At 40.9% G+C, this 144,179-nt stretch overlaps 3 protein-coding genes and 4 long non-coding RNA genes across 10 annotated transcripts; 3 read left to right on the plus strand and 4 right to left on the minus strand.

The window, feature by feature from the left end:
- Positions 1–47,402: 47,402 nt before the first annotated feature.
- LOC118566426 lies at positions 47,403–91,421 on the minus strand. Of its 2 annotated transcripts, XR_004932999.1 has the most exons (5): positions 91,176–91,421; positions 87,673–87,837; positions 86,216–86,255; positions 48,864–49,018; positions 47,403–48,343 (listed from the first exon to the last, which is right to left on the minus strand). It is a non-coding gene; the product is annotated as an uncharacterized LOC118566426 (long non-coding RNA). The 2 variants fall into 2 exon arrangements; XR_004932998.1 differs by lacking the exon at positions 91,176–91,421 and having other exon boundaries at positions 87,673–88,006.
- On the plus strand, positions 83,961–104,232 carry col1a1a (collagen, type I, alpha 1a). Its single transcript, XM_012861162.3, has 49 exons — positions 83,961–84,228; positions 85,888–86,079; positions 86,417–86,439; positions 86,770–86,805; positions 88,013–88,105; positions 89,430–89,498; positions 89,589–89,633; positions 90,226–90,279; positions 90,357–90,410; positions 90,515–90,568; positions 90,675–90,728; positions 90,822–90,875; positions 92,968–93,012; positions 93,136–93,189; positions 93,279–93,323; positions 93,805–93,858; positions 94,010–94,108; positions 94,316–94,360; positions 94,549–94,647; positions 94,845–94,898; positions 94,990–95,097; positions 95,583–95,636; positions 95,748–95,846; positions 95,937–95,990; positions 96,082–96,180; positions 96,475–96,528; positions 96,632–96,685; positions 96,779–96,886; positions 96,965–97,009; positions 97,274–97,372; positions 97,470–97,577; positions 98,245–98,406; positions 98,491–98,544; positions 98,646–98,753; positions 98,841–98,894; positions 99,024–99,077; positions 99,178–99,339; positions 99,500–99,607; positions 99,885–99,992; positions 100,806–100,859; positions 101,287–101,394; positions 101,510–101,563; positions 101,646–101,753; positions 101,872–101,925; positions 102,032–102,139; positions 102,240–102,513; positions 102,662–102,852; positions 103,155–103,397; positions 103,510–104,232. The coding sequence occupies exons 1-49, from the start codon at positions 84,147–84,149 to the stop codon at positions 103,654–103,656; spliced, it is 4,338 nt and encodes a 1,445-aa protein (XP_012716616.2). The 5' UTR covers positions 83,961–84,146; the 3' UTR covers positions 103,657–104,232.
- Positions 84,281–85,944, minus strand: LOC118566429. Its single transcript, XR_004933002.1, has 2 exons — positions 85,855–85,944; positions 84,281–84,336 (listed from the first exon to the last, which is right to left on the minus strand). It is a non-coding gene; the product is annotated as an uncharacterized LOC118566429 (long non-coding RNA).
- On the minus strand, positions 103,951–110,291 carry LOC118566431. Its single transcript, XR_004933004.1, has 2 exons — positions 110,209–110,291; positions 103,951–106,713 (listed from the first exon to the last, which is right to left on the minus strand). It is a non-coding gene; the product is annotated as an uncharacterized LOC118566431 (long non-coding RNA).
- A 13,946-nt stretch (positions 110,292–124,237) lies between these two features.
- LOC118566433 lies at positions 124,238–125,391 on the plus strand. The gene is made up of 2 exons (XR_004933006.1): positions 124,238–124,380; positions 125,001–125,391. It is a non-coding gene; the product is annotated as an uncharacterized LOC118566433 (long non-coding RNA).
- An 819-nt stretch (positions 125,392–126,210) lies between these two features.
- Positions 126,211–131,790, plus strand: LOC105925355 (T cell receptor beta constant 2). Of its 2 annotated transcripts, XM_036148546.1 has the most exons (6): positions 126,211–126,420; positions 127,245–127,294; positions 128,772–129,110; positions 129,202–129,225; positions 129,312–129,418; positions 131,540–131,790. In XM_036148546.1, exons 1-6 carry the CDS (start codon positions 126,338–126,340, stop codon positions 131,564–131,566), a joined length of 630 nt encoding a protein of 209 aa, XP_036004439.1. In that variant the 5' UTR covers positions 126,211–126,337; the 3' UTR covers positions 131,567–131,790. The 2 variants fall into 2 exon arrangements, with proteins under 2 accessions (XP_036004439.1, XP_036004440.1); XM_036148547.1 differs by lacking the exon at positions 127,245–127,294 and having other exon boundaries at positions 126,214–126,713.
- A 4,172-nt stretch (positions 131,791–135,962) lies between these two features.
- Positions 135,963–142,054, minus strand: LOC105925181. Of its 2 annotated transcripts, none has more exons than XM_012860910.3 (5): positions 141,945–142,054; positions 141,793–141,864; positions 141,685–141,715; positions 139,531–139,775; positions 135,963–136,785 (listed from the first exon to the last, which is right to left on the minus strand). In XM_012860910.3, exons 1-5 carry the CDS (start codon positions 141,963–141,965, stop codon positions 136,477–136,479), a joined length of 678 nt encoding a protein of 225 aa, XP_012716364.2. In that variant the 5' UTR covers positions 141,966–142,054; the 3' UTR covers positions 135,963–136,476. The 2 variants fall into 2 exon arrangements, with proteins under 2 accessions (XP_012716364.2, XP_021171474.2); XM_021315799.2 differs by having other exon boundaries at positions 139,531–139,698; positions 141,674–141,715.
- Positions 142,055–144,179: the final 2,125 nt, after the last annotated feature.

A 144,179-nucleotide genomic window follows, 5' to 3' on the forward strand; every position in this document is an offset into this window, starting at 1 on the left:
AGCTGTTCTGGTTTCTCCATCAAGCCAGGCGCGGTTGTTTTGAGCTTAGCAGACAGGCGAACGCAACGAAAAGTGGAAAAAAACGGCAGTACAAACAATGACTAACACATTGAAGGTATGAACATCAAGCTTCCCGCAGCGCTATCTTGGCGAGGCGGCCGCGGTAGCGTCTCGCCAACATAAAAAAAAATAAATAAATAATAATAATAATAATAATAATAATAAAACTTGATATGCTTGCATGTTTATTTGAGGTTAACACGCGGTTCTTTGTTGTTGCTTTGGCGCATGCATATAGTGAATGGCAGGGCAAAAACACATGGAGTTCTTGCCGTAAAGCAAGACCGACTCTCGCGGTCTTGCACGAGACTTCTGAGCCTGTGTGTGCGGGCCGAGGGCTCCTGCAATTGCAAGTGCGGTATTTCCCCCACAGACCACCAGGGCCGAGAAAACGTTTGTTCGACCTGAAATGACTCATTTAATCATCCAAAACGGTATGGAACACATTAATTAACTGAAAAATGTTGCATAGTATGCCTTTAAAACAATAAAAGGCTTGCGATATTTCAGTTGATTTGTAATGAATCCAGAATGTATGACATTTCATGTTTTTTAATTGCATTACAGAAAATAAAGAACTTTATCACAATGTTCTAATTTTCTGAGACAGTCCTGTATATATATATATATATATATATATATATATATATATATATATATAGATAGATAGATAGATAGATAGATAGATAGATAGATAGATAGATAGATAGATAGATAGATAGATAGATAGATAGATGTATATATAAAAATGTGTCAGGATTTGGGTTTTGTTTTAGCTGTTTGTTAATTTTGATTTATTTGTTAACTCTCCGGTCTTTAAAATCAGTTTTGGTTTTGGGCTCTTTCTTGTTTGGTTTCTATTATAGCTTGTGTGTGTTGTGTTTAGTCTTAGGTTTAGGTTCTGTATTAGTTTGGGTTTATGGAATAGGTTAGATTTTATTGTAGTTTGATTTTATTTATGTTTCCAGTTCAGTTCTGTCTCTTCCCAGCAATCTGCCAGCTCACTCAATCTGTTTATCTGTCACTCCCTGAACACCAGTTGCCAGCCAATCAGATCTGCTCACCTGTCAACCTCCAGTCACTAGCCAATCAGTTCAGTTCAGTTCAGTTACCACCTTTCCTTTGATTATTTCCACCTGTCACTTGTAATTAGTCTTCACTCCCGTTGACCTGCTCACTCCCCTATATAGTCCTGCTACAAACATCTTCAAACTGCCAGATCATTAACAAGCCTTCGGTGAGTTTTGTCCAGCATTCTCTTTTTGACTGACCTGTAGATATTACCCTGATTGCCTTTTTGACTTCTGAGCCAGCCTGAACCCTGAACCTGTTTTTCCTGCCCTGTACGATTGCTTACCTGTTTCTCTGGCCTGGACCTGCCTTGGGATATTCTGAGTTTGCCTTATCCTTGTCTGTACTTCTGCCTATTTTGGACTGCCTTTTGTGTACCGGAGTTTAGACTGCCATTTTGACCATTGAGCCTGCTTTTTCCTGTCTTGCTTGTTTGAGAGCAATAAAACATCTGAACCCAAAATCTCTGCTTGTCTGGCTGAATACTGGGTCCCTCTGTCTCTGGTTCATGACAAAATGTATGTATATCTTGAGCATGTAACAAAAGTAATTTCCCTCTGGGATTATTAAAGTATGTCTGATTCTGGTTCTGAGAATGAGCACCCATGTGGACCTTTAGGATTTTTATCTGAATAACCCTGTTCTCTGAGCTAGGGTATATGAAAATTGATGAATAAATAGAAAGAAGTTATATAGCTGTCTGTTCAACTTTATTGCCATAATAATAGACCCATTATTATTATGAACTACCCAAAGGAGATTTCTGATTTGAAATTAAATGTAGATTTTCAGTTGAGCTATATGACAGTATGGCAAGGTATATTGAACCATATTGGTCATGGTATATTATTAGTGAAATGCTGCCTGAACAATTCTGCTGCCTTCACATCAGTAGAGGACCTTGCCTACCTTGTAAATAGATGTGTTTTACAAAGTATATTGGTTCCGATCTCCAGTGGTCACAGTTTAAAAGGTGAAACAGAGCAACTTAACTGCAAAATATTCAACCTCCCCATTGTTTTCTGGAGTCTCCCATTCTGTGTAAAAGCACCAGTCTGAAGGTAGTTGCCCCTTTTCCTTTCTTGAAACCTTTTACACCGTCTATATTCTTCCTCTAACTTAGTTATTAAATCTCCCATTGACCCTTGAAAAAAGACAATTTTGAGTTTCTTTTTTTAATTATCAATTTCACCACTGAAGAGTTTTGAAATCAGCCCTTAAAGTTTAGTTGGGGAATGTTCACTGATTGAGAAAAGACATCTTATTTCTAATTTCCAAATGGCTGATCACTGGTCAAGAAGGCAAGATTATCTAATGGACGTCTTGTGTAGAAATCTTTTTTTAAGTTTAAGTTTTAGATATGGCTGGGATAACCAGTAGGAACTATATTAGTAGGAGTTTCTTTACCACAGCGGATTTTCATAATTGTGCCTGTCCCTAACCTACCTTCTTTAAATGAACCAGTTTTTAACTTTTTGATTTATGGTAGAATCTTGTAAATGTGCATTGATGGAGATGAGGTGAAGCAGCATGTGCAGCATTTATGTAAACCACTAAGTCATACCACAATGTCTGATATGTTAATATTGTTTCCATGTTGCTGGGAAATTTAGTTTTATAATAATGGTGAGTAAATCTAGTATCATAGATAATATTTCCATGATTCCCATTGTATCCTTCCCTAGTTAAGTGTAAAATCCGCTGATTAGATAGACAGCAGCCAAACTGATTGCAATATGGATTTTTAGATGCACGGACGTCAACTTATAATTACCTTTACCTTTGTGTTTTGTAAAGCAGAATGTTATTTCCTGGGTTGCTTTTGTTCAGTTCATAACTGTCTTGCAAGACTTTATCACTAGATGGCATCAGACACCTTGAAGACAACTACAACATGTATTAAGCATGAGCAAACACCAATGGCACTGCAAAGGTCTCTTGGGGCCCCAAGCAAAAGAATTGTGGCCTCAGAACACGTTTCATCACATAAGTTGAATCCAACCCTGATAAAAAGTATAAAATGTTAACTTTTTTTGTCTTCCTGTTAATTTGTCATTATTCACAGGAAGTTGGCTCCCTGGTTTAATCCAAATGACCATTCACACCAAGCCTGGTTGTGCTGAAGGTGTCACACTTCAGGCACGGATGGACGCAGACTGAGCAGTCAATAGAACCGTCATAAGGTCTATGTGGAGGTAGCGAGAGAGCTTGGGTCTTACTAAACATATCAGCAAGGTTGTGGTATTCTTGGGGAACTAGTGACAAATTTAGAGGTTTTGTACTTTTTTCATTTGTATTAAACCTAGGCAAGGCAGAACGAAGACAGTTGCTTGAACAAGAAAGACTCCAACTGATTATCCTCCCCGTGGACCAATCAATATGGGGGTTATGAAGTCTCAAACAGGGATGTCCTAACACGATACTGAAACTGGAGTCTGAAATAATCTTAAATTGGATTAACTCCCTGTGGTTACCCGATGTGACGGTCATAATAGGGGTTGTTTGGTGGGTGACATGGAACAGCAGTTCCATAGAACAACCACTCGACTCGGGGAGTGGTTCAAAAGGAATGTTCAACTGTTTTGTCAATGCTTCATAAATAAAATTGTGTTCGGCTCTAGAGTCAATCAAGGCAGTTAAGGAATGGGAATCAGACTCGTGACACAGATTAACATTTACCTGAAGACGACTGGAGAGTTGGTTAATGTCACCTTTACTCATTAGTCTCCCCACTTCTAACAAGCTCTGTCTTTTTGTCCGCACTGGACAGCTGGATATTCTGTGACCGGACTTGCCACAATAAAAACAATCAACGAAGTGGAGACATCTTAGCTTTTCAGTGGCTGATAGGCGTGTGTTTCCTATCTGCATAGGTTCTCCACCAGGGGGCTCTGGGGTCAGCAACTGTTCAGCGGGAGAGACAGGGGAGGTGCTGGGGGTTCAACAACAGTTAGGAATGACAGAGAAGAAGTTAGAAGCTTGTGAAAGGATATCCAAAGTTATCATAGTGTTCAAATTGTTAGCTTCATCTCTGACGGAGAGTTTATCATTTAAAGCCATTGCAATACACTCCTTTGAGAGACTCGTCATTCCATCCGGATTCGGCGGCCAAGGTGTCAAACTCCACTAAAAAGTATACAGCACTACGCAAGCCTTGGTGAAGTTGTAGCAAACGTATGGAAGCGCCTCAAGCATGGCCTGGATGATCAAACACTTGTTTATTTCAGAGGAGAACTGCGTAAAGTGGAGGAAGGCCAGAGGGTTGGCAGAGTTGAATGCTTGCACCCATACTAGAGCCTGGTCCTGCAGCAAACCCATGACATAATATATTCTTGATACGTCTGAAGCAAACAGACGTACACAGCTGCTAAACACCATCTGACATTGTAACAGGAAGCCTTGGCTTCAGATTAGATTAGATAAGATTAAATTAGATTCAACTTTATTGTCATTACACAGGTACAGGTACAAGGCAACAAAATGCAGTTTAGGTCTAACCAGAAGTGCAATAGCAGGTGGATATCACTGTGAATAGAGTTTTACAGATATGTACAATAGCATAATATAAAGATGATTATTATAACAGAGTTTACATGTACTATGAATATATGTACAGGTGGTACTATAGGCAGAATTGTGAGCATAATATACAGGTAGCTATTACTATAAAATGAATTAGAGTTTGGACAGCAGCTATTTAAATTAAAGTGCAGTGGAATGTACCGTATTTTCCGGACTATAAGTCGCTCAGGAGTACAAGTCGCATCCAGCCACAAAATGCATAATAAAGAAGGAAAAAACATATATAAGTCGCACTGGAGTATAAGTCACATTTTTGGGGAAATTTATTTGATAATATCCAACATCAAGAACAGACATGTCATCTTGAAAGGCAATTTTAAATAAAAATAGAACGGAGGCAACAACAGGCTGAATAATTGTACGGTTAGCTTAAGCTACATGACACAACTGAGAACGTGCCTAGTATGTTAACATAACATATTAAGAGCTATTCAGATAACTATAGCATAAATAACATGCGAAGAAGTTAACTAAAGCGTCTGTGTCACTCCAAATAACTAAAATCCAGTGAAATCTCCATCCTCGTGTCACTTTCAAACAACTCTGTTTACTCCGGATGTAGAAGATGCAGCACTTCCGCTTCTATGTCGCTTACGTCTGATTCATCGCCAGTCGCAGTTCCAATTATTCCAGCCTTTCTGAATCCAGACAGAATGATTTCTGTTGTCACCGAAGCCCATGCTTTGTCGATCCATTCAATGACTTCCAGGAAAGTTGCACAGCGCATTCTCCCGGTTGCCATGAAGCTGTGCTGTCCATCCATCATCCACTGCTCCCACAGGTTACGCAAGACTGCTTTAAAGCTCCTATTCACGGAAATATCAAGTGGCTGGAGTATTTTTACAGGTGTAATGATATACCGGTAATAAATAATTTCACACAAAAGTTGCTCCAGAGTATAAGTCGCACCCCCGGCAAAACTATGAAAAAAAACTGCGACTTACAGTCCGGAAAATACGGTAATTGCATATTACAGTTAAAGTACGGTATTGCAAATGTATGTAAACAATTGTGAATAAACAGTCAGCAGTGCAAATCAATATTCAGTCAAGGTGGGGAGTGCAAGATGCATGTAAACAGTTGTTACAATAGTAACAGACAGGAGTGCAGGTGAACATTACAGTCTTGTAAATAACAGAATAACAAAATGGAGGTAGGTGTGAGGAGGGAGAGGAGAGTCTATCAGTGAGGGTTAGAGTTCAATAAAGAGACAGCTCTGGGGAAAAAGCTGTTCTTTAGTCTGCTGGTTCTGGTCCGGAGGCACCTGAAACGCCTGCCTGAGGGCAGGAGAGAAAACAGTCTGTGGGCTGGGTGAGAAGAGTCCTTAAGGATGCTGCGAGCTCGATGTAAGCAGCATTTCTTCTGGATGTGCTCAATGGTGGGTAGTGAAGTCCCAGTGATGTACTGGCCGGCTTTCACCACCCGCTGCAGTGCCTTGCGCTCTGCAACAGTACAGCTCCCATACCACACTGTTGCACAGTTGGTCAGGATGCTTTCTATTGTACAGCGATAGAAGTTCACCAGGATAGTCGAGGATAGCAGATTTCTCCTCAGTGTCCTCAGTAAGAAGAGGGGCTGGTGAGCCTTCTTGACCAGGCAGGAGGTGTTGGTTGACCAGGACATGTCCGCTGAGATGTGGGTCCCCAGAAACTTGAAACTGGAGACACACTCAACAGTCATTCCATTGATGTGGATGGTATTGTGCGTGCCTCTTGAATCTTTTTTGAAGTCCATGATGAGCTCCTTCGTTTTGGTGGTGTTGAGGAGCTGGTTATTTTAAGTGCACCATGTGGCCAGGTGCTTGATCTCCTCACTGTAGGCTATCTCATCGTTGTTGCTGATGAGGCAAATCACTGTGGTGACCTCACCAGAGAATTGGGGTGGATCCGGAACATATGCCCCACAGGGAACCACCGGTGGAGCTGCGGCTTGAGGGGGAGCAGAAGACAGAGCCAGCTGCAGGAGTTGGACTTTAGAAGCTTGAGCCTGGGGAACTTGAGCCGATTGTGACACTGCAACCGAGATCAGCTAAGGTCTGATGTTTGCAAACTGTGCCGTCAGCTATGCAAGTTCAATGTGAATGGTCTGGCTGGCTGTCTCTAGTCCAGTCAGCCTATGTTCACTTTGCCCCAATGCTGATCCCTGATATGCTATGAGGTCCCTAAGGGATTGGACATCTAAGGTGGGAGCAGGCCCCTGCTCAGCTAGGTCCATATTGTTTTGGTCAGATTGTCCTGTCATACTTCAGGTATGGATGGACGCAGAGACTGAGCAGTTGGCAAGGTTGGGTGGAGTTTATTTAGTTCTCTTGGTCAGCCAGGCAGTGGTCAGATCTGTGAGGTCAGTCAGAGGTGAGGGCAATCCTTGTAATCAGATGTCAGGAAGCCGGGGAATCCAAGGTGGGAGGTGAAGAAACAGGTTCAGGTAGGCAGACGAACTGGACAAGGGAGAAAACAGGCAGGTTGGAAATATGTCAAACTTGGCTCAAACAGACAAATAGCCTGAAAGTGTTACCACTGGGATTAGACAACAATCTGACCTTGTGCGGGTGCAGGATCCACCCTTATATAGCAGCAGCTGCTGATCATGGTGATGATGTGCAGGTGGGAAGGTCACAGCAGCTGGTGTGATAGGAGGTTTTCCTCCCTGTAAAAGGGGCATTTTCCCCTCCATTGTCGCTTCATATATATTCAGTATGAGGGATTGCTGCAAAGCCATCGACAATGCAGGCGGCCTTCCAGCGTGTTTCTACACTCTTTTATGAGGAGTGTGTGAAGGTTTTACATAGACCAGCCAAAGAGACGTTGAAGAAATTTCAAAAATATATTCTTAATTTATTACAAAAATACAAAAATTATTCAAAAATGATAAATTGGGGCCCAAAAACTGAGGTCAACATAACAATCTACAACTCAGGTAGTAACACAAAGAACTCAAGCACAAAACTGACCTAACAAACGAGACATGAGGGGGAACTTAAATAGTGGCTGATCAGACCACTGCTAATTCACACACAGGGGTAATTAAACACACAAGAACTTAAACAAATACTGGTCAGCACATTACTAAATCTTTAAATTGAAAAAATCTCACTATTGAACTAAGTTACAAAATTAAGAAACATTAAAGAAATGGTAAAATTAAATAAACTAAAGGCCAAATTTCCCCTTCCAAACAAATGGAACGAGCCGCTGAGGAAGCTTGACAGCCATATAAGGACATTAGCTGGAGCTCATCTGTATGATTTCAGCAGCAGGTCCAGAGAAAACTGGTAACTCAAAAGAAGAAATTAATTTGTTGCACTTAACAAAAAATACAAGAGAACTGACAAACAAAAGTTAACTAAATGTGTGCACTGCAAATAGTTAACTAAAGAGTCAGACTAATGAAAACAATTTTAAAGATAAGAATCTAAATTACTCAAATCAATATGTAAAGTAATATTAAGGGAGAACAGAAACCCATTACCCTTCCTGTCCCTGTGTGACAGTTGGGACAGCTGTCACAGAGTGAATGCTGCTTGTCAAGACTTGATGCAATCTACTGTGTTTCCTTAGATAGGAAACGTTTTGACCAATCTGTATGATTTGACTGAATTTGACTTTGTAAAGTGCCTTGAGATGACATAAAATTAAATAGAATTCAATTGAACACCTCCCACCTAGTGAAGAAGGCCCAACAACAGCTCTTCTTTCTCAGAAAACCGAAACAAATTGGACTTTCCTCTAAATTTAAAAAAAAAAAACTTTTACAGAGCTGAAATTGAAAGTATTTTGTGTCCCAGCGTAACAGTGTGCTCCTAGAACTGCACAGTGCAGGAGACGAAGGAGTTACCACAGCTGGTGAGGACAGTGTAAGGATTGGCATCTACATGATCCAAACAGTTTATGCTTCCCTAGTCCAGAAAAGGGCCAGATGCATTGCCCTAGATCCCCCCTCCCTGGGAATCTAGGGCAGAGTTAGAGCAGCATATTTTTCATCATTAATTGAGGAGAACAAAAATAATCCTAGATTTCTCTTCAGTACAGTTGCCAAACTTACACAGAGTCATAGCTCCGTTGATCCATCCATTCCCTTAGCAGTAATGATTTTATGGAATTCTTCATAAATAAAATTGATTCCTTAAAAATAAAATAATTGGCATCCTCCCAAACATGATTACCTCGTCCTCAGTAAGTGAGGCAGCGTTGGAGGAATCTTTAGAACCTGCGCGGTGCCTGAACTGTTTAGAAGCAGTAGAGCTTTCTGAGTTATCTAAAATATTAGCTTCATCTAAACCTTCTACCTGTATGTTAAACCCAATCCCAACCAAGTTGTTTAAGGAGGTATTCCCTGTGATCAGTGGTCCTATTTTAGACATGATTAATCTATCCTTAGTAAATAGATATGTACCACAGGTTTTTAAAGTAGCTGTTATTAAACCTTTACTTAAGAAACCTTCTCTTGATCAAGATGAGTTAGTAAACTATAGACCTATATCTAATCTTCTTTTCTTATCTAAAATTCTTGAGAAAGTAGTTGCTAATCAACTCTGACAACATTTACAAAGTAATGACCTACTTGAGGAGTTTCAGTTAGGCTTCAGAGCTCATCATAGCACTGAAACAGCTCTGGTGAAGGTCACCAATGATATTCTCATGGCCTCAGAAAATGGACTTGTGTCCATGATACTTGACATGACTATTGTGACATGGTATTACCTTGTGTGGAATGTTGTAAATAAATATATATGACATAACATATATGTATATATATATATATATATATATATATATATATATATATATATATATATATATATATATATATATTCTGGAGCATGTAACAAAAAATTACTTCCCCCTTGGGATCATTAAAGTAAGTCTGATTCTGATCTGATTCTGATACTTGTTCTGCTAGATCTCAGTGCTGCATTTGACACAGTTGATCACAATATTCTCCTACAAAGACTTGAGCATACTGTAAGGATTAAGGGGAAAGCATTAGGCTGGTTTAAATCTTATCTGTCGGACAGATTCCAGTTTGTTGATGTTAATAATAAATCTTCTTCAAACTCTAGGGTCACTTGTGGAGTACCACAGGGTTCAGTCCTTGGACCAATTCTCTTTACCATATATATGCTTCCGATTGGCAAAATTTTCAGACAGTATGAGATTAATTTCCACTGTTATGCTGATGACACTCAGCTATATTTATCCATAAATCCTGATGAATCCAGTCAATTACTTCGACTGCAGTCATGTCTTGATGACATCAAAAGCTGGATGACTTTAAATTTCCTACACTTAAATTCTGACAAGACAGAAGTTAGAATCTTTGGACCAGAGTCCTCAAAAAATAAAGTTCTTAATCAATCACTTAATCTGGATGGCGTTAACTTGGCCTCTGGTAATAAAGTAAACAATCTTAAATTCCATATTAAACAGGTTTTCAGAGTTTCTGTCAGGATTTGGGTTTTGTTTCAGCTGTTTGTTTATTTTGGTGTATTTATTAGTTAACTCTCCGGTCTTTAAAATCAGTTTTGGTTCTGGGCTCTTTCTTGTTTGGTTTCTATTATAGCCTGTGTGTGTTGTGTTTAGTCTTAGGTTTAGGTTCTGGATTAGTTTTAGTTTATGGAATAGGTTAGTTTTTATTGTAGTTTGATTTTACTTATGTTTCCAGTTCAGTTCTGTCTCTTCCCAGCAATCTGCCAGCTCACTCAATCTGTTTATCTGTCACTCCCCAAACACCAGTTACCAGCCAATCAGTTCTGCTCACCTGTCAACCTCCAGTCACTAGCCAATCAGTTCAGTTTCCACCTGTCACTTGTAATTAGTCTTCACTCCCGTTCACCTGTGTACTCCACTATATAGTTCTGCCTCGGTCTTCAGTTCTCTGCCAGATCATTAACGAGCCACGATGAGTTTAGTTCCAGCATTCTTTATTCTGATTGACCTGTTGATGATAACCCGAGAGCCTTTTTTGATTCTGAGCCAGCCTGTTCCCTGATCTGTTTTTCCTGCCCTGTCTGACTGATTTACCGGTTTACCGACTAGTTTCTGTCCCATGGTTATCCGAGCTTGCTTTGCCCTGTCTGTACCTCTGCCTATTTTGGACTGCTTTTTGTGTACCGGATTTTGGACTGCCCTTTTGACTATTGAGCCCGCCTGTCCCTGTTTTCATTATTAAAATCCTGTTTTTTGCCTTAACCTCACTTGTTTGGCTTGAATACTGGGTTTGCCTGATTCACGATCATAACAGAATGATCTGGCCAAACTAAAACCTATCGCCCAACAAGTTTTTAGAGGTTTTTTTTTTCCCCTCCACACGCTATGGCTTGGGAGGGTTCCAGATTGGCGTTCTGTCCCCCTGGTATCGGTCCCAGACGCCATCTCTCCAGCAGCCGCAGCAGCAGTAACTCGCTGCCTGCTCCGAGCTTACGATTGGGAGGGCTTTTTGTCACTAATTCAGGTTCTGCTCAGAATAGAGGGGATCACTCACCCAGCGACACCGCTGTCGGCTCTGCCCATGGGTTTTATCCAGACCCAACTTTGTTTATGGAGGTCGAAGCGGAGGTGGTGCGGGATCTTCGCCCGGATCTTTTTCTCTCTCTCCCTCCAGAGGAGGAGATGCAGGGAACGCTGTGGGCTCCGCCGATCCCGGCTCTACCGACAGGATCAAACCTCCAGCAAGTCCTGCCGTCCCGCCGTCGGAGGAGGGGACGGAAACCTGTGGGTCGCTCCTTCACCCGTTCTGTTCGGCCGACAGGCGAGTCAGTACCGCGCCCGTCCGTTGCCACTTCCTGCCCAGTGGATCGGAGTCCGGTGCTCCCCAGAGCTGAGCAGCCCACAGCGCCTCCTGGTGGCGCCCGTGATGCTGAGGATCTGGCTCTGGAGGACCAGTTAAGAGCTTTTGCCCCTATTATTAAAGACCTTAGGGAGGCTCTTTTCTGCCAGTATTCAGAGGAGCTGGAGGCAAAATTAAAGGAGGTCGAGGGGCACTATAGAGCGGCTCTCCAGGGTTTCTATAGTGGACTCAATCCTGTCCCCAAGGGTCCAGCCGACGCCCCGGCACCTGCACCTGTCCCAGAGGACCCGCCTCCTACCTCAGCTCCAGTGCCGGCCTCTGGCAGCTATAAGGCAGCACTGTCTGCGCAGCCGGCCCAAGACGCTGCAACCCCGGAGGGTCCGCAGCCGGCCAAAGACGCTGCAACCCCGGAGGCTCCGCAGCCGGTCCAAGACGTTGCAACCCCGGAGGCTCCGCAGCCGGCCCAAGACGCTGCAACCCCGGAGGCTCCGCAGCCGGCCCGAGACGCTGCAACCCCGGAGTCTCCGCAGCCGGCCCGAGACGCTGCAACCCCGGAGGGTCCGCAGCCGGCCCGAGACGCTGCAACCCCGGAGGGTCCGCAGCCGGCCCGAGACGCTGCAACCCAGGAGGGTCCGCAGCCGGCCCGAGACGCTGCAACCCAGGAGGGTCCGCAGCCGGCCCGAGACGCTGCAACCCAGGAGGGTCCGCAGCCGGCCCGAGACGCTGCAACCCAGGAGGGTCCGCAGCCGGCCCGAGACGCTGCAACCCAGGAGGGTCCGCAGCCGGCCCGAGACGCTGCAACCCAGGAGGGTCCGCAGTCGGCCCGAGACGCTGCAACCCAGGAGGGTCCGCCGCCGGCCCGCGACGTGGGAACCCAGGAGGGTCCGCCGCCAGTCTGCGACGTGGGAACCCAGGAGGGTCCGCCGCCAGTCTGCGACGTGGGAACCCAGGAGGGTCCGCCGCCAGTCTGCGACGTGGGAACCCAGGAGGGTCCGCCGCCAGTCTGCGACGTGGGAACCCAGGAGGGTCCGCCGCCAGTCTGCGACGTGGGAACCCAGGAGGGTCTACCACTGGCCCACGATGAGGGGGTTCAGACGAGCCCTCTTTCAGGCCGCAACTCGGGGGCTCATCGGGACACTGGGCGCCGTGGCCCTCGCCCAGACGACAAGCGGCGCCGTGGCCCTCGCCCAGACGACAAGCGGCGCCGTGGCCCTCGCCCAGACGACAAGCGGCGCCGTGGCCCTCGCCCAGACGACAAGCGGCGTCGTGGCCCTCGCCCGAACGACAAGCTCCGTCGGGGGCCTCGCCGAGAAGACAAGCACCCAGAGCCCCATGGAGACTTAGAGGCCCCTGGACCTTTTCTGAAGCTCTTACCCCCTCATCTTTGGCTTGACAGCCAATTTCCCAAGTGGCTGACCAAACTGTCTTTGTCGGAGGTTCTGGAAGGGTTATTGATGAGGTTCTGGGTGTTAAAGGGTCTGGGAGCGTCTGAACCTGTAGCCTGTAGCCAGGTCCCGTCTGAACCTGTAGCCTGTAGCCAGGCCCCGTCTGAACCTGTAGCCTGTAGCCAGGCCCCGTCTGAACCTGTAGCCTGTAGCCAGGTCCCGTCTGAACCTGTAGCCTGTAGCCAGGTCCCGTCTGAACCTGTAGCCTATAGCCAGGTCCCGTCTGAACCTGTAGCCTGTAGCCAGGTCCCGTCTGAACCTGTAGCCTGTAGCCAGGGGCCGTCTGAACCTGTAGCCTGTAGCCAGGGGCCGTCTGAACCTGTAGCCTGTAGCCAGGGGCCGTCTGAACCTGAAGCCAGTAGCCAGGGGCCGACTGAACCTGAAGCCAGTAGCCAGGGGCCGACTGAACCTGAAGCCAGTAGCCAGGGGCCGACTGAACCTGAAGCCAGTAGCCAGGGGCCGACTGAACCTGAAGCCTGTAGCCAGACTCCTCCTGAACTCTGTAGCCAGGCTCTTCCTGAACTCTGTAGCCAGGCGCCTCCTGAACTCTGTAGCCAGGCGCCTCCGGAACTCTGTAGCCAGGCGCCTCCTGAACTCTGTAGCCAGGCGCCTCCTGAACTCTGTAGCCAGGCGCCTCCTGAACTCTTGAGCCAGGTGCCTCCTGAACTCTTTAGCCAGGCGTCTCTTCTAGCTCTTAGTCCGGCGCCAGGTTCTGTTCTCTCTCTCTCCAGGCGTCGGTTCCTGAGGGTCCTGTTCTGCCGCCGGCCTCAGAGGTTGCTGCTCCGCCGCCGGTCTCCGAGAGACATGCTCCGCCGCCGGTCTATGAGAGACCTGTTCCGCCACCGGCCGCCGGACATCTTTGCTAACCGGGGCCGTCCTACAGGACACCCGCCGGATTACCTGTCTCACAGGGGTCGTCCGCCGGGACGTCCGCCGGAGAACCTGACACGCCTAGGACGTCCGCCGGAGAGCCTGACACGCCTAGGACGTCCGCCGGAGAGCCTGACACGCCGAGGACGTCCGCCGGAGAGCCTGACACGCCGAGGACGTCCACCGGAGAGCCTGACACGCCGAGGACGTCCGCCGGACAACCTGACACGCCGAGGCCGTCCTTCGGGACGTCCGCCGGACAACCTGACACGCCGAGGCCGTCCTTCGGGACGTCCGCCGAACAACCTGACACACCGAGGCCGTCCTTCGGGACGTCCGCCGGACAACCTGACACGCCGAGGCCGTCCTCCTCGACGCCCGCCTGAGAACCTGACTCGTCGGGGCCGTCCTGCTGGACGCCCGCCTGAAAACCTGACTCGTCGGGGCCGTCCTGCTGGACGCCCGCCTGAGAACCTGACTCGTCGGGGCCGTCCTCCTGGAAGACCGCCTGAAAACCTGACTCGTCGGGGCCGTCCTCCTGGACGCCCGCCTGAGAACTTGACTCGTCTTGTTTTGTTTGAGTTTATATTTGGACATTTATTTGATTCTAGCCCTCCGTCCTGCACCTCCCTCCACCCGCCCGGTCTAGTCCGTTTTTGTTTATCATTTGTCTTGTTTAAGGACGTCTGGTATCCGTCCTTAAGGGAGGGGCTCTGTCAGGATTTGGGTTTTGTTTCAGCTGTTTGTTTATTTTGGTGTATTTATTAGTTAACTCTCCGGTCTTTAAAATCAGTTTTGGTTCTGGGCTCTTTCTTGTTTGGTTTCTATTATAGCCTGTGTGTGTTGTGTTTAGTCTTAGGTTTAGGTTCTGGATTAGTTTTAGTTTATGGAATAGGTTAGTTTTTATTGTAGTTTGATTTTACTTATGTTTCCAGTTCAGTTCTGTCTCTTCCCAGCAATCTGCCAGCTCACTCAATCTGTTTATCTGTCACTCCCCAAACACCAGTTACCAGCCAATCAGTTCTGCTCACCTGTCAACCTCCAGTCACTAGCCAATCAGTTCAGTTTCCACCTGTCACTTGTAATTAGTCTTCACTCCCGTTCACCTGTGTACTCCACTATATAGTTCTGCCTCGGTCTTCAGTTCTCTGCCAGATCATTAACGAGCCACGGTGAGTTTAGTTCCAGCATTCTTTATTCTGATTGACCTGTTGATGATAACCCGAGAGCCTTTTTTGATTCTGAGCCAGCCTGTTCCCTGATCTGTTTTTCCTGCCCTGTCTGACTGATTTACCGGTTTACCGACTAGTTTCTGTCCCATGGTTATCCGAGCTTGCTTTGCCCTGTCTGTACCTCTGCCTATTTTGGACTGCTTTTTGTGTACCGGATTTTGGACTGCCCTTTTGACTATTGAGCCCGCCTGTCCCTGTTTTCATTATTAAAATCCTGTTTTTTGCCTTAACCTCACTTGTTTGGCTTGAATACTGGGTTTGCCTGATTCACGATCATAACAGTTTCCTTTTTTCCCCTCAGGAATATCGCCAAAATTAGAAACATTCTGTCCAGGAGTGACGCTGAAAAACTAGTCCATGCATTTGTTACTTAAAGGCTGGACTATTGTAATTCTTTACTATCAGGAAGTCCACAAAATGCAGTTCAAATTATTCAGCTGATCCAAAATGCTACAGCAAGAGATCTGATGAAAATCAACAAGAGGGATCATATTTCTCCAATTTTAGCTTCCCTTCACTGGCTTCCTGTTAAATCAAGAATACAATTTAAAATTCTTCTTCTAACATATTAAGCCCTTAATAATCAAGCTCCATCATATATCAGAGCTCTGATTACCCATATATTACATATATATAACAGAGCACTTCGCTCTCAGACTGCAGGTCTGCTGGTGGTTCCTAGAGTCTCTAAAAGTAGAATGGGAGGCAGATCCTTTAGCTATCAGGCTCCTCTCCTGTGGAACCAACTCCCAGGTTTGGTCCGTGAGGCAGACACCCTGTCTACTTTTAAGACTAGTTTTAAAACTTTCCTTTTTGACAAAGCTTATAGTTAGAGTGGCTCATGTTACCCTGAGCTACCTCTATAGTTATGCTGCTATAGGCTTAGGCTACTGGAGGACATCAGGGCCTATTTTTCTCACTTTACTGATTTCTACTGTTCTCCAGGCTACTGTTCTCCAGATTTACATTGCATTAGATTGAAATGACTGTTTTTGCAGTCATGCTTTTAACTTTTTGTTCTCTCTCTTTTTTCTTTATAGTAGGTACACCTGGTCTGACGTTCTGTTAACTGTGACATCATCCAGAGAAGACAGATCACCCGCTGTAGAACAGATTACTGGATCAATGTGTGCTTCTGTGCTTTTTTGTTTCTCTTGTTGTGTCTCTGCTCTGTCTTCTGTAACCCCAGTCGGTCGAAGGCAGATGACTGTTCATACTGAGCCCGGTTCTGCTGGAGGTTTTTCCTTCCCGCTAATGGGTGGTTTTTCTTTCCACTGTCACTTCATGCTTGCTCAGTAAAAGGGATTGCTGCAAAGCCATGGACAATGCAGACGACTCTCCCTGTGGCTCTACGCTTCTCCAGGAGTGAATGCTGCTTGTCGGGACTTTGATGCAATCAACTGGTTCCATTATATAGGAAATTTTTGACCAATCTGTATAATGATTGATTTGACTTTGTAAAGTGCCTCGAGATGACATGTTTCATCAGTTGGTGCAATATAAATAAAATTGAATTTAATTGAATGCATTTTTTAACCTACTTCTATCAGGCAAATGCTCCAGAAACATTAAATGAAAAACTAATAGACTCAAAAACAGCTTCTTTCCAAAAAGAAGAGCTATCGCTCCCTGCTGAGAAGTTATAGTCTCTTACATGTTACAAACACACTACTTGTAATACATATTTGCACACTCTAATTTCTCAGGGATTGTATGGCTGGATATCCATCCATGCAGTCTGTTAATGAAGCCTTAAACGTACTGGACAGTACTACGGGCATGAGTGCATCATCGAGGAAGCGTTGAGTGATTAATTCATGCAACAACACAATTATTCATGCCTTTCTCAAAGGGACTACTACCAGACTTGTTGGACTCGGATACAAGTCTTTTCTGACCCTAAAGACTATTTGCTATGCTTTAAGCTTCTCTTGGTCAGTACAATGAACTGATTTCATAAAAATAAAAAATAAAACTGTATGGAAAAATTATGTCTTGTTGTGTCTACAAGCTACACGTAATATGTGCGCATAGTAATGTGTTACCATGGTGAATAAAGATTCTGGATCTTAATCTTGAACTACAAATAACTCATCTGACTACCTTCCTAAGCAGTCCTGCATTCTACCAAGTTATCTGTAGTCACTTGAAAAACATTTTGCATAAAATTTATTTAAATCTTGCTGCAAGAACTTGATCAGACTTAGCAGTTAAACAACAATGTGTGTATATTGTCAGTGCCAGTCATGGAATCGACTCCTCACCAGGAGTGTTATGAGAATACTGTATGTTAACACTGCAATCTCCTGTTATAACACATGAGGGCAACAGACGGATTTTCTTGTTCCTTCCAGAAACAGGATAGCCTCTCCCTTTCTATAACCCAGCCTTCCTTATTTTGAGCCACACCCTCTGTTGGCTTCTTATTTTTACCATCAGTCATCCTTCCAGCTGCCTGCTGCACCCCAAACTACAGCGTGTTCTCACTTCTAGTAAATGCTTTTAACTATGAAAATCTGTGTCAGAATGCTATTGTTTCTGCAGTCGTTACATTATTCCCTTAGTTAGACAGGTAATATTACATGTAAAGCATCAGGTTGGAGGACTTGTCAGTTTTCAGGGTCTGCGTGTGTGAACGGGAGTTCTGGTTGGGAAAATGCAGTTGTTTATTGCAACCACCAGGTGACACTGAACCAGATCTGTCTAATGGAAGCTGCAAAGATTCTCTCTATTGGTAAAACTCTTCATCAGAAAGCAGAGGACTCTAATTCTACATCAAGAAAAAAACATACAAAAAAGCTTCGAGCCAGAAGGAATGCTGGGGTCAGTTTTGAGGAAGCTGAGTAGCACTTTAGACATCATCTGGTGTACACTGAGTTACTGTGATACTAAGTTTTTTGTTTTGTTTTGTTTTTTCATAATCATGCAACCAAAGGAGGAGATCCAACAAGTTTCAATGAAAATAATTCCATAAACTTCAAAGAGCTTGACTGGTTTTAGGCCTTCTTGAGGAACCTACAGTTGAAGAGCCGAAGAGCAAGTTTGTGGGAGTGACTTAGAATGGGTACGTCATTTTCCCATGCCAGGAAAACCATGATAAACCAAAGAGACTCGCGGGATAGAGTAGGCTGGTTATGCACAAATATTGAACCATTTTTGTTTACCATAACTTTATATAGGTAAGATATTACCTTTCAGACAGTGGAAAAATACCAATTTTTATGACTAGTTAATGCTGGTTTGTCTTTGTCTTTATTCAGTGCAGAAAAATTGTTTAATATCAGCAGTGTAGCCCATATGTCTGATGGTCTTGGAGCTGGAATCCGTGTTCTTTTAAGAAAGAATTAGTCTTTGACATTCAACCTCTGTAGAACAGCACTTTTCTTAAAACAAAGACCAAAATCTAGCAAAAACACAAAAAAGGCAGAGAGAACCAGCTGCCTTGGCTATATCCAGTAACACGTATCACATTGACTGTGTGTGATGGCTTTCTGTCGATACAACCAGCCAAGTCAGGATCAAGCAGCTCTGATGTGCCTTCGCCGCAGCAGCCTGTACATACGTAATGATGGTGCAAAATAAACAACACCACTAAGTTTAGAGAATGACACCTACACCTCTTATTGCTCCACCCTCTGTGGCGTTTCTCTGAGTAAAAATCTTCCTGTTGATTTTAATGCAATTCTAACCTACATTCTAACTGAGTGAGAATGTAGGTCAGTTGTTTATGTTCACTAGAGTCAGTATTATTTTCACAATGATGCACCAAAGTGAGGAAGATTCAAGCACAGCGGTGAAAAAGGACTGTTATTTTTAGAACCAGTGACACTGCCACACATGCACATAGCAGGTCACAGTGTCAGAATTGGGAAGTTGGTCAGAATTGACAGAAATATGGTTGGAGATAAATACAAGAAGATCCTGGAAAAAAAAGTTGTTAGAGATGGCAAAAGAATTGAAACTGGGAGTCTCACCTTCCAGCAGGACAATAATCCTGAACATTCCTGAACATACAGCCAGAGCTACGGTTTCAATCAAAGCATATCCAAACTGGTAGCTCAAACATTTTCACCTAAGAGAAAAGTTCAGTCAAAGTCCAGACCTAAATCCAAACGTGTAGCAGGACTTGAAAGTTGCTGTTTACAGACACTGAGTTTATGGTAATTTACAAAGACAAATGGGAAAATAAATAAATAATGTAAATATTTGCAGATGCAATTTCAGAAAAAGTTAATTCTGCAAAGTATTGTCCCTGAGTATAAATGTATGCACAATTTTGAGATTTTTATTTGCAAGAACAACCATGTATCACAATTTTCCTTCACAATTATATGCTAATTTATGTTGGTTTATCATATTAAATATCAGAAAAAAACATTTACATTTCTCTCTGTGATGTGACAAAGTGCATCACCGGAATGCATAGTTTTGTAAAACCCTGTATCTTAGATAACTTAAATAAAAATGTTCCTATTTTTAGAGTTTTATACAAGCTGCCTTCCGAAAGTGTCTGCTGGGTCTATGTGGCCGGAATGTTCTTCTGTCATGGTTTTTAGGTGTTTGGCCCAGATGCAGAACACAGTCGGGAGACAACAAGCAGTTAAGATGTTTATTTAGGCTGATAAACACGAATAAATGCTCACAGAGTGAGCCGCAGACAATGATCGGGACGTCGGGATCAAAAGCACTGCGGGAGACAAAGGGACAGATTTTTTGAGAGCAAGTGCAGCAATCTACGCTGCGTGAAGCTCTGCTTACTGCCAGGTATGGAGAACCTGTCCGGAGGAGGTGGAGTGGAAGAACGGACTCGGCAGTTCTCTTACTCTTGGTGGAACTAGGTGACTGAGCGACAGGTGAGCTGGCAGGTGGAACAAAGGCGGGGAGCCCGAGCAGCACCACAGCAGAGAGCGGGAATGGAAATCAGCTGAAGGAACCGGGGTGAATCCAGGGACGGGAACTCTTGTCCGGCTTGGTAACACCAAGATGGCTCAAGGGGAATGCCAGAGCAGGATCTGAGCGGCGTGAATTCAGGAGCCAGTCTTCAGCACTAGGAGAAGCGACCGGTGAGTAATCCAAAGCACAAAACAAACTTTGAGGAAACAGGAGATAAAGGTTAGCACAGGGAATCTGGAATATCTGAGACACAGGAACAAGGAGCTGTCGAAGGACAGTGGCCACTAAGCGCCACCACTATTGAGCCTAAGTGGTTGTGAAGAGTCAAAGGCCTGCCTCCCCCGAGCACCGAGACCCATAACCCCAGACCCCCAAAGGGGCCTCCAAAGCAGGGTGCCCAAGAGGGGCCAATACAGGAAATCTGCCCCCCCCCCCCCACCAAGGTATGAGGAAAGACGACCCGAGGATATCCCCCAGCCACCGCAATGCCGAAGCGGGGCGAGCCCGTGGGCTCCGCCAGCAGCCAGCTACGCTGAATTGGCACCGGCCATGGGCCCCAAGGCACCAGGGGCACCCCACCCCCCGGTGGGACCCCCGACCAAGCTCCTGGGGGCCAGGCCCCACGAAGCAGCCACCAAGAATGAGCCAGCACCCACCCAGGAATGGACCTGGCAAAAAAAAATCTCATTCACATTCACACCCTGATCCTCCTTTTGCCTGCTTAGATGTTGTGCTTTTGTATTTTGTTCTCAAGTGTGTTTAAAACAGGGACCAGCCCGGCACAGTCCAACCCCCTCTGGAACCAAGCAACTGCCCAGAACCCTCAATGTCTAAATGCGAGAGGGGGTGGAGGGAGCCATACGAGGCGAGGCTCACACAACATAAGTCCCCCCCCGATGTCTTCAACCCATACAATAGCCTACATGTATGTGCGTTGTAAAAATGTTTTGAGTGAAAGTGTCTAAAATGCATAATAAAATTGGGGTGAAAGACATCATCAGAAAGTGGCAACCTCCAACAACGCCCCCCTCCCCAAAGTCCTACATGTGTGGCAGCGTGATGGTGCAAGCAGAGGGAGGAGTCCGGGGATGGGGAGAAAAGGACTGGGGAGCCTACTGCAGTCCCAGGGAGCCAGCTCCCCTACTGACTCCAATAGGCACCCCCGCTCCCCGAAAGCCCACCCAGAGAAGGGGGCCCCGCCAGCAACACCACCACAGCCCGGGGGCCAGGGATAGGCGTTAGGGCCAGTGAGCTAACCACCCACCAGGACCAACACCTAATGCCCCCCAGGCGAAACCCGCACCGGGAGACGGCATGGACCAGGACTGAGACAGGGGGCCGGACACGGAGCGCCAAAACGTCCACATCCACATCCACCCCCCCACCCGTAGATGTAATCCCTTCCCAACACTAGCATTCAAACAACTCACTATACATACAACAATAGACATCCAGGCTGTCTTAGTCCCCACTCCCCCTCCCTCCCCTCCCTCCACCAGCAGAGTGCAAACCCAAAAAAAGAAGAGAGCATCTGCCATGAGATGTTAATGTCCATGTCCCCCTTCCAGCTCAACAGGCCCTGAGGCCCCCCAGCACACCAGAGGCCCCATGCAGGGGCAGACACTCGGGCGCGCGCCAGCCCACATCCCAAGCGGCATACCCCACAGAACCCGAACCCCGAGGCCCCGCTGGGGTCCCTGACCGAGGGGAGCATACCCCACGGACCCCCGACCCCACCCAGCGGCAGCACAGCTACCAGGTTAGTAACCCACGTCCGTAACCACTCAGTTTTAAGGTAATAACTTGTTGTTTTGTTGTAGCTATTTGCTAAATGCTAACTGAAGTCTTTGTGTGGTATTCTAAATGTACATTTAATTTTTGTCATAAGTGCCATGTTTTTTGCATGACAAAAGTAATTCAAAGTACTTTAAAAAAAATTTTTACAACATACTGAAACACTATCAAATGTTTGCACTGTTTGCTTTGTCTTGCATTTCTGAGGTCTTTCTTTTTCTTCTGTGTCTTGTTTGATGTCACAAATTGTATGAGAACATGGAAATTCATTGTGTCAGATAATGGAGTGTACCCTTGCACATTCACGTTTACACATTTACAACTATGGTCAGCTTTTATCTCCTTTAGTTTTTTTCTGTCTACACTGTTCATGCTGGCCAACAATGCTCATGAACCTGGTTTTTAAAAAGAGGTAAAAAGAGGTTCTACTAAGGTTAACAGCAGTTAGCCAACACTGCCTGCAGCAGATAATGCTCATGGTATGTTTATTTAGTACAAATCCCGATAAATTGGTCTATAACCAATTACAAGTCCAAAAGGGGCTAACACCAAAACAAAGTTCTAATGTCTGAACACCATTCCAATCTGAAAACGTCCCGGTGGGTTATACTAATACCATTTTGGAAGTTTTAAGCCAGTGTTATGTACAAATAGGGTGGTTACTTGCTCAGAATCCATTGATTATTCATCTATCCATCCATCCTTACACGGTTGCAGGTATAGCTGGTGTTCAAGTCCATTGGTCATAAGGCATGAAACAGTGTACACCCTAGACACATTGACAGTCCAGCAAAGGGCAAACCAGTGATGATTCAGATTTGGATGGTCACAATGCCCTTCTGGTGTGAAACATGCTGAGAACACGTCTAGCATTTCTGGTCAAAGAAATTGGCATAAGTGTAAAGCAGTGTGTGACGCAAAACTGTTGTGGCAGTTGAAGTGAATGCTACATCATGTGCACTGTTTTAGTTCTCTATTGGGTAATTATTCTGAATGAACACTCTTTATATATATTTCGATCTCAGTATGGGCTTCAGACAGCAACACCTTTGGTGGTGCTCCACCTCCAGCCTCCATTTCAGCCAGAGCAAAGCTGGTGAAGAAATACACCAAAAGACTTGAGCATTTACATCTTCAAACCTTTTTTAAGTTTGAATAAAACAAGATCATAGTGCATATAAATGTCTAAAGATTAAACTAATTCATTAGTAACAGGTTTGGGTCTTGAGCTGGAGTCACTGGGTTTAATAGGGAATAAAGGAAACATCTTGACAGGAAACAACGAAACAAAGTGGCCCACTTTAAGCAGGGTAACCATAAACTACTGATTTTGTAACCTAAAGCCCCAGAAATCCCATTTAAACGCTACCATAAAACTTCAAAAACGTGCAGGTACATAGTAAGCATTTCCTCCTTACAGCCTGTAGATAAAGCCTCTTTATTCACATCCCCCCTGCTAACGTGGCTAAGTGCTAACAGAAACCAGCCTTGGGTTTAGAGGTGTGCAGTAGTTGGGGGGTTCAGCTAATTGGCTTTCATGGCTGCTAATATGGAAAGAAGCAACTGTTTAAAAATTGCTGAAAGGAAAAGAGGGACATGAAACAACAGGAGAAAAAAGGGAAAGAGGTGACCTATGGCCCCCTGATGTAATGCTGGAAACCCCCAGAGGGGGGCCATTTTAAAATCTCTCCATAAAAACAATTAAGGTTTTGCAAGGAGCCAACGTGGCAAACAAGTAGCAACTAACATTTAAGCTGAATGTGTATTTTTGTTAGACTTGCTACCACACAGTACTATTATTTAGTTTGTTACAGGCTTTGTAGTGAGAAAATTATCATTTTCCTTAAAAAACGTTTCTTCAAGAAGTGGATGGCCACTTCTGTCAGATCTGTCAGATTTCTGAAAACAGTTGTAGCACTTCATCAGCTGAGATTTTAGGCAAGCTGAGTTAAAACCAAATAGTAACACCAAAAGCCAGCAAACTAATACTTTGTTGGACACAATCTTTCTCTGTAAGTCTGGGTTACAAATGGTATCTGGAACATGACATGACATGATACATTATCTTAAATCCATGAGCACGAGACAAAATGTTACTATTTTGATCAAACTAATAATCCTCATTTCTTGTGCTCATAAACAGAGAAAATGTTAAGAACTTGTATTAAATAAAGAATATCCTGTTTAAATTTGACATGTATTAGTATTTTAGATTTTGCTGATTAAAAGCAATCCAACCACAATGAAAACGTTACTATCGTTTGCGGCTCTCGTTTAGCCACGCTTGGTATTGTTTCAGTATTTACAAACCGTTTGTATTTTGTTGGTCAGTTCTTTTTTGTACTAAATACCCAAAATGCAGCCACACAAATTATTTAAAAGTGGTCAAGATTGCATCAGTAGTTCTTGTAACCAAAGTGCTTATTAGTCAACTGTCAACATAATAAGGCCACAATTCAAGAACTGCTTCCTTAAAGAGCGTATCTTCATAGCAAGTTCCCATAATTTATTTCACCAGCGATATCACTCGATATTAATCATCAAAGTTTCTTGCAGCAACTTTGATGATTATTATTGAGGCATATTAATACTGCAAGATCTTGTGTAAAAGGATCCCTTTACCACAACCTGAGGGTATCCCTTTTGTGGTATTGAAGTTCAAGGTATACAATGCTTTCTAGTTCCAAGCACATTTATGCCAATAACTGCAAATTATGAGAAATACAATGCAGAAACAAATAACACTGATAAAGACATTAAAAATATTGCATGTAGGTGGTAGGTACCCTGAAAGATAGAATATTCAAGCAATTGAAATTAAAGTCATTGTGTCTTTAGAAGAGTTAGATTTTTAAGTTGAGTACTGCTAAAAACTGATGAGTCCATATTTGACCTAATATGCTTCCTTTTAAATATTTAGGATAGAACTATGGGCTACACAAAATATGTTTGTTATATTTTTTTGCACATCCTCGGATAATGATTTCATTTCCCGAGTTTTGAGCGCCTTTCAGAATGTGCTGTTTTTTTAGGGCTCTGTCACTTTTATGCATAGATATGTGAAATCTCTTTCTATTCGAATTGGTAGAGCTGATTTAAATTTGTTTCCTCACACGTACCTGGGTTTTAAATGGATAGTTACAAATTTTTGGGGAGTTTCTGTTACATTTTTAATCACTTACCTGCAGTAGACAACTTTCTTGGCATTTTTATTTAATAAGAATCCAGGTTAGCTGGACCTGGAAGCTTAAGCTAATAGCCAGTCCAAAAAGGGCCAACCGAGGAGTTTTACTGTCCTAACACAATTTCAATCTCAAACTATTATCCAAACATTATTCTATGAAGCCTCAAACTGTTGTGACATTTGTATTGGACAGATTTTAACAAAGAAGCTGATGATTATTTCTAGAAGAAATTCACCTGATGAGGAATGATATTCCTGTGTGAAACAAGTACTGACAATGGAACATCCATCCATCCATCCATCCATCCATCCATCCATCCATTGTCTTCCGCTTATCTGTGGCCAGGTCGCGTGGGTAGCAGCTTCAGTAGGGAGGCCCAGACATCCCTCTCCCCAGCCACTTGGGCCAGCTCCTCCGGGAGAATCCCAAGGCGTTCCCAGGCCAGCCGGGAGATAAGATAAGAGATAAGATAGGCTTTATTGATCTCACATTGGAGAAATTCACATGTCACATCGGCTCAGTAATCAGTAATCAGAAGAAGGTGCCAAAAATAGGACAAGGTGTATCAGGTATATACAGCATGTCCTCGTTTATACAGTGGATCAAAAAGAAGTAGATAATAAAATAAGAATGAAAACACAAAACAGAAATAAGGCAGAGGATGTCTTATGTACATTCACGGTGACTTATATACTGTACATGTGTATTGACATACAGTGGGTACGGAAAGTATTTAGACCCCTTTAATTTTTCACTCTTTGTGTCATCGCAGCCATTTTCCAAAGATCTAAAAAGTTCATTTATTTCTCAGTAATGTACACTCAGCACCCCATCTTGACTGGAAAAAAAAAGAAATGTAGAAACTTTTGCAAATTTATTAAAAAAGAAAAACTGAAATATCACATGGTTATAAGTATGCAGACCCTTTGCTCAGTGTTTAGTAGATGCACCCTTTTTATGTAATACAGCCATGAGTCGTTTTGGGAAAGATGCAACAAGTTTTTCACAGCTGGATTTGGGTATCCTCTGCCATTCCTTCTTGCAGATCCTCTTCAGTTCTGTCAGGTTGGATGGTAACGTTGGTAAACAGCCATTTTCAGGTCTCTCCAGAGATGCTCAATTGGGTTTGAGCATCTCTGGCTGGGCCATTCAAGAAAAGCCACGGAGTTGTTGTGAAGCCACTCCTTATCTTAGCAGTGTGCTTAGGGTCATTGTCTTGTTGGAAGGTAAACCTTCGGCCCTGTCTGAGGTCCAGAGCACTCTGGAAAAGGTTTTCGTCCAGGATATCCCTGTACTTGGCCGCATTCATCTTTCCCTCGATTGCAACCAATTGTCCTGTCCCTGCAGCTGAAAAACACCCCCACAGCATGATGCTGCCACCACCATGCTTCACTGTTCAGACTGTATTGGACAGGTGATGAGCAGTGCCTGGTTTTCTCCACACATACCACTTAGAATTAAGGCCAAAAAGTTCTTTCTTGGTCTCATCAGACCAAGGATCTTATTTATCACCATCTTGGAGTCCTTCAGGTGTTTTTTTAGCAAACTCTATGCGGGCTTTCATGTGTCTTACACTGAGGAGAGGCTTCCGTCGGGCCATTCTGCCATAAAGCCCCGACTGGTGGATTGCTGCAGTGATGGTTGACTTACTACAACTTTCTCCCATCTCCAGACTGCATCTCTGGAGCTCAGCCACAGTGATCTTTGGGTTCTTCTTTACCTCTCTCACCAAGGCTCTTCTCCCCCGATAGCTCAGTTTGGCCGGTCGGCCAGCTCTAGGAAGGGTTCTGGTCGTCCCAAACATCTTCCACTTAAGGATTATGGAGGCCACTGTGCTCTTAGGAACCTTAAGTGCAGCAGAAGTTTTTTTTTTTGTAACCTTGGCCAGATCTGTGCCTTGCCACGATTCTGTCATGCACTGTGAGCTGTAAGGTCTTATATAGACAGGTGTGTGGCTCTCCTAATCAAGTCCAATCAATATAATCAAACACAGCTGGACTCAAATGAAGGTGTAGAACCATCTCAAGGATGATCAGAAGAAATAGACAGCACCTGAGTTAAATATGACTGTCACAGCAAAGGGTCTGCATACTTATGACCATGTAATATTTCAGTTTTTCTTTTTTAATAAATTTGCAAAAATTTCTACATTTCTGTTTTTTTCTGTCAAGATGGGGTGCTGAGTGTGCATTACTGAGAAATAAAATGAACTTTTTAGATGTTTGGAAAATGGCTGCAATGACACAAAGAGTGAAAAATGTTAAGGGGTCTGAATACTTTCCGTATCCACTGTATATTGACATAGTCCCTCCAGCGTGTCCTGGGTCTTCCCCTGGGCCTCCTCCCGGTGGGACGTGCCCAGAACACCTCACCAGGGAGGCGTCCAGAAAGCATCCTGACCAGATGCCCGAGCCACTTCAACTGGCTCCTCTCAACATGGAGGAGCAGTGGCTCTACTCTGAGTCCTCCCCGGATGACTGAGCTCCTCATCCTATCTCTAAGGGAGAGCCCAGACACACTACGGAGAAACCTCATTTCGGCCGCTTGTATCTGGGATCTCGTTCTATCGGTCACGACCCAAAGCTCGTGACCATAGATGAGGGTAGGAATGTAGATCGACCGGTAAATCGATAGCTTCGCCTTTTGGCTCAGCTCTCTCTTCACCACAACGGACCGGTACAGCGCCCGCTTCACAGCAGACGCCGCACCAATCCACCTGTCGATCTCCCACTCCATCTTCCCCTCATTCAGGAACAAGACCCCAAGATTGTGAAGTGCTTATGATTCTACCTGCTACGTGAACAAAAGGTAAGTCAGTAAAAATAGAAAAAGTCAATAAAAATATTATTCAATTAAACATATTTTTACAACTCCTTTACTTTTACACTTACATCAACAGTTTAGAACAGAGCCTCATTTCAAAATGTTGAACTTTCACATTAAGAATGGTTGAGGGTTATTATAGAGTTATGGCTGGCTTCTTTCCAGAAGCTTAATTTTAGACTGCTTTGTCTGTTCTAAAAGTGGCTTTGAGGTGTGTTTGAGATTATTGTCCCATTGCAACATCAAACTGTGCCCGAGTATTTCGTTTCTGAACAAAACTGTCAACTCCAGAAGAGAGAAAATTTATTAAAACACACTGGAGCAAAATGGAAAAGTAAGGCATGTGAAACTTTAATAAATAAAGATTTATTTTAAGAACTTTAAAACTTCTTTACATTGCATTGCTATTTTAACAGTTGGCTACTCTTCCAGAATAGCTAATTATTTTACAATATGAATTTTGGGATGTTCATTGTTAAAGTCCATCACTCTAATACAAATTGTGGAACCCTTAAAAGTTTGAATCTGTGACATTGGTATGAACCGAAATTATAATGTTAGGACATGATATGTTAATCCCTTTTCTTCTTCCATTGAACAAATAAACATTTATCAAACTTTGTTTACCCAATTGAGCCTGCAAACAGAGTTATCTACTGCAGGTAGGACATTTTTTTATATCATAACCACTTCAAATAACCACAGTTCAAAACTCTGAGATGTCCCGTATAGGGAGAAAACTAAAGACTTTCAGTGAAACTGAATCCTGCATAAAGGTTGACTTACAACCAGATGTAAGTTGTCCCAATGGAGTTGTTTCCTTATCCACAATTATTTCAATATCACAACATAGCTTCAAGCTAAACTAAGCCAATGAATTTGGAAAAACAAAAAAAGTGAAAATGATCTGAACCATAAGAAATGTACTTTTCAAATCCTGTCTATATTACTGGAAATAAATACACCAGGAACATTCATTGTATGTTTTGATGTAGGTGACCAAGGCTTTAAATGGCTGATTAAATATATTGTACTCCTTATATGAAAAGGTTCCAATATTGAATATAAATAAAATTGTGTATATATATATATATATATATATATATATATATATATATATATATATATATATATATATATATATATATATATATATACATTGTTATTGGTCTAAAGCAGAAGTTTACTAAGATTCAGTTCACAAAATGGAATAAAAACACACAAGTAATAGTGAAGTTGTTTGAAATAAATAAGCATAATTAGATACAATAGAAATTAATTACAGGTAGTTTATTTACAATCTAGAGCTATTAACAATTAGTGTGATCATAGATTTGTGTTTCATGCTGCCTTTACTCAAACACACAGCAAACCCTAAGTCAGAACCCTTGGTTTTAAGCACACAATAAACTCACCAGGTATCACACCATGGTCTCCTTGATCTTTGTGCTGAAATCTGCTGAAATCTGTAGCCTCAAGTAAAATCAGGCACAATGAGTCTGCACATGATTAGGTAAGTATTGGCCATTAAAGCAGTGTTAGTGTGTTTTAATGGCAAGTTACTGTGTTGCTTACATTTTTAACACAAACACACACACACACACACATATATATATATGAAAAAAAACTGCTCTCTCTCACCCACCCCTCATACTTCTGAGCAGGTGGGTGGTTCTCCATTTCCCAAGCTCGGGTTCTCCACCATAGGCCTGGGAGCTTGAGGGTTCTTTTTAGGATCTTAGCTGTTCCTAAGATTACGGTCTTCTGGAATGAGATGTATGGGGTAAAAGCGGTTCCATAATAAACTTGTACATAAAAGGATAGTTGTGTCCATATTAGTCAGAAGTTGTGCATAAAAAACATTTGTAAACTCATAATAATTTAAATCGCATTCAAAAGATACAACATACAGTTTAAATGGTTACAACTTCAATAACTAATAAATACAAATTTCAAGTTTAAATTTGTGCTTTACTCTTTATGAACACAAACAGTAGCGGCTGCTTGAGAATACGGATTTTTTCTTTGAGAATACGAATTCACAACAGTGGTCTGACGTCACGGTTTCCAAGGCTGGTTAATGGAGCACAGAGTGCGAATATAGGAGCTGCGCATGCGCTCTTCAGACTGACCGTCTCTGAATGCAACGCGGCTGCAGCTTCATTCCAGACAGCGCAGAGCTCACAGTGGTAAGTTAAACACTCCCTTTTCTGCTGCTGTTGTTCAAAAGTACGTTTTCAGATCGTTTGAGGCGAGAACATTATACTTTTAAGCTTCCCTACGTGGCCTGTTTACAGAGTTAGTGCATCATTTTAATAAAAAGTCCGACGTTAAGCATCTGTGCCAACTGGTAGGTTTTTTAAGATTGACAGCCTATTTCCTACTTTTATCTTTAAAAAACAACAACATTGAGGATGGTATTAAACATGTGATCACGTTGAAATTGTGACTATTTATCTGTAAAGAATTAAAATGAAAACATAATTTTTATAACAGTAAAGGGAGTAGGGTTAAGCTACTTTGTTGCACCTACTAACCTTCACAGCATTGCTCATTAAGGAAAAGTTATTTCTGTCTGCACCTTTACAATGATTAATCTATAAATTGTGTGCAGTTAGTTCAGTTAATTCTTTCAGTGAAATGGTAGAAATACCAGAGAAGGGAAGCCATTTGTTACATTTACTACTATACATATATTAATCTGCATGTTAACCACATATAGTTTTATGGTGTAAAAAGGTGAGAATTGAAAAAAACAATTATGGTAACATTTGGCATTTTTTTTATTTACAGTAAGAAACAGAAACAAAAAATGCGAGGATAAACACTTCTCTGCTGATCCTCCAAATATTTTATAATGAAGGGGACCTGAAACCAGCCTTCAGGCTAAGAAGGGCCACCATCGTCCTCCTCCTTCAGCTGCTGCCCATCAGAAGGTCCATGGATGGCCACAGGAGATAGAGCTGCTGGTGACCCTCTACTGGCCGGCCTGCTGTGCATCCTATAGGGAAACAGCTTGTCCGGAAAGATCTCTTACCTTCTTGTCCTTAAATAGAGCCAACAATGACACACAATTGATACATACATTATATTAATTGGATAGAAGATTAAGACAGATCAGCATATTACCTAAATTACAAGTTAATTTTATATTTGGTACAGGTCTAGTGGAGGCACGCTACAACAGGCACCACGCCAAGGCGAGAAACATCATTGAGCGTGTCTTTGGTGGTCTGAAAACACGGTGGCGTTTCATCTTCTTAAGGGGGCTGGAGGTCCGCCCGACGTTTGCCCCAAAAGTAATCGCCGCCTGCTGCATCCTCCACAGTATTAGTATAGAGGCAGGTGACCAGCTGGACGTGGAGGATGAGGAGGTTGATCCAGAGGAGGACGAGGAGGTTGATCCAGAGGAGGATGACCATCCCGCGGCTGAAGACAGGAAGCTGCTCCAGCTGGCTGCATGCGTGAACATGACTACACCTGACCTAATGTAGATCAGTTCTAGTCATGTACACGTGCTGCTTCATTTCATTTTTTCACTACCTGTAAAAATACATAAAATAATCAGTAAATTAATTTCCATTCCAACTATTTTTAATTGTATGTTTGTAGGTGTTGTCTATTTGTATAAGATGTTAATAGAAGTTATTTCTTTGTTTTAAACCACGTTAGTAACTGTTAATTTGTTGAATATGTTACACCTTCATTCTGTTCCAAAGTTAAAACATTTGTCTAAAATAAATATCTGTATTTTTTCATATATTGTTACTATTGTTTTCTTTCCCTCTTTCTTCTCTCGATTCTTTGTGTCCTCACTCAGAGGAAACTCACTTAGATAGGAAAAACATTTATAGAATTTATTTATAGATTTATTTATAGATTTTATATTAGGGCTGGACGATATACAAAAAAGCATATTGATAAAAAAAATGCATATTGATCGATAGATAATTATCAAAAAGATTTAAAACCTGGCTCTTATAATATTGCTAAATGACTTACTTTTAATATATCACACACAAACACTCAATCCCAATTTAATTCTTATTTAACCAACATTTTTAATTACAACTGATTTTTTTTTTTTTTTATGAAAAATGACTTAACTTAAGAGACCTGGGTGATGTTATTAAATACTGACAAAGAATAAACTAAAGTGACCGGCGCTGTTAGAGAAAAACTTGCAGCCCGGAACTTTATATCCCGGATCATGAGTGGCGACTAATTGTCTGAAGCCAGGTTTTTCAGCTGCAGAAAACAGCAGCAGCATGTCCATCACTATGAAGCACGTTACTGCATGCGTGATGTCCTTACGCCGCCAAGACGCTTTGTCATTTTATCACAAAGAACGGAGCCCAGTTTAGCTGCTATACCTGCTTTGTTTTGGAAGAACTTCCATAAAATTCCTAAGAAGATGACGCGCAGCAGCGCGGGGCTGACACAGCTCGCGCTGCTGCGGTAGTGAGCGCTTACGTGATGAAACAAGTTGGTTGCGTTACCAGACTTTGTTTTTACCGGTTCCTTGTAAATGTTACAGTTCACTGTGGTTTATTTCAGTCAGGCTGGCGAACAAGTAAAACCCCGTTTTGGGACCGTTTCCCCTGCTGCTCCTTGCTGCGACATATTCCCGTGCTCTGTGTTGTGGTTTGAGAGGGCGGCGCTTTGGGACGGCGTGCCTGGGTCCGCGATTACGATTGGTCAAGAGGAAGCAGTGACTGCGGCATCAACTAATATAGGCTAAGAGGAAGGAAGGAAAACTGTCTCTATAACCAACTTTTATCTACCCTTTTTTCCCCTTATTGTGCCACATGTCTTTCGATTGATATATATTGTTATTAAATTATGGTCCAGCTCCATTTTATATGCTGCTGTCATTCTTTGGAGACATTTACAATTTATTCCAGCAATTATTGAGTTAATAAAGCAACACGCGTCAGCCTGATAAACACAAAACAAATAAATCACTCTTTTTTTTTAAATTACGCACTAACTCTGTAAACAGGCCACGTAGGGAAGCTTAAAAGTATAATGTTCTCGCCTCAAACGATCTGAAAACGTACTTTTGAACAACAGCAGCAGAAAAGGGAGTGTTTAACTTACCACTGTGAGCTCCGCGCTGTCTGGAATGAAGCTGCAGCCGCGGTGCATTCAGAGACGGTCAGTCTGAAGAGCGCATGCGCGGCTCCTATCTTCACACTCTGTGCTCCATTAACCAGCCTTGGAAACCGTGACGTCAGACCACTGTTGTGAATTCGTATTCTCAAAGAAAAAATCCGTATTCTCAAGCAGCCGCTACTGTTTGTGTTCATAAAGAGTAAAGCAATTCAATTCAATTCAATTTTATTTATATAGCGCCAAATCATGAAACATGTCATCTCAAGGCACTTTACAAAGTCAAGTTCAATCATATTATACAGATTGGGTCAGATTATACAGATTGGTCAAAAATGTCCTATATAAGGAAACCAGTTGATTGCATCAAAGTCCCGACAAGCAGCATTCACTCCTGGGGAACCGTAGAGCCACAGGAAGAGTCATCTGCATTGTACATGGCTTTGCTGCAATCCCTCATACTGAGCAAGCATGAAGCGACAGTGGGAAGAAAAACCACCCATTAACGGGAAGGAAAAACCTCCGGCAGAACCGGGCTCAGTATGAACGGTCATCTGCCTCGACCGACTGGGGTTACAGAAGACAGAACAGAGACACAACAAGAGAAACAAAAAAGCACAGAAGCACACATTGATCTAGTAATCTGTTCTACATTAGATGGTAGTAGCGGGTGAGCCGTCTTCTCTGGATGATGTCACAGTTAACAGAACGCCAGACCAGGTGTACCTACTATGAAGAGAAAAGAGAGAGAACAGAAAGTTAAAGCAGAAATGACAACACATAATGCATAATTGAAGAACAGTAGAACTCAATATAGTGAGAAAATTAGATCCTGATATACTCCAGTAACCTAAGCCTATAGCAGTAAAACTATAAAGGTAGCTGAGAGTAACATGAGTCACTAGTTATAATTTTTGTCAAAAAGAAAAGTTTTAAGCCTAGTCTTAAAAGTAGACAGGGTGTCTGCCTCACGGACCAAAACTGGGAGTTGGTTCCACAGAAGAGGAGCCTGATAGCTAAAGGATCTGCCTCCCATTCTACTTTTAGAGACTCTAGGAACCACCAGCAGACCTGCGGTCTGAGAGCGAAGTGCTCTGTTAGGAACATACGGGGTAATCAGAGCTCTGATATATGATGGAGCTTGATTATTAAGGGCTTTATACGTTAGAAGAAGAATTTTAAATTCTATTCTTGATTTAACAGGAAGCCAATGAAGGGAAGCTAAAATTGGAGAAATATGATCCCTCTTGTTGATTTTCATCAGAACTCTTGCTGCAGCATTTTGGATCAGCTGAAGGCTTTGAACTGCATTTTGTGGACTTCCTGATAGTAAAGAATTACAATAGTCCAGCCTTGAAGTAACAAATGCATGGACCAGTTTTTCAGCATCACTCCTGGACAGAATGTTTCTAATTTTGGCGATATTCCGGAGGTGAAAAAAGGAAACTCTGGAAACCTGTTTAATATGGGATTTAAATGACATGTCTTGGTCAAAAATAACACCAAGATTTTTTACTTTATTACCAGAGGCCAGATTAATGCCACCCAGATTAAGTGATTGGTTAAGAAGTTTATTTTTTGAGGACTCTGGCCCAAAGATTAAAACTTCGGTCTTGTCAGAATTTAGATGCAGGAAATTTAAAGTCATCCAGCTTTTGATGTCATCAAGACATGACTGCAGTCGAAGTAATTGATTGGATTCATCAGGATTTATGGATAAATATAGCTGAGTATCATCAGCATAACAGTGGAAATTAATCCCATGCTGTCTGATAATTTTGCCTATCGGAAGCATATATATAGTAAAGAGAATTGGTCCAAGGACTGAACCCTGTGGTACTCCACAAATTTAAATTTGTGAGTTTAAAGCACAAATTTAAACTTGAAATTTGTATTTATTAGTTATTGAAGTTGTAACCATTTAAACTGTATGTTGTATCTTTTGAATGCGATTTAAATTATTATGAGTTTACAAATGTTTTTTATGCACAACTTCTGACTAATATGGACACAACTATCCTTTTATGTACAAGTTTATTATGGAACAGCTTTTACCCCATAGAGATGCCTGATGTTTCCCCAAGTATTTGCTGGAGCCACTTCTCCAGAGTGGGGGTTACTGCTCCGAGTGCTCCAATGACCACAGGCACCACTGTTGTCTTCACCTTCCAGGCTCTTGCTAGTTCTTCCCTGAGCCCTTCTCCAGTTTCTCGTGTTCTGTTTTTCCTGATGTTTCCATCACTCGGGATGGTGACATCAATCACAACGGCTGTCTTCTGCAGCTTATCAATGATCACAATGTCTGGTTGGTTGTCCATCACCATTTTGTCTGTTTGTATCTGGAAGTCCCACAGGATCTTAGCTCTGTCGTTCTCCACCACCTTGAGAGGTGTACTCCCAGTTTGTAGTTTCAAATCCGACCCTGGGTCTTTCTGCATGGAGTGTGCATGTTCTCCCTGTGCATGCATGGGTTCCCTCCGGGTACTCCAGCTTCCTCCCACAGTCCAAAAGCATGACTGTTAGGTTAATTGGTCTCTCTAAAATTCTCCTTAGGTGTGAGTGTGTGCCTGAATGGTTGTTTAAAAAAAAAATGTCCTGTTTGTCTCTGTCCAGGGTGTTCCCCGCCTCTCGCCCACTGAACGCTGGAGATGGGCACCAGCAACCCTCGTGACCCCATGAGGGATTAAGCGGGTCAGAAAATGGATGAATATAGACTTAGACAACTTTATTTCGTTTGCATACAGCTTGAAAAATCACAGTGAGTTGCAGTAAATTACAGTAAATTATAGGAAAAGGGGCAGTGGTGATTTATTTAAACAATTGAAATGTAAACAATGTAAACAATTCAGGGGAAATAGACAGTGTGCAATTTCACAGTGTACAGGTGAGTAATATTAAAAACTGTGTAGTCTATGAATGTGGTACAGAGTCCATTTGTGGCTTCAGCAGTTCAGAGTCTATTTTGTTGTAACGTTTCTGGCACTGGAGCTGCTAATTGCAATCAACGCACCTGCGCTGCCTCCACCTCTACCGGCTTATAAGCCCTGCGCCTCGCAGCCTCCAGTGCCAGAACGTCTCGAGCCAACCGGTGAGAACTTCCAGCAATTATTATCAAACTGCCTGCCTGCCTGTCTGTTGCCCGACCTGTCTTTGCCTTCATTTCTGAGCCAGCCTAGCCCTCTCCTGGATTCTGTCTGCCCGCCTGAGCCCTGCTGTGTCAGCCTCTGGACCCCGGATTGCCCTCCTGTGTTTTTGACCCCGCTACCCCGTGAGTACTGGAACCTGCCTGTCCCTTAATCAATCTGTGCTCTCTGGAAACTGGATCTTGGAACTGGACCCGGACCCTTCTTTGGATTTCCCCTTGGATTTGTCGCCTGGACGTATTGGCCTTCCCCGTGACCGAACTCAGACTGCCCCTGGACGACGCCCCCCGGATTTCCCTGTCGCTCGGCTTCCGACACGCTTTGGAGCAAGGACTCCTAAAGAAGTCATCTCCCCATCAGGAGTCGTCGGCCCGTAAGCACGAGCAGCACGTCCCGAAAGCCTCCGCTTCCCTGTTTTTTCAATAAAATCGGCTCAAGAGCCACTGACCTGTCTCGGGTTGTCTTTGGGTCCGCCCTTATTCGTCACATTTGTGGCCTTCAGCAGTTCAAAAGTCTGAAGGCATATGTGCAAATGTGCAATATGCGAATGTGGTACAGAGTCCATTTTGCGGCTTCAGCAGTTCAAAGTCCCTTTTGTGGCTTCAGCAGTTACAGAGTCCATTTTGCGGCTTCAGCAGTTCAAAGTCCCTTTTTTGGCTTCAGCAGTTACAGAGTCCATTTTGTGGCTTCAGCAGTTTCGGCAGTTCAACAGTCTGATCGCAACAGGAAAAAAAGCTTTTGCAGAACCTGGTGGACCTGCAGCGGAAGCTGCGGAACCTCTTCCCAGAAGGCAGCAGGGAGAACAGTCCATGGTGGGGGTGTGAGGGATCCCCGATGATGTTACGGGCTCGGGATACACAGCGCTGTGATGAGATGTCCTTGATGGAGGGAAGAGGAGCCCCGTTAATCCATTCTGCTGTCCTCACCACTCTTATCACGTTCTTCCAGTCGGAGGCACTGCAGCCTCCACACCACACAGAGAGAAAGCTGGACAGAATGCTCTCTATGGTGCTTCTGTAGAAGGTCTTGAGGATGGGCGGGGGCAGGTGGGCTGTCGTTATCCTCCGCAGGAAGTACAGTCATTTCTGTGCCAGCATCCGTGCGTGTTCTTCTCCTCCAGGTGTGCCAGGCTCAGGTGAAGAGCAGAGGAGATGGCGTCCTCCGTGGAGCAGTTCCGCCGGTAGGCCAACTGGAACGGGTCGAATGTTGGGGGGAGACTGGAGACGATGTGCTTTTTCACCAGCCTTTCAAAGCACTTCATCATGATAGGAGTCAGTGCAACAGGCCGGTAGTCGTTGAAATAGGTGACTTGAGGTTTCTTTGGCACCAGAATGATGGAGGCAGACTTAAAGCATGCTGGCACTGTGGCTTGGTCCAGCGAGGTGTTAAAAATGTCTGACAACAGTCAGCTGACTTGCATACTCCTTGAGCACCCGCCCAGGTATGTTGTCGGGACATGGGGCCTTCCGCGGGAAGGACAAGACACAAGGTATAATTTGATTGGTCTAATGCATTGTTTGTTGTTATTTCAACTTTTAACTTCTTGTTCTCTCTTGCCATAGGTTCTATTCCTAACGGCAGGTTGAGATGACTGGCTTTTTGTTTCAATTAAAAAGAAAGAAGAAAGATAAAAAACAAAGAAACAAGGACCAGTGATATTGGGATGCAGAGTCATAACCTCTTAGCCCAAAATACATTAAATTCCCTATATGTGCATATAACAATACACATGCACGCAAGAAGACTCTAATTTTATGTGTATTTTAAAGTGGTTTGACTCATCTGAATGCTATGGTGGATTTAGGGAAATGTGGAGGCGTGATTACACACCACAGTTCTTATCCCTCCTTTTCCCTTCCTATAAGAAACACTTCAAAACAGGTTATAAATTTTGAATACTACAGTACTTGTGATGATGAACTTTATGAATAACTCTGCCATTGTATTTAAAGGTCTAAGTACCTTAACCTGGTACAGTCACTGTTTTTACCAACTAAATATGCTGTAGTTTTATTAAAGGTGGCATTTCTTAACACAAACCTTTCTGGTATGGATTGCATTTAGTTATTTGACCTTTTCTTATTTGATTACAAATAAATAAAATGCTAGTTTATTTTTTGTTCCAGTAATTTTCAGAGACTTCTTGGATGAATTCAGAAGCAACTATAAAGGTTTGATCTTAGGAGTGAAACTGTGTGTATTGGACAAAATCCTCAATAAATCTAAAGTTGAGCACCCGATTCTTGCTTTAAAAATATCAACAAATGTAAGCTTTGTCATTATTTTACCCTTGATAAAAAGGATTTAAATGCACTAGAAATATCTAGGCCAACAAACAAACAACTTTTCAGCTAAAAGATTATTATAGGCCTCCCTCTCTCCCACTGTTTTCTGTCTTTTTTTCTTTCTCAGTCTGACTACGCCGCCCTTTAATTGCCAAAACCTGACAGCACATGATCACAGGGCTGGACCTGCAGTTTGTATTGGAGTTAACCTTGTGCCCCCTTCACATAATGTGTAGGTTGTTCTCACAGAAAAAGCCCTCTACTGAGACGTGTGTGTCGGTACAAACTGTTTTATGCTGTTTTATTCTAGGGACAAAACTATTCTACTCAGTTGTTATAATCTCATTTATATCATTGACTGGCTAAGCAGCCAGTTTATCATGTTTTCCTTTTTCAAATTTCCAAAAGTCTCCGCAGTTCAAGGGATGGAGGATAATGCAAAGGACAGCGTCTGTTTTCAGCCCAGCTTAATTTCCATTTGCTTAACCTCTAATCATAAGAAAATAACAGGATGTCAGAAAGTTCATAAAACCACACATGCCTCTCTCTTCTGCCTCCTTAATGTCACACATTACAGACCAAATGGCATCATGTGAAACACCTGCTTCAGAGCACACAGGTGGTTCCATGAGTGAGTAAAAATGGGGAGTTTGGTCAGAGAAGGGTGTCTTTAGATGGATGTGAAAAAACATGTAATTTGAAGTGTCTTCACAGGATAGTTCAGGTCTGAGTGCAATTATTTTTCATTGTAGAAATACATTATTCAAAAGTATTTTATGAGAGATTTGTGTGCTGTTGCCTCTGGAATAATGCTGTGTTGTGCAAACATTGATTCCCGATGAACGATGACATGAGTAGATTGTGTTGAACTGAACAGCCCTACTTCCCCATATCTGGAAAAATAATCTAACACTAGCAAATAGGTACTATCTCTCAAAGTGAATAAATCAGCACCCAATTTTTGCTATGGTCTGTCAGGGAATTTGGTTGCAGGAAGAGATTATTTGAGTTTGTTCTTTCTTTGATGCATTCTCTGCATTTTAAGACTGGCTCACTTATCTGACTGCTTAGTTCAAGCCACCACACTCTCTGATTGTCATGTTCTCGACATTTTACCACCCCACAGTAACCTTCTTGTATTTTCTCCAGCACATATTTTCTCCAGTTAGCAGGTATAACTAACCTTGTGCCATGGAGACAAAGTTTGTTGTGCATGCTCAGGACTCCTCTCACATGCCAGTAGTGTTTAACCAGGTCTTGTAGGTGGGTCTGGTCTGGCCATCCTTCCACACAAGTTTTCATGATTTGTGAACAAATGCTGTCATCGCACAGCTGTTTTCAAAGCTCAGCCCAATATCGCTTACTTTTTGGAAGGTTTTTGAGCACAGAGTCTACGTAGATGTTTGCTTCCTCCATCAGGTCACTGTCCACTTGTGTAGAACTCCATTTTACTGTCAAGTGTGAGAGTGTGTCTGCTGTTGTGAGGTTTTCTCCCAGTGTATATTATTGTGTAGGAGTACCTCATCAGCTGCATCCTGAATCATTGGGTGCCCAGAGCTTGCCCACCCAGTAGACTCATAAAAGGCTAATGGTCAGTGTCAAGCTCAAAATATAGTCAGAGCATGACTGTGCGGGGCCACTGTGGCTTGTTGGGGCGACTGTGGCTTGATGGGTTAAGTAGTTGTCTGGCAATCAGAAGGTTGTGGGTTTGATTCCAGCTTCCCCTTGCCACATGTTGATGTGTCCCCTGGGCAAGGCACTTAACCCAAGCTGCGTCTCGGTGTATAGGGAGTGTTGGCCTAGTTGTTAGAGCAGTGCGCTTGCACTCAGAGAAGGATGCAAGTACCCGGTTTGATCCCCAGCGCCTGCACTCTGGGTCCCTGAGCAAGACCCTTAACCCCAAATTGCTCCCTGGGTGCCGCACATGGTGGGCACTGCTCCCCAAGGTTGACGGGCTAAAAGCAGAGAACAAATTTTGTTGTAATGTATGTTTCAATGACAATAAAGATGATATTACTAGAAATTACTGAAGCTCTCATAGGTCCAAGTTAGCGCAAGCACCTGACTTGGACCTGCATCTTTTTCCAGTTGTGCAATTTTGAATGTTTTTAAGTTATTTAATGTTTATCAAATAACTCGGTCTGTTAGGTATTGTGAATATCTGCTCAAGCATATATTCACTCTGTACACATATATGTGTGCAAACATTTCAAATTAGAGACAACTTCTCTTCAAGGATAAGCAGAAATACATTTCATTCAACAACTCATCTCTACTAGGCTAATGAAACTTAACTAAAGCTACTAAGCAAATGCTGTACCAATGCTCGTACCAAAATGGGCCAACTGTCTGCCACTGACAACAGCCTACGCTGTTTCCTCAGCGGTCCGTTGCTGCTTTGAAATGTGGAAAAATACACTTCCCACAGACCCCACTGAAGTTTCACTTATACAGGATAGGTATTGGCCGAATAATATAAACCTGCCGCTAGAGTGAATTGTTTGTTCAGAAAAAAAAAAAAAAACTGGTGCTTGCTTATCTGTTGAGAAGAAACTTTGCAAACCCTGCATTCGTTTTGAAATTAATTAAATCTCTCAGACTTTTTACAGCAAATTTCTTACTTATTCCACCTTTAGAGACACAAATGGTTTTACACTGATTTTACAGTGCCTTGCAAAACTAACTTAAAATTATACCCTTTGAGGTTTTGCACATTTTGTCACATTAATATCACATACATCAAGGTATTCTGTTGGATTCACAAGTTATAGACCGATATAAAGCGGCATTAGTAAAGTGGGAGGAAACCATTGGACTGTAAAAGCACATCTGAATAGTTAAGATTAGGGGGTGTAGAGCAGAGACAGAACAAGAGGGGTCATTCAAAGTGAACACACAGACTGTGGGGGTGTGACTGAAACAGGAAAAGAACAGATAAAATACAGCTTAAAACAAAAGTATTTGTGATGTAATGGGACTAATGATAAAGATTGTGAGTGGTGAAAGACTAATACCTCTTCTTTAGTTTATTTATGAAAATCAAATTGAACATCAAATGTCAGCTTAGTCCTTTAGAGTTTCACTTTTTTCCAGCTTGTAAGATAAAACAACCACAGCTGATTCCAGCAAAGTCCCGAAATCCAGCTGGGAAGAAGCTTTGGAGTCACACACACACACACACACACACACACACACACACACACACACACACACACACACACACACACACGCATGCGCATTTGCGTTGGACTGTAACTCATGTTGGGGAGTGGTAAGAGTGTGAAGGAAACCAGAGCGGAGAGGAGTCTCTGACTGGAAGTTTAACTGTTTATACCCCAGCTGTACTACAATAGCCACATGTGACTGGAGCTGGTGTTAAAAATAGTGTGTGTGGACGCAAAAGAAGTCAAACGATCTCAAATACCTCCAATTTCTTTATAAAATTCAAATATTCTGATGTTTTACTCAGCATACGGAGAAGCAGCATTTAGTTCCTATGCTCCACTTATCTGGAACAAACTTCCAGAAAACTGTCAAAGTGCGGAAAGCCTGAGTTCTTTTAAATCAAGATTAAAAACACATTTGTTTAGGATTGCCTTTGACTGTTCTAGTGAAACTGTATTACTGTTTTTATTGTTGTTTTTTGTTTCTACATTCTATCCCTACTTGCTTTTATTCTGTTTTATTTTCCTATATTTTAATCATGTAAAGCACGTTGCATTGTCTCTGTGCTAAATTGTGCTATATAAATAAATTTGTCTTGCCCGTCTTGCCAAAATTTGCCTTGCCATTTGTTTGTGTATCTAACAATCACAGGTTTCAGCTGTCTATAACTGTTTGTTTTGTTCTTATTTGATGTTTTACTGTATGTACTGTAGTTCCTAGTTGTTTTTTTGTGTTTCAAAATATTTCCTTTCAATTACACACATCCTGCTTATTGCAAGGAACATATTTTACCTTGGAATTTAATTTTCAGCTTAAATTGTCCAGCTTAAACTTACATACTTCAGAGTTTCGCACTCTGCATTCCACAAAATAAGAAAAAGACTATATTAAGATAATCTAATGTTGGCATTTTTTAATTGAATCATAATCTTTTATGTCTATATCTCAATGTGTTGAAAAAGAGAGCTTTTTTACACACCTAACAGCAACATTTGACCACAATTTTGTTACATTTCTACAAAATGTTATTCTTAACAGAAATCAGTAATGTTCAGGGGGAAAAAAACTTTAGGTTTGCTATCTTAAATTCTTATAGAAAAAAATTATCCCCAAAGCAGAGTCTGATCTGGTCTAGTGAACCCAATGCCCTGAATGTCTTTGTCTCATCAGGTGAATGTGTCATTACACCCTAGGTGAACATAATTTGAAGTTTTACCTTTTACTTTGTCATTTTATTCTTATCACTTTGAAATAAAGGCAGAAAGATAAATAGAAAATGAAACTTGAGAAAGAAAGAACTGAACCTGAGCAGAACACAAAAATAAAAAGAAGCATAGGGGTTTACTGCTGAGATATGATGGAAAGAATAAGGTCGTGTACAAAAGGTAATTCACAAAATAAAGGAGTTAAAACTTAATGGTATGTAGCTATGTTAAATGCTTAAAAAAAGACCAAACATTGTTTGATAGTCATAAAATATAGTTACTTACACCAAGCCTCCACCCTGATTATGTTTTGATGGTCTTTTTTGTGGATTAAAAATAGCCCCAGCATCAGGCGTGATTAGCAGATATAAACAGAAGTGGCGCCATCTAGAGATAGTATTGCAGAACTATCATAATGCCGGTTTGTCTAATTAAGAAATCCAAATTAATTAATGCTGGACCGAGTCTGACCCTCTGAAATGCATTGCAGTAAAACGGCAGCTCGCCATGATCAAAGACCAACCGTTAATATTTCAATAAAACAATCCAACAGCAAAGTTAAGAGCCTCATATCAGAACATTTACTCACGTCAATCATCTCTGCGGTCACATCTGAGTAATCGGCAGGTTTAGTGTCCGCTTCAGTTAAGTCAACATTCCCAGCGACATTATAGTCTTATCCCTCTTGGAATCATATTTTGTTGTGCTTTTACAGAAGATTCTTCATTGTTTCGCATGGAGATGCTAATAGCCATCAGCCGCTTCCTTGTTTTATCCTCTGCTGTGCATGCTCAGTAGCTTACTTCCTCTGTTATTACAAATAAACATGAAATCCTTTATTTACTAACAAATTTAGCAAAAACAAAGCATCAAACACCAAAATAACAATAATACAGCAGCAGGATGTGATGATCTTTCATAAAACTTTGTATGCAACCAGAGTGAGCTACTGACCTATACATTTAAAAAGAAGTCAAATAAAGTGGCAATGCCCCTTTAATGTAAATGCAATAAGTTGGTGAAAGAGAGTGTATTAAAAAACCTACAGTGTAGAGTAGATAGGACATTTGATGAGGGAAAAGACAAACAAGGAGCCGATGGAGGAACTGATAGTCAACGGATGATTATAAGAATCGCAGAACAGAATTCAACTGCATTTAAAATATTACAATTTCTAATGAGAAGCAGGTTTTATTGTTCTTAAACAGAAGTAATATTTTAAGTTAGATAATGTTCCCAAAACTTAAGTTTGAATTTAATCTTCCCTCCAGTGTGATGTCATTATCATCACACAATGCTGACACGTCGTCAGGAGAATGAAACAGAAATAGCTCCAACTCTTTAAACGAACGAAGAAAGTGGAAGAAAAAAAAGCTTGATCCGACCATTGCGATCACAGACATAACCAAATTCACAACTGATCAAATGAACGATCGGTGTACTTAAAAATGTGAACAAATTCATTCGGTGATCAAGTCTCTCTCACACACACACACACACACACACCCACACACAGATGCACTCTCACAGACTCTGCATGCAGTGGTCAATAACTCCATGAAGCCTTGACCTACGTAAATGGAAAAGAATGCAAACCCTCTCTGCCTCTCTCTCTTGCTCGCTCGCTCGCTCGCTCACTCTCTCTCTCTCTCTCTCCCTCTTTCTGAGCTTTCTCCTCCCCCTCATGTGTCAAACACACACTGGATAGATTAAGTGGCCATCAAGAGAAACTGAGAGAAAGAGAGAAAATATTACCCAGTTTTTCCCACATTGGAGCAAGGCTTTCTTTCTCTTTTTCTGTCTGGTTTTCTGTCTTTCGTAGGCTTTCTGAAAGAAGTTTAACTCTCCCTGTTACACATTCTTTATGTTGAGACATTTTATCTACAGTTCCCCCAATAAGAAATGGCTATAAACCCTAGAATCATACAAAATCAGAAATACATCCAAACTATATTAAAAAAATATGCCTGTGCAAATTCCCGGTTATCCAGGTCATCGCAATAGCAAAGAAGTAAACGAAAGTCCCGTTGTTTCCAATTTAAGCCTGTTTGCTATATAAAAGTAGGTTTTCATTTTTGATTATATTACCTACAATACATTTGGAAATTATTCAGAGCACCAGAATACAAATGACAAGGTAAAAACAGTTTGCTTAAAATATCATAAATGTTCAAAAGAATCTCTCAATTAGAAAACCAATCCCATGCATATCATTATGCCATTCTTCCACTGCCATTTGTAGCACCATGTCTCCACTTGCCCCGCCCCAGTTCTACTTTCCTCCTGTTGGTTTTCTACAGACCCAGAAGGTGGCGAACACCTGCCAGTATGGTGCACTCTGCCACTATTATACATTACTGTATGACATTGACACATTAAAGAAATATGGGAGAAATGGTAAAGAATAGAAAATAAATATTTGTGAATAAAAACATAAATTAAAAAAAGACAAAGAATGTATTTTTAAGTATAAATATCTGGGTCACAGATCAGCCTGAACTAATAAATGAGGCACAGCTTCTCTATCCCTGCTCAGGTATGAGGATGTAAAAGAAGTGGAGAGGAGAGACCATAGTGTCTCATCTGCTCCAAAGTTTGCTTCAAAATGTAGGGCTTTGTGAGGAAGTTTTTACATCAGCCATGGTGAGAGTGATGACGGTAAGGACTTTAAAGTGCAAAACTGTGGACTTTTGAAACAGCGAAATTATTTTTATAGCCCCCCTTTCAGCGGTGACAGCTCCTCTCTGCCTTCTCCCTGAGCCCCTCTTCCCGCACACGGTGGCTTGATCAGGGACAATTAACTGTGAACAACTTTTTGAACCAAACATTCTTTAGCGAGAAAACTTGATAGCTTTCCGTGTAAAATGAAAGAAAGCTTCACAGAACCGCAGATCTGCTTTAGACTATTAAACACAACGTGTCCGTCTGTGCATAGAAAGCTGAAGTGTCCTTTTTCTTTTCTTTAGTTTCCTTCAGGCGTGAGTGTAGGCTTGTAAACAGTAAAATGATTTTTCAGTTATACCCACACTGTGCATGGTGGTGCTTAAAATTATTGTTAAAATTAATGTTGTTCTTCAGTTTAACATTTCAGCCTCAGCGAAAACCTTCTTGTTTCTCCTCACCCTTGGCCAATCAGTGACCATGAGTCTGTTCACATCACATTTCAGCTCTACTCAGCTCTGGTTGTATTACTGTACTACTGCTGCACTAATTACAGTCAACTCTGCTCGCCTGTTCACGTGCCTACTTATACCTGCCTCGGTCATCCACTCTCTGCCAGAACATCTCATCTTCCATCATGTGCCCTACCTCTACCACTTTCTGTGTGCTCAGCCAGCTGGACTTTTCTTTGCCGTTCCTGTTTCATCCCTCACTGATGAAAGCTGCCAGTGTCTGCATGCTGCACAAGTCCGCCTGTTTCCTAGTGAGTTCCAGCTGCTTGCTCTGCCTATATTGTTGGTTCCTCAGTCCACATCTGTTCTGGTCAGCCCCTTCCTGCTTCTCTGGTTTGTACTGTCACTGCCTTCAACCCCTGGTCAGTCTGGTTCTGGTCGCCTGCCTCACCGGCCAGTAACTCATCTTTTTCAATAAAGTTTTTATAACGTTAACTCTGTGTCTGGCTAATTTCGGGTTCCCAAAACCAGCTGTGTGGAACCAGCTGGACCTTCTTTGATCTGGTTGCCTCACCAAGCTGGGTAATTGGGGAAGAAAGGCCAAAGTAAGGGAGGCAGCCAAGAACCTGATGGTTGTTAAGTGAAGAGGTAAAAGAATAATCAAGATGCTCATCCATTAGTAGTAAACCCCAGTAATCCAGGCATTCTGGATGGACAGGGCAGCTCTTAAATTTTGTAGAGGCACCTTAGACATTGTTTGAATAAAAAGAAAAAAACAAAGGTTCTCATCTAACGAAAACAAAATAGAATGTTTTGGCATGTCAGGCATTTCTGATCACCTGCTTAACACCATCATTGAATGAAGTGAAGCATGTTTTTTTTATTGCTATGCATACATATACCCTGTGAACTTCCATTTTGTTTGAATTATTATCTTCCTTTTAACTCTAGTAAATATCTTGATGTGCTGTGCACTTCAGGGATTGATACTTTAAAGTTAGGATACTATCTGTCTTTGTCTGTTCTGCCTTGGCACTTTACCTCTTCACTGTGGGATGGTAAGAAACGTCCTGATGCATCTCAATAATCCAGAAAGAAAAAGCACAAAGTTAAGTATGTCCTCTAGATGGAATGTTCTTAGTTGACAGGTTCTGTCTCTTCTCCAAGAGACTTTTTTAGTCTTGGGAGTTTCAGGTAAACTCAGTGTTACAAGCAGTACCCTTGAATAGTGGCTTAACAAGTTAAACGTGACTATCAAAACTGGTTGATCACATGCAAAAGAGGACCATCAGCCTACCAATTGATTGTCAGTGCTCTGATGGCCACTTAATGTTCCCAGAGGGCTGAGTCATACTTGCACCATTGTAAGAGGGGGACAAATGGACCTGGAGGCCTACACCCTGTTTAAAGATGGCTCAGATAAAAATAATTTCTCCCTTTACTGCTTTCTCAAACCAGCGTTCTTCCCTATCCAGGATGAGAACATCTTCATACTTAAAAGAGTGACTGTTGGCCTGCAGAGGAGTGTAAACTGCAGAATCTTATCCTGATGATGCTCTTCTGTCTTGGGCCATCATTTTGGCCAGTGGCTGCTTTGTTTCCCTAATGTATAAATGGTCACAGTCCTCCAGGCAACTACACAGCATTATTCTGATTGTGCTGTAGGACCAGATCTTTGGAATGAACCAATTTGCCTGTCAGATCTTGTTTTTCCATGTTGACCCTGAAAGCAACAAACACAGAGGCAGGCAATCAGTTTAAGAGTTTTATTGAGTCGTGTGAGTTATGGTAACGGGGGGAAACTGGGAACAGATAGCACGGCGACTGGGAAGGCTCTGGTTATTTACTGTGGAGAGAAAGGAGACCAGACTGAGCACCGACAACAAGCAGGAGAGTGTGATAGTGCTAGCAGAGTCTGACTTTCAGAGAATGTAGATATTGGGAAAGGTACAGAAAGTGGTAGAGTATGTTGGAGGGTGAATAGGCAGGTGGAGGTCGGCGAGGACGCCAAGTGGTGATGGAGGAGTGATGGACAGGAGTGCCGGAAGGCTCTTGGGATTCAGAACTGAAACTGACACCATGGATCATCAGAGGAGGACAATGAGAGCGGTCCAGGTCAGGTTCCCTACAGGAGAGTATCTTGGGGGAATAAGGAAACTGACGTTAGTCAGAGGACAAGAGCTTCAAGGAATTGCAAGGAGCTTAGAGTTTGGTCAGGTACCGCTAAGGAGAATTAATGCGCTGACGCTCCTTTTAATGCAGCTGATAAATGTGCCTTTTTTTCCCCTGATTTGAGGGATGGGTCCGGTGGCCCACCCTGTCCCATGATTCCTTGTGGATTAAAGAAAATGGAAACCGCAATGGTGGAGAGTAGTGAAAAGCTGGATATGATACACTTCTCTGTGACATAAAAGTAACTATGAAAAGGTCTCTAGGCCAGAAGTTAGCTATGTAAACTCAAAATATTTGTTTGGTGTCTGTACATATCACCTAATTTTAAAAATGCGTGGACGTGCATGGACATGTCCGCTGCTGCTGCATCACAGATGGCTCGCCTCGCCAGCTTTCAGCTGACCGCCCTATGAAAAAACAAATTAGACCATGAATTAAACATTTAAAGATGCTCAACAGTTAGTTGCTTTATCAATATTATAAACACTGCTCCCTCCCCTCAGCCAGCGTTCAATGGCCGAGGGGCAGGGCACACCCTGGACAGGCTGTCAGTCCTATAATGTACAGACCAATTATGTAATGTTATTAAGTCCAGTTCTTTTAGGTTTTCAAAGGAATGAATAACAATAACTGAGACTGTAGGTTCACTTTTATTCAGTAGATGGAAATTGGTTGTGGCTCAGACGTCAACAGTCAGTCCTCTAAATACCAGATTTAAAGAGATACAAGCATTCATAATGCTGAATGATAGTATTTATTTTTTATCTTGTTCCAGGTTTGCTGGTAAAAAGATAATTCAATGTTATGAGCTGATAAAAAAAAATTCAAGTACTTCTTTTTATCTTAATGCATTGTGCTGAGTTATTTTAAAAGTCTATGTAGGGCAGCACTTCAAAAAAAGATAAAGTTCCAGATAGTTCAAATAACCTGAACAAAAGTGGAGTCCATCTTCCGTGCTCTTCCCCTCCCATTCTTTGTCTCTCTGTACTTGCTTCCCAGCCAGTCTCTGGGGTTTGTCTGCTGCAGGTTTTGCAACGTCACCCTGCCACGTCGAAGCTGGGCAGTCTGCCTCTTTCTCTCTGCTTCTTACAGACACACACACACACACACACACACACACACACACACACACACACAAAGAGAGAGCGAGAAATTTTAGAGGTCACAGGAGGTAATGGTACAAAATATGGTGAGTTGATATTTTGTGAGAATGTATGCAAATGAAAAAAGAGAAAACAATCAAATCCATAAAACATTTCTGTTTAAATCCATTAAAAAAACCTGAATATATTTAAAGTATCTCACATAACCTGGGGCGTCAAAAAAGTGAAAGGAAAAAGCAAAGTTAAAGACAGGGATGGAGAAAAGAATCAGTGGAAATCAGCCTTAAATCATGCTGTGGGAGAGGAGTTTATTTTGAGAGCTGTAAATGCTGGGTAATCCTCATAAAGTCTATAAGCTTCAGCGGATTTGTTGAGTGTTGATCCACATTTACATTTCTACAGAGTTTCTTTCATCACATACTGTATATTAAATTTATACTAGAGGTACAGTACCACAGGACAGGAACGATAATCTTTGACAGGACAACTATTAGTTGTGCACTCTGCAAATCTTTTTTGGAGTAGCAAGAAGAAAGACTTGGTTCAAAGTAAACCAAAAGAAATCCTAGCTGCAGTTTGCCACAAGCCATGTAGGGGGCACAGTAGACGTGGAAGAAAGTACTCTGCTCATATAAGACCACAGCTTTTTTGGCTAGAATATGTCACAAAGCTGATAGGGTTACCATAATTTGATTAGCAAAAAAGAAGACACTTGACCTTGATGTGAAACACATTAATGATACTCTGATTACTTAAAGAAGACTTATAACTTTAACATATTCAAAGAGGTGTAGTCACATATTTTGACCATAAAAAGAAAACACAAAAAGCATATATTCATCTTCAAATAAAACAATATATAGTATGCCAAGCAGTTGTCCTGACTGTCTTTACTTAGTCCTTTTTGAGCCTGAAAGGAATTTTGTACCCGCTGCGATCAGCAGACATAAAGCTTGTTGTGCCACTTGCCTGCAGTACCGTGGAACTATCAGAAAGCAAGATGGTGACAACTGATGTAGCTGCTGTAAGAGCCAGTAGACCGTCCTCCAATGCCTTGCAGTAAAGTGACAACTCAGCATGGTTGAAAACCAACCTGATCTACAGGGTTATGGTTACTTACTCTTTCTATTTGCACCTCCGGTGGACCTTCCTGACTAACTCAGCTCCATCACAGACATATACATAAACACCTTGTTTAGCGCTGAATCACACGTTGACGTCTCCGCCATATTGGAGGTGGCATAGAGGGGTGATTTGAAGAAGACGCCTCATTATGTGTTGCGTGGATTTGTACCAACCAATTCACAGTACAAACCAGATCTACTGGCATTATCTTTCATAGGTAAATTGGTAAAAGGCCTGCACTATGAACGCACTTCATCAAGTCCTGAAGACCCCAACACATTTAACTCTACATTCAGTCATTCACTCACACATTCACACGCTGATGGTGTGAGCTATTGTAGACACAGCTGCCCTGGGGCAAACTGACAGAAGTGGGGCCGCAATACTATTGGTGCCACCTCTGACCACTGACAGCAGGCAAAGTGGGTGAAGTGTCTTACCCAAAGACACAATGACTGAGAGTCAAAGCAGGGTTTGAACTGGCAACCCACCGGTTACAGGATGAACTCCTAGCTCCTGCACCACTGTAGCCCTGAAGGTAAGAATAAACATACTATGTATACATTATAATATTGTATATATGGCTTTAGGCTCCATTGCATCTCTTTGTTTACTCATTGCGTGCCTGTGCAATATCATATTTCTGGTTACATGGTCTTGTTAATGTAAATATACACAAAAGCCCTTTGTTTACTAACAAATAGAGCAAAAACAAAGTGTAAAACACAGAAATAAAAAAATACAAAAATCCTACAGGCCGCGAAAGTCGGAAACCCTTTGTATGCAATCAGAGAGAGCTAGTGGCCTAGAAATTCATAAAGTCATAGTACATGACTAGGCCCTTTTAAAGTGTGCCTTCTCTGTGTGGTTAGAAAACAATTGTTAGATAGCAAATTTCTGATAGGCTTTCATAAATGACAAGGAAAACAAAGATTTTAAAATCTCTAGAATTTAATAGTGATAAAGACAAATACTCTTCGGATTAAAACGTTAACCAGTAAGAATATTTGCTCACTTTTCAAGTCATATTGGACTAATGAATAAACAAAATCATCAAATAATCTCTTGAGAAATACAAGTATTCTATTCTTTTGTTTTCAATGCAATAAAAAAGCAATGGTCTCACAAAGATACTTATCAAATTAAAAAAATGTATACTCCATTTACACATCAGTTTTTAAGACTAAAGTCTTAGTGAGAAGTGTCTTTGAAATTATATCACTGCGGCAAAGTGAGTGAAAACTCCATTTGCACCAGAGAGTTGAGTCTATTTTCAGTTAACATTCTTGTTTGCTTGATTTAGCCTTACCTCATCTTTACTCTGCAGTCTGCAAACATTTAATATCCCAGGTTTGTTTATGTGTTGCGTTTTTAAAGATTATTTACTATAACATCTTGGTTTAAATCAACCCTGACAAGTTTTGATAAGTTTACATTTTGATTTGTGTTTACACTCCTTGTGTTCTATTTGTATTTCCTTACCTGTGTTCTAACTGGTGAATGTGCTTTGATCTAAATCATCCAATCGTAGCTCTGGCTGTAAGTTTTGGGCTGTTGTCTTGTTTAAAGGTAATTGTCCACCTCAGTCTCAAATGTTTTCCAGCTTCTAACAGTTTTTCTTTGACCATAGCCCATATTTTAAGCTGTATCTATCTTTCTATTAAATCTGAAAGGCTTCACTGTCCCTTCTGAAGAAGTATTCCCACAGCATGATACTACCACCACCATGTTTCATGGCTGGGATGGTATGTAATAGAGAATATGTGATGTTAGGTTTACTCCACACAGCATTTTGCAATTGGCAAAAGTTCCTGTATCTGTTTCATCTGACCAGATGAGACCGATACGGGATATCTATTGTGTACATGCTCACATAACTTGGGGAACTTGCGTGCAGATATTAATATCTTCAGATTTAAGACACAGCTCTTTCGCATCAGACATTTCTTATCCTGAGAACTGAACCATAACGTGTTGATCATCTGACATTTATTGTCCCATCTCCCTAGAGAATTGGTCTACTAAAACTTTGCAGGATTACTTTGTTGTCGCTGTTTGCTTGAGGATCTCTGAAGTACTCTTGTTTTTGTTTGGGACACAGCACAGAAGGTGTGTAATCGCAAATGTAACAGTTGCTCTGTCTTTTTTTCTTCCAGAGGTCTGGCTTTCGCTAACTGGTAGGGGAAAAAAACTGCAGTGAATGGAGCTGCAGGGTGCTACATGGTTTTGCAGGCCAGCCTCTGACTGAGGAGGAGTTTCTAGGCTGAATGTGGGGAGTAAGGAAGCACCACCCACTCCCCTTAACTATTGTAAGGCACAGGAGCTGTTTGAGCTGGCCTGTATTGTTTTACATCCATTCATCTCCTTTGAACTTATTCACATCATGTTTCATTGTAATTCTATGTAAAGGAGCACATCAATGTAAAACATTTTTTTAATAAAACACCTTACGTGTATGTATGTTTGTATTCAGCTTCAACTGTATAGGACAATATTTTGCAGAAATTGCAGTTGAAAGTCTGTAAAAAAAAAAAAAAAGTTAGCAAATCTAGCAAATTAAACTTTGGCCCATTCTTTTTGCAAAATAGCTCAAACTCTTATGCTGTGAGTGAAACCAGAGTTTTATTTGCTAAATGTTATTAGAAAAAAAAAATGTAAAAGGGATCACTTCTCTTCCACTTTGCCGTTGTGTACTACTTTGTGTTGGTCCATGACAAAAAATCCTCATAAAATGACTTAATGCTTGTTGTTATTATGTAAGAGAATGTGAAAAAGTTCAATGGTTATGAATACTTTTGTAAGTAAGTGTAAGCCTATAAATTCACAGTACATCTCTAATTGGATGCATGGATTCATGATTTAGACTCATCAAACACAAATAGTGTCCTGGAAGCCAGACCGGTACAGCATTCGAGCATCGTCCTTGGTAGAGTTTATGAATGATGGTGGAATTTAAAGATTTGTATAAACCACATAAAAGTGCCTGTGGGCAGTGTGATTGTTACGTTGTTTGCAGAAGCAAGAGACTTTTACCTCCATTAAACAGGATGATGTTGTGACTGTATGCTATTATTTCATACCAGTTAAGCCCACCTGATCATTATCATCATAACAGATGATAGATGAGAGTCTGGCCAAAGGTGTAGTGTGTAGTTTGTCTGGGCATGAGTATGTTTATGCCTATATGCTACACAAGCTTGAGCCATAAAGATAATAAATGTAAACTTGGTAAAGACCTGTTGTTTAGCTAGTAGGTGGACTATAGAAGAAGCTGATTCTATTTTATTTAGAGCAGAAAATAGCTAGGTAAAGAACATTGTCATTTTCGTTGGTATTCCACATCTGTTATTTCCAACTCGCTAATAACTTCCTGTTATGAAATCCTAAGTTTACCATTATCTGAGAAACAGAAGGAAAAACGCAGATGGCAGCATCATACCATGGGATTACTGTTCTACGGCAGTCAAGGTGACAGGGAGGAGACCAGAGATGTGTACAGTAGGGAGCAGAAAAAAAAGAAGACAGACAACCAACTCCCAGTAGCCATATTCATATATTAACCAGCCATGTATATGTACCAAGTAATAAACAACATACCAATGTTTTTTTTCCTCATCTGCTCTAACAACACAGTGTTCAAATTTTAGTTTGTATTACAGGACGTTAGAGCTATTGCCACACCTTTTCACTGATCTCATAACACAGCTGAGCAATTGGCTCTTCTCCCCCTTTTCCTGATAGCTTCCCTCTTAGCTTCATGAGCTTTGCAGATAACAGCGTTAAGTCCAACCATGTCCAAAGGTAACATACAAAGTTAACATTCACTATCTGGCATTAACTATTTGCCATGTGTATTTCTACATCCCCACTTTACATTTTGGTTTTGTTCAAATTAAATGTTTTTTTTTTTTTACTGAAAATATTAAGCAGCTAAAGAATGGAATGGAGAAGCTTGAGTCACAGCATTGCTGGATAGTTTCCTCCTGCTGATCATTTCTCCTAGTGCTGTCTGGCAGAGACACGGTGCTCATACTTTCCATCCCCAGCCTGTCTGGGCTGTGTCCATGTGTGTATGTGTCAGCAGAAGGGGGAAGGGCTTGATATTTCATTGCATGCAGGGAAGCAGAGAAAAAGCTTGACATAGGGAATAATGTGTCTTGAAGAATCCTCTCCCTCTCCTTGGCTTCTTTTTTCTTTTCCATTTGTTCGCATTAGGCTCTGTGTTCCCTTTTTTTCACACTTTATTTGATTCCTGTGCTTCCTCTACATCTTCTCTGTCTCCCAGTTCAACACAGAAAACTACAGCCTTGTAACTGTCAGACCTTTCGAGTCAGACATTATGATCCAGGAACGTCTAAACACTTTAACCATTTACTGCGAGGGGGTGGTTGGCTGCTGGTTGATGATGTCACTGTTGACCAGGGGTCTCCTTCTCCTGATGTTGAGCTTTTTAAAAAGCTTGTTCCTCATCTCTCAGTCTGTCTTTATGTGGGCGACTGTTTGAGTAGAACCATCTTTTCCCCAAAGACTGACCATTTTGTGTGGCATCCTGATACATCTCAAAAAAACAGAAGTTAAGTAGGTCCTCTGGATGGGTTATTTTTTGTTGAAACGTTTTGCCTCTTCTCCAAGGGACTTCTTCAGTCTTACATTTAACCTTGTCGTGCAAATGAAGAAATCTACTGGAGAAGCGACGAAACATTTTAACAAAGAAGAACCCGTCCAGAGGACCCAATCAACTTTCCTTTTGTGTGCCATTTCTCACATGTGGAAACAAGAATTTTCAAGTCTTCTGTTTTTGTTTTTTGTTTCTTTCTTTGTTACTGTTGTTGTTTTGTTTTCTATTATTTTGTTTGTTTGTTTTGCTTTGTCTTTTTTATATAAAGATGTCAATTAGTTGAATGAAAGCCATCAATTCCCTTAGGTAATAGATTGTTTAGTCATTTGCAAAAATATTGATGCCCCTTGAACTTTTCACACTTTTGCACGTTACAGCCACAGACCTCAATGTGAAGTATTGCGACATAAAATACAATAAGCCTAAGTAGGCAATAGTTGTGAAATGGAAGCAAATTGATGCATTTTTCTTAGAAATAAAAATCTAAAAAAGTGGGACTTACCTTTGTGTTCAGCCCCTCTGAAGTTGTAATGTGTAGAACCACCTTTTGCTGCAGTTACAGCTACAAATCTGTTGGCGTTATGTCTTAACACTATAACAATTATATAACTTATAGATCCGTGTATGTCTTAATGAAATAACAATTAACATTTTTGCCAATATGCCCTGTATGCTCGATCCCTCTTCCTATTACCCCCACTAGCTTCTCTGTCTCTGCGAAAGAAAGCATCTCCACAGCATTATGCTGCCACCACCATGTTTCACTGCGGAGATCATTTGTTTTAGGGTGATGTGTTGTAGTAATTTTCTGTCACAGAAGGTGTTTTGCATGTTGCCCAAAAAGTTACATTGTATACACCTGAAGACCATTCACACATGAACTGAAATTATACAGTATTTCATACCTGAGCACTTGCAGAATGTTTATGTGCAGAACTTTGTGCGCAATGCAGTGTTCTGCTGTACAACTTTTAAATGTGACAGCAGGACAGATGGCAAAAGAGAGAACTCCCAGTTGTCACTAAACTCTGCTATCAAGGAGTATTAAGGTTTTTCCTGCAGCTACAGCAAAGATATAAAAAAGTTGGATTGAAGCAAAAACTTTGTGTCTCTGTAAGCATTTTTCAACAGTGTTAAGGTACGTAGCCCATCTTCACTTAACTGAATTACTCACTTGAAACTTTGTCAAGCTGAGTATAAATATATAGCTGGTTGGTGGTCAACATTATAAGAACTCCCGAGTGATTTAAATGTGCTTTATTCTCAAATATGGTCAGTCTTATTTAAAAATGTCTAAACATTGACTGACTGTCAAAATTGTTTTATTGTTGTATAGTCGTATGTATCCAAACATTGGCTATGCCTGAATCATAGGAAAAAAATACAATCAAACCTCCATTAATTTTACACTGTGCAGGGTGGTGGTTGGGGGGTGGGGAGGGCAGGTGCTTATCCCCAGCAGTCATTGGTGAGAGGTGGAGTACACCCTGGGCAGGTCGCCAGTTGATCACAGGCCTAATTAATTTCAGATAACGAAAAAGATATCTTGTGAAATGCTGTCAGGAATTAAAAAAAATATTTATTTTAATTAATTTTTCTAGATTTATTAGAACCAAAATAATACCAATCAGTGACTTTAAGACTGTATTTTTATAGACCACAATAATTGAAAACCATGCATAGATATTGTATTCAATCTTTGTCTTACCATGGGTTTGCTTCACTTTATGCTGTACACGTTTTAAGTGTCAGTTAATTCAGCATATGGGATCAAGTCAGTTTTTTTCTTGACATTTAATCTTGACTTACTTCACAGTTACTTCTCGTGGTTGAAATTGTCGCAGCACATGTATTTAAATGCCAGACTTGCTCCTCAGCTCTGTCTGAGTTTACTTTGGCAAGGACTTCAAAAGTGTTTGTGTATCTATGCATATGTGTGCTGCTGCCTTCACAGTGGGAGTGCCATGATTTTAGCATTCAATGAGGATCAAGTCTTACTGCTATTAACATGTACAATAGCCTTTTTAATAGAATACTGACTTTGGTTCAGTTTGACCTCAATGACAAAGAGAGAGAGAGAAATGGACTTGGAGAAATAGGAAGAGCACCACAAGGAGAGGGAGGAGGAAGGAAGGGTGAGTCATACTTGTGGACGTGGCTTCCCTCTCCTTTCTTTGCCCTCAGTCACAGAGTTTCATCTTTTCTCGTCCCTCCTTTTGCTTCCCAAACCGGAGCGAAGCCTTCAATTATCTGCTTTTGGAAAATAAAGACAGAGTTCTGCATATCCACACAGCCTCTCTCCCATGCTCCTTCACTTTGGTAATTCTTTCAGTCTCACTCAACCTAGGGAATGATTTTATTCTATTTATTGTATTCTTGGAAATTTAATGATAACACACCAGTATTCCACGTCACTGGATCTAAAACACTAAAATTTAAAAAGCCTCATTATATAGAGCTTTCATGCAACTTAAGGGTGTTCCCGTTATGTCATATTACAACCAAGAACTTCAATGTATTCTTTTTTATGTGATAAACAAACACTAAATAAAAAAAACATACTGTTGTGAAGTGGAAGGTAAAGGTTGTATAACTTTCAAAACTAAAAAAATCAAAACTACAAGTCTTTAGAGGTATGTCTCTATCAGCTTTGCACATTCTTCTCTATATGTTTGTTAGATGGTATGAAAAGTGTCGACAAATAAAAAATTCCATGTGTGGATGAAGATTCTCAACTGTATAGGTCTGATATAGGTATTTGCTTTGATCTAAACAATCTTTCTAACTGCAGCACTAGCTGTATAGTTGGCCTCATCTTCCCTGTTAAAGATGAACCTCTTCCCCAGCCTCAAGTCTTTCGTAGCCTCCAACAGCTTTTCTTGCAGGATTGTCCTGTATTTCGCTCCAGTTATTCACCAGTCAACTCTGAGCTTGCTGGAAAAAAAGCATTCCCACAGCAAAAGGGCTCCCACCACATGCTACAACAGTGAGGATCAGTATGTTCCGGGTAATGTGCAGCAATAATTTTCATTGCCAAACATTCTGATTTTCATGTAGGCTGTGCCCATGCATGGCTTGTAGCAAACACTAAAAAGGGCATCGGATGATGGCTTTCTTTTAACAATGACTTTCTTCTTGCCTCTCTTTCATAAAGGCTCATTTGTGGGATCTGCCACTAAAAGTTGCCTCGTCATTTGATTCTGACTTGTGAAGAAAATCAGTTGCATTGAATTTTTTTCCAAAGTATGAGATTAAAGGGGGTAAAAAATACACTCTACTCTTTTCAGATTGTTTAAAATAAATAAAATCATGTATCCTTTCCCCTTCCACTTTACATTTAGGGGCTGAAGTTTGGTCTATTACACAAGTTGCATTAAAGTTTGTGTTTTAATTTTGGACTGGTTAGTTTCCCGATAGTCTTCAGCTGATCCAAAATGCTGCAGAGTTCTGATGAAAATCAACAAGAGGGATCATATTTCTCCAATGTTAAATTCCATTTACTGGCTTCCTGTTAAATCAAGAATAGGATTTAAAATTCTTGTTCCAACGTATAAAGCCCTTAATAATTAGGCTCCATCATATATCAGAGCTCTGATTACCCCGCATGTTCCTAACAGAGCTCTTCACTCTCAGACTGCAGGTCTGCTGGTGGTTCCTAGAGTCTCTAAAAGTAGAATGGGAGGCAGATCCTTTAGCTATCAGGCTCCTCTCCTGTGGAACCAACTCCCAGTTTTTGGTCCGTGAGGCAGACACCCTGTCTACTTTTAAGACTAATCTTAAAACTTTCCTTTTTGACAAAGCTTATAGTTAGAGTGGCTCATGTTACCCTGAGCTACCTCTATAGTTATGCTGCTATAGGCTTAGGCTACTGGAGGACATCAGGGCCTATTTTTCTCACTCTGCTGAGTTCTACTGTTCTCCAGTTTTGCATGACTGTTGTCATTTCAGCTTTTAACTTTTTGTTCTATCTGTTTTTTTTCTTCATAGTAGGTACACCTGGTCTGGCATTCTGTTAGCTGTGACATCATCCAGGGAAGACAGATCACCTGCTATTACCATATAACATAGAACAGATTACTGGATTAATGTGTGCTTCTGTGCATGTTTGTCTCTCTTGTGTCTCTGCTCTGTCTTCTCTAACCCCCAGTCGGTCGAGGCAGATGACCGTTCATACTGAGCCCGGTTCTGCTGGAGGTTTTCCCTCTGTTAATGGGGAGTTTTTCTTTCCGCTATCACTTCATGCTTGCTCATTATGAGGGATTGCTGCAAAGCCATGTATAATGCAGACGACTCTCCCTGTGGCTCTGCACTTCTCCAGGAGTGAATGCTGTTTGTTGGGACTTTGATGCAATCAACTGGGTTCTCTTATAAAATTGAATTGAATTGAATTAATTTCTTTAGTTTATCATCCTTGAGAGTTCAATTCAATTCAATTGTATTTATATAGCACCAATTCATGAAACATGTCATCTCAAGGCACTTTACAAAGTCAAATTCAATCAGAATTTCAGCCGCTTGTATCCACGTCATACTCCTGGAGTACCCCCCACAGGACCTCCCGAGGGACATGGTCGAATGCTACAACATGGATCTGGAGGGACACGGTCCCTACAGTACACCTGGTCTAGACATGTAAACTGGTTGGGCAAACTCCCATGCACCCTCCAGGATCCTGCCGAGGGTGTAGAGCTGATCCAGTGTTCCACAGCCAGGACGAAAACCACAGTGCTCTTCCTGAATCCGAGATTCCACTATCCGACGGACCCTCCTTTCCAGAACCCTGAAATAAACCTTACCACGGAGGATTAAGAGTGTGATTCCTCTATAGTTGGAACACACCCTCCGGTCCCCCTCTTTAAATAGGGGGACCACCACCCCAGTCTGCCAATCCAGGGGAACTGCCCCCAATGTCTACGCAATGTTGCAGAGTCACGTTAACCAACACTACCCCAGAACATCCAGAGCCTGAAGGTACTCAGGGCGAATCTCATCCACCCCCGAGGCATTGCCACCGAGGAGCTTTTTAATAACCTTGGCAACCTCAGCACCAGAGATGGGAGAACCCGACCCGGAGTCCCCAGGCTCTGCTTTCTCAATGGAAGACGTGTTGGTGGGATTAAGGAGGTCTTCGAAGTATTCTGCCCATCGACACACGACGTCCTGAGTCGAGGTCAGCAGCACACCACCCCCACTATAAACAGTGTTGGTACTGCACTGCTTCCCCCTCCTGAGACGCCGGTTAGAGGGCCAGAATTGCCTCAAAGCTGTACGGATGATCAGGTGGGCCATTCCTCCAAACCACGCCCCTCCAGGTCTCACTGTCATTGCCCACATGAGCGTTGAAGTCCCCCAGCAGAACAAAGGAGTCCTCAGGAGAGGCACCCTCCGGTACCTCTTCTAAGAACTCGAAAAAGGGTGGGTAATCTGAACTGCAGTTTGGCGCATAAGCACAAACAACAGTAAGAACCTGTCCCCCCACACGTATGCGAAGGGAGGCCACCCTCTTGTTCACCGGGGTAAACCCCAACGTGCAGGCACCAAGATGAGGGGCAACTAGTATGCCCACTCCTGCTCGGCGCCTCTCACCAGGGGCAACACCAGAGTGGAAGAATGTCCAGCCCCTCTCAAGGAGACTGGTTCCAGAACCAGAGCCATGCGTCAAGGTAAGTCCGACTATCTCTAGCCGGAACCTCTCAACCTCGCCCACTAACTCAGGCTCCTTCCCCACCAGAGACATTCTCTCACCGGTGACATTCCACGTCCCAAGAGCCAGCTTCTGCGGCCGAGGATTGGAACGGCAAGGTCCCCGCCCTCTACTGCTACCCATTACACGACTCAAATGTTGTAACAGTTAATCTCACACTACACAATATAAAGCTTCACTCATCATTGAAACTAAAAGTAAAACTAAACATCACATGCTGTTTAATTAACTGGCCCTTGATTTTCGGACTACTTAGGGGCACTAAAAGGGTATGTCTCATACTTTCATAATAAATAAATAAAGTGAGATGGTGATGTCAAAATTTCCACACAAATGGTCATGACACAGCAGAATCCTGTGAATTCCACTGCATTGATTTATCCACCAAATTTATCCACCCATCCATTGTCTTCCACTTATCCGAGATCAGGACGCAGGAGCACAAGGTCCATGAGAGAAATCCAGACCTCCATCTCCCCAGCTACATCCTCCAGCTCATTCTAGGACATCCCAAGGCGTTCCAAGGCCAGGTGGGACATATAGGCCCTCCAATGAGTTCTGGGTCTCCATCCAGTGGGACGTGCTCAGAAAGCCCCAAAAGGGAGGCACCCAGGGGGCATCCTGATCAAAGCCCAAACCACCCTCAACTAGCTCTTTTTGATGCGGCTCTACTTTGAGCTCCATCTGGATAAAAGAGTTCCTCACCCTGTCTCTAAGGCTGAGCCCAGCAAACAGAGTAAAACGCTTGTCATGCTCTGGACAACGAAGACTCAAAGTTAGCTACTTTCAGAATCAGTGAGGTGTTTTAAAATGAAGTCAAAAGAAGCACAGCGATGTAAGAAGCTATATAACATTAATTGAATTTCTACATGTAAAGACATATCAGTGATTAATTGATGATGCAGTCAAGTGAGAAGGAGAGTGAGACATTCAGCAGATAACAGGAGGGCTGAATGTAATACAACAATGTAACATCCTTTTCAGTTTTCAACCTCTGCCTTTCGTGGAACATGTTGGATTTAGATTAGCTGACAAATTTTAGGAAATATAAGAGTTAAGATTCTATAGGAAGCACAGAGATTATATGATCACACAAATTGGTACTACAAGGTACTAAACCCTATTATTATTTTTTAGGTTTAAAATAATAGTAAAAAACCAGTCTTAAAATGCTATTTTTTAATCTCAAAGAGAATTTGGCAGGAGCTGCTTGCTACTTGATGATCAGATCAGAATCAGGCCACAAATCTTTGTGTATTTTTATACACACTACGTTTTTATTTTAATAAATACATTTTTTCCTGCTTTTCATGGTAGAACTAAAGGACATTTTTTAAACATCTGCCAGCCTGAAGGCCTCCAGTTGAAACATACGATAATTAGGTGTAAACTTCCTGTCTTTACCAAACACACACTGAATGATAATTCATGGAGGACCCCCTCTCTCACATACAGACAGCACCCCCGCCTGCGCTGCCCACGTAAAAACCCAAACTCCCTCTGCTCTCTCGTCACTGCCAGTGGTGTAAACTTCAAACAGTCATTAGCTTCCGTTCATAAAGAGCTCATTAAACACACAACAAGCGTGCACACTGAGCCGTAAGCAAGTTTAACTATTATTAAAAGACCTGAAGGCAGTAATGAGAAAGCAGCAGGTAGGCTTTTCATCGTCTTACCTCGCTCTCTTACACACAAACACACACGCAGCACACGCACACACATGCTGCCTTGCTGTGTGTGATGACATACAGCTGTGTGTTCAGGTTTTACAGGCAGAAAGGAAGTGCAAGATCGGCAACAGAGCAACATCAAAGCTGCTGCTACTGTACACCTAGGCACAATTTAATGCAATGCTCTTATTCTTGGTTTATTTCTCAAGTTAAGTCTCCCTCATTGTCTTAATGTGAAATACAAGCATGCCATTTATCTTTGTATTTATTCACCCTGATATAAAAGGTTTTCTTCCTCTATGCATTGCTGTGAGCATCACTTTAACTGAGTACCAGCAGCAAACAAAAGTTTGGAGAATAAAAGACATTACATTCAACTCAAAAATTTTATTTTTATCTGAATAGTACTGTGCGGATAGATGATAGGGCATCTATCATCTATCTGCACAGTATTCCCTCTTGCGATAAGTTTGTTAGTGCTGTACAGCTTAACTTTAAATTTTATACATTTTCGTATTGTGCTTTAGCATTTTTGAGGGTCTTCTGTATGAATGCTTATTCGTCTTCCGTTTTCCATTCGTGTCTTTGATTTGTGTCTGTATGTGAAATGGGCATTTTGAGTTGGTGTCTTACCAGAATGTCATTATGGTTACATAATGACAATAAAGACTCTTGATTCTTGAAGAGACACATTTGTTCAACAGGCAACTGCAGCCAATTCTTTTATATTTTTGCTTTAGTCCAATATAACAAACTGTATAAGTAACTATGCTATAATTGTTATATTCAATATTTTATTGTACCATCAGCATTAATAATTGTTGCATTTCTATTTTGACTAGACGCAATTAGATCATGCTATGCATATTAATTCTAAATGCATTTTACACTCTAAGAATCACCTATTGGCCATGCAGACTTGAAACCTTATTTCCAGATCCAGGTTCTGGTAATGGCTGGCGAAGCTCTTACTGGAACCTGATCCATTTCTTATTTACAATAAATAAAGAAGAAATGGATGTAAATGAAGAGTTACTATGTTGGCCTGCAGCAGTAGAGATTTGTGAGTGGAAGTCAAGACAAACTTTAATCTCCATTCCCATACCAATGGAAATTCAGCAACAGTATAGCTGTCGCAAAGTGAAAAGTAAACCGTGTACAGCCAGTTATGTTGAGCTACCGAAAATTGGTGGGTGAAATGATTGTTATTTTTACTGTACTGCCATGCAGAACGAAGGTCCTGGGAGTGAAGCATAGCTTGGAACCTTTCTGCCTTGAGTTTGTACATGCTTCCCGTGCATACACTGCTTTCTGGGTACCCCAACTTCTTTCCAGTGGTCTAAAACATGACCGTAAAAGTAATTGGTTTACCTAATTAGGTCTCATGCATGTTTTAGGGTTTGTCCTGTGTGCCTGTGTGTTGCCTAGGGATGGACTGGTACACTGTCCAGGGTGGACCCCTAAATATTATCCAATTATTGGTCAGAGATAGGTTGAGCCCCTCAGCCCCTGCAAAGATAGGCCGGTATAGACTATAGATTGATGGATGCTGGGATGGATGGATGCCAGGTCATGTGTTGTGTTATGGTCCTTCCACTCAAGACATTAGAGTGTGATCATTATTCCTCCCACTTTATACCATATGCTTTATATGTGTGTGTTTGTGTGTGTGTCTTATGGTCTTATTGTCAAATTATGCCTTAGCTGTGACTACAGCTGCTGGTTGTTCAAATCAAGACTCACAACTCTCTCTCTCGCCCTCTGTGCATGTGTGTGTGTGTGTGTGTGTGTGTGTGTGTGTGTGTGTGTGTGTGTGTGGTTACAGTGAAGGCAGCTCCACCCTGCAGTCTGTCTCACTGCTTACTGACCACAGTAAGGGAGCTCAGACAGGGAGAAGGAGATGGACGGATAGAAAGTCGTTCAGTCACAGAATTACAGGGAGTAATAACTGCTTCTATTTCAGTCTGTTTGGAGAGTTCACTACATTTCAGCCAAGGACTCACACACACACACACGTAGACAAATGTTTTTTTAACATGACTTTAGAAAAGTATAGCTATTTTCCGAGTCTGTCTTTTGTTTCTTCGTTCCTGTTGAGGCTCATCTTGTTTTCTGAAAATATAATCTTCCTTTTAAAAGGTTTTTGCTAATTAATAACACTGCTTATCTACATAGTTTTCTGCCTTTTTCACTCTTATCCTGGATTTGATTTGAATCAGTCTTTTCTCCTGTTATGTACCTTTTTTTGTTTTTACTGACCATTGTTTTCTACTGAAATTAAGTTAACTGGACCAACAAAACTACATTTTGCCAAGTGTGCTGCCCTATGAGTTTCCTCCTGGGTTAAGAAATTTAAAAACTTTTTCTACTTATAATGTTACATTAGTCCTCAAAATTCTAGTTAAAATCAGGCATATTAGTTTAAAGAAAACTATTAAAAAGTAGTCCTACTATGTTTTGTAATATAAGTCTGCACAACCTTAAACTAGCTGAATGAACTTATGTTATATCAGTTTCTAAAATTAGTGACAAAAATATTGAACTGCTATTCAAATTTCTGAGACGCACTGTACTTCTTAGTAGTAGATGGGCAGAATACAGGAGATTCTTGTCACATGTAGAACACAACCAGTACTTGTTGGAAACTCCTACAGCTCATTCAGTGTTGCTGTCAACCTCTTGCCAGATGCCCTGATAAGTTTTTCTACTTTTTATTTTGATACATTTTGGAGAACATTAGTTTATATCTTCTGACAGTGTCATGATTTAGGGTTTTGTTTGCTTTGCTTTGGACCTTTCCTGGACTTTTCCTATCAGCCTGTCACTTCTCAGCCACCAGTCATCATCCAATCAGATCAGTCACCCACCAGCCATCACTCTACTCTAGATCATCTCCACCTGTTGCCACTAATTAGTCAACACGGCTCACCAGTGTACCTGTCTACATATACCTGCATCCCCCAACTCATCCTTGCCAGAACGTCTCTTCTTGTCCCGTCTGATCTAATCTCATCTAGTGTGATGTGCTTTGACTCTATCAGTTCTCCTGTTCGCTTCACTGAAAAAAATGTCTGCAAGCTGCAGTTCTGCGTTTCCCCTTGAGTCCAAATTACTTGCTCTGCCCGTTGTGGTGGTTCCACAGTTCACATCACCTGTTCTATTATGCCACTACCGGCATTCTCTGGTCTCCTGCTCATCCCTGCCGGCACCATCTGCCAAGTCCAGTAGGCAGATGGTCCTCACAATAAACCTTTTAAAATCATAACTCTGTGTCATTTCCTGAACCCAATAATGGGTTCCTGTCTGTAATGTATGACAGGTAAAGTTTTCCCCATTTATTGATGATGCAACCCCACGAGATGGATGGATTTATCATCCTCTTTATCATATATAATACAGAGGGTGATCAATCCATCCATCCATTGATGGATTGCTGGTGCCTATTTCCAGCATTCATTGGGCAAGATGAAGGGTACACTCTGGTACTCTGTCACAGGGCAACACTGAGACAAACCATTCACGAAGCCACACACTCACACCACAATTTAGAGAAGCCAATTAACCTAATAGTCATGTTTTTGGACTGTGGGAAGAAGCTGGAGTACCCGGATAGAACCCACAGGGGATGCACAGGGAGAACATGCAAAGCTCCATGCAGAAAGCACATATATATATATATATATATATATATATATATATATATATATATATACAAATGTCGATATCAGTGTACAATAACAACATCTTCAGTTAAAGGATGCAAGAGAAAATTGGCAATAGGACAGCCAAACATTTTATCAGGTTAATCAGAGTTTTTCATTCTCAAGACAACTGAGTGCTGAAACTGCTGAAACTGGATCAATAGGTGCTTAAACACAGAGTGAAGTATTTCAAGCCTATATTACTTGTAATTTTGAAGAATTTAGCTTACAGATGATGAAATCCCAAAATTCTATGTCTCAAATATAGTTTTAAGAAGAAATGTCAAAATTCTGAAAAGTATGTTTATTTCTATGCACAGAATACTTTGTCTGGGCTCCTTTTGCATGAGTTACTTTATCAATGCAGCATGGGCATGGATGTGATCAGTCTTTTGTTCTGTTGAGTGTATAAGAAGCCCAGGTTGCTTTGATAGCAGCCTTCAGAACATCTACATATTTGGATCTGGTGTCTTTTATGTGTCTTTTATCTTCCTCTCGACATTTCTCCATAGATTCACTATTGGGGTTATGGTAAGGCCAATTTGCGAGCCACGCAAGCGCCAAGGTCATTGAACCGACTTTTGACACCTTTGGCAGAGTGGTCCGGTACTGGGTCCTGATGGGAAATTTAATCAGCAAAGGGTATTCCAAAAAGCTTCTCAGTAAAAGTACATTTCCTGGTAGATGGCTGCATTGACTGTGGGCTTCACAAAACACAGTGGACCAACACCATCAGATGACATGACACCTCAAACTATCATTGCCTGTGGAAATTTCACTCTGAACTTCAAGCCACATGGATTCTGTGCCTCTCCTCTCTTCCACTGGAATCTGTGAACTTGATTTCCAAAGTAAATGTAAACTTTACTTTCATTTGAAAAGAGGACTGTACATCCATGAACAACAGTGCATTCTCCTTTACCCAGGTAAGATACTTCTGATGTTTTCACTGATAAAAGGATGTGGCTATTGATGCACTGATTCCAGCCTCATTCCACTCTTTGTTAAAGGTTTCAGGTTCCGGGGGGATCATCTTATCTATTGGTTGTCCACATGCCAATCATTGTGATGCGCTCGCATAACACCAGTGTGCCTGCTCATTCCTTACTACTTTCCTCTTACTGCACATGCACACTTCTAGTGTTTATGTATCCAGTGAGCTTCAGTTTCAGTTGTTCATTGTAGCTTCGCTGCTCTCACTGTATACTTTAAAATTGGCTGAGAGTCACAAGAATAACATTTTTAGAACTATAAGGCTCACGTAAAATCCTTGCATTTTCTCAAAAATGTGTGCTGTGCCTTATAATCTGGTGAGCCTTATATATGATTAAAGTTGTGCTTATGTTATAGGAATCTTATCCTACAGTCACTGTGACCGGCCTCCTCTTGGACATAGGGGCCTGGGGATGCAATGGCTTTGTATGAGATCCACTGTTTGCTGATTGCAAGGTCAATGCTTGTGTGTTACTAAGCAGAATACTGATTGTCTAGGATAGACTGGCTCTGTTTTGTCTTACTGCAAGGCTGCTTTTGGGTATTAGAAGGTACACTCAGGCCAGCTGACAGCTTTGCTAGGGCTCGGGACAGCGCAGTCTTTTTGGGCCCCCCCTCTACACCTGCCGCCACCACACACACATGCACAGACACACACATGCGCGCACACATGCACAAACACACACACTATAATTGTATTATTACAATTAAATAATAATAATAATGTTATGTTCATAGTGTTTTTTTCCTAATCCACCTCTTATATCTTTCAATCCTTATGTAATTTTCTCTTTATTGTGTGTACCTGCCTGTTGCTTTAATCCTAGAATTTTCCCCGTCGTGGGATAAATAAAGGATTAGCTAATGTTATCTTATCTTAAATAACACTTTTTAATATCATATATGTACTGGGTTCTTTCAAAGTCTTAATTACATTTTCTGTGTGGGCTCAAGTAACATATGATAGATAATATCTACTTTGAAAGTTAACATGAACTGCTGCTGAAGATGACCACTCTTATCTACCTGGATGTTCTCTGGAGGACTGAAACGCCTCAGTCAGTGACGTCAGTCTGTGGGTATGGGTCTGTAGGGTAAATGAGAGAAGTTTTGTCTCCTCTCTCCGTTTCTGTCCCTCAACGTTTTCTTGCTCATGGTTTTTAGACTTAGACAACTTTATTTGTCATTTGGTATGCACAAAGTGTGTACAGAATGAAATTTCGTTTGCATACAGCTTGAAAAATCACAGTAAATTGCAGTAAATTTCAGGATAAGGTGCAGCAGTGATTTATGTAAACAATTGAAATGTAAACAATGTAAACAATACAGGGGAAATAGACAGTGTGCAATTCATGGTGTCCAGGTGAGTATTATTAAAACCGTGCAATGTACAAATGTGGTACAGAGTCCATTTGTGGCTTCAGCAGCTCAGTAGTCTGAAGCATATGTGCAAATGTGTAAATGTGCATTTATACAAATGTGGTACAGAGTCCATTTGTGGCTTCAGCAGTTCAGTAGTCTGAAGCATATGTGCAAATGTGTAAATGTGCAGATATACGAATGTGGTACAGTGTCCATTTTGGGCTTCAGCAGTTCAACAGTCTGATGGCATATGTGTAAATGTGCAATATACGAATGTGATACAGTGTCCATTTTGCGGCTTCAGCAGTTCAACAGTCTGATGGCAACAGGGAAAAAAATGTGCTTAGACAAATTTGTTGTGTTTCCACTGAATTTACCTTGCTTTTTACAAAACATACAGCTTAATTTTATTTACAGTAATAAAATATAGCCAAACGGCGCTTCTTTCCCTCTTCATGTTTTTTTGCTGCTGCGGTCTCTCTCTCTTCGAGTCTGAGCAGCAGCAGGCGGTTGTTTGTGTGTTGAGTGTAGCGACAGCTGATTGGCTGGTGCCGCTGAGTCTGCATGCTGATTTGCTGGCGCCGCTGAGCCATGTACAAGAGGGGAGGAGGGGCAGCAAAGTGCCATGACACAGAATGTCAGTCAGTGCGCGCTGACTGACATTCTGACCATTTTAATGGTCAGTCAGAGTGTCAGTTTTGCCCCTCCCCCCTTCCTGGGCCCGGGACAACTGACCCGTTTCATTTTAATCAGTCAATAAATGTACACCAGAAGCATAACACTATGTGACGGCTAAATTAGATTGAAGTTCTAATTTCAGACGCATATACGCTCCTGTTTGGCAGGGTAAACATCCTGTTCACTTCCTCAAGTATCCCAAAATAAGAGTTGTCGAAAATAAAGAGCAGAATCTCTGCCTGAGGGTTGGTTTGTTTTTTTCTGAACTGCAACGCCAACGGAACGGGTAAGTTGCATTCAGCAAAGCTCTACTATGTCAGGACAGCGGCAAGACTGCTCTCTTGTTGCGCAAAGTTTTTTTACTCCCTCATGATACACTGAAATCGGGGACATTTCCGGGGACAGCTTTTGCTGGGGACAAATCATCCAAAACGGGGTCTGTCCCTGGAAATCAGGGGCATGTGATATGACACACTTGAAAAGTATATGTAATGTGCCTTATAATCCGGTGCCTCTTATATATGGACAAAGATACACATAAACATGTAAATTCATGGTGCACATCATAATCTGCACATTGTAGTCCGAAAAATACAATAGCTGATTAGTATGTGACACCATGTGTATTGTTCCTCTAGACTCTGTATTCAAGGACACAATGATCAGAATGCTACAAGAAAACTTTTATTCTTCTTATGTCCTCTTTACAGGTTATGAACTCCTATGTCGTGCGCCACAACTAGCTTTAACCCACCATTACACCATGAGGTTTTCCAAAATTTTTATTTTGTCACAACATTTTAATTTTCTTAGACACTGAATTTTGAGTTTTCATTAGCTGTAAATAATCAATGAAATTACAAGAAAAAAGCTTGAAATATTTCATTCTATGTGTATTGGATCAATGAAATGTATTTAATTCAATTCAACTTTATTTATATAGCTCCAATTCATGATACATGTTATCTCAAAGCACTTTACAAAGTCAAATTAATTCAAATTAAACAGATTGGTCAAAAAATTTCCTATCTAATTAAACCAAGTAGATTGCATCAAGTCCTGACAAGTAGCATGTACTCCTCATGGAAGAGCGTAGAGCCACAGGGACAGTTGTCTGCTTTGTCAATAGTTTTGCAGCAATCCCTCATCCTGAGCAAGCATGAAGCGACAGTGGAGAGGAAAACTCCCCTTTAAGGGGAAGTAAAACTCTATACTACAACCAAGCTCAGTGTGAACGGTCATCTGCCTCGACCGACTGGGGGTTAGAGAAGACAGAGCAGAGACACAAAAAAGAGACAAAAAAGCACAGAAGCACACATTATACCATCTACGTTATATGGTAATAGGGGATGATATGTCTTCCCTGGATGATGTCACAGGTAAAAAAAAAAAAAGGTAAAAGATGAAATAACAACAAGCAATGCAAATTGGAGAACAGTAGCAGAACTCAGCAGAGTGAGAAAAATAGACCCTGTTGTCCTCTAGCAGCCAAAGTCTATATCAGCATAAATACAGAGATAGCGCAGGATAAGCTAAATCACTCTAACTATAAGCTTTCTCAAAAAGGAAAGTTTTACGCCTAATCTGGGAGTTGGTTCCACAGAAGAGGAGCCTGATCCTGAATGGGAGGATCTGCCTCCCATTCTACTTTTAAAGACTCTAGAAACCACCAGCAGACCTGCAGTCTGAGAGTGAAGTGCTCTGTTAGGAACATGCGGGGTAATCAGAGCTCTGATATATGATGGAGCTTGATTATTAAGAGCTTTATACGTTAGAAGAAGAATTTTAAATATATGAGTTTCACTTCCTGAAATGAGTGACCAAAGATATTTAACTTTTTCACAATATACAATATCCAAGACCTGTAAATGACTTTGGCTCAGTGGGTAGAGAGTTGTCTTACAATTGGAAGGTTGTGAGTTTGATTGAAGCTTTATTTCTTACTCTTGACACCTCTTAATACCACATGCAAGGGAGACACTTAACCCCAGGTTATTGTTGTATCAGTGTATGGGATTGAGTGAATGTAGCTATACTGTAAACTGCTTTGAGTGGTCAGCATGACTAGCAAACTAATTCATTTACAAGAGACATATCTCTAATTGTATTGATTTGCAGAACTTTTACAAGGATCAACAGGAAAATATTGCCAAGTCTAGAAATTGGATATATACTCACTAAAGACGACTGATTTCAGAAAGGGATTCAAAAGTTACTTCAATTACATCTTAAATTGAGTGTCTGCACATCAATGAAACTAGGAGATTACAGCTTTTCTATTTTAACTATACAACTTCTAACATATGTGTTCTTATATAGGATAAATATCACTTTAATTGGGGGAAAAGTCTTAAAATGATTTATTATTGCTCATTTCTTTATTTCACAAAAACCTGGAATATTAACAATGGTGTGCTGTTAGGAACCTGGACAGACAGGGAACACAAAATTCAAGCCAGACATAATGTTGCATTCATAAAGGTTTATTAATGAAAACCTAGATTCAGAACTCCTGGGGCAAAAAAGAAACCTCGGCAAAAGCAAGCAGGAATCTGACAATTCTAAAGGTAAGCTGCTCACAGTAGAGGTAACAGGCTGGATGACTGATAATAGATCAAAGTCTGGGAACCAGCTTGGGTCATGCGTGGGAAGTCTGGACAGTGAAAGACAGACAGGTCCAAGGGGTAAGGCAAGGCTCATACTCCTCATAAAGAATCTGGGTTGAAGTCCAGAAAACAAAAGCTTTAATAGAAGTCTGACAATGGCAAGGCAAGGCAGGGTATTCCAAGAAACTCCCAAAAAGCTTTCAATAATCTGACATGGTCTGAGTGTCTGCAGTGGACACAGGAAACAGGTGTTTAGGATGAGCTTGATTGCAGCAAGCACACAGGTGTGGTGGAATGCAGGCAGCTGGCAGGCCAGAATCCTAACATGTGCAGTCTATACATCCAATGAATTTGAGAAACAAACACCAATCAGATTAAATTTGATTCACTACTAAACACCATTCAGTCCAAATGAATGTTTGATTCAACACACATAATTCAGTTTGACAGAAAATGATACGGTATGGTACAGTATGTTATGGTATGGTGCAGTGTGGTGTGGTGTGGTATGCAATGGTGTTGTTGTATAATATGGTATGGTGCTGTCCTATGTTGTGCAGTGAGATACAATATGATATGATGCTAAATAATTTAATGCATTAAGATTAAGCAAGAAAATGAGCTGTATCACAATTTGTTTACACTTGCAAAAAAACTGCACCTCAAATAATGCGCCTCACTGCACTTCAAAGAGCAGTCTTTATAACTAGATAAATGGAGAAAGGTAATTGAGTATTCAGAAAAAGGAGTTTAAAAAAATCAATCTCTTTGGGAGCTGCATGCCTGTAAAAACTAGTGTTGCACCAATACCGATACGAGTATCGGACAGGGCCCTGATCCAGCACTAAAATGGTGGTATCGGTATTGGCGAGTACCAACAAATGAGGTACCGATACCATTTTGATGTTTGTATGTCACTTGAACGCAGCCTTCTCTCTCCTGACTAGTATTATACATGTTATATAAGTTCATGAAAGTTGCACTATTTTGGCATTTGAGAGCCAAAACTTAGGGTTTAAAAGAGATTATTCAATTATTAATGTAATTTTACTGTCTTACTGTTGCACTACTATTACACATGTTATAATTTCACAAATGTTGCACTATTTTGGCCTTTGAGAGCCAAAAGTTTATTCAACTATTGTCACCCATTCCAGGTAGGCAATAAAAGGTTCTACTACCCTCAGTAGTATGCAGTTCTTCATATATACACACACACATCAATTTCAAACAGATGGTATCGGTATCAGCCAATACTGCACAGCCAGGTATCGAGTATCGGTATCAGGGCCAAAAAATGGCATCGGCGCAACACTAGTAAAAACTAATCAATCACTGCTCTTTTCACCGAAGGCCAGGAATTTGTCTGAGTTTTTTTTTCCCCAGTACTCACCCCCCTCTGTCCCGCAAGTTCCATGGGTATCACTTTACGTATTTGTTGTCTCACACGCTAATCATTCTGACATTGTCACATATCGGCAATGTGTGTCCATGTTCCTTGTTATTTCCTGCTTGCTGGCTGCGCATGCGCACTTTTAGTGCCGATATATCTGGTTAGCGTAGCGGTTAGCTTTGGTGTTAGACGTTTATTGTAACTCTGCTGCTTTCACCATATACTTTGAACATGGCTGAGAGTTGCAAAAAGCAAACTGTGTTCATGTTTATGAGAAGAAGAAAAAAGGCCTAAGTAGAACGGAATAAGACCAGAGTGGATTTGGGAGATTTATTTCCCGCGATCCCCCTGAAGAGCAGAAGATCAACGTAAGACAGTCTTGCACATGCACAGTTATTCAAAAAGGGACTTGGGGAAAGTCCCTTTTCACTTTAACCATTGGTTTTCCATACATTTTTAAGGTTTAGTATTATGAAGATAAGTAATTAAAACATGCTCATGTCCTTTTAGCATCCCAGTTTGAGATATTTAAGACCCTCAATAAAACCAAAACATAATATAGTCCTGGTGATAAATGCTATTTTGGGGCTGTCTACCCCCATTTCTTTACAGTAAACAATGAAAAGACTTTATTTTACTTAATTTGTTGTCAATATGGGTGTAAAATTTTCTGTAGTAGAAGATTATATTATACAAAACAATATCTCCAGCTTTGAACATGTCATGAAGCACCTTTCAATGCATAATACTAGAACAATATAGCATAAATGCCAGCCCACAAGACATTGATATCCACCTAAACAGACAGAATGGTCAATGACAGCATTAGGCAAAGACACAGCCAAGAGGGTCATAGTAACACTGCAGGAGCTGCAGAGATGAACAGGTCAGATGGGTGAGTCTCCCAATATAAATTCCACAGCAAAAATATATAAGATGTTCATGGCAGTAATGTAAAAACATGTAAAACAGAGTTCAAGGCATTGTATGTGCTCCATTTCCACATCCTAAACCTTTAATTGTCCACTACACAAGAAAACCCACACACATTCCAGAATGCAGTGTACTGAATTTCTTTCAAAGTGTTGGATCTAGACTTGATGGTTAAAAATATATTTATGAAGGGTCTTAAACGGTCACAGTCAAGACTTGGCAATTCACCCTTTCAATGCCTCGAAGCCAAACGGCAACTAATTTAAGAGTGTTAACTGTGTTGTTTTAGTGAATTACAGGCATTTTGAGGAATTAGGTTCTTCAGTAATGCTATACCAGAACGGTTGGATTCTAAATCTACCATCCAGCTTTTCTCAAGACTTTAACATTGATTTAAAATTCTATTTTTTTTAAAAGAAATTTCACTTTTTAGGAAAATGTTCCACCAAAAAGTGCAAATTAAACATTTTAATCCAACCGGTTAGACTTGTGGAAAAGGGTATTTTGGGTTCTGATATTGTCACTGCCCTACATGGGACACGGCCCTCTTGTTTGTCATCTCCTTCGATAAAATTGATTTATGTCTGACCTGCTCTAATCACTCAACTGAACATTTTTCTGACAGCCTTCTTCCCCTTACATTATCTGGCTTTTGACAACACAGATGATACATTAAGAAGGCAATGCATGCTTCCTAAAGGGCAAACAGCTGCAAGTAACAGAAAATGATGGTTTTAGTACCCAACAACCACTCTTTGCCTCTTCCCTTAAAAATATCTGCAGAAAGATGAGCGGCAGAGAGCAAACAGTGCAAACACCTGGAACTGACATCTGGCTATCATTTAATTGTGTGTGTTCTGTTTCAGTGGCACAGTAATGATTAGAAACACTGATTCCTCAAAGAGTTATGCCATCTACCAGTACCAGCATGAATATGGTCAAAGAAAACTTTTACCAAGCACATTAATAGCACATGAGAATGGACTGTACATATTTCTCAACCCTTAATGCCTTACAGAGCAATAGTTTTCTTATCAAAATCTATATATAAGCAAAAAATTTCCCTTATTCAATAAATACATGTAGCTAGCTCAAACGAGCTACAACATGCAAGTCTTATGTTTTGTTGACTTGGCCATTAACAGTAGTCTTAATTTGTTATATTAATGTCATACCGTGACTGGAAAGTTGATTGTGTGTTTTGTCACTCACTGTCAGGTAATAGCCTTCTTATCTCTGAATAAGAAGCCAAGTGTGTGACCTCACATAAGCCCATTTAATGCACAGGAACTATCTAGAATTTGGACCAAGCTAAACTGCAATCTTGGCATCCAAGTAACGTGTTGTCACTCAAATTACGTAATTGTGACATACCAACTACACTACGTCCTGGACTATGATATACTACTTATATACTTAATACTTATATTTTATAATACACACAGTGAACAGATCAATCCTAAATTTCGCTTCAACAGACATGTTATGGTAACAACAAAAACACCACTGTGTTGGTATCTGCCAGAGTCACTTATGATATGGTGATCATGACCATATAAACAGAGTTTTTTTTTTCCATTAATTTTCCTAAACCATGAAGGAAAGACACCTATGTGTGCTCTCTACATTTTATCGGTGGTAAGGAGCCAACGATCAATTTCCATTGATTGCAACATCTCTGCAGGTACCTTTACTTGTCTTTTTCTCAGTGGACTGAAAACATCAACATACAATCCGTGGCATCCCTAATCATTGTAATCGTAAACACGCCACACACTGCACACTTGAACTGAAACTGTCCAAGAAATGGGCTGATGGTCTATTAGATTGTCAGCAGGGCTGATTATGTGAGCTTCAGTGTTGCCTTGTCTGCTTATAATAGGCAACTTTGGGCTTGTATTCCCTTGTAAATTGCCTGAGTTGCTGGTTGTGGACCAAAACTGGGAGTTGGTTCCACAGGAGAGGATGCTCTCTCCAGTGTAGAATGAAAGTGTGGTAAGCAGCAGGCGCCATGAGAAACTACAAGAAGTTACGCTGATCAAGGCACACTAATATGGATAGTGACACTTGTGACAATCGTGGATGATAGCAGCAACTACACGTGCGTCCTCCTGAGCTGCCATGCTTATTTTAGTTCGGCTGTGGGCTCGGCACCTCTTGCTGTCGTCACAGCTGTAGGTCCTACCTTAAACCATACAACCGCAACATGATTAGCTGACCTGTTTTGTGTCGGTCTCGTACAGTTGAAGCGGGAGCAGAACAAGATAGATTCTCATGTGTTTGTGAATGCACAAATACCGCGAGAATTCAGTTTGAAGGCAAGGTTACTAAACCTTACTCTGTGAAAACAAAAACAAATGTTAATGGTCAGTTTTCTCCAAAATGTTAAAACTCTGTCTTGGTGTCATTAAACCAAATACCCTATATTTAGTATAGTTCAGTCTGTTCAGTTTGTTTGTTGACACACCTCTATTCTACAAGGTAGAAAGGTAATGCTAATTATGTTAAATTAGCCTTTCATACCTAATAATTTCTGACCTGTTTGACTGTTTGTTTTATGCAAACAAAAGGAGAAACATCTTTTTGAATGAAAGCATAACCCAATGGCACAATCATGTATGCATCCACTGCTAAAATACACGGTTGCCAGAATTTCCTCTCTTTAACCTTTCAAGATTGTATCTGTTAATCATTTTAGCTTAGATTCATTCAGCTTCTTTAACAGTGTTAGTTTTAGCTCCTTGCTTGTATTATCACTGTAACTATTATCCTTACGCATATCCAAAATATTGTGGCAATTTCTTTCAACTGTAGAATCTAAAGCCATATTTTTTTTCTTCTCTGGCTTTGCAGATAATTGGTGGACATTAAAGAGTTTTTTAGTTTTGCTCCAACTTTCATGCAGACTTTTTCTTGCTACAAAGCTTTTCAATGTGCTCAAATTAGGTCAAACTTATATAGACTGTGTCGGTACAGATCTGTGCATGTTGAATTTTGCCTGGGGTTAAACCTCCACTTGAACCAAACCGACCATCTGAGCATGCTAAACATACACTTTGTTGTAATTCTGAACTCCCAATCAGCAGCAATCTCCAAATACAATGTTTTGATGAAGGAATTTTGAGGGACCAAAACCTTTTTAAGAGCAAGATTTATATATAAAAAAACTGTACATGATTATGTACTCTTTAATTTAAGCCACAATATTCTTGGGGCTGAAAAAAGTATAATTATCAGCTCCAAAACAAAAACGATTCAAGAAAAAAATGTGAGTTTAGCTGGTTTATTATCTTGCCTTTTGACCAGCGACTTTGTTTAGAAAGCATTAGACTCATTGCCAAGAAATTTCTTAAAGGCATTGCCAGTACATATCTTTGGATCTCACAGTTTAATTTAATTTAATTCCATACAACATAATGGCTTCATGTTTTCATGCTGGACTCAGAAGTAAAGTGTAGTAGTGTCTCACAGCTGTATTTATCCACCTCAAGCTTTCTTTCTTTTTTACACTTTTTTACAAATAAAAATCGGAACTCCTCCTCGACACTTTGTAAAACTACCTTTTGCTCCAGTAAAAATTTTGGGTATACCTTTACCATCTTTAAACATCTAATGAAAAGTTAGACTTTTTTTCTTTGAAGACTAGCTCAAGCTGGGGGAGATCTATCAATGTCAGTTTGCAAGTCATTCCAGATTCCTAAATGGATTGTGGTCTGGACTTGGACTAGGCCAGTCTGACTATTCTGTTTTAGCCCTTGCTCTGTGTTTAGTGCCATCGTTCTGCTGGAAGGAGAACTACTGTTCCAGTCTCAAAATGTTTGCAGCCTATAACAAGTTTTCTTCCAAGATTGCTCTGTATGTAGCCCCAACAATCTCCTAATCAAAACTGACCGGTTTCCTAGTCCCTGCTAAAGCTCAGAGCATCAGCCCCGCAGCATGATGCTGCCACCACCACGTTACCATTTTCTATCAAACAACCCACATCAGCTGCATCAGGTCAGCGACTGATGCTGTTGCCTAGCGATTCTGTTCCGACATGTTTTATCCAGAAGTTTTAATACGTTTGCTAAACTGTGCTTGCCATCTTTTAATCTAGCCTGTGTCAGCACACCTCAGGACAACACAGCCAGTATGTGTGAAAGGCAACGACTGCTGAGAATTATTTAAAGAGATACATCACAGTGCTCCAAATGAGGGTTCCTCTTTAGAGTCCAACTCAGCAAGTTAAAAGGCTTGCATCTGTGTGGAAATACTGCATACAGTTGTCAACGTGCAACTTGAAAGTAATGTTCACATTTAGGATTTTGGTTTCTGCAGTGCACCACAGTCGATGCATATCATGTTCTTCACATACGTGTTTGTATATCATTCTGTGATTGGAAGTATCTTGTTTGCTAAACAAAAGCAAAACTAAGGGTGAGGCGTTGTTTTATTCTGCCATGTTTGTCCATACCGGAGACAAAATAGAATAGACCGAGATTTGTGTGACTTTTAACGCTTCTTGATGTATTTGCCAGGGTTTATGACGCTCCGTCGATTGGATCAGAGTTAGAAGTTGAATCAGAGAATGATGAGGTGGCGTTCTTTTTCTTCTTTTTTCCTGCTTCTCTTTTGCCCTGACAGACTGCATTCCACCTTCTTCTGTGTAGAAAAAAAGAAAAGGCAGACACATGGATAATGTGAAGGTTTCTGCAGTGTGTGTGCATGTGTGTGTGTGTGTGAGTGTGTGTGTGTATGTGTGGGTGTGTGTGTGTGTGTTAGCGAGAGCGAGAGCAACAGAAAGAAGAGGAGGAGTGAATTAGAGGCTTACTTGGCTAGCGTCAGACTGTGCTACGTGTCTGCTGCTGGAAGATCAGATGGTTGAAAGCTGCTGCTGTGTTTCTCCCTGCAGCTCATCTGCTCTATAATGTCTGCTCTCTGCTTAATTACAGCTCACCTGCAGCCAGCCAGGCGCTGCACACGGAGTTATGGGTGGGGGTACTAAGAAATTGCTCATTTAAACCTTGAATTTCACTGGGGGGGGGGGGGGGGGGGGGTTACTTGCAGTAGTCGAAAAGAGTTTTTATTATAATTTAGAACAAATAATAATCATAATGTTAGCAGACCTCTTCAATTGTGCAGGTATGTTTCAACAAAGGAGTACCAGAGTGGTCTGTCTGTCTGTCTGTCTGTCTGTCTGTCTGTCTGTCTGTCTGTCTGTCTGTCTGTCTGTCTGTCTGTCTGTCTGTCTACCTACCTGACTGTCCATCTTCCTAAAAGGTATTCATGTCCATAGAACATTTCCCTTTTACAATCCCATTTTGAAGTGGGAGGAACATCTTACATTCTTTTGTTCACAAAAAAAGAATCTGAGCAGTGTGGCACTGATTTGCATTCAGCCAGTAGACAAACAGCATCATGAACACCAAGGAATACAGCAGACATGTCAGGGTTAAGGTTTTGTCGAAGTAGAATGCAGGGATTGGTTGAAATGTCTGACAGAGCACCGTTCAGTCCATTGTCTACAAATGGAGAGAGTATGACCAGACTGCAGGCCTATCAAGACATGGATATCCACCTAAATTGATAGGTTGGGCAAGGAGAGCATTAATCACAGAAGCAGCCGCCAAGTCTGTAGGAGCTGCATAGATCAACAGCTCAGGTGGGAGAATCTGTCCTTTATGGAGGAGTGGCAAAAAGAAAACCATTTTTTTAAAGTCACTCATAAGTAGTCCTGTTTGCATTTTGCCAAAGGTGGACAAGGTGTTTTGGTCAGATGAGATTGAACATGAACTTCATGGCCTAAATTAAAAGTTCTCTGTGTGGCAGAAACTAACTGAACATCAACCTGACCATGGTGAAATGTGGTGGTACCAGCAAGATGCTGTGATAATATTCTTAGTTACAAAGTTACAATAGTGACAAAGTCCAGTGTTTCAGATCAAATAATATTAAGGTTTAAAAGGGTATTAATGTAGGGTGTTACTACTTTTGAAAGGACTTGTATAGTGACCAAAATACACAAATAACTTAGTGGCCAGACTACAGATTAAAACATTTTTTCTGACTTTGGCAAAAAGTCGACTGCAGGTTTATTAAAGGGCTCTAAATTACAGCTAACTTCTGATCATAGCACATTTCATGTAAAATTGGAGAATCTATTATATCATGTTAACCAACTATGTGACACACAAGTCTTGCTTTCAATAAGTGCTGTTTTATTTGGGAATTTAAGGACAAAGGGAATATGGTTTGTTTGATTTTGTGATTTACTGTGCAGACTACCCATCAGTAGGAACAGAGGGAAATTTACATTTTCATGCAGTTTCTATGAAGTCATACTAAATGTTTAAATTAAAATCTAACTATTTGACCAAATGCTATTACATCTTTTACATCTGAACACTTTTGCATTAAGCAGTTTTTTACATTGTATTGTCTTTAGCGAACCCTGACTGTGGTCATTTGACACGTCCTACCACTGATTACTTAAATCTACCAGTTCTTACTTCTCTCAAGCCAACTGTTCTTCCTCTCTGTTTTTGGTTTAAATATAATTTAATCTCCCCAGGAACTTGCATGTAGTCTTAATTTCTACAGTTTCAAATGTTTTGGGGATCACAGAGAGAACTGCAAGTGTCGACTCTGTTGCAGCACAGTAACATAAAGGTCTAACAGCGAAACATGAAAAATGCTGCTGGTGGACCCGATATTCAGCCGAACACAGAGTTACGATTGAAAGGTTTATTGGAAACGTTCAATGTAGGCAGACCAGAAGTTGCTGACAGAACCAGACTTGAGGTGCAGGAGGAACACACAAGAACTGAAAACCCCATGCCGGCAGATTACCAGTGAGGTGACGCGACGATGTGGCAGTGAGTGGGTGAGTGAGACAGGCATATAAAGGAACAGGTGGGCAGAGTAAGAACTGACTAGTGGCAGCAGGTAGAACTGGTCTGGGCTGATAGCTGAGCTGCTTCCACAGTGGCAGGTGACAGGCTGAAACTTTTAGTTCAAAACAAACCAACAAAAACCTAGATCATCACAAAGATGCCCTATTGAAACTTCAAGGGAATTGTGTTGTATCTGGCATATAGATTATTTGGTTCCATGTTTGTAGTGCCCAACACTTTGAATTATCGTGTTACTGAAAAGTGCTACATAAAAAAACTTGCCTTGCCTTGCAGAAATACTCTTACCACATCATGTTGTATTACACCTAAAGGTTTCAGTATATGTTGGATAGCTGTTAGACAGATTAGCAGAAAACTGTGAAGTGATGGGAAAGCAACACATTGTTATGATTTTTTATATTAAAAATAAAAACGTGTGTGTGGCATGTAATATATATTTTATCCCCTTGAGTCTGATTGGGCTAAATAAATCCAGTGAACCAAATAGAAGTTTGAAATTGAGTCAGAAATGCAGATGTTGTGGGAAGGCTGAAGAGGTTACTTAGAAAACTTTAGTACATAACTGGCCTCATGAAGACCAAAAACAAGGCAGGTTGGTAGAGAGGATTAATGAGCTGTCAAAAGGCCCACATAAAGTAGCAGAGATGGGGAATCTGTTGATAGGAAAACAACAAAAACTAGCACCTTGCTCTACAAATATCCGGCCTTGATAATGAGTGGGAAGAAGAAAGGGATAGTGGAAAGAAAGCAAAAAGAGGAGAGTCTAAACTTCATCATATATAGTAGAGGAGTACCATCATCCCATAGCTTGAGATCTTGCAAACCCCAATATATTACTTGCAAAAGTGAAGTCTGTCTATCCAGTTGCTGTCAGGTTGTAACTTCATCCAAACCCCGTGCAAATATATATATATATATATATATAAATACTTACTGCAGTCAGTCTAAATCTTATACTATTTTTTTAGAGGTTAAAGCTCACAAATTAACTATGGATGGTTTTCTTCAGTAAACCTTTGATGGGGACACTTTAACCATCAGCTTGGCTGCCTTTGGCTGCCTGAACGCAATAGGAACAATATAGGTTCTAAAGGGGTTAACTTCATAAAATCATCACAGAATTTGTGCTGAGAGTAAACTTTATAAAGACTACATTTATTAAGATTTTATTAATTACTAGTTTACTTATATTGGTGGGCTAAATTGCGTGATTAAGGTCATCAATGGTTTTATGGCCTAAAAAACTGCATGTATGATTCATGTTTTTACTAATAAGGTCGTCCACCTTTTGAAAGTGAGTGCTTTAAGCTTGACATCCCATATCGAGGTTTATGCCTCTTATTTCAATACAAGGCAAGGGGTACCTCTTGATTTGCTGTTTTGATTTTTTGACAGCTTAAACCAATAAAAACTGCATGTAGGATTTGTCGATAAACTTGGTCAGAAAACATTGAAGAAAGTCCTAAACGTTTGAAAGCATTTATGCGTTAGCATTTTAGTGAAGGGGTGACATATATGATGGGAACAGGTCAAAATCAATGTGAGCAAAATGCTTACCATTCACCTCTAACAATGCTAAAGTTACTGTCGCCCACCCAGCCTGGCAATAAACTAAGGTACCGCTTCACTGTTTTTGGGAAGTCCAGATTGCAGTTGTACACCTCTAGGTCCGAATTTGGACAACTTTCACGTTTCAAACTCAACATTAACTGAACAGAGATTCTTTAAAATGCTGTTTGCATTGCTTGAAGCCATCACTCTATTTGAGCTTTCAAACATAAATATCTGTCTTGCCTTGTTTTTATGAACCCTGCATTGTGTATTACATAGGGAGCTAAATCCATTAATTTCTGTATGCAAGGTAAACACAAAAGAAAGATTTCTTCTTTAAATAAGATGGTCACAATCCCTTAATACCATCCAACTTTTAAACATTTGAACTTTGACTCTACTGTCAGTGGTATGTTGCAAATTAATTGTTTTAATGCATTTCAAGAAATGTTGTGTTGTCCTTATTCAAGTTATAGAACTGACAAAGAGAGATTTGATATTAGTGATGTATGCTCCTAAGGACCTGACATTGCCAGTGTGTAATTCCAAAGTAGGGCGCAGTGGATAGCACTGGTGCCTTGCAGCAAGAAGGTTCTGGGTTCAAATCCAACCCTGGGTCTTTCTGCATGGAGTTTGCATGTTCTCCCTGTGCATGCGTGGGTTCTCTCCTGGTACTCCGGCTTCCTCCCACAGTCTAAATACATGACTGTTAGGTTAATTGGTCTCTCTAAATTCTCCTTAGGTGTGAGTGCGTGGTGAATGGTTGTTTGTCTCTGTGTTGCCCTGTGACTGACTGGCGACCTGTCCGGGATGTGCCCCACTTCTCGCGCAGTGGGCGCTGGAGATGGTCACCCATGACCCCATGAGGTATGGGTCAGAAAATGGATGGATAATTCCAAAGTACTCTGCACACTGCAAACCAAGTTTTTGATACTGAAGGAAGATGACAAAAATAAAGCTTACAAGCTTGCAATTTGAGAACGCAAATTTGCTCGACACAGCAGGAATTTTTATGGCTCCCCAACAACCAAATGTGGAGATTTATGGTTATTCCTGGACATTAAACACATACTGTGTGAGTAGGTTGAACAAAATCGACAAAAACAAATCATTTCATGTTAAGAAGTAGACAATATGATGGTTGAAATAAACAGTGAACCCAGTTAAAGTGACTTCTACCTGAAGAGAAAACTATCTTAAAGAATTAGAAAAAGAAACACAGACTAAGCTCCTACAGCCTCGTCCAAACATCTGGGAGTCTGCAGCCATGTTCAGGCCATGTTAACACAGTGACAGCTGAAACCACGCTCGTACAGGAGTTTGAACTCTAAACGATAACCTACAAGCTAAACCAAGTTGAAAAATGTGTGAAAATCGCGTGAATCAGGAAGTGGACCACAACCAAACAGAAATCGGGAAGATGGAAATCCTTCTCCGACCCTCCAGTGCTCATATGGCTCAAGTTTCCCCCTGCTCTCAACCCCCCCGCCCCCCTTCCTCAGATCCAGACATGCTGTGCAATTATGGAAGGAGGGACCTGCTGTTTTTCCCTCTGTCTTTTTTTTTCCCCTTTGAAGGAGGTGTCTTTTCTTGTCTTCCTTAAACGTGAGCAGCAGCAACGGGGTAATGAGGGTGCGTCCCCCCTCAGTCGGTCCAGTCCCAGTACCTCCCAGTTCTTTGGGCTCCCATATAAAAGCCCTGGTGGAAAATGAGTGCAGGCAGTAGGGAGTTTTCTGCTGGGGTCAGGAGGACTTTGGACAGACGCACGGATCCTGCCCCAAACACCCCTGTATGAGTGGAGTGTAGCAGAAAGAGAAAACATCCCCAACTTTTTTTCCTCTCTTGCCTCAAAGAGTCTACATGTCTGGTGACATCTAGACATGTTCAGCTTTGTGGATTTGCGGCTGGCGCTGCTGCTCGGCGCCACGGTGCTCCTGGTCAGGGCGCAGGGCGAGGACGACCGTAAGTTTCATCAGTTTGTTGGAGCTTCTCAACACTTTTCTCCCTTTTTTAAAAAAAAAAAAAAAAAAAGGATGGATTTTGTCTTCATGGCTGGATGGCTGCTGAGATCTTAGAAAGAGAAGAGGAGAAAGCGAGTTGAGTTAGAAATTAGATCTTTAAAGGTTGGTTGTCTCTGAGATAAGACAGGGTGTGAGTAATCCATCGGGCATCTCAAGAAGGCCCCACTCTTCCTTTCTCTTTGTTCTGGTCTAGCGCGCCCCCACCCCTTCAACCACCTTCCCAATATGCATGCAGAGCAAGTTGCTGCAAGTTTTTCACAGACGTTCCTCCAGGCCAAGCTTTTTAAAGAAGACAAATCAATGCACAGATGACATGGCCAGAACCTCAAGAATGAACGTTTGTAGGATACAAAAAAATCTGTTTTGTTCCTCCTCTTAAAACAGTTTTACTTCGCTGGTTAATTTCCATTAGGTGTACGTCAGAGATATGAAGTCTGTCTCAGACCAGATTGATGTGGCGGTGTAATTCACAGCCTGAGGCCAGGTTTTAAGTAAGGCAGGTGAACAGGGGAGTCACATAATGAAAATATTCCAAAAGGAAATCCAGAAGGTTAGACAGGTTTAGTCTTGTCTGCTGGATAGATATAAACAACTTCCATCTACAAAAATCTACATCACTGCTTTGGTACTGAGAAGGCATCATGGAGGACCATAAGAAGTTTAATCTTCTGCGACGACAAAGAAAACCAAATCAGCTCTGGGGACAGTAACCGTGGAGTTGATATTCAGTTTTTCCAGATGTTCCTCTTATCTGGAAAGGACTCAGCTGTCTATTTGAAGCAGATGTGCTTTGACACTATGAGCAATCTCACAGCGACACCCAGAGGCTCCTTTCTGTGACTGCAGTCACATCTGGCTGCCACGTCCATCCCCCTCCTACACCCTCCTCCTAGTCTTCTTCACTTTCTTTCCGCTCTTTTTTTCTTTCTTTTTTTTTTTTGTCTGATTTCCTTTAATTGCAAACACATGTGCAGAGTTTCCACCAGATGCTGCCAAACCAGCAGTCTGCAGCACTGCTGCTTTTCCCTCTCTGAGCTCAGAGCTTTGGCACGCCGCAAGATTTATATGCACCCTAAAAGGAGAGTCGGGGCTGACATTAAGTCGAGTACCAAGTGGAAACTGCGACTTTGACTTGCAGTTCAGTTGAGATGAACGTTACTTGAAGGTGTTCAATCTTTGAGCATTTTATTGTCTGTTTTGTTTTTGTGAGATCTGCATCTACAGACAGAAGGTACCCTCTCAGTGACCCCTGACCCTTGGGTCTCTTTACTGTTCAGACTCCATCTGCCCTGCACACAGTGCTCTTCAATAACAATATAGATTATATTCCAGAATAACTATTATTTTGTTGTTATTTCTTGAGAAAGAATTTATTTACATAAAAAGATAGAGAAGACTACAATAGGGGCCAGATGTGTTATATGCAAATTCATGCAGTTGTAATTGAATCTTAACTTTCAAGGCATTCTCTAGTGGCAAATGTTGAAACGTTTTATGCTAGAATACATTTTTATAAAAAAAAATAAATATATATATTTTTATTTTAAAGTTGACATTTTTACTTCACCTCTGTTTTTTCTCTTTCTGTCGCCCTCGCCAGGCACAGGTGCCAGCTGCACCCTTGATGGTCAGACGTTTGCGGATCGGGACGTGTGGAAACCAGAGCCATGTCAAATCTGTGTGTGCGACAGCGGATCTGTGTTGTGTGATGAGGTCATCTGTGAAGAGCCAACCGACTGCCCCAACCCCATCGTACCCCAGGGCGAGTGCTGCGCCATCTGCCCCGACGACGGTACTATAGCTTGATATCCTCTGTATTGCATTTTCTTGAATCACATCACATTTTTCCTTTTACTTTTTGTATCATCCCATTGTAAAGGTCCAAAGTAAAATGAAACAATAAACAACACAACATTTTTTTTACTTACCTTTAACGCAGCCCCACTTTCCTTTACATATCCATATTTCCTGCAACACATCAGATTTTTTTTTATTTGTTATTCTACATACATACATAAATACATACATACATAAATACATACATACATACATACATACATACATACATACATACATACATACATACATACATACATATTTTTAAATTGTGTGTTTCTCCTTTTTTTCAGGCTACCAGTCTGCTCAGGTTGAGGTAAATCTACATTTCTTGACATTAAGAGCATTAAATCCACTGTGGTGGATTAGATTTAATAAATCTAATCAAATAAATCTAATAGGGAAAAGAAATAGATGCCATGAGAAGCTTTTTGTTGCAAACAGCTTTTAATAAGTTGAACTAAAGTGAACTGAAATGAGATGATTAGCAGGTAAAAAGTAGAAATTGTGTAAATTATGTCTTTGCTGTTTGTACCGGTTACTAATGTGTAGTGGAACAGCAACAAGAATACAGGAATTCAATTGTGATTATGTTAACACTTTTAATGTTACATTAAGACAACTTTTGGATGTTTTTTGCCTACAGGGACCCAAGGGAGACCGTGGGGCCAAGGGAGAGAGGGTATGTTCATCTCTTCTTTTTCTTTTGATTTGCTTGCACGAACATTTTAATTTTGTCAGTGGGTTTAAGTTCTGGTACTTTGACAAGATTTCTGTGTGTATACCTTGAAGCTACAAAAACGTTATCGACACAGCACCAGTGGTTTCTACACGTGTTGTAGTTCAAGCTGATGAGGAAACCAGCTTTAAAAATGTGAGAGCAGCTAAGGCTGCTGTACCAGCGCAAGTTTTGGTCAGTTGGTGATGGTAGCTTCTTTTTTGATGTCAGCTGGTAACATACCAGTGAATTCATACTGTGCCTCCCAAAGCTATTACTAAAAGATGTAATTGCACTTTTACTACAATGAGTTGGATCCTCTTGTTTCTGGCTTGGTTGGTGGAAAACAAAAAAAAGCTACATGCCAAATAACATTATGCACTCGGTTACCAAAAGCATTTTTGTACATGTGGTGGACGTATTTGCCCTTTTTTGTTAAAAAAGATGTGAAGCCATTTTTACTTGAACTTGTTTTTTGAGGGATGCTAAGAATAAGAACTAACTTTTTGTTGCTAAAATTAAGTCATTAGCATTTGTTAAAGGCCTAAACAAAAAAGGTTAAAGCAAATTAAAGTTGAATCTTGTGCAAACTGTTAGAATGGGCTTTTGTGTGTACTTATTAAACTTTAGATTAAATAGTATTATTTAATTTAATAGGCTTTGATGCAGCTAACTAGCTCTGTGGCTAGCTAAGCTGGTAGTTATGTTGTGGGCATATGTCTGAAAGAAGCTTAATCTGAACTAGCATAAAGGGTAAATTATAGTGCTTTGATGTATAATTTATGTTGCTGACATTGATCATAAAATATAAAAATAAAACTGAATCCTTACTTGAAAATAAAGCATTTCAGTGCAGGGTCAGCATATCCACTTCCTGTTTGTTGATGTCACATGACCAGTGATTGTCATTCTGTGCCCAGTTCCTTGGTCATTAGTGTTGAGAAGTAAAGTCAAACTTTAGGATATTTAATGACTTTTTTCTTTAGTTAGGGTCATCTGTGAAGATATTAAAGACAACAGGCTATACAACCAAATATGGAATATTAAAGAATAGTGCCAATGATGATTATTGAAAAAAAATGCTTATTGTTTTTTCATAAGAGGATAATGGCATAAGCATCGCACTTTCATCTGACACTAACTCTAGACCCTTCTTTTTCTATATTTCTAGGGTCCTCCTGGTCCTCCTGGTAGAGATGGTCTCGACGGCCAGCCCGGACTGCCAGGACCTCCTGGCCCTCCTGGACCCCCCGGCCTTGGTGGAGTAAGTTTTAAATTTTTTGTGTCATTTTGTATTTGGCTTGTTTTGGGTTCACATTGTAGACTTTTGAGCTTGTCAGGTTTGGCGGTACCAGTCACATTGTATGTTTGAGTGAACTTGCTGATACCAACAAACATAAATTCTTCATCTGCTTTTTTTTTTTTACATATTTACATCCAATTTGGCACGACGTTATGTTGCCAAGATCTATTGTATGCTTGTTAGAAACTTAGCTGAGCAGACCTAAACTTGTAGAAAACCTAAATTTACCGGTGAAATTTGGGCATTCAAGCAGCTTTGTGGCCTATCATAAAATTAACTGTCACATAAAATTGAATTATAAGGATTTGAAGACTTGGAGTTTGAGTCTGATCAGGGGCAAAAAAGGTCAAAGGTCAATGATTCATGTCAAAAGATGCTCCAGAGTATACTATGGTGAGGAGGTAATTCAACAGGAAGGGATGTAAAGATGTTCTAAATTCTTTTCTACATATGGTTATTACCATATTTGTTATCATTAATTTCTATTTTTTGCAAACAGTGAATTTCTATTTTTTGCAAACAGTGAATTTTCAAGTTTAATCTGGACATCCTACAATGCATAAAAGAATAGCATAAAAATACAAAGAAGACCTTACAAAGCCCTAACAAACTGCGAGGCCAATTTTACAAAGAGATTTTAAATAAAGAAAAATCGGACCATCAAACGCAATGCTGTATAAACAAAACTTTTGTTTTTATTTAAATTTAGAATTCTGAGATTAGGTCCTTCAGCTAATATAAATGTATGTGATATACAAAATCAGCTAGATAATCTAATGCTACACCACACTTGTTTAAATCTATGTGGTATATTTACCTCACAGCACTATATTATTGTTTAGTTCACATCCCTAGCCTATTTGAACATTTTAAGAAGAAACTTATTTTGAACTCGCTTTGTAAATTCAGGACAAGCTTAAGAACAGGAACATTATGTGACATGTTTAGTTTAATTGACCTAAAGCATTCTTCTATTCTAATCCACCACACTGAGCTAAGCTAACAGCTAACATCTGCTGCAGTAAAGATTATGCTTAAACACCCAATGACCAACATCAACAGTCCAAGTCTATAGTATTTGATTGAAAATTTTGATAGATTTAAAAAAAAAAAAAAAAGTAAACTTCACAGGATTCTCACAGAAGGTTTGGGTTAGAGCTCGGTCTTAATTTTGTCTTAAAGCTGTGTGTCTGGCAAACATTGCTCTTGTTAATGTATACAATACATAAGTGATTGCTGAGTAAACATCTCTTGAAGGACAAATCTGTTTTCTTTTTTGTTTCAGAACTTCTCTCCTCAGATGTCTGGTGGCTACGATAAGAAATCCACTGGTATGCCCGTGCCTGGACCAATAGTAAGACATGAACACCCATAGACACTCCTATTATTTCCCTGTGATTTAAGATGGTGGTGTTTCTGAGCTCTGCCGTTGTTTAACTAACAGGGCCCACCAGGACCCCGTGGATCTTCTGGACCTCCTGGTGCTAGCGTAAGTGCATCGATTCCTTCCTTCCATGATGGTTATTGTTTGTAGATTTGATAACTTCTCCTGCCTTGTCCTCCATAAACTGCATTTGTCTGGTCAGAGCTTGGTCTAGCAAAGTCAGTCTGGGCAATTGTAAAGTTTATTACATGTTTATTACATGACAACACACAATAAAAATACTGACAGTTGACTTTTTCATGACTGTCACTGTTAGGTAATTTCACTTGCAGTACCCTAATGATGAATTCAGCTACAGCAAACAAACTTTTAGGGTTTGGCATAAGATTTTTTGTTTTAATTTCACCAAAATTCCAATGTGTTTGAAGCAGGACTATTCCTGCTGCCATTTGCAGCCTTTTGATAACTGTATGACAGCGTTATTTACAATTCAAGAAACCTATAACAGACACCAGCTATGGTGTCAGCAGTCAGAGATATTCAGGGACTGTTTTTGTAGAAAAGGGAATTATTTTCATGTTAATTCCCAAGAATTGCATCTTTTCATAAACTCTAAAATTCAGATCTGCAGCTTGTAATGGTGACAAATGGTGAACATATTTTATGATGAGGTTTGGGTGTCTGTCTGCCCTTACAGGGACCTCCTGGACCTAATGGCCACCCTGGTGAGCCTGGAGAGGCTGGAGCTCCTGTGAGTATTGAAAATGAATTCCCAGCTTTCTTCCTGATTCCTCCGTAGCCTCTATAACTCTCTGTCTTTCTTTTCAGGGCCCCATGGGTCCACGAGGACCTGCAGGACCTCCTGGAAAGAACGGAGAGGACGTAAGTGATCTCCTTTAATATTTCAGTTCCCAAGAAAAGATCACTTTGAATCAATGCATGAAGACTCGATCTGATTTGCAATCATATCTCAATCTTGTCCTCAGGGTGAGGCTGGCAAACCTGGTCGTGCCGGTGAGCGTGGACCTTCTGGCCCTCAGGTACATTACTCATCAAACAGGCTTTTGAATAGACTTGTGTAAAGCAAACGCAAAAGTACAACTCAATTCATCTTAAACTGTCCCTGTCTTCACTTTTTTTCCCCAGGGTGCTCGTGGTTTCCCAGGAACTCCTGGACTTCCTGGCATCAAGGGTCACAGAGTGAGCTAAAACATTTGTCATTCATCCAAAACTTAGAGCTATACCATCTCATGAACCAGAACCTCATCCTTTTGTGGCTCTTTTGCTTTTCAGGGGTTCAGCGGTCTTGATGGCGCCAAGGGAGACACTGGCCCTGCTGGACCTAGGGTGACTAAATGTTTTTAATTTCTCATTCTTTCACATGATGTCTGAATTTTTATTTAAATCAATGTCGCTTGACTGGAAACAGAGCTAAAATCAGCAACAAAGTAGTAAGTGGTTGGATTAAAGTTGATAATTTGATCTCCAGGACTAACTGCAGCAGAAGAAATACTTGAAGAAGTAGATATTCTTAATTGCATGGTTCTTAAATGGGCTTGGTAGGGGGATCATTAATGATACACTAAAATTAACATTTGGCCCAATACTGATGTATAATGTTTATTGATATTATATATATTATCTTACCCTTTTGACAGTGTGAAAATATTGCTTCTCTAGCCAGCCCTCTCACCCCGCAAAACACAAATGGCAACAACATGGAAATAAACACTGGCTGTTAATTTTGGTTCTCTTTTACCTATGGGACAGACACCAACATGTTACCAAAATTATATCAGTCGATTGGGAGTCCCCAGTGATTAGGAATAGGATTATAAGAAGTACAGGTTGACAGAAATTCTTAAAGCCAAAGCTGTAGGTAATTGAGCCAGAGGAAATTAGAATGTTGTGCCCTAAAACATATTTGATGTGGTTATGTAAAATACTGTGTAAAAGTTTGCAGAAGCCCTACTCTCTTCAGACTTTGTTTCCAAGGCATCTACCATTATGTCTTAATTAGAAGAGGAAATAGTCAGAAATATCCAGGACATATTCGTTCACAGTAAATCACAATCAGTTTTCTTATTAAACTCTCCTAAAATCACCAACCATTAAGAAAAGCAATCAAAAGAGTGGGTAAAGTACCCTCTTGTTACAGAAGATGTCGTTTCTGAAGCTGAAGTAAAATGGGCAAAATAAGTTGTGTCTGCACAAGAGCATGGAACAACAATGGACAGTCTCTGTTGATAGGTTAGGAACCCCTGTTGCAGTCTTTTTAAGTGGCCTGGCTCAACAAGCCTAAATTTTGTTCCTGTAGTGTTTGGCTGCCTACCTCATGTTATGATAATGACAACATATTGTGTAACGAAGATAGATGGGATCTGAAGGTTCTCTCTAAAATCAGGTGGGGGAAATATCTGTCACATGTTATGAGAAATGTATCTTTGTTCAGGAGCTCAGTGTATTTACTGTAGGCAAAGGTTTCAGCTAACAGCTTTCTAGGAATCAACGTGTTGTGCTAAAAACAAAAAAATAGAAATATCCCTGCAATCACTAGACATCGACAGGCATATTTTCATGCTGGTTTAAGGTTGCTCAGTCCTCGTCTTGTTGTTGAAAACTGAAAACTTTTAAAGCCCACTTCTCCAAAGTTAGCCTAAACCTCCACATTTAAAGTCAGCCTTGGTTAGCCAATATGATCAACCCAAACTGCCTTTAGATATCGATAGCCTTCTAATAATTTTACTGTGCTGTTACTGAAAACTGAATATAAAGTTGTCTTTTATTTCTTTATTCACTGGTGACTTATCTAGGGGGAAACTGATTTTAAAGTGATTCTTGGCTCAATTGATAACACTGGTTCATACTTTAACCTTATGACCTTTTTATCTATAGTTGGGTGACTTTATAACAAAGAACTATGCCCTCCTAGTAAGTAAAAGAAATCAACCAATGTCCAAAGAAAACCTTTGATTCCCAAGAAGCATCAAGGCTCCATTAAAGGATTACAGGTGTATGGTTGTGTCTGAATCAAAAGGTAAAAGAAATAAAAGATAGCTCAATACCTTTGCGCTGTTCTATAACTTGATTTACCTAGCTTCCACTGAAAGGTTTTGTAAGGTCACAACCTTCAGGCCCCATATAGATGCTATCCACCATATTATGTGCCAAGAAAGAGAAAACCAAAGTTTGGCTCAACATGACAAAGGACTAAAGTTACTGACAGATGATTTAAGTAATTATTGCAAAGCAATAGTATAGACTAAAGGATGCTAGAAGTAGTTGTGTTGGGTATCTATTAAATATATCAGTCTGCTTTAATTATGTAATGGCTTGTAGTGGTTACATAGGCTGAATTGTTTCTGTATTAATAATTAATGTTCTATTTATGTCTTTCCACATGTCTGTCCTCACCTGTCTGTCTCTATCATCATGTTAGGGAGAGGCTGGAGCCCCTGGTGAGAATGGAACTCCTGGTGCTATGGTGAGATTAGTTTAGCTTAAAAAGATTAGCATTAGCATAAAAAGATTAGCTTTTTATGCTAATGCTACTTGGACTTGACCTTCTGACTGATGAGTAAATGCATGTTAACTTGTCTTCCTTTAGGGACCTCGTGGTCTGCCTGGTGAGAGGGGTCGTTCTGGTCCTTCTGGAGCTGCTGTGAGTCCTCACACACCCACTCTCAGCTACAGTTTGTTAATCTGTCCAGCAACAAAGATTAACCACTCATTTATTTCTGTCTCCTGCAGGGAGCTCGTGGTAACGATGGTGCTGCTGGTGCTGCTGGACCTCCGGTATGTCCCAGATTCTCTGACAATTCGGTTTTGGTCCAGTATTTATTGTTATGTATCAAATTTATAAGTAAATTTGGACCACACAAGCAAAAATGTACATTACATGTATATTACAGTGATATTTTCTGTATTTACAATCATAAAAAAAACAACACATTCTATACTAATTAATTTACTAAAATATGCTTGGAACCCAGAAGGGACAATATCTTTTGAGAATGTCAAATTTGAGAGTTAATTAAGGGGTTTTAGACCAATATCAATTTGGACATTCTACCATAACATGGCATTACATCCAGCACGCTGGACCTTTAATGCTTGTATACTGCTCCATTGAGGAAATCTATAAAATTAGAGGACTTTCTATGTTTGTCTATATATATATTTGTATGTATGTAGGTGTGTAGCTTGTTAGGTATGGTCACAAAACTAAAAGGATGAGCTGCTCTCTGTCTGAATTTCTGTCTATTTGCTCTCTCAGGGTCCCACTGGCCCCGCTGGCCCTCCTGGATTCCCCGGTGGCCCCGGACCCAAGGTAAAATAACACCAAAGGTGTTACACACCGGTAACAAGAAAATATAAACAGTGCTGCTTCTGGAACTTTACCTATAGTAACATATTTGCATTAAGGTTTTAGATTTTAGTGCTAATGGATAACCAAAGCTTGCTGTTTTCTTTCTACACAGGGTGATGTTGGAGCACAGGGTGCACGTGGACCTGAGGGGCCTGCTGGAGCCCGTGGAGAACCTGGTAACCCTGGACCTGCTGGCCAAGCTGGACCTTCTGTAAGTATAATGCTCTAATTCGACAAGATGTGGTAATAAGTAAAAAAAAAAAAAATGGGAAAGTTTCAAACAGGACAAATCAATCAAGGCACAATAAAGCTTACATGACCTATTTAAAATAAAATCACCAAAACATTTGATTCAATTAAATTGTATTAATCTAAATATGTTTGATAAGTAAAAGGAATTATTTGTTTTTCCTCTCAGGGAAACCCTGGAGCTGATGGAGCCGCCGGTGCTAAGGGAGGACCTGTAAGTGTATTTAAAAATCTTTCTAAAAAATGTACTAGTGAATTTTTTTTTTTTTGCTCCAATATTTAAACCAGAAGATTTAGAGCTCCTTCATCTGTGTTAATTTGATAGTTTTAGTCAGTCACCACTACCAAAAACCCTATATGAGTATGTGACCTTGTTTTGTGGCTGTGTGCTGCCCCCTGCAGGGTGCTCCTGGTGTTGCTGGAGCTCCTGGTTTCCCAGGACCACGTGGACCCCCAGGACCTCAGGGTGCTGCTGGTGCCCCTGGACCCAAAGGCAACACTGTAAGTACATTTCTTTTAAAATAAATCAAGTCTATTTATAGTCCTAATAAAATAAATAACAATATTGTTACTTTGTGTTGCCTTAATAATCTGATCTACGCACAGGCAAACAACAAGCAAAGAACAATTTCTTCTATTAAGCATCCTGGTGTGTTGTTCATTTTTCAATGTCCATCAAATTTGAATGTGTCTTTCAGGGTGAAGTTGGTGCCCCAGGATTCAAGGGAGAGCCAGGTGCTAAGGGAGAGGCTGTAAGTTTACCCAGATGTCTACAGAGCAACACTTTAACTAGTACTCAGTACATTAAGCCTTTGATCCCAATCGAGTTATGGTTTTCCCCAGGGTGCTGCAGGTGTTCAGGGACCCCCAGGACCTCCTGGTGAGGAGGGCAAAAGAGGAGCCAGAGGAGAACCCGGTGCTGCAGGTGCCCGTGGAGCCCCTGGAGAGCGTGTATGGATTTTTCTAAATATTCTTTTTTTCATAATTGTTATTTTGACAACATATATTTTAGGAGTGATTTGAAACGTGTCAAAGAGGAGAATCCTATTAGCGGTGCTATGGATGAACATTAAAATCTAATTTTCTATTTAAGTTACTAGTTTTGTGCCCCTGCAATCATAATTTTATTTTACAAGAAAAAGAAATGCAACAATCTTGATAGACCTAACCATATCAAATAAGTTTTTTAAAATAGGAGGAGCAATAGGCTTGTCTATCTTATGATTATAGGCTCTGACAAAAATCTGCCCCATTATAGGGAAGGCAATTGTTATTTGTGAATGAGTTTTGCATCCACCAGAGGGTGCTCCTGTAGCATGTGACCAAAGCAACAAGATTCTTGTTTTATGTGTGTGTGTGTTATTAAAGTAGCTAGCGAAGCAAAGCTACGGGGAACTACTTCCAAATTAAGTTTATATTTTTCATTCTCCCTACAGGGTGCCCCCGGTGGTCGTGGTTTCCCTGGTGCTGATGGTCCTGCTGGAGCCAAAGTAAAATAAACAATGACACACTTGACTGGGCACCTTGTGATATCTTAAATAATTCAAATTGACAATAAGTATATTTTACTGTCTCATCCATCCTCCTGCCTGCCTTATTAGGGTGCCCCTGGTGAGCGTGGTGCTCCTGGTCTTGTTGGACCTAAAGGATCCACCGGTGAGCCTGGCCGCACCGGTGAGCCTGGTCTCCCAGGAGCTAAGGTACAGATATATGACCGTCTCTTTTTTGTCACCAGTGTGATTTGTTCCCTCAGCTTTCATCTCATTTGCTCTCCAACCATTATTCTGTAGGGTATGACTGGTAGCCCTGGCAACCCCGGACCTGATGGCAAAATGGGAGCTTCTGTAAGTTTATGTACTGTCCAGTTATTCTTAACAAACCACCGACATCTGGCTGGTGAAAAAAAGTTAATCCATTACCAAACGTTCCTCACAGGGAGCCCCTGGACAAGATGGACGCCCTGGACCCCCAGGCCCAGTTGGAGCAAGAGGTCAGCCCGGAGTCATGGGATTCCCTGGACAAAAGGGAGCAGCTGTGAGTATGCTTTTCAAGGACACACTGGATACCTGCACATTGGGAGCTTCTGCTTGCCACATTCCCCCAATTATATTCACATCCGTACACCAACACACGGATTGGTCAGCAACTTAAGGTTAAGTGCCTTGCCCAGAGGTACACTGACAGGCCCCAATGGGAAGCTGGAATCAAACTCACAACCTTCCGGTTGAAAGACACGTACAATACTCTACCAACTGAGCCACAGTTAGCTCGCTACTACTCCTCTAGTACATGTTGTCCATATTAATTCTTTTATTTTTCTGTGTCCAGGGAGAGGCTGGAAAGCCCGGTGAGAGAGGAGTCATGGGACCCACTGGCCCTGCTGTAAGATGCCCCCACTTTGCTCATTTTTCATTTTTACCAACACTTTCTGGCCCCGTTATAGACTGTATCTTTCAATTTGAAAACCTTCCATCTTTGTCTTCAGGGAGCTGCTGGAAAGGATGGCGAAGTTGGTCCTCAAGGTCCTCCAGGACCAGCAGTAAGTGACACATACACACCAGCATGCTGTACTAACCGTCAGCCCTTCATGGCACATTACTGAATGCAACAATGTATCTGTGTCCATCCCCAGGGTCCCACTGGTGAAAGAGGAGAGGGTGGACCTGTTGGAGCTCCTGGATTCCAGGGACTTCCTGGGCCTCAGGGTGCCGTTGGTGAGAGTGGCAAACCCGGAGAGCAGGTGCATACTGAGATCTGAGTTAATTTTAATACGTTCTCAAAAAAAGTGCTTCTTCCTCATAGCTATCTTTTTGTCTAGGGTCTGCCTGGTGAGCCTGGAGCTGCAGGACCTGCTGGAGCAAGAGTAAGCACCTTATGATCATGAATGTCTGTCCCTCAGGAATATCCAGTAGTAGTTTTTACCCCTGTCAATAAACAAACTGTTAAAGTAAAATTACGTAAGCAAGCTTGACAGTGTCACCTTGTTATCAAGCTGGCTTTTATTACTTTTTTTCAACAGTGAAAGGCTAGTGCTATTGCTATTATGAAAAAAGCAAATGCACCACAAAAAGAGACACACTTTTGAATTTTGACACTTACCTAAGTTTTTACCATTCCTGTTTCATAGGGCGACAGAGGATTCCCTGGTGAGCGTGGTGCCCCTGGCCCCCTTGGACCTGCTGGTGCCCGTGGATCTCCTGGCTCTCCTGGTAATGATGGTGCTAAGGTAAAGGCTCAGGATCTTTTGATAAATTTGTGAGTTTATGGAAATTTGAGCTGAAGTACATATCAACCATTCTTTGATTTCCTTCATTCATCTTCAGGGAGAACCTGGAGCCCCTGGTTCTCCTGGAGCTCAGGGCCCTCCTGGACTGCAAGGCATGCCTGGTGAGCGCGGAGCTGCTGGTCTTCCGGGACTGAGAGGAGACAGAGTGAGTCATCACAACAGTATTCCAGCAACGTTTACAATCACATTTCATTATATCTAATGTTTGTCCATCTGGCATAACCTTATGACCAACATGGTCACTCTGACTGGTTCAGGGGTATATAGTCCCATACGCCACAAACGTCAATGCGGTTCGTGTTCTGAAACCGTTATTCAGTATTAGAAGCTACATCTCATCAGTTGGATTGGGCCACATTAGCCTAACCTTTCCTTCCAAAAGTGCATCAGGCAGCTTTCACTGGTCCACTACAAGTCCTTGCATGGACCGTGTTTGACAGATACTGACCACAGTAACCCAGAAACACTCAACAAGAGCTCCAGTATTGGACACTTTTGTTCCAGTCATCTAGCCATCCTAATGTGGTACTTCTCACACTAGCACACATTCTTACCTTTGCTAATTTTTCCTTTTTGTAACACATCGACTTTGAGAAAACAATGTTCCCTTGATGCGTAGTAAACACCAACCCATTAACTGTTCCCACCATAACCACAGACGAGTTATTCTCTGACCTGTTAGTGGTCATAAAGGTATGCCTGATTGATATAATGTACTATTGCATATTTTGTGATGTGATATGCAGCAAACACACTTAACAGGACCTTTATCAATGATTAACCCAATAAGCCACTTTCATCCAATAATCAAGGGTGACCAAGGAGCCAAGGGTACTGATGGAGCACCAGGTAAAGATGGGCCCCGTGGCTTGACTGGACCAATTGGACTTCCTGGAGCTGCTGGAGCACCTGGAGACAAGGGAGATATTGGAGCCCCTGGACTTGTTGGCCCCGCTGGAGCCCGTGGCGCCCCTGTGAGCAAAAGCTGTCTGCCTGTCACCCAAAGCATTGTACCACTTCCTGCTAATCCTTGGCTGACAATTCTTCCTCTGTGACAGGGTGAGCGTGGTGAAGCCGGACCACCTGGACCTGCTGGATTTGCCGGATCTCCTGTAAGTCTTTTCTCTTAGGGATTTTGTTTACACTTTACAAATTTGCTCTGAACTGTTCTAATAACTTTTTCCTTTGTCAATACACCACCATTCGACCTCAGGGTGCTGATGGTCAGCCTGGTGCTAAGGGAGAGCCTGGAGATAATGGTGCTAAGGGAGATGCTGGTCCTCCAGGCCCTGCCGGACCAACTGGTGCTCCTGGACCTCAGGTTTTAAGACTAAACATTTTGTGGTTTGCAATAGTTGCCTAACGAAGACTCTTCCGTTTTGACTGAGGGGTTGCTGTGTTTCCTTAGGGTCCTGTGGGAAACACTGGTCCCAAGGGATCCCGTGGAGCAGCTGGACCTCCTGTAAGTTTCAGCTTTTGTTTCACTCAGTAGATTTGTTTTTGCTACATTATCTTTAGTTGCATCTTTCATATGCACTGACCTAATACAGCCTTTCCCCAAATTCAGTAACTTAAAGTCCTGTCTTTTTAGGGTGCTACTGGCTTCCCTGGTGCTGCTGGAAGAGTTGGACCTCCTGGCCCTGCTGTAAGGATTTTTTAGACTTTATTTTAACTTGATGCTCCTGAGACTGAAACGACCAGGTTTTCCAGCTCTGGTACAGTTGACCCATTTTCCCGCTGTGTAGGGAAACTCTGGACCTCCCGGACCCCCTGGACCATCTGGCAAGGAGGGACCCAAAGGAAACCGTGGTGATACTGGACCTGCTGGTCGCCCTGGTGAGATGGGTGCTGCTGGACCCCCAGGTCCTACTGGAGAGAAGGGTAGCCCTGGTGCAGATGGTCCTGCTGTAAGTAAGCTTCTCCATGACAGGCTTTCAAAACAGCAACAAAAAAACAACAACCCCTCAGAGAAAAACTAATTAAATCATGTTTAACTGCATTAAAATGTTCACTGTTGATTTTCCTTATATGTAACCTGCATTTCTCTCTTTTTGCTGTAACCTGCAGGGATCGCCTGGTCTTCCAGGACCCCAAGGTATTACTGGAGCACGCGGTATTGTTGGGCTGCCTGGACAGAGAGGAGAGAGAGGACCCTCTGGTCTCGCTGGGCGTCCTGTGAGTTAATCTTGATCTTTACTCTAAAACCCCTGCTTCCCAGTCACACAGACCATTTAGCAAATCCCATGAAATTAGGACCTAAGCACATGTTTTCAAGTAACTTCAAAAATGGAGTTAGATTTGCATTAATCCTTACATCTGAATGTTTCAGTGATGTAGAAAATCTGAGAAATACCAGCAAAACTAAATTCTGTCTATCTAAAGTACAAGGCTTATCCAATACTTATAAAAGTGACAAAAGTTAATATGGCTGTATCTATTTTGTCTTCACCAGGGAGAGGTTGGAAAGCCTGGACCTTCCGGCCCTGGAGGTGAACGTGGACCTCCTGGACCCATGGGACCCCCTGGTGTTGCTGGTTCACCCGGAGAGCCTGGACGCGAGGTGTGAGGGAGTCCCAAGATGGCAGCAGTGCTACAGGCCTTTTTATGTTACAGCATGCATATGTTAAACCAGAGGTGTCCCAAGGTGACCTGTGGACCATTTGCTGCCCCCAACTGCAATTCAAGAATGATTTGGCCCACCAGTACAGGTGGTTGATGCTGATGGGGAGAAAAATTGGTACAAACAAGTAAAGTCTTCTTACAATTGAAAGTGGTACGCAAAGCATTAATCTTTTAATAACCACACTGTTTGCGATCCTCCTTCATAGTCATAATTTATCGAGTGACTTTCACTCCAATTCAGACTTTGGTGCATAAATCATCACTTAAATTTATTTATTTAAAACTGGCTAAATACAACAAGCATTTTCAAAGGACTGACCCAAATACTGGTCTCAATTTGTCGACCATCTTTTAATAAGGAAAAATTTCCACATCCTTTTTCTGTTTTAGTTCTAACAAAATTTGGACATCCCTTTCCTACAGTAAACCTCACTAATTTGTTTAATTAAGATTGTAGGATTGCATGCATTTATTTTTTGTGGAGCAGGTAAGAATAGTAACAATATCATTTTTGGGTCACTTGAGTTATAAGGCTTTTTTGCCCTTGAGTGCTTTTGACTTGACAATTTTGGCCCTACTGATGAAAAGTTTGGACGCTCCTGAGTTGAATGGTAAATGATAAATGACTTGTACTTGTATAGTGCTTTATCATGTCTGACGACCCCCCCAAAGCGCTTTGCACTACAGTCATTCACAGTCATTCACACCCTGACATTCTGTTGATAGTTAAGATGCTTTGTTTGCCTCATAGGGAACCCCTGGTAATGAAGGACCATCTGGACGTGATGGAGCCCCTGGACCCAAGGTAAGTGTATGATAAAAATGTAACAATTAAGTTGACACGACATTCCTCAGACTAGTTCTATAGGTCCAGATTTACCTCATACCAATCTGGTTTCGTTCAGATTCAATTATATGCTGTCCAATTCAATCCTAATTGTAGTAGGGTGCAGCTTTTTTTTTTCCTTCAGAGCAATTCTAGGCAACTGATAGTTGGCATGGTAAAAAAGAAAAATCAGTTACACAAAAAAAAAATCGGTCAGTAGTAAAGGTAATTCCTTTACTATAGACCTATTTTCAGAAAGCAGGTCAGTAGTAAAGGAATCGCCATGATCAGCTTTCACAGATTTCAGTTTTTCTAAAATGTTTGATATATCCTGTCTTGAGGAACATATGTTTTAATTTGGCTGTTAGAAAGGACTGGGTAAATGGATTTTATGTTTATGCTTTAGGGAGACCGTGGAGAGAACGGTCCTGGAGGAGCCCCTGGTGCCCCCGGACCCCCTGGTGCCCCTGGACCTGTCGGACCCGCTGGAAAAACCGGTGACCGTGGAGAGACTGTGAGTGAAAATTGTGCCATGTCTACTAACTGTCACAGTTTTGTTATAATGTGAATGCACATATAGTGTTTCTTGCAGTCTACCTCCAGGTTAAATTGAGGTTTCTGTGTTTCAGGGATCTGCTGGTCCCGCTGGCCCTGCTGGCCCCTCTGGACCTCGTGGGCCTGCTGTAAGGAACATTTGCACTATGATAAATAAATTTAATTTACTGAGACAAAGCCCAAGTAAAATATTTTCCTCCATCCTTACAGGGACCTGCAGGAGTTCGTGGAGACAAGGGAGAGACCGGAGAGGCTGGAGAGAGAGGCATGAAGGGACACAGAGGATTTACTGGTCAACCAGGACCTCCTGGTCCTCCTGTATGTTACTTTTCTATTAAGCTTAGAGATACCTATTGATAGTTCACTGGAATAAATCATGATGCCCAATGACTGAATCAACATCTAAGTTGCATTCTTTTTTTTTATGAACTCCTAGGGACCCTCTGGAGAGGCTGGCCCTGCTGGTTCTGCTGGACCTGCTGGACCCAGAGTAAGTTATCATTTATCAGTCCTAAACAGTTCATAAGAGCTTTTCACATTTGTTTTAGGTATTTGTTAAATTAGGTTTTCCTCATTGGTTTTTGTGCTTTTTACAGGGCCCTGCCGGATCTGCTGGTTCTCCTGGTAAGGATGGTATGTCAGGTCTTCCTGGGCCCACTGGACCTCCTGGACCTCGTGGACGTTCTGGAGAGATGGGACCTGCTGTAAGCAAAACCTTCTTTCAATTTATAATTTCCCTACATCTTCTTTCATAAACGTATGACTTGCCAGTAAGGAACTAACCAAATGTTCTTTTTCTGTTAGGGTCCTCCCGGACCTCCTGGACCCCCAGGACCTCCTGGTGCCCCTGGTGGTGGATTCGACATCGGTTTCATCACCCAGGAGAAGGCCCCTGATCCCTTCCGCATGTTCCGTGCTGATGATGCTAACGTTCTCCGTGACCGCGATCTGGAGGTGGACACCACCCTGAAGAGCCTTAGTCAACAGATTGAGCAGATCCGCAGCCCTGATGGAACCAGAAAGAACCCTGCCAGAACCTGCAGAGACCTCAAGATGTGCCACCCAGACTGGAAGAGCGGTGAGTCTCGATAACCTTGGAAAGGTGTAATACTAGTTTTTTGTGTACTGGTTTCTTTTCTTAGCATTCCTCTTCAAAAAAGTAGGTCCAGAAGACAGAGTTCTTTAAAATGCTTGTTTTTCTGACCTCTTTATTTGATGTTGTTCAGGCCAGTACTGGATTGACCCTGACCAGGGCTGCAATCAGGATGCCATCAAGGTCTACTGCAACATGGACACTGGAGAGACCTGCATTTCACCAACTCAGCCTGAGGTTGCCAAGAAGAATTGGTACATGAGCAAGAACATCAAGGAGAAGAAGCACGTCTGGTTCGGAGAGGCTATGAATGAAGGCTTCCAGGTAAAATCTTATGCTGCAATAAGCTCACAATTTATTCTTCTTTTGCTTTTTTTGATTTCATTACTCCCAACTTTGCATTCTCATTAACCTTAATTATAGTCAACCTCGTCTTGGAGTTTCTTCTGTTCTTCCTAACCTGTCTGTGTTTTTGAATCCTTAGGATCTTTTTCCTAACTTTTCATCACACTTCTTCCTCAGTTCCACTTTTCCTACCAGTTCTATACATCCGTTGTTACATTACTCCATCTTTCCCTTGGAAATCCAGTCAGTAACTCTTCCTCCGTTTCCTATTCCCTGCCCAGTTCGAGTACGGCAGTGAGGGTTCTCTGCCCGAGGATGTCAACATTCAGCTGACCTTCCTGCGTCTCATGTCCACCGAGGCATCGCAGAACATCACTTATCACTGCAAGAACAGCATTGCATACATGGACGCTGCTTCTGGCAACCTCAAGAAGTCCCTCCTCCTCCAGGGCTCCAACGAGATTGAGATCAGAGCCGAGGGCAACAGCCGTTTCACCTACAGTGTCCTGGAAGATGGCTGCACGGTGAGAAAACCTGTCCTTTACCATGCTACTTATTCATTAAAATCTAGATTTTTTTTTAAACCAGTCATTTTAATACTTTATGATTAATTACAAACTTTATCTTTTCTTACAGTCACACACCGGAACATGGGGTAAGACAGTCATTGACTACAAGACAACGAAAACATCTCGCCTCCCCATCATTGACATCGCTCCTATGGACGTTGGTGCTCCAGACCAAGAGTTTGGCCTTGAAGTTGGACCTGTCTGTTTCTTGTAAAAAGAGAAATCTGGACTTGAAAGTGTTGTTGTGTGTGTGCGCGCGTGTGTGTTTTATTTTTTCTAGCAGCCATCTCTCCCCAAAAAAGAACCCCCACGAAAAGATTCCTCCAATGTCATTTGCCTGAAAAATCCGACCCCTCGCTCCTGCATCTACAAATCTCCACTCGGCCGTTGTTTCCAATGGTCCACTTTGCCTAATACCTGCACTTGAACAGAAACAAGACAGTGGCGGTGTGGTGGCATCTGCATCGCTGTGTTTGGGACCACTATTTTTGTTTTTACTTTTTCCCCCTTTTTTTTGCCATCACCAACACCAAGGATCCTGTAGACAAGACGTTTTGTTTCGCTGGCAACAAGAAAATAATATATGCCTCTGTAAAGTGTAAAGAAAAAAAACACCATCCCCTCTCATTTCAGCCAAACCAGGCCTCTCTGGAGTTTACAGAAAAACACAAGTGACTTTTTGTATTTGATACACCTCTGCGCTCTGAGGAATGAAAGGACAGTCACAACAGACAGAATCCAATTGCTTTGTACCACGTTTCAGGTGTTGATGAATAAACGGTGAAACTGACAGCCATCGTTGTCTTTGTTGTTCTGCCCTCCTCTGCTCCACCTGCTCTTGGCAAGGCCAACATTGCCCCCACCAACCCCCCACTGTTGTTGTGATGCATTTGTTTTGTGGTTGATATCTTGTTTCTGTCTTTCTCCTTGTTTTTTTTTTCTTTTCTAAAGAAACATTGCATTAAAACCACCTACAGAGAAACATGGGTTTAAACCTCCTTTATGAAAGAAAAAAAATGTTATGGCTACCTCAGAAATGAAAGACATTCCAGCATTTTTAAAAGGGCCCCGAGTATTTGAAAGGAAACCTGTTTTCATTGTGGCGGTCGGTGGGGTAGTCGAGGGTTACTGACACTTTTAACAGAAGCAGAACCTAAACTTAAGGTGCTATTTTTTTCTTTGAGGTCTGTTGGCTGTCTAGTATGGCTCTAGTGATATAGTCATTCTGGCACGACAGCTCCCTCTTGGTGCTAAAACTGAAACTACAGCTTTAATTCTTGGTGCCCAGAATGAGACAGACTTCTTCTGTCTGATCATGGTGGCAGTAAAACTTTTTTAGTTTTTGCTTTCCAGCTTTCTACTACGACTTCTCAATCATTTTTTCAGTCATGCATCTGTTGTACTTTGTTTCTTGTTCTCTTGCGGAACAGGTGACTTTTCCTCACCAGCAAATTGGAATCAGAGATTTGAAACAGTCCCCGGAAAGGGAGGCATAAAAAAAGTTTGTGAGTTAGAAAGACACACCCATGGGGAAAAAAAATCAGATCTGTACCTATTTTGTATATGTATAATAAATTGAGATGTTTTTAATTATTTTGAATGCTGAAATAAAGCATGTTAAGTGGTCTGACATTGAATCCTGTCTAATTCCCTGACTGACTCACTGACTGCCACCACCATGCAAACTGAAGTGATTCGACTTCTTTACAGTGCTGTGAAAAAAGCACTTGCTTTTTTTTGTCACACTTTCTTTTTTCAGATCAAACTAATTTTAATATCAGACAAAGGAAACCTAAATAAATTCAAGAAGCAGTTTCTGAATATTTTTTTTTATTAAAGGAAAAATATCCAAACCCACCTGTCTGCATGTGAAAAAGTAAGTTTCCTTGTCAATACACCATTGGTTAACTGTGATTAATCACACCGTTCGAAATTTGAAGTCTAGTTTCAGTGCTGATTACTGCCAGACCTGTCAGTTGAAAACATCACTTATAAAATCACCTTTTTGACAACATGAAGCAGAATAAAAGATCCTTAAAAAGCAATACATTATTGAGATCTGAAGATGTTCAAATGAAGAGAAACCTACGTTGATGTCTATTATCCTGGAATTGGTTACAATCATTTCTTTGTCTTTTGGACTTCAGCAAACCACAGGAAGAGTCGTTATTCACAAAGAAGAAAACATGGAACTTTGGTGAACCTTCCCAGGTGTGGCCATCTAGCCAAAGTTACTGCTAGAGTGTGTTTTCCAGGAGGTCAAATTTGAACCCAAAGCAACATCTACAGCACTGCAGACCTCATTTGCCACAGTTAAGCACAGTATTCATTATTCAACAATAAAAAACAGACTAAGCAAATGTGCCATCCATTGGAGAGTTCACGGGCAGAAACCACAGCTGGCCAAACAAACACAAAGGCTTATCTGATATTTGCCACACAAAAAAAAAAACATCTTGATGAAAACTAACATTTTTCATTTTTGGAAATGTGTTAAGTAGACTGATGAAACAAAAGTAGAATGTTTTGGAAGGTAGGTGTCCCACATTAATTTAAACCCGCCCTCATGCTGTATCACTATTACAAAGCTTCATTGTCCCTTTAGGGACATTATTGCCCCTAAAGTTAAAAAAAATAATAATTCTGGTGCCCACCAGATACATTCTCATGTATCTGGTGGGCATGAAAGTTTTTTTTTATTCTTTATTTCCCTTCAATGTCCCTTTAGGGGCTCAGTACACTATAACTCATGTTTGTAGAAACTACAAGTTGTTTTGGATGTCTACATCTAAAACAAGCAAAATATGAGGCAAACAGGGATGCAATTCAACTCAAGAATCCATAAGTTCCACAAAGCCAAATGAAAATCTTCTTGTTTGAGGAAGGAATGAAGGATGTGTTAACTATACACAGTGTTTAAAATTAACACAGCATTTCAGAAGAAGAACATCATTCCGACAGCCAAACATGGTGGTTGCAGATAGTCTGCAGGTTCTTTAGTACCTCAGGACCTCAACATTGTTGTAAGTGATGATGAAACCGTTTTCTCTTCTCCAGCAAGAAATCCTGAAAGAGAATTCTAAGTCATCACTTTGTACCAGGTTTGTGATCCAAAGAATACTAGCAAATCTACCTCTGAATGGTTAAAAACCAATTAAGGTTGGACTGGCTAAGTGAAAGTCTGGGCTTCTACATTGTCATCATCCAGTCTGTCTGGGGTTCATCCATCTCTATGTGGTTCAGTTCATCTACAAAACTTGAGAGGTCCAAACTGCAACAAACAATTAGAGCTTCAGACAGGATCATTGTGACTGACTTTCCATTCATCCAATCATGACCTATCCAGGTCCAGGGCCATTAAAAGGGACAGTTAAAATATTTGTCATCCCAACACATACTGGTCACAGGTTATTCAGACTTTTACCTTTGGGTTGGGGCTACAGAGAACTGATGGCTAAAACAAGCAGACGCACAACCAGTTTCTATCCCCAGGCTTTGTCTCTAAAGATCAGCTACTCTGCTAGATACATAAGCATATTTATACTAATTATGAGTGTGAGTGCATATATATATATATATATATATATATATATATAGTTGCTGTTCTGCTTGCTGGTCTGTTTTTCAGACTAACAAACAGAACAGACTGATTACATTATTGTCTTAAGTCATGAAAACAAACTGATAAGAGCCGATTAAAGAAAAAACTAAAATTATGAAATGGGTTGCATAATAGAACAGTTGTTAGCCCTGCTACCTTACAAAAAGAAAAGATTCTGGGTTCAAAAGCCCACCATGCGTCTTTCTGCATAGAGTTCACATGTTCTACCCCTTTGGGGCTGGTCCAGCTTCCTTCCCACAGTCCAAAACATGCATGAGATTTATAATGTCATTGAAGCTTTTCCTGTTAAAATTAAAGTGAAAAAATATTGGATCAAGTAGTCTCTTTACCTTGCCTTAGGTACGAGTGTGTGTATGTAAAGGGTTGTGTGTCCTAAGTTAGTTAATTAGAATTCTTTCTGAAAATGTCTTTGGATGTTTCTCATCACTCTGACCTTAAATAGCAGAATGGCTGCCACACATTCAGACCTTATTGCTTGCTGCACTCAAACAATTCAAATAATATTTGCACTTGCAACCATTTGTAAATCAATAAATGGTATCCACATAGAACACAAAATATGTAGCTAAAGGAGAAATAAGTGAAATGTTATTATTACAGACAGAAAGAGCTAAAAATGTGCAATGTGAGGGACTAACGGTATCTTTTTAGATGGACTATGTTATGACATCACACACCATCTCTCTGTGATGTTCTCCAGTCTCTTGTTTACAAAGCCGGCCCTGCCATGCATGTATGAACCTACATGTATATACATGTGAGCAGCTGTCACTCAGGGCTTAGCCCCTCCCTACCCATAAAATACCACAGAGCATTGTAGTGTAGTAGCAGACAAATGGCTCATCCAAACGGATCAAAACGTTCTCTTTCTAACAGTATTATAAAGGTATGATTTACATCTCCACTTGACATGGTCCTCCGGAAGGTGATGCTGTTCTCCTGTGAATTTATCCATGGCAAATATGCGCATGCGAGGCGACGGGTTAGAAGGCGAAGGGAAAGGGGGGCCTGGTTGCAGCATTAGTGGAGGTAGAGAGAGGCATGGCTCGTCATACATCTCGTTTTGTTCTACAGGCAGTGCTCAACAGCCCCACAGTGGTGAAGTTTTACTTGTTTCTCCTTTAAATATGGTGGTGTTCAAAAATGCTGAAAAATACGTTGTTTTTAACTCATGTTACTAATCATAGTTTGGTTGATTCCCAATCTTATCAAGTAGTAAATCCCACAATTTTTTCAGGGTACAAATTGAACACATTTAATTTGGGTGTTATTCCCAGATCTGTGCTCTAGCTTCTGAAAGAAAATGGAACGCAGCATCATTAGCTATTGGATATTCTGGCTCTCCAGACCATTAATGCTAACGTTTATCAGTTTTGTTGCACAGTTCCTCTGTTTTGAGTAACTTCTAGAAGCGAAGGTCAGTGAGCCTTCAAAACCTACAGTATAATACATCTAGCTTACAAATATTAGCCCAACATCAGAGTTCATGTGTTCATGTTTCCCTTGTAAAAAGTGATACCAAGCTCTGTTCAGAGTACCACTAACAGCAGTTCCTATGCTACCTCTGGTAGTTGTAGCACAGCCTGAGAGCCTAAATTGTGATTTTTTTACTTCAAAACATTACAGTAAAGCCCGAGTCTTTGACCTAATAAATTATAATGAAAATAAAGGCATTTCAAAACTTTTGGAAAGAAATGCAGAATGTGAATTACACAACATGCAGCAGCTGAAGCTGAATTGATCAGGCACAAATGTATAAGTGACAACATGGTCAGTCAAAGGCTCATCTAAGTTTACCCTGAGGTCTTACCGTAAATAAAATGCACATATCAAGATTTAATCATTTGAGCAAGAAGAAAGGGGATCAAATTAGAATTTGTTAATTTCATAACTCAACCCTTTGTGGATTTGTAGAAAGGACACAGTGCACTGAAAGATTTTTTTTAAAAAAATAGCAGGAAATGACATACCTCAAAAATTTAACATTCTTTATTTGGGGAATCTAGGACAATGTTTACAGAGAGAGGATGAGTATCTTATTAAAGTGTTGCTATCAGCAAGTTAAAAAAAACTATCACAAGACTATGGTACAAAGAGGAACCACCAAGCTTCCAACAGTGGGTGTGCATATAGGAAGAACTATTTGTTATAAAAAAGAAATACACACAAAGTAAGACTACAAGAGAAACAATTTCAGGAAAAAATTGGGAAAATTGACAGGTTATAGATTGCAAAAAGTGGACACCACCATGAACACTTGACAATAAGGACATTGATATAAGAATGCGTGACTTTGTATGTATAATGTGCACTGTAACTGTTCAAAGAAAGCTCAATAAAAAAGGTATTAAATAGCAACACATCATGCCCCAATCTAAGGGGATTCAAAAACAGATGAAAAACAAAGTCACTGATCAGTCCATCTGGAAAGGGTTACAATGTTATATTTATATACAATAGAATAGAATTTATTGTCATTACTTCACACAGGGAAAAAAATGTTTAGCAGCTCTCGTAGGGCAGTGTGAAAACCACACACACACTACACACACTACGCACACACACACACACACACACACACACACACACACGCACACACACACACACACACACACACAACCAAACAAAATAATACATTAATACCCAAAATAAGTTAGCAGCATTCACTACATCCGCTACATTTACTACAATCTGTCCATAAGGTGTCTTCAATTGATAAGGGGGATTGATTTGACCGTTCTGGGATAAAAACTGTTTCCAAACCTGTTAGATTTGGTTTTACCGTCCTGAACCTTTCACTAAATGGGAGTGGAGAGGAAAGAATGTGTGAGCAGACTCTGTTGCAGATTATATCTTATAAAATGTCACCTTTTCACAGCGCTGTAAAGGCTCAGGAGTTGCAAACTTAGGTTAGAACACAATGGTAGAATACATCAACATGATGAGAAGATCACACATGTAAGACAGTAAGAAATGTCAGCGTGCCATAGTTCAGTTAACCCTCAATGAGAAATCGTAATTCCCTTTTGGGAGCCAGGAAAAAGCATATTAAAAACCAGTGTCACATTTAGTCTTTTATCTTCAGATTTTGTCCATATGTTTGATTTGAACTGTTTCCAAACGGGACATAAAGGATTGGCCTACCTTTTGCCTGAGAGTCCTTGTTGTGAGATATTCCCAGAGAGCTGGCTGGTGTTATTAAATCCTGCATAGAAAGGCAAACGTCCATAGCCTGCTGACAAAACATGTGGCGATGAAAAACCGGGGACACATGAACGGATTGTGTCCATGTTATCCAGCGTTATCTCCACAGTTTCTTCTGTGCTGGTCGGATCATCTGCAAGCCGGAGCGCTGAGATGGGAATGGGTGGAACAGAAGCAGCCTGTTGGCATTCACTTGGCTTCACAAAGACACTGATTGTCCACCTTGAAGGAAGCAGCTACCCAGGACCAGCGCATATGTTAGCACTCCCTGTGGGAACCTGGATTATTTCTGCAAGGTTTGGGGACTTTATTTGAGGCCCGGACAGAGGAATGCTGACCTCTCCGGTTTCAGACAACAGAGCAGGCTCTGTCTCATCAGAGGAAACCCTCTCTGCTCTCCAGGCATGTGGTGAAAGGCCTTTCTCTCAGTGAAAATATGTTAAAGAAGAAATTTTATTCTTCTTGAGACATTGCACCTGGTGCCATCGGAGATGTGTTGAGGAAATGAGGCCTCATAAATGAAAGTGAAAAGAGAGAGACAGCTGATGATGCATTCTGACGGCTAGGAACATTTACTCGCTTTTACAGACCAGAGCCTGTGACTTTGGATTGTCAGTTGGGCTGATAGTTAAATAAAGAAAAAGCATAAAATTAACTTTGAAAACTACATTAAGAAAATGCAAAAATCTGAAAGATGTGGCATAGACTTATATTATTTAGCCTTTGCTATCCACAAATAAACTCTAGTGAAAGCAATTGCCTTAAAGAAGTCCCCAGAATGAATTGAGATCACCTGTGTGTGCTTTAACCTCAGGATAAATCCAGCTGTTCTCTGAACCCTTGGAGGTTTGTCAGACAAGTCATGTTTGTTAAAAAAAAGTAGCACCATTCATACACAAGGCACTTCAGAGTCATGCTTTACTTCAATGAGAGTTTTTATGCCAAAAACCTAAACAATTGCATAAAAAAGAAATGTTAGAATAAGGATGTAATTGCCAATTTTGAATCTATGTTTAAATGAAATGTATTTTCCTTCATTTATATCCAAATCCTGATCTAATCTTTACTGTTCTTCTTTAAACAGAAAAAAACATTTCATTCGTCAGATCTTCTAAACAAGGCTGCCATAAACAAACAAAAAATCAGTCCTGATTTAAAGAAGCCAAATGTTTCAGCACATGTCAGCTGTTCTGGGAGAGTAAACACTGTGTTGTCTCATCTTGTCTAGTTCTGGGAACACTGAGATATAATTTTAACATACAGCTTGTGACAACTAGAAAACAACAGCAGTTTTATAAGAACTAGAACATTATTATGCATTGTGCTGGGGCTGGTCAGGACTCTGGCTGCTGCATTTGAATGAGCTGCAGAGAAATAATTAATTTTGACCACTAATCACACCACTGGTGTTATCTCGTGGTTCTTACAACTTTTCTGTTGTGTCCTCCTTTGGAGAGGGATATTTGCAACAAAATGAGTAAAAAATTTTACTTTTATTGTTTTCTGTTTTAATATATTAAAGTTGTTCTTCAGTAGATTACCCAGAATCTCTTTTAAAATGTAAAATATATATGTGGGTTAATTTATAACATATGACATATGTTATGTATGGTTTCTAAAAAATAGAATGTTTCAACATATAGTTAAGTGTTTTCAACAACACTTAACTATACAATATTAACAACAATAAAAATGGCTTTTAGCCCCACTTGTACCTGCAGTAAACATTTAACTAGCTGTTAACTTCATATGGTAAAAAATAAAAGCACGCCATTAATATTAAAGACAAACTTCAGTTACATCAAATTTTGTACTTTTTTAGGAGTTTATTAATAGCATTCATACTGACCACAGGTACAGACCAAACAGTAGGGGGTGCTGTTGTGACCTTTAGAATGACATGCTCTACATGCACCAGCCACTTTATTAGGTACACCTTTCTAGTACCGGTTTGGTACCCATTTTGCCTTCAGAACTGCCTTAATCCTTTGTGGCATAAACAAGGTACTGGAAACATTCCTCACAGAATTTGGTCCATATTGACATGATAGCATCACACAGATTCTGCAGATTTGTCGGCTGCTCTGTTGGATTGAGATCTGGTGGCTGTGGAGGCCATTTGAGTACAGTGTACTCATTGTCATATTCAAGAAACCAGTCTGAGATGATTTGTGTTTTATGTAGGGCTGTCAATCGATTAAAAAAAATTATCTAATTAATTACAAACTCTGTAATTAATTAATCTAAATTAATCGCATATAATTTTTGCTGTGAAAGTATTTTAAATATTTAGATTCAAATGATTCAATGAATAATCAGCATTAGATACATTAAAGTTCAAAAACTCTTATTCACATTTCATGCCTTCAGACGTTTTAACATGTGGTTGTCGCATATGTGGCACACAGTAACGTAGGGGACACAATGAAAATAAATGAACACTCCCCTCAATATCAACACTTTACAACAGTAAAGTGACGTCCACGCTACTTCCGGGTTACGCCGGTAGGCAAAGGCAGGACTGTTCTCGCATTCTATCACTACAAAACGGGTGAATTAGAGTGTACTTTTAGTTAGTTTATTTTCTAAATGTAAACAATGCCTACGACTTGTTGGGCTCCCGGTTGCACACAGAGGCATTCCAAATCGTCGGTTGTACGTTTCTTTCGTTTACCGAAGGACGAAGAAAGAAATGGACGAAGAAAGAAATGCCTGGGTCCTTTTTCAATGAAAAAGGACCCAGGCAGACAAATCCCAATCGAGCCATCATACCCCGACAGAATTTGCAGTCTACACTTCATCTCCGGTAAATACAACTTAATTTTGCACTGGTCATTGTTCTGCTTAAATAATTAAAGCCGCTAGCGGCGTCGATCGGCCCTGCAGCCAAGCGCCTTCGCGCACCGCCGGCCGCAAGCCACCGTAGAAGCTTTCACGCATTTTCCCCGTCCACCGGGCGATACACACGAACGCGTTGGGCAGCGCTCGCCCACGACTCACAGAAAATCTAGTGCAGATCGGTCGATGCAGGGAGGAGATACAGCCGTTAAATAATGATAATGCATTTGGCCACCGGACCGGACTAAATCATTTGGCCAGCTGGTATCTGGATGGTATCTGGCAATCTGATACCATCAACCATCAACTTACTCTTAAAACGATCTTGTGGTACGTTATCTAAAGAAGAAAAATACATCGAGAACACGTTGTTTCCTCTGTTTGCGTCTGCCGCTATGCTCGCCTTCTGCCTTCCAGTTTGGCGCGCAGGTGCGAAAAACCCGGATGAAAACAATAGCAGTGAACTAACCTATACGATTAATTTGTGTTATTTTTTTTAATCCGTTATTTTTCTTAAAATTAATTAATCGAAATTAACGCCTTATTTTGACAGCCCTAGTTTTATGACATGCCGTGTTATCCTGCTGGAAGTGGCCATCATAAGATGGGTACAATGGGGTCATGAAGGGATGGACATGGTCAGCAACAATACTCAAGTAGGCTGTCGCATTGACACAATGCTCAATTGGTCCTAAGAGGCCCAAAATGTGGCAAGAAAATATCACAAAACAGATTAAAATTATAAATAGATAATAGTCTATTAAAAATTACATATTTTATTTACAGGTATTTCTGTTGACACCACTGATGCCTTCAGTCAAGAATACGTCAAAAAAAAGGTCAGCAGCATTTGGGTTTACATTATTTTCAGCACGTCATGAATCAGGGGGTTTTATATTTACATCTGCAACCGATGTTCTTCCTATACCCACGGATGGTATGGATGTCTTTGGAGCCTTCAATATAACAAATAAAGGTGTCCTTAATAAGGAAAGAGCCAGTGTAATTATTACAAAAGTGAGCAGTGGAAGATGATGACTTAAAGTCAAGATTTCTGAGAAACTGCTGGATCATCTGAGTGATATGTTTCTAGCAATGCCATGCTTTGCTAACATGCTGGAGGTAATTGAATCTACCACATATAAGAGAGCTTGTGTTATCGTCAAGATCTTCCCACAGTTTATCTGACACAGAACTAGACAATGCCTAGACTATGCCTATGACTAGAATCTTTTTTTTAGTTATGTCACTAATATTAAAATAACATATGAGAAACATACAATTTATCAAACAAATATTTTCTTCTCATGCATTTTTTATCTCTGTCCTTATTGTCCAACGGCTTCCATAATGGAAATTAACCACTCAGGTCACAAAGAGTACATGTTACTGTGTCCATTGTTTACAGAATAAACTGCATTGGGAGTGATGGCCTAGAGGTTGGAAAGGTCTCAAAGGTTGGTGGTTTGAAACTCAGTCGGTCACTCTTGGTACCTGAACAAGATCCTTGACCACAGGCATACATCCATCCATCCATCCATCCATCCATAGTCTTCCGGTTATCCAGGGTTGGGTCGCGGTGGTAGCAGCTTCAGTAGGGAGGCCCAGACGTCCCTCTCCCCAGCAATTTGGGCCAGCTCCTCCGGGGGAATCCCAAGGCGTTCCCAGGCCAGCCGAGAGACGTAGTCCCTCCAGCGTGTCCTGGGTCTCCCTCTGGGTCTCCTCCCAGTGGGACGTGCCCGGAACACCTCACCAGGGAGGCGTCCAGGAGGCATCCTGACCAGATGCCCGAGCCACCTCAATTGGCTCCTCTCGACGTGGAGGAGCAGCGGCTCTACTCCTAAGTACTCCCCGGATGACCCAGGCACACTACGAAAAAAACTAATTTTTGGCTGCTTGTATCCGGGATCTCGTTATTTCAGTCACGACCAAAAGTTTGTGACCATAGATGAGGGTAGGAACGTAGATCGACCGGTAAATCAAGAGCTTCGCCTTTTGGCTCAGCTCTCTCTTCACCACAACGGATCGGTACAGCGCCTGCTTCACAGCAGACACTGCACCAATCCGCCTGTCGATCTCCCGCTCCATCTTCCCCTCATTCGTGAACAAGACCCCACGATACTTAAACTCCTCGATTAGCTCATCCTCCCCAATCTGGAGAAGGCACTCTACCCTTTTCCGGCTCAAGACCATGGTCTCGGATTTGGGGGCATTGATTCTCATCCCAGCCGCTTCGCACTCGGCTGCGAACCGCTCCAGTGAGAGCTGTAGATCACACCCTGATGAAGCCAATAGGACCACGTCATCCGCGAATAGCAGAGAGGCAATCCTAAGGCCACCAAAACGGACACCTTGGCTGCACCTAGAAATTCTGTCCATAAAAGTTATGAACAGAATCGGTGACAAAGGGCATCCTTAGAGGAGTCCAAGTCTCACCGGAAACGGGTTCGACTTACTGCCGGCAATGCGGACCAGACTCTGACACCGGTCGTACAGAGACCTGACAGCCCTTATTAAAGTGCCCGGTACTCCATACTCCCGGAGTACCCCCCACAGGATCCCTTGGGGGACACGGTCGAATGCCTTTTCCAGATCCACAAAACACATGTAGACTGGTTGGGCAAACTCCCATGCCCCCTCCAGGATCCTGCTGAGGGTGTAGAGCTGATCCAGTGTTCCACGGCCAGGACGAAAACCACACTGCTCTTCCTGAATCCGAGATTCGACTATCCGACGGACCCTCCTTTCCAGAACCCCTGAAAAGACCTTACCAGGGAGGCTTAAGAGTGTGATTCCTCTGTAGTTGGAACACACCCTCCGGTCCCCCTTTTTAAATAGTGGGCCAATCCAGGGGAACTGCCCTTTATGTCCACGCAATGTTGCAGAGCCGCGTTAACCAACACAGCCCCACAACATCCAGAGCCTTAAGGTACTCAGGGCGAATCTCATCCACCCCCGGGGCCTTGCCACCGAGGAGCTTTTTAATAACCTTGGCAACCTCAGCACCAGAGATTGGACAACCCGACCCAGAGTTCTCAGGCTCTGCTTCCGCAATGGAAGACGTGTTGGTGGGATTCGAAGACCTCCTTAATCCCTGACCACAGACATACTGTACTGTAATTGCAGTGAAAGGTGGCTGTAAAAATTACTACCTCAGGGAAAAGATATATGTGCATGTCACAATTGTTTGCAGACATTTGTTTATGAAACATTTTGAAAAGCATATATCAATTACCTTATACTTAACAAGTATATACTTAGAGTTGGTGAAAAACATTTAATTCCAGCATGCTGTAAACATTTTGCACAATGTTGTATATAACACTAACTAATCCAGAAAGGTTTAAAGTACTGCAACAAATTAAAATTCTGGGAAATGAGTAATCACACAAAACCCAGAGCGCACCTACACCTGTCAGCCACTATCAGCCAGCACTCAGCACACCTGTCAGCCTCCCTATTTAAGCTCCCTGCTTTCAGTCCTCCCCTGTCGGTTCGTTCTGTTGGTTTCTGCTCACAACTGCTCACCTCACCTGTTTTTGTCCAGTCCGAGTTCCTTTCATCTCCGCCCGCCTGCTGTGGTTCTGGTCCTGCTCTCTCTCCGGTCCTGCAAGTATTCACCAGTCGTGCTGTTAATCCTGTTGTGGTTCTGGTTCCAGTCTCCACTCTGCCATGCTACTGGTCTAACCAGGTTCCAAGTCTCCATTCTGTCATACTGCTGGTCAAGTCTGTTCCAAGTCTCCATTCTGTCGTGCTGCTGGTCAAGCCTGGTTCCAGGTCTCCATTCTGCTGTGCTTCTGGTTCTGCTGCCTCCGTGCTCTGGTTCCTACCTGCTTGCCAGTGCCTGCCATCACCATCCTCCTGCTTCAGCTCTGTACAGACTCTTGGTTCCATCCTCCACAATCAGGTTTTCCATTGGTACTAAATTGACAACTGGTAAAATACTTGTCCAGAACTTTTAGTTAAAAGTAACATGTTTGCATGTAAGTGTAGTAGACGGGCAACAAGATGAAATAGACTTCCGTTAAATATAACCAAGACATAAGAAGAGACACATGGTGGCGCTGCCAGCATTAAAGGTTTCACTTAAAGATGTTCAGTTGTGAAGGAAGAGCTGACATATGTCAGTGAGTCATGTGATGAGAGGAAAATCATATAGCTTCACCCTCTCTACTTCTCTCTAAACCTCTGAGACATCACACAGATAAATCCAAGAGAAGAACTCGGCAAGGAAACAAGTCACCATCATGTTATTTCTGTTTCTCAGCTGTTTGGCAGGTACTAATTTTTGAAATCATTTGAAATTGTTTTCTATTCATTCCGCCATCCATTTTGCTGTAAATTATGTCTCTGATTGTGTGTCCAGGTAGTGCTCTGGCTGATCAGGTTCTCCAAACTCCCTCTGTCTTAATACGGAGTCCTGGTGACATTGTCCAGCTGGTCTGCACTCACAATCTGTCAGAACACAGAGTAATGCTGTGGTACCAGAAGCCTGCAGGGAAGACAGAACTGAACCTCATTGGATATCTGAACTACCATACTGTCTCAATGGAAAAGCCATTTGAAAAGAGCTTCAGTATCAATGGAGATCTTAGCAGTCATGGTGATAAAAATGTTTCTCTAACATTTAGACCAACTGGATCCATGGACAGTGCAATGTATTATTGCGCTGCTTCTTATGCACACTGACAGAAGATCTTGGTTTCATTTACAAAAACCTGACAATATTTTTTTTTTTGTGTGTGTGTGGTTTTTAACATAGAAGACACCTGTTGTCGTGGCTGCGGCTTCGGTTGGTGACCAATGTGATCACGTTGTGCTGTGAAGAGGCTTCAGAACAAAACACAATCACATTTTGAAACTGTCAAAACCTTTGTTCATAAAAAAAACCCTACCAACCTCAAATTAGACGTGTTTATCACACTATGGAATTAACAAAAATATATAACTTAAATACTATTACTGACATTTGAAGCAGTCAGTTTAAAAGACTTGCACCTCTAATTGCTGTGACATTTAGTCATTGACTAAAACAGTTATGTCTCTAGTAAAGTAATCTACAGTGCCTTGTAGAAATACACACTTCAGTGTATTTTCTTGGGATTTTAAGTGATAGGCCAAAACAAACCAATGCACAAATTGTGAATTAGAAGCAAAATAAATTATTCTTTTTTACAGTTTTTAACAAACACAAATTTGAAAACTGTTGCATGCATTTTTACTCTGATATACTCAAATAAAATCAAAGTACACACAAAGCACTTCACATCCTGCAGTTTTGCTTAGTTTTACCATATTTCAGTAACAGTGCAAAGATTTTGATAAACAATTACAATTCCAATAGTCATTAATTATACTTTAAAAAAGAGCAATAAGAAGAACATCAGCACACTGTATGTGATAAAAAACATCATGCACCATAAAATGACCAGCTTCCAGAAAATATCCAACCACTGTTTAACAAAAGAGAAGGAGTTTAGGAGTTAAGAGAAGGAAATCATGATCATACATCTATCATCAGGTCATCAGGGAAAACGTTCTGTTCTTCTGTTTGTGGTAAAGCTTGGGAACAGGTTGAATGTGGAGCTCAGCCAATGTCCAAATATTAAACTATTCAAATCACATTAAAATATAAATCATAGTTAGAACATAATAATAATATATTATTATCATCATTATTGTTTCAGATTTTTGGTTGTAGTACTGTTGCTTATATGTAAACATAGCATCTGTATTATTGTAAATAAGTAAATAATATTGGAAGAAAATATACAGCTTGTTGCCCATTGTTTAGACACTTTGTATAACCAGTATGTGTCAGTGTGGAAGTGTGTCTGGTAAAGATGTAGGTAACCATATGCTCATAGTTCTCCACACCTCTGGAATATATGAACAGTTTTTTACATCACCATTTTTTCTTATTGCTTTTCTTAAACACCTTGTTTTTTTCTTTTTCTCTTCTACGTTTTTTACATGTCGCATAGGTTGTTGCATATTCAATATGAAAAAAATACATAATGTAGATAAGCGGACTTCCACATCTCTAGTAAGCACCTCCCAATTTAGACACAGCCTCCCCTTTCTGCGCATAACCATTAAAGAGATCTGTTGATCTCCTTAAGCGTACATGAAAATGTATTCGTTCACAAATACATTTGTACTTCTTGTTTACTGTTTTCAAAGTAAGTCATATTTAAAACCAATATGCGTATTGTTCTTTTTTATGTTCTTATGTGTTAATTTTGCCTGCTTTATGTAATCTGTTAATAACTTAATTTCTTAACTCTCCACAGTTCTGGTCAGCAATGCCAGAATCGAACAAAGTCTTCCTCAGATTGTGAGAGAGAATGCTCAAGTTCAAATTTACTGTAGCCACAATGACAAAGGCCGTCCATTCATGCTCTGGTACCAGCAAAAGAATGACAGCCATCCTATTTTCATTGGATACGAATATGGCGGCAAATCCCAAGTCTATGATGGTCAGTTCGATGAGCAGTTCAAAATGGAAAGAGAGAGCAGTCTTACAGGAGTCCTGACTCTTCGCTCAGCAAACCTGGCACACTCCGCGGTGTATTTCTGCGCCACGACAGACCACAGTGATGTGGTCGGAGGTTTTTCCTGCACAAAAACCCTTGAGTGTCACAATCTCCAGGTGTTCATGTGGTGCACCTAAAAATGTCACCACATTGTTTTTAGTCATTTGTAAACCTTTTTTTTATTTTCTAAATGTTTTTTTTAATATGTAGAACCCTTTTATTTAAATTTTGACATGTTATTCAACCATCATTCAGTGCGTTCCTGAGTTTAGTGGGGCAGGGGAGCTGTACTGGCGAGGCGGAACCTTTGTTGTGAGGCGTTGTGTCATGTTGGTTTTGCAGCGGACATTTTGTTTTCCTCAATTTGGATGTTAAAGGCAGCGCTTGGTGACGTCATATTTCTCGCCTGTTTCTACTGTTTCTCAGGTGAGTACATCGTAAAAACACACCAGAAGTATGCTGTAAGGTCTGTTCTTATTATATCAGTAAGTGATATTGTGAAACATTGTGATATTTCGTAAACTTCATAGGTTTTAATTTACTGTTACAGAGGATTGTATTCCCTACACTATATGATTGTAATGCGCATTAGGTAGCTGTCAGTCTGAGAGTGAGTCTAGCTAAACTTAAAGGCAGAGAGAGACTATTATTTGCTCAATTAGAGTGGGAATTTATGTGTTAACAGTTAGCACAGTGCCTAGTCAACTTTTATATTAGTTGGAAGTTTTCTGATGATATTTTTCATCATTATTAAGCCCATAAAAGTGTAAATTTCAAGGTCCAGATCAGTGAACAAGCGGCTAATTATAGTAAAGCCTTTTGAACATTTGAGTTCTTCTAAAACTCAATACATTAGTAGTCTCCATTTAAGTCAAGTATAGTACTGTAAAAGAGGAAATGGGATGAAGCTGACTGTCTGTGGAAGGATTCAGTAAATGGGAAAAAATTTGACATATATAAGCTAAGACTGTATGCTTTGTTGATAACAAATAAAGAAAAAGACAATCTGGATGTTAAAGGCAGCGCTTCCTCTCGTCATTGCTCTCGCCTGGTTCTAGTGTTTCTCAGATTGGAAACATCACTGTTACGCCAGCCCTGCTGCTTGAGGCCCATAACAGATCATGGGGGCTTGTCCGGGATCAGCACACCAAAGGTTGATGAACTGTCGCTTATCCAGTGATAGCGAACCTCAGCACCTTCAGCACTGCATGTTCCTAGAGCCAGGTGAACCAGTGCTTAACAGAGAGTCCAGTGAGAAGTGAAGGGGATCCACCAGCCGACAGAGCGCAGCACTGTGAACACAAGCGTCCGTGATCGACAGGATGTCGTCCAGTGAAAAAAACCGACTCCTTTGGAGTATTTAACTTTTGAAAGAACATCTCAAACTGGCCACAGATGGCATGAATGAAAGTAGTGCTGGTCAAATGTTTTCTATGCACTTATGCAAACCAGCAAGTCAGAAAGTACAGCGACTTGAATACTGAGACAATTTCCACGGTAAGTGTCCTCGGTCAGTGTCCGTATATTTAGTCACTTTTGAGACCAATTTCAGCTCACCCTTATTCTTTACAGGTATTGAGGCTATCAAGCTCAGCTATGAGGTGGGCTAGCTGTCTGTTCCTTTTTCTGTCAGGTTTTTGTTTTGCTTTGGATGGTCACCCCTCAGCCACCAGCCACTATCCAATTAGCTCAGTCACCAGTCAATTAGCCCAGATCAAGTCCACCTGTTGCCAGTACATACTGTCAACTCGGCTCACCTGTTCACCTGTCTACTTATCCCTGCTTCAGCCAACTCTTGCCTGCCAGAACATTTCTTCACATCTTATCTAGTGTGATGTACCCTGTCTCTACCGGATCCTGTGTGCCCACCCAGTTAGACGCTACAGATAAAGGTTGCCTGTGTCTGCGTGCTGCAGTTCTGCCTTTTCCCCCATGAGATCCAGCCGCTTGCTCTGCTCGTTCTGGTGGTTCTCTAGTCCACATCGCCTGTTCTGGTCTTTCACAACCTGCATCCTCTGGTTTCCTGCTCTTCCCTGCCTGCCTGCATCATCTCCCATAACTCATCTGTCTCAAGTCTGGTTTTGCTTGTCTGCCTCACCCGCCACTATTCATCCCTGATAATAAACCTTTTAAAGAAACGTAACTCTGTGTCTGGCTGAATATCGGGTTCACCAGTATTAATCATTACATCTTCTTGTCGCTTGGGATGTTATTCATCCCTCACCACACATCTCTTACATTTTTTCTGCTGAAACTTGCTCTCCAGCTTATTGCTATTCTCTTTTATTGCTTATTATTTAGCATACTTCTAAATAATTCCCTGTATCCCTCACTGAATGCCTTTTTTGAGCACTTCTTTCAGGTCACTGGTGATCCAGGGTTGAGAAACATCTCAACATTTTACGTGGGATGGCATTCTCCACACATGGGTTAATATAGTCGGTCACACACCCAGTGGTATTCATGTGACTATCAACTCCATCACTTCCCTACACCCCCTCCCCTGGCACCTCCTCATTCTAGTCACCAGCTTGGTCACATACTGCAGTGTAACCAGCAGATTGTTGGACAGAGAGATCTATGACGTAATGCATTTTTATATTCAAGAAACTTTAAACTTGAAAAAAGTGAAATTTACATGAAATGTCTTTTTATATCAGTTTGAGTCTATTCTTTTTTACACATGCAGTATTGTTTAAACCTAGATATTGTGAATATAAACAGATTTTTCTGTCCAACATTCAAACCCACTCATCACCTTGAGACATTTACTTTTACATGGATTCTGAACAATATTTAGGTTCTTTGATTTACTGATTCAGCAGCAGGATCAAACTGATAGTTTAGATTTGTACTCTCCACACAGCAGTGATACAAGTGAAAAAACTGGGCCAACCGTCAAGAACGGCCCAACTGCTTCACACACTTGCATCACTTTTAAATTAATGCATTTCCCCCTTTTTCCTTGCATTCTTTGACCCCTTTCTTTATTGAATATCTATTTTTTGTCAATTTGAATGAATCAAACCCTGACATCTAGAGGGCAAAATTGGTATCACATGTTGGTCAGTTATTTGATCCTGTACTTCTACACAGTAATGAAATTGAGTTGTCAAAAAAAAGAAAAAAAAAACATTCTTGAAAACCCTTTAATAATTAAATATTTTGACAGGAGTAATGCAGTGAACGATGTTTTATTTATTTAGACAAATGTACATGTCACTGAAATACTTTTTTCACCATGTTGTTCTGTTTATAAAATATTTAACCCCCTCTTTGAGCTACGATCAATATAAAAAAGAACAAACATAAGAAAGCTAAACTTCTTAAAAAGGTTCATCTGAGAAAATATCTAAAACACAACACTCGACATAAAATCTTCCAGAACTTTAATGATGACCCAAGATTGCAGTACTTAATGAATTAAACTATTAAATGTGTGGTATGCGTTTGTATTCATTCCCTTTTATCCGGGGCAACTACTTCCTTCAGCAGTCCCCTGTGGATAATTTAATCGAAATATAAATTCAGCTGCTCTGTTAAGGGCTCAGAGGCTGGTTAGTGATCAGTATCATGAAGAGCAAGAAACACAGCAGACCGGTCAGGAATAATGTTGTGGATAAGTGTAAAACAGAATTGGTTTATGAAACAGTCTTTCAAACTTTGAGCTCCTACAGAACACTGTTCAAAAATCAACTGCAAACAAGACATGGCCATCTAATCTGACAGAGCAGGCAAGGAGAACATTAATCAGAGGACTATGATGACTCTTGAAGACCTGCAAAGATCCACAGCTCACGTTGGAGAAACCATGAATAAGACACAACTTTCTCAATGGGAAACACAAAACCAAACTGTCACTGGATCACAAACCAGGCCAGTCAGTTCAACTTGAAACTTCCCGTTTGGTAGCTCCACTGCATTGTGCTTTCCTCTTTTTTGTTATGTGTCTTTTTTTGTTCATGTACAGCACTTGGAATTTTGTTGTTGCTGCAAAGTGCTTTATAAATAAACTTGCCTTGCCTGGCACAACTGCTCCATGACCAAGATGCCCCCCCGGAGGAACAGGACATTAATAATGTGCCTGATATCCAATCACCAAAACGACTGAGATCAAGAAATGGCATCGCCATCGGATTTGACACTCCTCAACAACATAACAATCCAAAAGCTAGTTATAGCCAGCCAGGAAAGCATGTGCTGCCAGCTGTCTGCATTATATGTAAAAAAAAAAAAAAAAAAAAGAGAAGTTTAAGACTGTCAGCAATTCTCGCCATAGAGTGAAACCTGTCAATGCAAACGTTGTTGATGGTAGTAAGTTAATACTTTCTTTGAAATCTATGTTTAATTTTTCCTTAAGTTAAGTGGATGTATGCCTTGTCTCTATCTTTAGCCATGCAGATAGATACATATTTAGGCCTATAGGAAAGAGGTTTAATAATGTCATCATGTTTATATTTGTTTGGCTCTGCTATGTTGATAAAAGCAATTTTCTTGGAATGATGCTCCACGGTATACATGTTTTTGTAACTATGTGCGATAATGAGGTTTATATCGACACATAGTATAATAAAGATTTGATATTTCTAGGATTGTTGTGAAAAGCAGCAGAAGCAAAGAAGGATGAGAGTGTGCTTGTACACATAAGAGATAAGGACTGTGTAGCTCTTGAGGTCTCCTATCACAGAACCTGCTATGCATCATACACACAATTCTTGACAAGATCTAAATCAGAAAGGTATATTATGAAATTTCTCTCATTGTTACTGACAAGTTTTGAAATTAGGATTTGTTAAGTTCGATATAGACCTACCCTAATGATATATTGATATATAACTGCCACATAACATAGCCAGCCGTATGTGAGTTTTTGTTGTGCATCTCTATTTACTCATATTTTTTTTCACTTTATAATTCAAGTCAGAAACCAGATGAAAGACATTATGCAAGTTACAAGAAAGAGTTTTGCTGAACCGTTGTAGAACCCAGATTGATAAGTAACCAGGAAGTACTACGAATGTCAAAATTGGTAAACATCTTCAAAAAGGCTGTAACAGAAAAAGAAGGGATCACAATTGAAGAATACAGTTACAACACACATATTTCTATTTCGATCCACGATAAAATCTCTGAGTGAATTGTTATTAAGTAAATATTTTGGAGTTTATCTTCCGCTTTCGTACCACTCTAAAGCTCAGTCAACTGGCGGGTCAGAAGTGTGGTAAAAGCCACTGTAATGCATGTTGCCTATTTTGGAATAGAGCTCTAAAATTGTCAACCATCAGATAGGTAGTAAAACTGAATTCAGTAATTTTATCACATGATTTTGATATTTTTTTATTTCTACCCTTTTTCCAGGGCTGGCTACTTGAAGGACAAATTGAGAAAGGACTTTCCCCAACTTCAATTTCACCGCCCATTCAGGAAAAACCTAAGTAGAATTGTTTTCACAGAATGCCTCTCTGTCATGGATGATATGGTCCCAGAGTCTGAAACAGAAAACAGTAGTAGTGTAGAGACAGATTCAACTGAGCAAGCTGAAGATGATGAAGGACTGAGGATGACATCAAGCACTGTTACTGATGTTAACGATGTTAATGGTGCCTCTGATGATGACTCAGAAACAGAGTAGACCCAATTTCATACCCATCATGTTAATGAATATTGCCATATTGTCTTTTTTCATAATATAAATATGTTACCTGTGTCCTGAAATTGAAATGTGATGATTAAAATCTAATGATATGTATGTACATGTGTCTGTCATTGTTGTTGGGGCTGATATTTAATTTGAGTGAGCTATTCAAAGCCTGTAATATTTGTAGAAAGTACTTAGATACACCAGATAAAAGAAACTTGGTTTTCATTCTTCTCTTCTAAAAATTAGGAAGCACTTAAAGTGAAGGGAAGACCCTGACTTGTCACTTTTTTCTAAAAGTTGGCTCTTTCAACACCTTGTAGCTTCTGAATGTGCAGGTTTCACGTGGAGAACTTTTAATTATGAGTTCAGTCCCTACTAATGATTGAAAAAGTGCAGAAATAGTTTAGTTCCACGGTCACAGGAATGAAACTTAATTTATAGCAACCGTACAGATAACAGCTACCACCCTGTTGTGATAAAACATGATTTTTTTTTTTTCAAAGGCTACAACAACTTTTGTCAGGCATTGCTCACACTTTCAAATTGTCATCAGTTGTCTATAAACAGCTTCCTTAAGAAGTTTTTTTTTTTTTTTTGAGCTGAGCTTTGTATAATTTTCCAAGTTTTCCATCATTTGTTAATAAACTAATCCCTCGGAATGATCATGGGAACACTTGTCATCTGGTTCTCAGCCAATGTATTGAGAGACATTAGACAAGAGAAAGATGAGAAGTCGCTACAAGACGCCTCCCTTTAGGTCTACACAGGAGAACCCAGTAAGAGACAATGGCAGTGTGCTGATGCCTGGGTGGGACAAAGAGGTGTGGCCAGCAGCACCTCTCTCTCTCTCTCTCTCTCTCTCTCTCTGTCTCTCTCTCTCTCTCTCTCTCTCCATGCCCTTACTTTACATAGATGTGTGCAGCCTTTCTATTTCCCTGCGTCTTTTCTTAGCTGTCTCAGAAATAGCATCACCAGGCAGCACGGAGTTCACGCCGGCCGTCAGCCCACACAGCTGTTGCCATGCACAGAAACGAAGAAAGATGTAGACTGAGATATGAAGAGCAGGGGTGGGGGTAGCAAAGACAGGGGAAGCAAGAAGCCTGGTTTTTGTATGGTGCCTTTTCACCGTGGGGACAGGGGGGCACGGTGATATAACCCAATGGAGTCGCTGTACAAAAACCTGCCGTGTTCAGTTATGAAGACTTTCCAGTGTTCAAATCAGCTGCATTTTACAAGGATAAGATTTACATATGTTTAATCACTTTGAAATGGTTCATTTGTACACGATAATGTAAAATCCAATGCTCATTTGTAGCTTTTATTGTTTCATGCAGGGCGTTGTTTTCCTTTAGGGACTTAGTGGTAAAAGACCCTGTGTGACACTGGAGCTGAAGCCCACTTTGGAATTAAAACTGAAAGAGCTGTTGTAGGTAAGTCACAAAGGAAATGGCCAAAAACTTGTGAATTATCTTAAAATTAGAATAGATCTTAATGTGTTCTTTAAGACCTGACCACAATCAGTTTGAACTCAAATCTAAAAAAAAAAAAAAAAAAAATGTAGAGCGGATTTCTTTTCCATTCTAGGCTGGTGAAAAGGATGGCTCTGGTTGTATCTTGGAGGGGATTTGAGCATTGTTCAGTCTCACTGTGTGGGAGGTGTTTACGCGGCTCAGTTTAGTGAAGGAACCAAAGTCACGGTTTTAGGTGAGAAATCCACACAAAAACAAAATGGAATGTTTTATGTTTTAATGTTTTATACAGATGAATCAGTGTGGCCAGACTTAATTTACCCACATAAAAATAATCCCACCTTACTTGCTACCTAAAAACTAAAACTATGGAGTGAATTCAAATATAATGCCTCCTGGACAAAGCTGGAAAACTTTAAACAGAGGGGAAGAGAATGAAACAGCGGGGAGTGCTCGTTTGGAGTTTTTGTCAGCGCAGTGTGCAACTGTGAGTTTCCAATCAAAAGCAATCTTCGGAGAGGGGACCAAGGTTACAGTTTTAGGTAAGGTGGGGAAATTTTATAAGAGAAAAAAAGTTTGTTTCTTATCTCTCATCAAAAATAATTCTAAGTTTAATATTTAGAGTTGCTGAGAAATATGTTATATGTCATTCATGGTAACTTAATCGTTTCTACTTGCCTGCAAAGTAAAAAAAAAAAGACAATGTACAGCTTTGATCGTATAACTGAATTTTCAGGATAGTAATGAGCAAATGACAACCTGATCATTGATGGAATATTGTGTTTTAACCTTTATAATTTAACTTACCAACTGACTATATCAGTCTGGAATACACACATGTATCCATGCATTTATTTAGCCATACTGTTTATGTACTGTTTATAAACAAATGGTGTTTATTACTGTATTATAAAAGTCCACATTTTATCTGATGTACCAATGTCTGAGGAGAAAAATATTAAAGTGTTAAGAAAGAGAGAGATCTGATTTCCCTAACATCATATGTTAACAATAAACTAGCTAGGTTTCAGGTTCTTCCGCTTGCAATAGCAAAAAAAAAAAGCAAAAAGGTTTTTTCACAAGCATGTTGAAGAGTTTATAGAAAAACTAGATTAAATTGTTTTTCTTTAATTAGAAATGAAAAACTACTTAAATATTTAAGACTCAAAACTCGAGTTTTCTCCATTACTACGATATCAATGTAAAAAATGTAGTGGATGTGCGAATGCTAACAAAAAACTGAAGGTAAAACTGCTTTTTGAAATAAAGTTAAAACCTGCCATCTTTTTGAGTCTAAATCAACGTTATTCTCCTTGCTTTACCGTGCTGATGTCATTTACATGAATGCTTCATGATAAATGATTCTTTAGCACTGTGATAAATGTCATGGAGCATTTAGACATGGCACTAATTCCAAAATCTAGACTGAATCTAGCATTCTGCTGTTCCTCGTTGATGTAACAGCCACACCACTGGCATATTCTCAATTAAGAAGCCATTCTTGGCAGCTTAGCTTCATATTTGACTTATGTTGTACAAGTACAGGAAGACAGAAGGTTGTCTTACAATTGGTCAAAAAAGTTTCCAAGGTTCTGCTCCATTGTCATGGAATAAGCTCTGAAGCCCTAAACTAGTGTCTATGAGGACGTTCAAGGAACTCAGACTGTTAATTATCCTAACTGGACTTTGACTCACATCACTAGGCGTTAGTTCTGGTTTTATTGTTTGTATTTTAAGTGTTGACTATATATTGGTGATGCTTTAATTTACTGTCATCTTGGCCAAGACACTATTCTAAACATCAAGGTTTTCTTTTTTTTTCATTCTGGATAAAAAGTGTATAAAATAAATATAGAAATTAAAGAAAAAGGACAAATCAATTTTTGGATAATATGGTGGACATTTACCAAAAAAAATGTGCTTAGTCCTGACCTTGAAATTATGAGACAGACCTGTTTTTGAATCATGGCATGGTTACTGATCCTCCTGTCAAACAACATGTTTCTTTCTCTTCCACAGAATCAAACGGGAATTTCACGGCTCCAAAGATCCAATTGTTTCCACCCTCAAAGAAGGAGTGTAAAAGCAAAAAGAATGAGAAGAAAATCAAGACATTGATGTGCTTGGCCTCTGGTTTCTACCCAGACCATGTGACGGTTTCCTGGCAGATCAACGGCTTTAATGAAAGCCGTGGCGTGATGACCGACGATGCTGCCAAGAAGAAAGACGATGGCTACACAATCACAAGCATGCTGAGGGTCCCTGCATCGAAGTGGTTAAAGAAAGGCACCAATTTCACCTGCATTGTCCACTTTTTTAATGGGAATGAGACCATTCCCTATTCAAAATCGGTTATAGGTATATTTATTTGATCCAAAATATTTCAATATTAAAGGCAAAAGATATGTTGAAAATGAAACAAACTTACACCTTCTTTTATTTCCGTCAGGACCAGGAAATGAAGCAACAAGAGGTAAATGTAGTTTTGGGTTGTCCTTTGACAGTCAAAGCATTATTACTGAAACATTTCTGGGACTAAACATTTTTCGGTTTCTCCAGAGAAATATCTACGAATCACTCAAAGTGCCAAGCTATCCTACACGGTTTTGGTCTTCAAGAGCAGCATCTACGGCCTCTTTTTGGTTCTGCTGATGTGGAAGCTTCAGGTCTGCTCAATCCAATCCAATTGTTTGTTGATGTAGTGTGTTTACGGAATTATTTGTTCAAATATGTCCATCGATAATTTATGTAGATTAATATTAGAAACTTTTCTTTTTACTTGATAAAATGTGTACCAAACATCTCGTGCTTGCTGAGGAAATGCATAGGAACAGAGACACATAGGACTTAATTAAGTTTTTTATGCCTACTGTCTTATATATAGGGATAAATGTTTTTTTTTTTTAAAACAATCCTGTAATGTAATGTAATTTCACTAAAGGTTATTTAGAGCAGGGGTCACCAACATGGGGCCCGTGGGCACCAAGTAGCCCCCGAGGACAACATGTGGCACCTCAAAGCCTGTTCTAAAAACAGCACAACCCGCCAGTGAGCTGCATCTAAAACTTTTATTTTATTCCGTCACTCATCCTGTTTATTCACATTTGCATTTATATAGATTTAAAAACAACAATATTTATAACAAAGCATGAAAAATATGTTTATTTTACTTAAAGTTAATATGAACTCTGACTCTTCTGGTTCAAAGGTCAGCACTGGCAGCAAATCATGTGACCCAACACCAATGAAGTAACTCAGAACCTCCTGGTGAAATACTTTAACTCATCTGCGGTCAGAATTCAATTCAATTCAATTCAATTTTATTTATATAGCGCCAAATCATGAAACATGTCATCTCAAGGCACTTTACAAAGTCAAGTTCAATCATATTATACAGATTGGGTCAGATTATACAGATTGGTCAAAAATGTCCTATATAAGGAAACCAGTTGATTGCATCAAAGTCCCGACAAGCAGCATTCACTCCTGGAGAACCGTAGAGCCACAGGAAGAGTCATCTGCATTGTACATGGCTTTGCTGCAATCCCTCATACTGAGCAAGCATGAAGCGACAGTGGGAAGAAAAACCACCCATTAACGGGAAAAAAAACCTCCGGCAGAACCGGGCTCAGTATGAACGGTCATCTGCCTCGACCGACTGGGGTTACAGAAGACAGAACAGAGACACAACAAGACAGACAAAAAGCACAGAAGCACACATTGATCTAGTAATCTGTTCTACATTAGATGGTAGTAGCGGGTGAGCCGTCTTCTCTAGAATAGGTTCTATAGTAAAAATAAACATGAATGTGTGAACTCGAAGATGCATGGCATGTGAGAAAATAAATAATGTAGGATTGCCTTGTTAGTCCAATTCAATGTTTGTTGAGAAAAGACCAAACGTGCGAAAGTTTAAAGTGATCAAGAAGTGAAGTAACGGGGACACCAACCTTGGTATTCATACCTGGTGAGCAAAAGCTTTCAAACGGAAAACTTCTGACTTTCTCAGCAGTGATTTTTCCACATTTCATACTTTTGCATAAAGAAACTGTCTGCTACCAGACGTCTCGTAGAGACCATGAGTCCTGTTGTCCCCACCTGACTGATCATCTACATAATTCACCCGATCCGTAAACACCTAGAGAAACGATCGTAGGATGCTACGGTTAAACACATTGGTGTGAGAACAGAGGCGGGTTTGGATAAAACAGCAACATGTGGGCTTCAACCTATGGTCCAAATTGGTGAAGAGAAGAACTTACCTCAAGAGCTTGTTGATTTGTCTTTGGTTCCCCCACCCGACCCCCGCTCCACATAAAACACAAAAGACAAACATCCGTGGATAGTCTTTGGTCAGTGTGGAGAGCCCAATGAAGCCAGCATGCAGGTTTTTGACCTCTAATAGGAAATGATAATTAAAACTCATTGAAATTTATACAGTAAAGGCTCCTTGAAAAAGTATACTTGCTGTTTAATGCCACATAAAACCTCAAAGACTACCTGTTTAAAACCTCTTTTACGTCATCCTTCTACATCTAACATTCTAACATTTACTATTAATGAAACTAATGTTTCTAGTTATTGATTTTTTTGATTGATTGATTTATTCATTATATTGTTTACTATTTTCAATTTCTTTCCTTCATTCCCTAATGCTGTTTTGTCCTTTGAAAACTGTCTTATAGCTAAAACTCGGTCATACTCGAACAGAGATTTCAAAGGTTAGATCTATGGAACGTCTTGCGACAAACTACAGTTCTAATGTAGTCTCTTGTTTTTTTTTACAGGCTTCATCAAAAAAACAGCCAAACTGAGCTCAGCAGAGTTAAACTGGGGGGATACGGCTGTTTCCATCAATCTGTATTGAAATGTTTTATAAAAAAACTGTTAAAGTGTGTCTGCTTGCATGCTGAACTTTATTGACAAATTGCTATATACAATCTATTAATGATTAAGATGACTTTAATATGTCAAACCGCTCATCTACTGCTTTATGCCAGTTTTTCTTCCTAATAAAATCATCTAACTACAGACCTAAGGCTGTCACAATTTATTTGATATCCAAAGAAAAGATAAAAGTGTCAATGTGAGAGTTGGAAGTTTTACAAATATGAAATGTCTAAAATTATTTCCCCATTCACTGCAGGAGGTCAGTTTTGGTCACTTGCTTTTCTGTAGTGTTTCTAAGAGCTCAGCTTTTTATGTTTCCTTTAACCCGACGAGGTGGAAAACTCAGATAAAAACTCAAACGCCCAGTTAGAAAACTAGGATTAGTCTCAAAATTCATCTTTTTATTTTTAGACATTTGACCTTAGGTTAGTTTTCACCTCGCAGACAAATGTGTTCTTCATAACTACAGATTCACTGTTGATAAAAGGCTCTTTGACACTGAGCTGATGTGTTAATGTTAGCGAACCGCATCTCAGGAACAGGAAATCACTTTCTCAGCTATGGAGAGGAAGCAGATCGAGGCTGTTGCTGCAGGGAAACGAATCGGGTCACAAGTACCTGCGTAGGCGTTGTGCAGAACGGCAGATGAAAAGAATGTGGTTTACAGGGCAAGCTGCAGGATGCTGAGCTGAAGAGCGCTTTGCAAGCGACAGCACCTGTTCAACCACCCCTGTGGTTGGGGTGCTGCAGAGCAAACAGCTGGGGGTGGGTCAACTGAAGCTGCAGTTTGTCTGTGGCTCTTCTACAGGGGCTTCTGCAACCAAAACCGGGTTAGCAATTTTTTCCACTCAAGTAAAAACAAAAGAAGACTTTCTTTATGTTGACTAACGTGTATAGATTCAAAGAGTAGCTCAACTGTCCCACTGTCAAGTTCATCCTGTAATTGGCGGGTTGCCGGTTCAATCCCCCGCTCTAACCGTCTCAGTCACTGTGTGCTTGGGTAAGAGACTTCACCCGGATTGCCTGCTGGTCAGAGGGCCCAGTGATGCTGATATATACCAGCCTCGCCTCTGTCGGTCTGCCCCAGGGCAGCTGTGGCTACTAACATAGCTCACCACCGTCAGGGTGTGAATGACTGACTGTAGTGTAAAGCGCTTCGGAGTTGTCAGACTAGTTAAAAGGTGCTATGCAAGTACACGCCATTTGCCATTTTACCATCTGTATATTCCCAATTCTACTAATTTAAGCATTTAAACAGTTGCCTCATGAAACAGAACAGTTACCTTAGGCGTCTAGACTTCGGCCTCAGACTTCTGTAATTAATCCTCTCCTTTCCCAGTCTGTCAGTTTAAGTAGATGTTTATGTCTTTGGAGAATTGCAGCTGTGCCATATTCATGTTTGAATGATGGACCTAATAGTGCTCTGTTAGATGTTCTTAGATCAGGACATTGTTTATTACCCAATCCTCCATTAAACCTCTCCACAACTTTCTCCTTGACCTGTGTAGTTCCTTCATGCAGCTGTTTTCTTTGAACCTTTACCAAAACTGTGTTTTAATACACCTTTATCTGTCTGAACTGACAATGTTCCTGTAGTGAACCTGTGGGCTATGCCTTCAGCCTGATACTCTATATTTTATATTTGTTTCCATTATGACAGACAATTAGTAAGTCTCTTACCACCTTCACGGTCATGACATTGAGCTGTACTGTTCTTCCAATTAAGTTCTATCCTACTTAATCTCGTGTCTCTCCAATGTTAATCAGGGGTTAAGTCATATTTCCGTCCAATCCGGAGAAAAAACTCGTATTGTTGCTCTGGATAGTATATTTTAGCTTCTTCTGTCCAACACTATGTATGGAACCCAGACGTTATTTTTGTTTTTGTCCATGAAGCACCATTCCAAACAGTGGGTGAAAAATAGTTTCTTGGATCTCTACAATTATGTCTAAAGTAAAAAAAAAACTTTGTGTGATTATTCGCAATTTGTAATATTGTAATAGTCTTTTGATCTACCTGAAAATAAAAGAGCTTGACTCATTCAGGTTGTTCAGAACTGCTGCGAGGTTGTTGTTTTTTTTACAAGAACACAAAGAAGGACTCTGCTTTAGCTTCCCTTCAATTTTTAACAAGTAGATTTTCAACATTTTAAACCTTGACCCTAGTTTTAGAGCTTTGCACGGTTAAGCTCCTCCTTACACCTCTGATCTGCCTGAGGCCAGCAGGTCAGATGCTACTATGTTGTCCTTGAAGCCTACTTCAAAGGTTGGTCCTGTTTTCAGTCCTGTTTTCAACTATGTCAGGGTTCTGTCCTGACATAGTTGTCTTTGTGGATCTATATTTGTGAAAGGTACTGTATAAATAAACATACTATTTAGTTCTTCCTGTGTGTTTATGATGTTGGTTCACTTATGTTCTCCTTAAAACTTCTGAGGCCTTGACAGCAGAGCTGGATTTAAACTGAGATCAAATCACACAGGTAGACTCTATTTACTAATTAGGAAGTGTCTGGTGGTGGGTTTGATTTTTATGGATATCAGGGTAAAAGGGGCTGAACACATTTGCACTGTCAGTTTTTTATTAGCATACCTTTTGAAATCCATGTTGGTCTTTACCTTTATGCACTTGTTTGTGTTAATGTGTCAGATAAGGTTCAAGTAAAATATATTAAAAAAGGGTAAAGGGGTGTGAATAGGTTTGCAAGTCAAAAGACTTGTATGTGCAAGACTTAATGACAATTTCCTGTTCATATGCTGGGGATGAAAATGACAAATGAAGGTGTCTCCATCTCCTGGGTATAGCCATGTAGTGCAGTTAAACAACTCTGTTTCAAAGCGTGAGGAGAGTTTATTTCGTAGTATTTATTTTAAAAAGTATGGAGAAAACACAGAACCAGAAAATAAACCATCCAAAAAGAGGAACAGGTTAACAGAAAAGAAATTAGTCAGAATGAAATCCGGTTGTTGTAGTCAACAACTTTTCACGTTTTAAGAAACTGGTTTAATGTCAGAGCTTGTTTTCCTTTCGTTAATACAAAGCAGAAAAATACACCAAAAACCTTTTAAGTGACAATATTTACGTAAGGAAAACTTTATAGGAATTATATCAGCATTCCCTCATTTTTACCAATATATGAACTCCAGTCTTTAGTTTTCCAACTGGAAAATCGTTACATACTACGTATTTAAAACTGAGTTTGTTATCATACATTCAATACAGTGAAAAGTGGGCCTGTTTAGTCCTATATTTTCAAATACAATTTTTTTTATAGTTGTCCTTTATTTTTTTGTAAATAGATAATGACAGTAATAATGTAAACCTCTGCAACTGGTTAGCCGATCATTGTCTGCGGCTCACTTTGTGAGCATTTATTCGTGTTTATCAGCCTGAATAAACATCTTAACTGCTTGTTGTCTCCTGACTGTGTTTGCCCCCTCACAAATTTCTACTGTTATCGCTTTATGGTCAGTCGTGAAATGTTCAGTGGAAATGCTATTTAAATCAACATGACCCAATGTTAAAATATAATTCTACTTTAATCACAATTAAAATATGATTGACCACATTGGGTTAAAATTTCCTATGCACACCCCAGCCTGATGACTGACTGACCTGTAGAATCAAGAAATAGCTTAAACAGTGTGTAATGATCAGAGGAAGTGGACCCAGAATTCAGCCAGACCAGCAGAGGTTCAGATCAGGTTCTTTATTAACAAAAATCAAAGACCTAGGCAAAAACCAAAAAGACCTCACAACCAAAAGAAGGCACAAAAATAAACAGACTAACGGGGCAGGCAGGACAGGAACAGCCAGGAACAGGATGGCACAGATTTCTGGAGACAAGGTGGTTCAAAATCAAAAAGCAAAACATAACAACTTGCAAGCGTAGACCTCACCTACACTCAACATGACGACCTGGCACTGATGTCTGGTCTCGACTGTTTATATGGAGGAGGAAGCAGGTGAAACCGGTCAGAGATGATTGCAACAGGGGTGGAGTAAAGCAGGTGTGCAGAGTAAGTAATTAGACCAGACATCAGTGCAGAGGATCAAAACAAGAAATTAATTCAAACCAAAGCTAAAAAGCTTACAAGACAAGTGAACAGAAACTACACCAAACTTACTAAGAAACAAAATCACTCTAAAGAAAAAACCTAAAACAGAAAATAAAGCTTAGACTAAAACAGATGACAAAACCAGATAACCTAACAGTAAATAAAAACCCAGACAGGACAAAAACTCAAAGCAAGCAGAGAACCTAAAGCAGGAGAGTAAAATGACTCAAAAATAAAACCAGAACAGAAACCAGAATATTACACAGTGCCTGCTTGACATCATGAAGTAGGGTAAAAGATCTGATAAAGCAACATACCATGATCCAGAAAAAAAAATCAACAGATGAAAACAAAATCATTGACATCTAGAAGTCTGGAAAGGATTACAAAGTCCACTTCTAAGGCTTTGGGGCTCCAGCAAACAGCAATGAGAGACATTATCCAAAAATGGAGCAAACATGGAACAGTGCTGAACAAAGAATTATGCCAAGCACAAATAAATGACGTATCCATAAGGTAGCAAAAGAACAGAGAAAAACATCTAAAGCACTGCAGGCCTCACTTTATTCAATAGGAGACTGGCCTAAAGGGCATCCATGGAATAGTTCCAAGGTGAGTGAAAACCAAACACATTAAATCTATAACAGGGGAAATACTTCTTTAACAAAAATATCTAATGTCTGCAGACAGATTCTCATGGGGGGGAAAAGCATTTCCTCTAGAGTGCGCACACTTAAACGAGTTGAAGTTCAGAACTGCAGATATCTGTCTGTCAGGATTAATCTAGCAGGAACAAGATAACCAGAAGGCTGATGACCACACAGGACAAGCTGACAGGCTGCTGAGCAGAGCTGGATTCCTGTCTCCGGCTCAGGCTGGGTGGCGGGCAGGAATATCCGGAGCCATACCTGCCTCCCAGCATGGAGACCCCCTCTCTAACCAGCAGGACACCAGAGAAGGTGATCGTTTTGGAGGTGGCGCTAGACCAGGCACAGCTGCCTTCCAATTGCTTTATCCAGACCCGATACCCCTTCTTCAGGTTCTCGATGAAGAAACAGGTGTTCAGGGATGTGTCGCCACCACTCATCTGAAATTAGAGCATGCTGTTTTTATTTAGACTATTTAAGAAATGTTTGAATCTAGGTTTTACAGGAGACAGAGTTACAGTTACTGTTTGATCAGATTGTTGTCTCAAACAGGAACACAGCTTCACAAGAACCTCACAAATGTAGATAATAATGAACCAACTTTATAAATTTCTCTGTGTAGGAATTGCATTTTGGGCTGTAGGCAAAGAATCATTGACATCTAGAAGTCTGGAAACCAAATGCCTCTAAAAGTCAGCCAATTACTAAGTAGAATCCATATGTTTGGAATTTCATATCAACATAAATCTAGCTGTTCTGTGGAGGCATCATGAAGTAAAAGTAGCCATAGGTGGGTAGTAACTAGTTACATTCATTCATTCAGTTACTTTTACTTTTTGAGCAAAATGTACTTTTAGGTGTAATTTTGCTGCACTGTACTTTTTATTATTATTATCAAATATAGCTATTCTTACTTGACTGGCTAACATCTGGCTACTCTACTTACATCAACTTTAACTTCATGAATAAATAACATACTTTTTTAACAGAGACAAAAACCTATATTTAGGTTAAACTGAGACTTCTTATTTGTACACAACCTTTGTTATTTCAATGTTATATTCTATCTGCTAGCTCATTGAGCCATTTGGAGATCAAATGAACGTACAGTAAACAGTAGATATTGTTGTTGGGAGTACTTGGCACTATTCTAATATACTGTATATACATTAATTGCTGGAAGTATTGCTTCCAGCAATTAATGTAAAAACATAATTGCAATTTCATGTCATTAATTTTTTAATGACATGAAATTGTCATTAAAAAAAATATTTAGAAAAGTGTGTCTTGTCTTCAGTGTATCTTGTTTTTAAAATACCAGAATTTGCACAAAGTTGAATTTTTGTCTGTCTGATTACATACTTTTTAAATTTTAAATCAGCTGTTATGATTACTGAATAATTTCTTGGTTGACAACTTTTTACTTTTACTTAAATAACAACATGTTGAAGTAGTGTTACTCTTACTTGAGTACAATTGTTTGGCTACTCTACCTACCTCTGAAAGTAACACCACAGACTGGTCAGAGATAAGAAATGCATTTAGGCATGTAGACATGGTGAAGACGATCTGCTGCAGTTCTAACCAAGCATTAGAATTGGTAAGAAAAGTGATTTAAGTCACTTTGAACGTGGCATGATTGTTGGTGCCAGAAGGGCTGGTCTGAGAATTCCAGAAACTGCTGATCTACTGGGATTTTTATGCACAACCATCTCTAGAGTTTACAGAGAATGGTCCGAAAAAGAGAGAATGTCCAGTGAGCGGCAGTTCTGTGGGCGCAAATGCCTTGTTGATGCCAGAGGTCAGAAGTAATGGCTAGACTGGTTGGAGCTGATAGAAAGGCAACGGCAACTCAAATAAGCACTCGTTACAACCAAGATATGCAGAAGAGCATCTCTGTATGCACAACAGGTCAAACCTTGAGGCGGATCGCTACAGCAACATAAGACCACATCGAGTGCCACTCCTGTCAGCTAAGGACAGGAAACTGAGGCTACAATTCACACAGGCTCACCAAAACTGGACAACAGAAGATTGGAAAAACGTTGCCTGGTCTGATGAGTCTCGATTCCTACTGCGACAGTCGGATGGTAGGGTCAGAATTTGGTGTCAACAAGATGAAAGCATGGATCCATTCTACCTTGTATCAACGGTTCAGGCTGGTGGTGGTGGTGTCATGGTGTGGGGAATATTTACTTGGCAGACATTGGACCCCTTAGTATCCTATTGAGCATCGTGTCAACGCCACAGCCTATCTGAGTATCGTTGCTGACCATGTCCATCCCTTTATGACCTCAGTGTACCCATCTTCTGACGGTCACTTCCAGCAGGATAACACGTCATGTCATTAAGTGCAAATCATCTCAGACTGGTTTCTTGAACATCACAATGAGTTCCCTGTACACAAATGGCCTCCACACTCACCAGATCCCAATCCAATAGAGCACATTTGGGATGTGGTGGAACGGGAGATTTGCATCATGGATGGGCAGCCGACAAATTTGCCAATATGGACCAAACTCTCTGAGGAATGTTTCCAGTACCTTGTTGAATCTATGCCATGAAAGATTAAGGCAGTTCTAAAAGCACAAAGGGGTCCAACCTGGTACTAGCAAGGTGTACCTAATAAAGTGTCTGGTAAGTGTATTTCCCCAGAGTTGTGAAGTATCGCCTCCTAACAACCCTGAAAATGCAGCCAGAGCTACAATGGGAGGCTTTGAATCAAAAAGACACAGAGCCCTAACACTTATGTGTTCCAGTCAAAGTCTAAACCCAAATCCAACTGAGAATCTCTGACAAAACGTCAAAACTGTTGTTCACAGATAGTCTCGGTCTAATATGACGAAGCGTGAACTATTCCCCAAAGACGATGGTAGTCACACCCCTAAAGGCTATCAGCTGTACCTACGGCTAATGGTGGTAAGTAAAAGTATCGTCACTAGTCAATACTAGTGGAGCTGAAAATAAAACGCTAACCATAGGTTTTTTAATTGAAAATCCTGTTTCATTGTCCTTAAACTTCCAAGGTATGTCTATCACATGAAATCCAAATAAAACACATTAAGGTTTGTGATTGTAACATGACAAAATGTGAAACATTTATGCGGGTACCTAAGACTGCTTTTGTGAGGCAAGCTCGCTATAACTTCAGCTCAAGTGGGACCGAGTTGTCTAGTCTTTTGTACCTGAGCATGGCATAACATTGTCTCAACTCCATTGACCATGAAGGCCCAGAAGTTGTTGTGGTCCCCACGGCAGAGCTGGGCAGAAAACAAAAACTGGTAGATGCCATCAACAGGAGCCGTGAAGACACCTGAGGTATTGTCATAGCCAGAGCCTTGGTTCACCAACACCTGATTGAAAATGATGGGGTTAAACAGGAGCTCTCTCGTCATGCCCTGGTGTGCCGCAAAAAAAACAACAGCACTCCCTGAAACACAGAATAGTAAAGGCATTACTACCAGACAGGGAAAGGTTCTCATTTAGCTAAGCCCATTTCAGAGCAACGCTCATTTAAAAGGAAATTTCCATAATTTTAAACAATTGGTCTACAACTTTCTTAGCCTCAAAAACGCTTAGTAGGTCCTCTGGACAGGCTGCTCTCTGTTGAAATGTTTCTCTGAGAGACTTTCCCAGCATTTTAAGAGGGGGACAATTGGACCCAGAGGCCTCCACCCTCTTAATGACGGGCGGTCTCTCGTCACAAAAACAGCTGCCTTTACTCCTCTTATAAACCAACCTTCCTCTCTATCCAGGATGAGAACATCTTCATCCCTGAAAGAGTGACCGCTGGCCTGCAAATGAGCGTAAACTACAGTCCTCCTGGTACTTTATGTACACAGCATTGCTCGGTTTGTGCCAGGGACCAGATCTTTGGGGTGAACTAATCTTTGCCCTAATGTGGTTTGGGGTGTGAAAGCCACTGGGAGTTTTTGGAGACGAGTCCTGATGAAGCCTAACTTGTGCTCCAGTGAATGAGCAAGTCCCCAAACCACAAGAACTGGTCCATAAGGGTGGGTTTGCGGTACGCGTCGGTTTCTAACTGTCCTCCATCTGATCACAGATGGAGGACAGTCCAGGAATGCCAACCTGCCATTTTTTACATCCTCTCATGTAAACTTTATATATTTGTCCACAGTGCTGATGTCTTCAGGGAAATGTTGGAGTTCCTGAGATTTAACTTTAACCCAGGTGTCATAAACATACCTGAACCATTGGTTCATGTACCGTATGCTGAAGGACCTACTCAACTGTTTTGGATTTGTTTACCTGGATTATTGAGATGCATTAGGACACTTTCTTGGCAGTTGGAAGGAAAGGTGTAACAAGTACTTTTTGGTTTCACCACTTTTGCATGATCTAGGTTTCTTGCTTTTAGTGTCTCTTACATCTGATCATGCCTTCTAGTTTGCTCGACCTGAGCACTGAGCCTGTGTATAAAACATTTCTCTGACTGAGTTGGCTTTGAGCACTGACAGGAAAAATAATGCAGTAGTCAAAGGGTGGTGCCAAACATATAGTAGATAAAAGGGAAGGACAGGTCAGATCATGAGCGGAAGAAAAACAAATCTACCAAGTTTGTTTTAAGGAAACAGTGAAAATAGATCTGTTTTCTCACTGTGGATAATTTGTTCCTTGGGGTATCGATTTGTATTTTTCCTCTTCTGCACAAGTGAGTTAACCACTAACATTGTCAAAATTAATTTTGACAATGCCAAAATTTATTTTATTAACTAATAAAATTTTAAATGGGTTAGCTCCCCATTATCTTCGGGACCTTTTAAAATTTCAGTCTGCGTCCAGAACCCTACGATCAAATAATCAGCTGCTACTGACAGTTCCTCGGACCCGACATAAGAGGGAAGGAGATTGGGCTTTTTCTGTTGTTGTTCCTATTCTATGGAACAATCTACCTTTCCAAATTAGATCTGCCCACAGTCTGGATAATTTTAAATCACTTCTCAAAACTAATTTTTATTCTTTGGCATTCATTTGTAGTAGTGTTTTGATACTGTGTTTTTTATCAATTTGTGTTATTGTTGTTCTTTTACAGCACTTTGGTGCAGTTTACACCTGTTTTTAAAGTACTATATAAATATATTTGACATTGACATTGACTAACATGGGGGTGATATTACATTATTGTCCATCCTGAGGCTTTAGTGAAAACTCTATATCTCTTCACAGAATGAAGCACAACTGAAAATACTATGAACAGGTAAAAGTTATTGTATGTTATGACATACACAATTGAATACTTAATAGAGAACTATTGTTTTAAAAGCACTTCTACTAAGCAGGATACAATCTTATATGCAACCCACTCACACACATCCTACCCTGTTGTTTGGCTGCTGTCTGGCGGGAAATCTATGGAGAGTAAGAGAGAGGCTGATTATGTTTTAGAACCACCACCAGAGATCAGGATAAATGGGGAGGTCACTCACCCGTTCCAATGGGACTTCAGCAGCCATGCTGATTACACACTGCACTGAGGCAATAACAAAACCGCAAAGAATCTGCAACAAACAATGACCGAAACCTATAAGCAAACCACAAATGATAAAACATATAATGCAGGCAATGCAAAAAAACAGACCGTTACTTTGACAGCTATCATCGTCCAGCTTAGAGCTACGCAGCACTGACTCGCTCTCCCAGGCTTCTATGTCAAGCAGACAAAGTCCACCTGCTGCTGATTAGTTTCAAAACCTGTTTAACTAAGTCATTTCCAACACAGCCACACAGCCACACATACAAATTCACATACAAAGAACATCTACTGGGTTTAGGACAGTTCTGGTTACAGTTTGATGATAGCTAAAATGTTCCGAATACCAATTGTACAGTTAGAAGCAGATTTAATAAGATGTTAGAATCAAAAACTACCAGAGTGACTGCAGTTTTCTCCTGCCATTGTAGCATAGATTAGTGGTGAGCAACAATATTCCAAACTTTTCTTCTGTGCTCTTCTAGTCACATGGCTGAGCAAAAAGCTACTATTACCCTCACCTACAAGATATGGCTGATTTAGATTTTTTTTTCCTGTCACAAAAAATATGGATGGTCATGGCATAGAACATAATGGAGCAGTAGCTTAAATTTACGATAATTAACTGCTCTACTCAAAATTAGAATAACTGTAACTATCAACATAAACCCTGAATAGTGTTTAAAATTCTCCTTCTCACATGTAAACCCCTTATTAATCAAGCTTCATCAAACACTACATTTCCAAAAGTATTCGCTCACCTGCCTTGACTCATATATTAACTTAAGTGAGATCCCATTCTTAATCTATAGAGTTCAATATGATATTGGTTCATCCTTTGCAGCCATAGCAGTTTCAACTCTTCTACGAAGGCTGTCAGGAGGGATTTATTTCAGTGTGTTTATGAGCTTTTTTTCACCATTCTTCCTGAAGTGTATTTGTGAGGTCATACGCTGATGTTGGAAGAGAAGACTCTGGCCCTGAGGTCTCCTAACTCATCCAAAATGTGTTCTATCGGGCTGAGGTCAGGACTCTGCGCAGGCATTTCTTTTTTACATTGTTTTTTTGTAGCACTAGTAGCTCAGTTTTTTACAAAGCAGGCTGACAGGAAATAGCCTCGTGAGACCATCCTGATCTCGCGAGCTTTCAAGGTTTCACTCGCAGATCAGTCTGGCTACTTTCCGTTAAAGAAAATTTGGAGCCGTTCACCAAACGAACGTCCAATCAGCGTTGGCTTTGAGGCGGGTTGAGGTGTGACGCAACGAGAAGCGCGACAGTGCAGTCTAAACAACATGGCGGCTTCAGCCGATGAAACTAGCGTTAGCGTGGCTATCGAGCAAGTTTTATCGGAATTACAGAGTATTTCTTTGCTGAGCTAACGAGCCTTTACCTGCAGCAGCAAGAGTAGCTTGGCTTGTGGTTGTGTTTTCGTCGTCGCTCTGTTACGAGCGACGACGAAGCATGTTGACGAGTACGTCATATGCTTCGTTGATCTGATTGGTTCATTTGGCCCGTCTATCACCAACATAGGCCAATCAGCTGACCAGTATTTTCGCCCCTTCCCAAAATTACTTCAACAGAAGGTTTCCAGATGGATATGCGGAGCAAATCTATCTGGCGGCGTCAGGTTAGACAGGAAAGGGGTTTGAGAGAAAGGGAAGACATGCGCGAGAGGACCACAGGCCGGAATCGAACCCAGGTCAGCCACGCCAAGGACTAAGGCCTCCGTACATGGGTTGTGTACACGACCCCTGCGCCATTGGAGCACGCCCCCCCCCCAGGCATGTCCAGGTCAACTACACCATACTCAACCTTGTGTTTATGGACCTTGGTCTCAGAAAAAAAAACACAGGAAAGCATTACATGGTTGACAGAACAAATAAATGCTGTACTTGCATTTATATTTGTTGTTATAAAGTATATTGCAACATGAATCACTCCTAAAAAATGTTGATTGGGATGCTGTTTACTGGTGGGAGGCTCTCTGCTGCTGACAGCGAGCAGATCATTACATATCACACAGTATGAAATGGGAGTGACAAGGTAACAGGATTATAGACCACACCATTTCATTTATTGACATAAACATAGAATGTGATACAAATCTAACATCCGCATTTACACGTTTTAGTTAAATGTAACAGATGTGCAAAATTTATCCAGATAAAGAAAAATGCCGTGACGTATTCCTGCTTCCACATGCAACACAAAGGTAACAATAGTATTCTTGTTCACTGGCTTAACATGATATACTGGCAATAATTAATGAGTCATCATTTAGCTAACATATCTGCACGCACCAGCATTATTCAACTTACATGTTTGTTTGTTTTTGGAATAAAA

Source organism: Fundulus heteroclitus, chromosome 16 (assembly GCF_011125445.2).
Source record: "Fundulus heteroclitus isolate FHET01 chromosome 16, MU-UCD_Fhet_4.1, whole genome shotgun sequence".
NCBI lineage: Eukaryota > Metazoa > Chordata > Actinopteri > Cyprinodontiformes > Fundulidae > Fundulus > Fundulus heteroclitus.

Bases quoted from the DNA above. Each gene is read 5' to 3' on its own strand.
- col1a1a (XM_012861162.3), top strand. From the start codon at position 84,147: ATGTTCAGCTTTGTGGATTTGCGGCTGGCGCTGCTGCTCGGCGCCACG. The intron at 96,686-96,778 runs GTAAGTGACACA...GTCCATCCCCAG, and splicing joins AAGGTCCTCCAGGACCAGCA to GGTCCCACTGGTGAAAGAGG. The intron at 98,895-99,023 runs GTAAGTTTCAGC...CTGTCTTTTTAG, and splicing joins GTGGAGCAGCTGGACCTCCT to GGTGCTACTGGCTTCCCTGG.
- LOC105925355 (XM_036148546.1), top strand. From the start codon at position 126,338: ATGAAGAGCAGGGGTGGGGGTAGCAAAGACAGGGGAAGCAAGAAGCCT. The intron at 126,421-127,244 runs GGGGGCACGGTG...TGCAACTGTGAG, and splicing joins CCTTTTCACCGTGGGGACAG to TTTCCAATCAAAAGCAATCT. The intron at 127,295-128,771 runs GTAAGGTGGGGA...TCTCTTCCACAG, and splicing joins GACCAAGGTTACAGTTTTAG to AATCAAACGGGAATTTCACG.
- LOC105925181 (XM_012860910.3), bottom strand. From the start codon at position 141,965: ATGATAGCTGTCAAAGTAACG. The intron at 141,716-141,792 runs GTGAGTGACCTC...TACTCTCCATAG, and splicing joins CTGAAGTCCCATTGGAACGG to ATTTCCCGCCAGACAGCAGC. The intron at 136,786-139,530 runs GTACAAAAGACT...CTCTAATTTCAG, and splicing joins CAATGTTATGCCATGCTCAG to ATGAGTGGTGGCGACACATC.